At 39.3% G+C, this 144,179-nt stretch overlaps 1 long non-coding RNA gene across 1 annotated transcript; it reads left to right on the forward strand.

The window, feature by feature from the left end:
* The first annotated feature begins 75,218 nt into the window (after positions 1 to 75,218).
* LOC108178841 (uncharacterized) lies at positions 75,219 to 78,333 on the forward strand. The gene is made up of 2 exons (XR_001795579.3): positions 75,219 to 75,805; positions 77,999 to 78,333. It is a non-coding gene; the product is annotated as an uncharacterized lncRNA (long non-coding RNA).
* The last annotated feature ends 65,846 nt before the right edge of the window (positions 78,334 to 144,179 follow it).

Here is a 144,179-nt window from a genome sequence, read left to right on the forward strand (position 1 = left end):
CAGTGTTTGCTCCAGAGTACAGTAGTAATGAGTGGGGTGGGGGGAGGAGACCACTTACTGGTGTGTCACTGGGGGATCTTCTCCTGGTCTCAAGGTCTTCCTCTTCATGAGTGTGACCTCCCAGGTAGACTTAGATGGGAATTAGACATATTAATAGAATATTCCTGACATTTAATAGGAATTTATAAAATATAAGCTCTCTCCTCTTTTGCCAGTCATTATACTTCCAGATAGTCTCTGCAAACCTAAATTATTTCATTACTGTTTCAGAAACTTATCAGAGAATTCAGCACTTATATATATTAATGTAACACACACAAATATTAAGAAATATCATGTAGGGACTAGTGTTGTGGCACAGCAGTTTTAAGCCACCACCGGCAATGCTGGCATCCCATATCAGAGCACCCCTTCAAGTCCTCCCTGTTCTTCTTCTAACCCATCTCCTTGCTAATGTACCTGGAAAAGCAGCAGAGGAGGGCCAAAGACTTGGATCCAAGCCACCCTGTTTGGAGACCTAGATGGCGTTCTGGATTCCCAGCTTTGGCATAACCCTGCTGCAGCCACTGCAGTTATCTCGGAGTGAACCAGCAAATGGAAGATTGGAAGATGTCTCTCCCTCTGTGTGTGTGTGTGTGTGTGTGTGTGAGAGAGAGAGAGAGAGAGAGAGAAAGAGAGAGAATGTATGTGTCTCCCCCTCCCCCTCTCCTTGTCTCTGTCAAATAAATAAATAGCTTTCTCAAAAAAATGCTTTACTTAAAATCAGTTCTTCTCTTAAGAGGTATTACAATTTTCTCACAATTCTATTTTTACATATAGCAAAAGTTAGTAAAAATTTTAATAAATATATTTCAACAGTGTCGCATATTGTACTTCTGTTGCTTCATAAGATCATTTTAAAATACTTGTAAATTCTTTCTTAAATCCGGGATAATTTCCTATAGAGCATAACACTAACTTCAACAAGCTTAAATAATTATCTATGACTTTGCATTCAAAAAATAGATTTTATTTTTTAAGCTAAGTATTTTGAAATCTCTGTAATGCAGCTAGGTATATTTCCAGTTTTGTATTTGAGGCTTAATGAATATATGTCTGTAATATAGATATAGATGAAAACTTTTTCTTAAAATATTTAAGTTATTTATTTGAAAGTCAGAGTCAGAGAAAAAGAGAAAGACAGAGGGAGATCTTTCATTGTTGGTACACTTGAGAGATAATCACAATGTCCAGGGCTAGGCCAGGCCAAAACCAGCAGCCAGGACTTTCATCCAGGTCTCCGGCATGGGTGGCAGGGACCCAAGCACTTAGGCCATCTTCCGCAGGTTTTCCCAAGTATTAGCAAGGGGCTGAATCAAAAGTGGAGCAGCTGGGACTCAAACCAAGGCTTATATGGGATGCCGGCCCTGCAGGCTGCAGTTTGACCTCCTACCTGACAACACTGACCCCAGAGAAATAATCCTAGAATTTATTATTCAACCTCTCCTTAATCTGCGTCATATTTCTAGAGGTCACTTGTTGCAGGACGTGTGAATACACTGAGAATCACGTTTTCCAAGCCATTTTTTTTTTTATTTGACAGACAGAGTTAGACAGTGAGAGAAAGAGACAGAGAGAAAGGTCTTCCTTCCGTTGGTTCACTCCCCAAATGGCCGCTACAGCCAGTGCGCTGCGCTGATCCAAAGCCAGGAGCCAGGTGCTTCCTCCTGGTCTCCCATGCGGGTGCAGGGCCCAAGCACTTGGGCCATCCTCCACTGCACTCCTGGCCACAGCAGAGAGCTGGCCTGGAAGAGGGGCAACCGGGACTAGAACCTGGTGCCCATATGGAATGCCGGTGCCACAGGCGGAGGACCAACCAAGTGCGCGACAGTGCCGCCCCCCCCCCCCCCCAAGCCCTTTTTAACAAGTCGGCAGCAGATGTTGAGTTTCACCTGTTTCATTGTCAATTTGGAATGAGTTAAGTGCTGAGAGTCCATCTAACCTCCCTCTATTATGACTGTTATCTGTCACGGTTTATAATGATCCAGACGCTTTCTTTAAAGCATTGATACTATGAAACTTTCAATAATCTACCAATCACTTTAAGAGTTTGGATAAATCACAGAGTCACCTTTCTTTCCCTAAAGAAGGCAATTTTTACACTTGTTACTTTTATATAGGCTTTTTGAAACAGAAAGTCGTTATCAAAATAAAGACATTGTGTTTTTAGAAAGTTGTTTTAAACAACATAATTCACTTGAAGATGGACACAATTCCTAATTTGTTAGTCCTGCTGTTTATTTGTATAACCATGTCTCCACTGGTTAAAATTCTCCTTGGAATTATTGCTAGCATCTCGTCAGATGATTCAGAAGGAAGAGTTAAATGTGCTCTGTTTATCATTATCATTATTCAGAGTGTTTTTGTGTCTGATTAATGATGGTGCCTGATAGTATTTTGACGTGACATGCTGTCAGGAAAGGGAAAAACAGATGCTCTGGAGTTGTGTTTCAGGTCGGCAGAGGCAATTTGGAAGAATAAGGACTGTCAAAAGCAATCAAACCAGCACCTCAGTCTCTATTAAGTGTGAGTGAAGACATTTCGGCAGATTGGAAGTAGAAAGTCCTGGTGACACTGCTCTTGCAGGTGACAATAGTGGGAATGCAGCTGTCGCAAACACTAACCGTCTTGGTTATAAAATGGATTGGAAGATTCTCTCCAAACAGAAAACATTTGCGATTTACATTGCAATGAAATGGCATGGATTCTTGCAAAGTGCACAGCCTCCTCGTGGGCTAAACACTTTTTAAGGGAATTGGAAGTTCTCAGAAAATAGAAGGCTGAAAAGACCATTCTAAGCTGCGACTGACTTTACACATTTCTGTAGATGAAATTTTCCCCTAGACACACTTTTTCTTTCTCTGGGTAGAACATTTCCTCATGTCAAACGACTGTTACGTGACCACAGTTTGAACATAGCACTCTCGGACTGATGTAACACCATCATGAAGGTTAAAAGGGCGACTGTCTGAAAAACAACCCTGCGTTTAAGAACAGACAGTACCAGGCCCTGGGTTGTAAACTGGTCCACTGCACTCGAATGCTAGGAATGTGGCAGCAATGACATGCATTTGTTTGGATCAAGAGAAAAGAATTTGTTGGGTTCTCTGAAAGAGTCCCTGCCCTGCTTGTGCCCTAACCTTTGCACTTAACTCCCCTAATTCACAGAGCCTCATAAGCTGGGAAGAGACCATATGCTCATGACTTCATGGGTAAACAAAACTGGGTTTCTAACATGATATTAAGTTTAGGCAGCCATAGCACTGCAGTAGGAAAAATAGTTGCATCACTTTGAAGAGAATGAAAACAACTTTAAAAAAAAAAGAAAAGAAAGCTTCAGAGGTGGGCATTTAATCTAGCAGTTAAGACACTACCACCGTTGGTTTGCGTACCTGGATTGGGTTCAGGACTTGAGCTCTTGATTCCAGCTTCCTGCTAGTTCACATCTGGCATGGTGTGGTGATGGATGAAGTAACTGGGTTCCTACCACCCACACTAGAGACCTGGGTTGAGTTTCCAGCTCCCGCTTTCTGTCCTACCCAGTCTCAACTACTGTGGACATGTGGGGAGTAATCCAGAAGATGAGAGCTCTCTCTCACTCTCTCGCTCTCTCAAATAAATAAGTAAATTGTAAAAAACAGTCCTTCAAGATAGAATGCATTTCATGCTTGCTAATATAATTCTAACACATAATGATTTGCTTCATTGTGGATATACACTATAATTTTCTATTTGTAACAATCTAAATATTATTTATGTTTTATGGTAGACAAGGCTCTTTAAGTAAAATGTAAATGCTTCCTTTTTAGATAAGAAAAATAAACTGTTTATTGAGATTTAGGATTTACCCTCTCATTCAAAACTGTTATCTTTTTCTTGTGGGCCGATGCTTCACATAGGGATAGAAGATTTAGTCAACACTGATAATCCAGAAAATTGATTAAAAACATATTTGGAAGGGCACAAGCAGATCTATTTTCTGACCCAAGAGAACTCTATACAGACAACAGAGCACACTCATTTCTCTTTACTTTAGGGCCATGAGCAAGGTTATTGTCTGCTGTTGCTCCTAACAATAACTTACCTAGAGCAGTAGCATTTTGAGTGTCCAGTATCTCATACTTGCAACTTCAGGGCACCCTACAAACATGGATTATCTCATAAAGGCATGGATTATCCAGCAACTCCTCTACCCACTCCGAAGAATCCTTTGTCATAACTGGACAGAGGCCCCGAGGTCCAGCCAGTGCAATATAAGCAGAACTGCCTCACACACCCATGGCAAGTGGAATACCTAACCAAATGGGAGGGAACTTCCTTCGCATGATAGAGCCAAGCCAAGCTAAGTCTACTCTGTGGAAAAGTCAAAGTCCACAATATTAAAAAGGTTTTTGTTTCATGTTGAAATGCATATACTAGAAAAAGTAAAGAAAGAAAAGAAAGACAACGCTAACATTCCTCTTATGTGTTTTATTTAGGTAAGCAAAAAGAGAAATGACAAACTTGAAATGCAATTTCTCTCTATTTCTATCTAGGTCTCATAATAAAAATAATGCTGCAAAGTAACAGAATTTTTTGTAAAAAATATTTTAGACCTAAATTTCAATGTTTATCCTAAAAAAAAAATGCTAACAGCTCCTTGCTTCCTGAACTTCAATTTTTTCTTTAGATCTCAGTGTAAATGAAATAAAAATGAAGGCACTCACTATTTAAAATAATATCACAGTTTTCATTTAAAGATATTTATTGTGACCAGTATTGTTGTGCAGTGGGTTAAGCCTCTACCTTCAATGCCTGCATCCCATATGAACACTGGTTTGAATATGAGTTGCTCCACTTCCAATCCAGCTCCCTCCTAATGAGCCTGAGAAAACAGTGGCTGATACCCCAAGTGCTCGGGACCTAGTAACCCAGGTATAAGACCCAGATGGAGTTTCAGGCTCCTGACTTTGGGCTGGCCCAGCCTTGGCTGTTGTAGCCATTTGGGGAGTGCACCTGCAAATGGAAGATCACTCTTTTGTCTTTCTGTCTCTCCCTATCTCTGTAACCCTGTCCTTAAAATAAGTAAAAATAAATTTTAAAATAAATAATAAGTAATAAATATTGGTAAGAATAATGCTATCATTAGCAAAATTTTATTTATTTTGAATACTTGATAATCAAAGAATTACATCTACTGTGTATATCTTTAGCACTTTTCAAAGTGGATTCAATTGAAAACCCTAGTTGTAGATCATATTCATAGGAAAAAGATAGAATAATTGGGTCATAGGAATAAAGAGTCGAAGCTTTCTTATAAAAGAAGGAGAAAGTCCCACATACAGCCTTTTGTATAATAAGTCAACATTATAATCTGAAAGGCAATTATTTCTCACTGGGCATATTCTATAGAACCATTTATAATGTAATAACTTCTGGCAAGGAAAAGTGTTTTCATAGTACACATGCAATTAAAAGCTAAACTCATCTGTAGTAGAAGGAACTTTTCAATTAAAAATATGGACATGAGGTCTGCTTATAAAACTGGAGGATATCATTATACTTCAAAGAGAATCCTTTTAGGGTACCATTACATGGAGTGGTGCTCAGATGCAACAAGACAGAAGCTAATTGTATACTTAGTCTTTGTTCAACATCTGTGACATAATAGGATTTAGAAATAATATGAAACTACGGAGCTACAGGTTTGTCATAGTAAGTTGATGAGAAAAATTACTGTTTAGTGAGAACTTATGACATTAATAAATGCATCTAGTCTGTAAAGGATATTTTAAAAAACCTGTCTGAACTCGATAATAAATCTTCAGTGAGTTTTAAATCACTCTTGCCTCCAGGACATAGAAACACAAACTACTGGATTGTAGTCATGTCAGATCTGCAGCTACAAGGCATAAAAATAAAATAGCAAGATAAAAGGCAGTGCTTAATGAAATGTGTCTACAGATAAATTCCAGGTTAGGTTAACTTTAATTGTGTCTGTGTAATGCATGTGAACCTGTAGACAAGTCAAAATGGCTTTGGCTCAAACTCAAAGCATAGAGAAGGCCTGTATATGCCTGCAAATATTGTAATACAAGAATAAATACATCTAGCATTATTTAATACCTTAGTAGACTTGATGTTTTTTCCAGATGAATGTGCTAACCTGGGTGATTTATGATTCAGATTAGAAACTTTTTTACATGTGCTTTGTGGATCCTTCTGATACCAATCCTGGAAAGTGAATTTAGTAGACACTACCTGGTGTCCAGTGTTCCAAATTGTTAATAATGCTTCACAGAAACATGTGCTGAAATCTGTAGCAATTAATTTCCTTAGATGACGTCATGGATGTAGTCAATACTTCTTGGATCACAAGTTTGAACCTAGACAGAAAACTAACTGTAACTCAGAATGAACCAGCCTGGTCTATACAGTTTCCCATAGTCTCTAAGCAACCAGCTTCAGGGGATGGCTCTGTGGCATGGTAGGCTAAACCTCCACCTGTGGCACTGGCATTCCATTCGGGCACCAGCTCACATCCTGGCTGCTCCTGTTCCAATCCAGTTCCATGCTGATGGCCTGGGAAAGCAGCGGAATGTGGCCCACATGCTTGGGCCCCTGTACCCATGTAGAAGACCTGGAAGAAACTCCTGGCTCCTGGCTTCACATCAACCCAGCTCTGACCATTTGCAGCCATTTAGGGAGTGAACCAGCAGATGGAAGACCTCTCTCTCTGTCTATCCTTCTTTTTGTTTGTAACTTTACCTCTCAAATAAATAAATAAAATCTTTAAATAAAAAGAAAAAGAAATAAACCAGCTTCATTGGACAGTAACTAATTTGAGTAACCCTAAGGTTATAGATGAGAACTTCAGCAAATCATTCAAAGACAAAAGAGGTAATTTAGTACATATTTGGGAGGAAATCTGCTGTTTTCTCAACTTTTTTTCCCTAAGGGTAATGTTAGACAGAAGTGTGATTGGCAAACATGTAGAAGAGAGAAGTTGATAGCTGCTTGAAATTATATTTTACAACTTCTACTGATCCCTATGCATCGATTGTTGGAAAACAATGTCCCTTTACCTTTCATATTTGTTCTGGTTATTGTGTTAGAATGGATATTTTAGGGAAATAATATTAATTTCATAAATATTATTGTTGAGAAACTGTGACTGTGATATAAATCTTGTTTCCTTCAGAGAGAAAGCCTTGGCTTTCTGGGTGGAAGTTATGTTTGCAGCTCCAGTAGGTGAGAGCGACACTCAATGGAATTCAAGCCAGGATAAATACTCAGCTGTTGGTCTTTAACTAAAAAAAATCCTTCTTGGAAGTTTCATGAAATGAAGCTCAAAGACATAACTGGAAGTTCAAATTTTCTTTCATGTGGATTCATTAAAAATACCAGTGGGTCCCATTCATTCATTTATTCATTCAGCCATTCATTAAATCGCTCTAAGGTTGCACTATTTAGAACAAGCTTTCCAGTGCTTCCTTGAAAACGTCTAACAGATCTGAGGGGTTCCTATACAAGCACATTTTCTTTGACAAGGTGAGAAGGGTTTTGAATCTTCTATTTTCATTGTAACTAATATTTTATATAAGAAATTTCAAAACTTGGGGCTTCAAAATAACTTCTAAATCAGTTTTCCATGAATTTTTCCAAGCCCCTTCCTATAAAGGCATTGAATATAGGGGGCAAGGGCACTTACTTAACTTCAACTTTCATTTTTGCTTAGAAACACCTCATATTTTTGCAACCTCAAATGCAGGTTTTAAGTACAATAATATAAAACTGTCAGAAGCTAAAGTGTATGTTTTTAAATATATAAAATGATTAGCATAAAATATTTTATGCTAAGTGTTATCTTTTTTAAACATTTATTTATTTATTTTGAAAGAGTTATATATAGAGAGGAAGAGACAGAGGGAGAGAGAGATCTTCCATCCACTGGTTCACTCCCCAAATGCTCTCAACAGCCAGCACTGAGCCAGGCCAAAACCTGGAGCCAGAAGCTTCATCCAGCTCTCCCACATTGGGGGAAGGGGTCCAAGCACTTGAACCATTGTCTTTTGTTTCTCTCAGCCCATTAGCAGGGACCTATATGGGAAATGGAGCAGCCAAGATATGAACCAGAGCCCATATAGGATGCTAGCATCACACACAGCTGTGGCTTTACTCTATGCTACAACACTGGCCCCCACTTGCTGTTACTTTATTTCTCTTACAGACCTATTGTACTTTACGTTGCCAAATCTAATCATATCTATCCTACTTAGATTTTAATTAATTATATAATAGTCAAAATTGAAGCAATTAAAATGACTTAAAGCCATTCAAAGTTTTATTTTAAAAAACTGCTGCTTTTCTCCGGGAAATAGCAGGGGAAAGAATTTACGGAACTGAATACACTAGCATAGAGTTGGATAGTATTTGAAAACAAGAGGGAAGAATTAGTTTATGTTCTCAAAACAATTCAACTGCAAAAAAAAAAAAAGTCTAGCACTAATCAGTTTCATTCTGCGTAGAAGTACCTATTGCTTTGGATCAATAAATATTTTAAATGTTATCCATCATGTCAACATGAACTGCTTACTCAACTTAACTCTGCTTTCTTTCATCCATTCCATATTACACACCAACTGAGTAAATTTGGAATATCATCAAGGTTCCACAGCCAAGAGTAAGGAAAAGCAGAAAATTATCTGTAAGTGCTAGGAACCAATAAAAATCAAATTATACTTTTTACAGTTCAATCCATTCTATACAAACATATTATTTAAGAGCTTTAATGACTTATATCAACGTTCTTAAGTAAGAAATCTATGTATTTTACTAACACTTCCTGCTGTTTATGTAACTTTGCTACTTCCTTTCTCTTATGATGAGTTATGAGAGCAAATGAAGTTATGGGATAATGGCTCCTGTATTATTACCAGAATGCTCTATAGTTTAGTTGTAAAAAGCATGCCTGGGGAAAGATAGTGAGGGACTCACATGTATAATCAAGTTTAGATTTCTTGGCATTGAGAAGACAATCAGAAAACACTGCTCATATTTTCTGCAACCAAAGCAAACAAATATTTATTTGTTTACTGCCTATTTTTCCTCGTTAGAATATAAAGTCAAAGATAGCTAGGGACATTGTTGCTGCATTCCATAACACAGAACAGTACCTGGCACATAGCAGTAACTCAATAAATATTTTTAGAATAAACCAGTGGATGAAGTGTGGCACGCATGGACTTACGAAAAGATGATAGGAGGGAGAGACAGATGAATTTAAAGGTAGATGGGGGTCCAGTGCTGTGGCATAGTGAGGTAAGCCTACACTTGCAGTGCTGGCATCCCATGTGGGCACCAGTTCCAGTCCCCACTGCTTTCTTCTGAGCCAGCTCTCAGCTATGACCTGGGAAAGCAGTAGATGAATGGCCAAGTGCTTGCACCACTAGACCCATGCAGGAGACACGAAAGATGCTCCTGACTCCTGGCTTTGCATCAGCCCAGCTCCAGCTGTTGCAACCATTTGGGGAGTAAACCAGCAGATGGACTCCATTGCTCTCTCCCTCTATCTGTCTGTAACTACCTCTCGAATAAAAAATAAATAAATAAATCTTTAAAAAGAAAAGAGAATGGTGGATGGATGCACAATGAGTAGATGAGGATGGATAAGGAACAGACTTATGGGTAAATGGGTGGAAAGATGTGAAAGTGGAAAGTTGAATGAATGGATGGGTAGACAGAAAGGTCGGTGCATAAATGGCACATTTTACATGACTGTACTTCAGTTTGATGGATCCAAGTAGGGAACTTTGCAAAGTCTTAATTTTGAAACAAGATCCATTTAGTAGGTAAAAATCGATGTAATTCTTCAAAAACCGAATTCGATTTGATTTAGGAAGAATGATACATCTATATGTTGATTTCTAAAATAATCTTATTTTTCAATGAAACAGATTTCTTTTTAATTTTGATGTAATAAAAATAATTCTAAAATATATAACAGCACTCATAGGCTTTTGATCTAAAGTTGCTCAATGTAATTGTCATTAATTTTTCAGATAATTTAAAATTAATATCCAGACTAAATATCTATCATACAGGCCTCAAAGCTGTGCTTTTAATGTCCTAATGATTTTACTTTGCAAACATCTTCCTGGAAGTCGTCCTAATTCAGTAGAGCTCTTTATACACTTGCTTGAAAATCACTGTCTAATCAAGTTAGTGCTTGCCTCCACTCTGTAACATAATTACAAATACTCTTATGGGATGCCTTTGGACAACTGGACTCTGAAAATAACCTGCGTCCAGAGCCACTGCAAAAGGTCCTGACTTTTGCATTTGGATTGAGATGGAAGATGTTTTCACATTATGGTAAAGGATGATTTATTACTCTGGAATAAAGTAACATGGGGAAATCAGTAAGAGAAAAAATTAAACAGAGTAAAAAAACAAACAAGTCTTGATGCTAAACTCCAATTGAATCTATGTATTTTATTAAAATCCCAGGGGGTTTACTAAGGATTTTCTGAGAATTGTGTATTAAAGTCGTGTTATATGTAATTATTGTTCCATTGATGTGTTGCTATGATCTTATCATTTCTTCGTGATACATGTAATTATATGGATAACCTTTCAGGAGTTATTAATCTCCCCAGTGAATTGTGCCTTTTATGAATGGAATATGTTACTTTTTATAAACCTAATATTTTCTTTTGCCATAGCAGTTACTTTCACTGATAGAGTGATATCTTACTTTATTGATTAGTATTTTCCATATAAATATTTACGGAAGGCCATATTCACAAACCACAAATGATTGCCAGATTTATGAAAACGCTGGTAAAATTAGACTGATTCCATTATTCAGTATTTATTTATAAGATACATTTGCATACTTGGAAGTTTGAGTAAAACCAGCTCATCTAATTGTTCTTATTAGTCTTTGGTATATTTTATGGTAAATTGTATCAGTGATGTCAAGATTTTTGTGTTGTTCAAAGCCAAATGGGGACACTAATACATTTAAAATCTTAGATCATAATTGATGCATGATTTTCTATAAAAAGAAATAAAACCTATAATTTTAGACATTATTGGAATAAATCATCAAGAGTTGTGAATTTAAATGTGGTTAAAAATATGAGGAAAATCAGAATATTTTAAGCCAGCTTCTGTTCCAAGCAATCTTTGCTTTCCTTACCATGTGGCTCCAATACATATGTGTCCTTCTTACTATAATCTCAATAATAGTAAGTATTATTTTCATAATATTAAGAACAGACTCTGATGGTTCAAGGCTTACCTGTAATTACATGGTGCCTATCAGATATCATGTGTGTCTTTCAACCCTATTTGAGCTTCTGTATATGGCCAGACCCCATAACATTTACAGTAATAATCTCATTTACTGAAAATCTCTCTAAGAGAAAACACAACTTGATAATGACAAAAAGCACTTTGTTGAAAGGGTGTATCTAGTGCGTCAGGCTTGTAATTTGGGGAGTAATGTGTTTACCTCAATTTTATTTTCTGTATCTTACTCAATTTTTTAAATGATTAAGAAAAAGTTTTGGCCCCGCCATGGCAAATATTGAAAAAGATGTAAACGCAGAAACTTAACAATGAGTAGATCATGATAATATTTGTTCATTCATATATGAGTGTGCATAAATTTCAAAGGGTTTTATGCACCAAAATGTTCTCATCTTTTTTTAAAAGCTTTATGTTTTTATTTGAAAGAGAGAAAGAGAGAGAGAGAGAGAGAGGTGCTGGTTCAATGGCCAACACTGAACTGATCTAAAGCCAGGAACTTCCTCTGGATATCCCACATGGGTTCAGGGACCCAAATACTTGGGCCATCTTCCACTGCTTTTCCATTTGCATTAACAGGGAGCTGGATTGGAAGTGGAACAGCAGGGACTTGAAGCAGTACCCGTACAAGATGCTGGCACCCTGCAAACACTGACTTCATCTGCTATGCCACAGTGCAAGTGCCACGAAAATAATCTTATCTTTTAATTGATGTGTGCTTGTTTTCTTTCAAAAGTGTATCCTGGACACCAGATATATACTTGAAACTGCTCTAGGCACTGAGAATAGGTGGGTCAACATATTGAATAAACTTATTCTCTCAGGAAATTTTAGTTTTTCTTTTATAATCATCTATTCTACCATGACTATATACATTTGAACAAGTAGTTACCATGTGAGTTTTTCTAAGTTCCCTATATTTAACAAGAAAAAAATTCATCAAAGAAAATCAAGTAGAATGAAGTAAATATTTTTATTTATCTCAGGCACAAATTACATATATATATTTTTCAGACATACATTTGATCAATTAACATTTGATCCATATATGAATGTATAAAATGTTAATGCTCTCTTGTATCTAAATAAAACAAAAATATAAGTACATTAAAAAGGAATACAGTCTCAATATGTTAGAATAAATGCATAATAACAGCTCTACAAAAGTTCCTTTGTAGAAACAATGAAATTATTATTTTCTAGGACAAAGAAATACTTCTAAGAGAATAGATGATAAAATTTAATTTCTTTGGAGCTTTACAACCTTGTTCAATCCCTTTTGAAGTATATTTTAAACTTACAATTAGATTTTTCAGTTTTACAGATAAGTAATACTTAGCAAATATTTTTGCATCATTGCACTTTCTTTTGCTAACTTTGACACAAAATCTCTGTTTAAACTAGATAAAAAGTAGCTTCCCATTAGTTTAGCTTTTAAAAATGATATTTTTCAGATGTGGAGCTGTGGACCCACACCATCACCAGGGTTTGAATTTTGATGTATTTATTACTATCCCTCCTCATCATCCCACAATCTGCTGTCTGCAAGATAGATGCTGAGGAAAGAAAGCCAGGGACATAATTCTATGTAGTCCAAGGACAGGAGATGACCAATGCCATAGCTCAAGCAGTAAGACAGCTGAAAAAAATTTTTAAAAAGTAGTGAACTCTTCTTTCTTTCCCCCTTTGTTCTGTTGAGAATGACTCCTACGCATTGCACAGGGTGATCTGTGGAATTCTCCTACACACACGCTAACCTCATCCAGAGTCACCTTAACAGACACACCTAGAAATAATGTTTAATCTGGGCACCCATAATCCAGTCAAGTTGACACACAGAATTAGTCATCACATCTGCCATGGTCTCAGTATAAACTACATTATTTTAACTAAGTTGCTTGCTTTGTATATCCCTTCTAATGACCAGGATGTGAATTCCTTAATTTCAGAGATTCATTTTTCTATTTTTTAAGGACCTAACACAGTGAAAGATATAAAAGAAGCACTCAGTAAAATTATTTGTAGAATGAATTACGAAGGAATAGAAGAATAAAAAAGCATGCAATTACTCAACTGTTTTAAGTCCTTCCTTTTTAATATTTCAAAATTTTATTTCCTGCTCTTCCTCACCCCTACCTCTCTAAAACAAGTTCTGTTTGATTTGAATAATTACAAATAGTTGTGTATCTTCTTCCTGCCAAACTCAACTCTTTGAAGTTCCTTGTGAAAACTGCCTTTTGTGTTTTATAACCAGTGATCTCTGTTACTGTCTAGAGACCTCAGAGTAATAGACACTCAAAAACTTTCGTTAACTGAAAGCTAAGCTTGAAACAAGCATAAGTTCATTGGTACTACAGTTTAATTAACACATATAACAGAGACAAAAGAAAGAGACTGGAACCAGACTCAGTCATTAAGAAAGTGTTTATTCAGTCCATTTAATTTTCAAGTTATCTCAGGAAAGCTCAGAGCTTGCTCCAGCTTTTTCTTTCTTTAAGAAGCCTAAAAAGTTGTCCTCTTGAAAAGAGAGAAATACAGTCCATTTTAATACTTCCAACAAGCTAGTATGCAAGATTATGACTTCCATTGGGATTACTAGAAACATATGGGAGCTAAGAATCCAGATTGATGAAACTCTAGTAAACACCTGTAAACTATAAATTGAAAGCATATTAAAGATAATCATACATAACAACAGAGGCATATTTAGCACTTAATTCATGTAACTTCAAAGATTTTTACAAATATCAACTGAATGAAATGATTTTATATTATTGGCCTTAAGATTAAATATCAATTATCTCTGTATTTCGAGATAGAATGGATGAATATAATAATGTATTCGATCACAGAGAGGGTGAAACTAATTTTTTTGAGCAATTTAAAATGGAAAATCTAAGTAAAAGTGGATTTGAAGATATAAAGATATTAACTCATTGCAGCAAGCATTTTGGGGATTACCAAGACAGAAACCAACAGTACTTGTTTCTTCACATCTGGCAAAATTCAGCTTCAATATGCAAAGCAATAAAGTTCTTTTCAGAAGCAAACGAATAGGCAATGCCTCCCTGCCCATTGCCATCCGGTAGATGAGGTTTCTCACTTAGAATTCTTAATTTGCCCCATGAATCTGGGTAAGGACATTTCAACAAGCCAACCACTCTGCCTGTGGATCCTGGCAAGCATGAAGTATACAAAATGTTCACATCTCAAAATGTATGCTGTAGGAAGAAATGAAAAAGGAAAAGCCACATGCCGAAAGCCATTCTTCATCGACTTAAGTATGATACCCAGCACTGATGGCTGTGTAGGCACTGGGAAAGGTGTCTCTGCCTTCCTGGAATGCCACAGCTGCAGCCATCTAAACAAAGTGTGGATTCTCCACCACTAAAAACCGTCACACACTACAGTTATGTGCTTCTAAGCTTGGGAGGCTTGGATATCGACCCTCGGTTCCATGGCAGGCATGAGAACAGAGCCAGCTCCAGGTCCTGCAGTCTCATCGGCTGAGCCAGACTATCAGACTGCTAGATCTGGGCCTCTGATTCACTGAGAGAGGAGAAGCCCAGAGCTTCAACTGCACAAACAAAAACATCAGACAAAGCAGTCTTCAAAATCCAAAGGTTAACAAGAAAGCAATCGTTTCTCTCTTAACCCAGAGGACAATGTAAATACATCATTTGATACTGGTAACGAAGTTCATATCAATCAAAATCACACAGAGTCACAGGTCAAGGATCAGAAAGTAATGACATAGAAAGCAACGATGTAGTGCAGTCAACGGGGACCCGTCTCCGCTGACCAAGGTGCTTCAAAGTCAATGAGATGTATTTGACCTACATAAAGCTAATGGCTCAGAGGATGTCAGACTGGCAGCATCTCAAAAAAGTTTTTAATTGCGTGCAAGATAAAGCCTAGGTTTGTGCAGGAAAATAATTTATGATAATGTGATATTGTGTAATTATGGAAAAATATGGTATGCTGTTTATCAGAAACTCTTGCATTTAGGTATTCATTTCTCTTGAAGACATGGTTCAAAAATGAGTTAACAAAGATTCACTCATGGATTTACAGTTTCCTACAGAATATTGGCCAACTGTCTGCCTTTGAAAATCTCCACAAATTTAACACACACACTCACACACACATATACACAAAACCGCTGCTGAGTTCAGTTATTTGCACACTTAAAACAGAAGGAATGAACTTCCTTCTCTTTCAACTTATTTTTGTTTGAGATAACATGATTTTAAACTTATATTATTCAAAACATAATGGCTCTACTAAAAAGAAATTCAACAAATAAGATGATGCCATAGCAGCAAAATGTGGGCAAATGCTATAAACAGTAATCTAACGAAAAGATGTCTAAATGTTTTTTAAAATTTTCTTAAAATACAGTATACATTCCAAGAAATGTACATAAGTGTATAGATAAATGAGCTTTTTATCCTCTAATCATATTCATAACTAACTCTCAAAGTAAGAGAAAAATATTACTATTATCCCAAGAGTCATTATTATTCTACCCCATTCGTTTCAATTTTTTAATGTGGGATATTATCATTTAAGTAGATTCATTGTAGCAATATTTTTTACTATATAACAAATGATAGGAAATCCACACAATGTTTTTGCTCTGTCTATATATTAACTATCACAAACAAGAGACAGCATGTAATATTTGTTATTTTCAATCTGCCATATTTCACTTAGCATGATGATCATCAATTTCATCCATTTTGTTGCAAATGTTAGGATTTCATTCTTTTTTATGTCTGAGTAACATTTCAACATTTTCTTCATACAAACAACTGTTGATGGACATCTAGGTTGGTTCCATTTCTTAGCTATTATGAATTAAGTTGCTATAAACATGGGAGTACAAGTAACTTTTTCATATGCTGGTTTCATTTAGTAAACTTTAAAATAGTCACAACATTATTAAAACTGCTATAGTATACAATTCCTATCAATTTGTTTGACTTTGACAAAGATTTAAAACAAAGTCGGTCAAAACACTGTATTTTCTTTTTTTTTAACTTTTATTTAAATAAATATAAATTTCCAAAGTACAGCTATTGAATTACAGTGGCTTCCCCCCCCCATAACTTCCCTCCCACCCACACCCTCCCATCTCCCACTCCCTCTCCCATTCCATTCACATCAAGATTCATTTTCAATTATCTTTATATACAGAAGATCAATTTAGTATATATTAAGTAAAAATTTCAACAGTTTGCACCCACACAGAACATAAAGTGTAAAATACTGTTTCAGTACTAGTTTTACTGTTAATTTGCATGTATAACACATTAAGGACAGAGATCCTACATGGGGAGTAAGTGCACAGTGACTCCTGTTGTTGACCTAACAAATTGACACTCTTGTTTATGGCATCAGTAATCACCCTAGGCTCTTGTCATGGGTTGCCAAGGCTGTGGAAGCTTTTTGAGTTTGCCAATTCTGATCATTTTTAGACAAGGTCGTAGTCAAAGTGGAAGTTCTCTCCTCCCTTCAGAGAAAGGTACCTCCTTTTTTGATGACCTGTTCTTTCCACTGGGTTCTCACTCGTGGAGATCTTTCATTTAGGTGTTTTTTTTTTTTTTTTTTTTTTTTTGCCAGAGTGTCTTGGCTTTCCACGCCTAAAATACTCTCATGAGCTCTTCAGCCAGATCCAAATGCCTTAAGGGCTGATTCTGAGGCCGGAGAAAACACTGTATTTTCAGTAACACGGATACACACAGGCATTTCTCTTTAAATTTTAGTTCCGACATATAAGCAACAAACCAAGGTATTTGTCTTTCTGTGTCTGGCTAATTTCGCTCCACATGATGTCTTCTAGTTACAACCATTTTGTTTCAAATGATAGGATTTTACTATTTTTATGGCTGAGTAATATTCCATCGCACATATGTACATTTTCTTTATCCATTCACCTAATGATGGACACCTGCCTTGATTGGATGTTTTGGCTCTTGTGAACAGTGCATGCAATAAACGTGGTGGAGCAGGTATCTCTGTTACAGTGAGTTCCTGTCTTTGGGGTACATATCCAGTGAGGTGTTGCTGGATCATCTGGCAAATCTATTTCTAGTTTCTAATAAGAAATCTCCATACTATTGTCCACAGGGGCCAGGTTCATTTACATTCTCTCCACCAAGGTATAAAATTTTGTCTTTTTTCTTATCCTTACCAGCATTTGTTGTTCAGAACAGAGAGTCCAGATGTTATTCCAAGTACCTCAATTTTTGACAAAAATGCCCAATACATTGGAGAAAAGATAGCCAAATGCTGATGAAAAAACTGGACATATGTATATGCAAAAGAATGAAGTTAGATAGCTATTCTTACCACATACAAGATCAACAGAAGATGGATCAAAGGCCTACATTTAAGACCTGAGACTCTGATATTGCTGGGAGAAAATGATGTAGGAGGAACACTTCAAGATACTAGAGGATTATGACTTCTTGGTTAAGATTCCCAAAGCACAGGCACCAAAAGCAAAACTAGGCACATGAGATTATGTCAAACTAAGAGGCTTCCGCACAAGAGTGAAGAGACATCTGACACATGAGGGAACATAACTACAAGCTATTTCTTCTTATTATTTTAGAGACAGAGAAACAGATACTGAGAAGTCCTATTCACTGGTTCACTTCCCAAGTTCCTGAAACGATTAAGACTGTGCCAGGGCTGAATCCAGGGCCCAGGAATTCAATTCAGATCTCCTATGCAGATAGCATGAACTGAGCGAAGTCAGACACTGCGTTTTTTCTCACCTTGAGTTCCATCCACGTTTGAAAGGTGAGTATTTTGAGTGTAGGAAGTGTGAAATGAGAGGCTGCTGTAGCTCAGCAGATCCAGTGCCCCGCCCCTGCCCCGCCCACTGGTTGGAGTCCCAGTTGCTCCAGGGTGGCTGCAGCTTCCTGCTAATATTCTCGGGAAAGCAGTAGAAGATGCCCCAAGTGTCTGAGCCTCGGCCACCCACATAGGAGACCTGGATGGATTTTGGGTCTGACTTCAGCCTGGTTCAACCTGACCATTTTAACTATCTGGGGAGTGAACCAGTAGGTGGTAGATCTCTCTCTTCCTCTCTCACTGTTACTCCTCTCTCTCTAATTCTGCCTTTCAAATAAATAAATAAATTTAAAAATAGCAACAACAAAAAAAAAAAAAGGAAACTCTGAAATGCCCTGTAACACAGAAGGAAAGCTTGTTTGCCTATTTTGATCTCCTTTTTTGTTGTTGTTTTGAATCAAATCCAAACTCACAGAAAGACTCATTTAGGAAGAAACATGTATGATGATTCCTTTTTTTTATTTGTTGCACACATTATCAAAATGTATCTTTAAATATCAGGTGAACTGATGAAATTAATTAAAGGCATTTCGAGCTTTTTTCTCTGTCCTCCCTTCTGCTCATTCTGCCTTGATCCACCATCCAGGAAGGAGGTGTTGAGTGTGGGAAGGGACCTCAACCCCATGCCAGCCAGTGTAGAATACACAGCCTTGGAGGACAGGCTCTCTGCCCTTTCACTCTGCCCCAATTAGACTGAAGAATGTGTGAGTACTAAAGTGTTTCTTTAAGTTCTGAGTGTAATGTTCATTAATTATAGAGGACTTTCATGATGTTTTCTAATGGAATGGCTCATTAATGTTCTTGGCTATGAAGATGGGGGTTCCTGACTCTGTCATGGAGCAAGTCAGCTACCTGATATATTTGCATATCTAAAATGGGATTCATTAAAAATTTTATGTTAATGAATAATATCATTAGCACTCAATTTTACATTCTAATCGTTGCTATTCAGGGCCTATCAGTAGGCAAAAAGGACAGACACTGTTTATATCGTATTTGAGAGCAAAGAACATTAGATTAGTAACATTCAATCATGTTCATCTGTCTACAATTTCAGGGGGGTAGTATTAGAATAACCATTTTAATGAGATCATTACTTAAGGATATGCAATTAGATTTATTTTGTATGCAGTGGGACAATATTAGATATTTTAACATTTTTATTACTAAATACACTATTATGATAATACCTTAAAATGATACCAATTCATAGATATACGAAGTTCCCAATTTGGTGAGTCACTGCAATTAGTTCAGTAATTGGAATAAGATGGTTGCTGTCATTGGAAAGAGACTGTACATTAGAATAAATCAGTTTCCGCTTATATGCTTGTAAGACGTGCACAGCTGACTTTGCTCCCTGAGCTGGACTTTGAACAAGCAGTGAAGACATTTATGAACATGGTGAATTCTGTTGAGTAATTGGATTATTGGATTATATGTAATCAGATAAGAAATGATTCAGAAAAAATAGCAATGAAAATGGGGAAATAAGTGGGGTGAATATATGATTTGAATGCATGGGGGCAGGGAGGATAAGAGGCTAAATTGTAGCCAAATGAAGGCCGGTGGTGAGCTGGTCTCCCTTTCTATCCCACAGTCACTTACATGAAATGTGTAAGAGACTCTCAAAGGGAAAGAGGCTCCCAGTCCTGACAGTGGGTTGACTTGCGTCCAACCGGTCCTACATCTGAGTCTGGACTTGGGAATTACAAATGAGAGAAACAGTCTAAGGTGGAAAGATTCCATTTCCGCTGATAGGATGGAAACATGAAGATGCTTTAACCTGTGCAGCAAATGTTCATGTGGAGATTTAAAACTGCAAGCTTTGCTTCATGCATGGTGCTCCAACTTACTCTTGTGGTGACCTCTGGGACTGCTTGCATCCCTCCAAGCAACTGTCATTTGTCTTTGAGAGCTAATAGAGACTGAGTGGACAGCTCTCAAGACACAGTGTAAAAACAGAACCCTCCATTTCAGGGAGAATAGAAATTTATACATGAGAGAGGTGTATCCTGGTTTATCTGCCAAACAAAGCTTGCTTGCTAATTCTGACAAAGCTTTCCATCTTTCCAGAATCGTTCAGACTGAGTAATACATGTTGAAAATGCAATAATAGATACGGAAGCCGCACACAAAAAAAGAGGAAAAATGGGAGTCACACCCAGAACTGGCAGCAGGTCAGTATCACATTTGACCCTGTGTCTCAACAGTGAATTACTGAATGCTACTTAGAACAATGGCCAGATCAGGAAGAAAGACGGTGAGTTTTGTTCTCCCTGGGTGTCATGGACATCGCAGGAGAATGTTGCGTATTCCTGACATGAATTGTTTGGAAGGTGCTGAGCCGAAGCTTCTCACGCACTACTGCCTTACAAAAAATTCCTGAGGAGTTCTTGTTGCATTTACTTGTCTGTGTTTACTCCACGTTGGCATACACGAATTAGTAAAAATCATTTGCCAATTTGTGCATCTGTTCATTATATCTGAGTGCCAGTGTTTCAATACATGAAGTTAGCCACACCTTTGCCTTTGAAGATAGCTTAGAAAAACAAACCAAAGGGAGAGACAAGATGAGGGAGGAAGAATGGGAAGAAGCAAGAGAGACCCGGAGGAGGGCTTGAGGAAGGCCAAACCATTATTATTCAGACAATACTCAATTATTCAAGAAATCCCAAATTCTCCACAAAGCCATTGGGACCTAGATTCAAAAGTAACCCTTTTTAAAGCAGTTACTACCAAATGCAGTGTGAGAACCTAAAAGTTCTTTCAAATAAGACCAATGTTGAAGCTCAAAAGTCTTCAAACAGCCCCAGCGTATGTTTTTTAGTTTTGATCTCAAAAAGTCATCAAGGTAGCCAGGATAAGCCTTCCTGCTCTTGGCCGTTTCCAATGTCGCCAAGGAGGACTCAGGAGAGAGCGGTATGAAGTGCGTACTTATATCCCCACTGACCTTGGATCCTTCAGTATCTGTGTAAACTTGAGAAACTTGCATTTCTTCTCTGCACCTTTATTTCCTCATCCGTAACCTGAGGGTGGCCTTCGAGCTTACATCACGAGCTTTGTTATGAGCTGAACTCTGTCTCTCCCATTCAGTTCATGTGTTGAAGTTCTCAGAATACGACTGTGTCTGGAGACAAGGTCTTTACAGAGGTAATCAAGTTAATTTGAGGTTATTAGTCTAACATGAGTAATGTACTTATAAAAAGAAGAAATTTGAATGCACACAGAAAGAAGTGCCATTTTGTGAAGATGAAGACAGATATTGGAGTGATGCTTCTACAAATCTACCATGACTGTTTACAAATCACCAGAAACATGGTGAGAAATCAGAAACAGAGATCTCCTCGCCCTCCGCAGAGATCAGTCCTGCTGACTCCCTGATTCTGACATCCAGCCTTCGGAACTATGAGAATACATTCCTGTTTTTCAAGTCATCCACTTTTTGGCACTTCATTACCACAACCCTAGTAAACTTACCAAGGTTATTTTGAAGTTCATGGGCTGACAACTGTAAAAAACTTAGAAGCATGCCAAAAGTAAAATGAAAGCTCAATAAAAGTAAGCTAGCATGATTGTTTTCATTAGTACTATGCCTCTAGTTGTTTAAATTTAATGAGATATCTTTTGTGTCAGACTCCTCAAAATAACTTAGGCATGTTGGGTCAGTTGACTTCTCAGGGAGTAACTTACAATGCATTTGTTTGACAGTTTGACAAAACTCACCTGTGGAATCACTGGGAAAAATAGCAGTCATGTGGGGAGACATGATCCTACTTGGCCTGAACCCATGTTCACTGAAGACACATGTTTTCAGGCTTCCCTTGATTACATGTTTCATAGGAAGGTACCACAGAGACAGTTCACTTCCATCCAAATGTACACACTGGCACACAGCACAGACACAGCCCTGGGTGAAGCTGATACACTCTTCTCCCTTTGGGAAAAAATAAGATCAACGGGGGAATTAAAATAGAACAGAGAAAAGTAATTTCACTACCTTCTCTACAAAAGGCCTATCCAATTCCCACTTGAAACAGATGATCTGGCCTAAGATTTTTCACTACCAACTACGCAGCACAAATGTTGAAGCTTACTTCTAAACTTGCCCAAAAATAGAAAGTTCCTCAGAAAGGCTGTTCCCTGCATCAGAGTCCCAGTGGCACATCCTCACTCAGCGGGTGGAGTCGTTGAATATTCTATGCTTCCTGCCTCCATTAACAATTTGGGGCTTCATTAATGGGTATAGGCCATTATCTCCAAGTCACTTCCTAATGCTCAGCTGTGCATATCTTACATGCCAAATACTTGTCTCAAAATCTTAGGCCTTATTATTTTGTCTTTGGGATTTTCTCTCTTAACCTCTCCCAAATTTTAACTAGCACATGAACTCTGTACTGCCTGCAGCTGACTATGACAAATGTCTTCCTGATGAGTGAGTGGAAGTTAAATGTTAGCTTGACCAAGGAAGAATTTTGCACAGCAAGTCTTGCTATTTCCCCCGCCCTTCCAGTTCCCCACCCAAACAAATATAAGAATGACATTCCTGAAGAAGGTTGGGACTGTGACTTGGTGCACAGCCAGTCTTTCTGAAGGATTATCTATGGTGCTTGGGCAAAGTGTCAAGCCAAATTCTTGAACCCTCATTAAAAAGTTTCCAAAGCAACTTTCTTTTTTTTTTTTAAAGAAAAAAAATCATTATTTTATTTGACAAAAAGTTGTGTGTGTGTGTGTGTGTGTGTGTGTCTGTGAGAGAGAGAGAGATCCCATCCGTTGGTTCATTTCCCAAGTGCTCACAACAGCTGAAACTGGACTGGGGCCCAAGCCAAGAGCCAGGAATGCAGTCTCATCTCCCATGCGGGTGGAAGGAACCCAATTACTTGAGCCATCTCTGCTGCCTTCCCGAGTCTCCAGGAGTCAGGAATTCACCACAGGTACTTTGCTGTGGGATACTGCCAAACTGTTAAGTTAAATGCCCAATCCCTAAACAGCTTTCTTTTATAAATCTATTTTTTTTATATTTTTATTTTTTACTTTCAAAAGGCAGAGTTCTCCCTCCAAGATCCCAGCAGAAAGCACGGGCCATCAAAGATGGAGGTATCTTTCTCTGAAGGGAGGAAGAACTTCCACTTTGACTATGGCCTTGTCTAAATAAGGTCGGAGTTGGTGAACTCAAGAGGCTTCAATAGCCTTGGCAGCTCATGATAAGAGCCTCGGGTGATTACTGACATCATAAATAAGAGTGTCAATTGTTAAATCAACAACGGGAGTCACTGTGCACTTACTCCCCATGTAAGATCTCTGTCCTTAATGTGTTGTACTATGCAAACTAATAGTAAAACTAGCACTTAAACAGTACTTTATACTTTATATGTCTGTGTGGGTGAAAACTGATGAAATTTTTACTTAGTATATACTAAGTTGATCTTCTGTACATAAAGATAATTGAAAATGACTCTATGAAGAATGGGATGGGAGAGGGAGTGGGAGATGGGATGGTTGAGGGTGGGAGGGAGGTTATGGTGGGGGGGAGTCACTATAATCCAAAAGTTGTACTTTTGAAATTTATATTTATTAAATAAAATTTTAAAAAAGCAGAGTTATAGAAAAAGAAGGACAGAGAGAGAGAGAGAGAGAGAGAGAAAGAGAGGAGGAGGAGAGAGACAGATCTTCCATATGCTGATTCATTCATCAGACAGCTTCAACAACCAGAGCTGGGCCATGCTAATGAAGCCAGGAGCCAGGAGTTTCTTCTAGGTTTCCCATATGAGTACAGGGCTCCAAGCACTTGGGCTGTCCTCCACTGCTTTCCCAGGTACATTAGCAGGGAACTGGATAAGAAGTGGAGTGGCCGGGTCTTAAACTAGCACTCATATGGGATGCCAGTATTGTAGATGGTGGCTTTACCCAGCATGCCACAATGCTGGCTCCATTTTTATGTCTTTGGAGACAGTGAAGCCCAACAATTTCTTAGGTGGGTTAATTTATATATCAAAATAATATGATGGTTTCCACGGAATTTCAAGTTGAAGACATCAACAGTGTTTGAGGGAGTTTATTTTTGTTAATAGAAAGTTGAAAAATGCAGTTATTAAAACAATCATGTAGAATTCACTTAAATACACCTATGCTATTGAAATATGGCTAGAAAATCTCATAATGGAAGACTTAAATATTTATGTTTAGGAAAGTCATCATTTAATTTTTTTAATATCGATGTCAGTTTTGAATAAATGCTATGATATTGGTATATATCACATCTATATCTGTATCTATCTACACTTTAAGACAGTATACTCATAAATAGTACTTTAAAACAAGTGGAAAATTGCCAGTTTTATTAAAAAAGGAGAGCATTTCAATGATAGCTAGATGATAATCACTTTGAAGAGGTTAAGGTGAGTTCTTCAAAGTTTGACTATCTACATCAAATATATATTGAGAACCCATTATATGCCAAGTTTGTTGAAGTTTAAAAAAATGAATAAGCTTTGTTGTTTTGGAGATTAGAAAATATAGGTAATAGAGCATTGTTGTCTCAGGTCACCAGATGAATACTAGACAAAGGGAATTTGAGATTCTTCAAGAGAATTTGGGTTTAGCCTGCAAAGGAAGTTGTGGGTGGTACCCTGGGAAACAGGTGAGTACAAATTCCTCCACAGTTTCATGAATTTTAGCATATTTAAATAGTTAATTTTATGCTTTCTTCAGTAGGTCTCCTAAAGATACTAAATTTAATCTATAATTCTAAATGAATACTATATGATAATTAATATACTCAACATATTTGCAAAATATTAAGAAAGCAGAAAAAAAAGTTTTGCTTGCAATTCATGACAAAAACTTTTCAGAGAAAGTAGCCTTTTTTGAGTTATGTCTTGAAGACCAGAAGGCTGTACCATGGAAAAGTACAGGAGATTTGTGGAAGGACATATTTTAGAAAGGGAGGGGGAGCATTCAGGAAGAACATTGTTAATAGGTGTGACTTGATCCAGCAAAGATTATTATGTTAGAATGAGACTAAATTGGTTAACCACAGTGTTTTGCATGGAAGAACAAAACTGTTTTTGACATTTGATAAGAGACTTGGAGACCATTTCAGTAGCTGGTTGGACACTGTCACACCTACCTTATTCTTCATCTCAAGTCCAATCACAGAGCCACACCCCGACCTTCTAGGGTCCTGGCTAGTTTGAGCTGATGATGAGAAATCAGACTTTACGGGGACAGGTGTTTGGCCTACAGTCAGGATTCTGCATCACACGTTGGAGTGCCTGGTTTCAAATCCCAGCTAAGGCTCTGGATTCCAGCTTCCTGCTGATGTAAATCCTGGGAAGCAAAGTAGTGATAGCTCAAGTAACTGGGTGCCTGCAAACCACATGGGAGACTGGGATTGCATTCCCAGCTCTTGGCTTCAGCCGCCCATCATTGTGGGCACTTAGGGAGTAAACCAATGAATGGTAGTGCTCTCTCGCTCTCTCTCTCTCTCTCTCTCTCTCTCCCACTGCATCTCAAAGATTTTTAATGGAGCTCTATAAAACCTCCATGAGTTTCTAGCAGATGATCACACACTTCTTGCTGTCTGCAGAAGCTGGAGTCTTGATTCCTACCCTAGATATTTATATTTCTGTCTGATAATTTTTGTTTTTGTTTATGTTGTCAGTTTTCTCTATGAGTACCATTTTTTGATTCTGTGATAATATTTTTATTGAAGAATGGGCATTTTGTACCAAGCCCCCCCCCACCCCAAAAATCAGAAGCTCTGGGAAAGTCTTCTTTCAAAGAGAATTAGTAAGGTTGAATATCTAAATCCAATGATTTCCCAGGCTGGAGGCTGGCTTCAGTTTTCATCTGTTCTTGGATAGGATCCCATGGGTCTGTTGAAGGACCGAGTGTGGTCACTGCCAGTCTGCCTTAACGGGACTTCCCCTCTACGTTTGTGCCCTGAGCACCATGAGAAAGTAAAAAAAGGCTCAATTTTACAGTTGCTTTCTGTATAGTCTCTTACTCTACCCTGTGGAAAAATGGGAAATACCTAGAGAAAAACACTGGCATAGGAGTGTGGTCCTTCAAATCTGAGACGCTTACCAAGCCCAATCTCTGGTTTTATTTTTGTTTTCTACCAAGTCCTGTGTGACATCCAAAATTTCTGCTTTTTATTTTTTTCTTTGATATTGCTTGGTTTCTCGGCTTCTGGGTTTGAGCTACTTAAGTGTTAGCAAAAGCCACTAGATAAATAGAATTATGAAGAAATATAAGTTGTATAATTTATCAGAACCAGGGAAAACCACTTACTAGTGCCTGCAGGTAAAAGAATGAAATATAGATGTACTTCTCTTTCTTCCAAATCCTTTCTGGACTTTTTCTTGGTTTATGACTCCAGAAAGCCTCTCAAAACTTGTATAATTTTTAAGGACCTGATTCACCAGTGATGGCATAGCTATGTCAGAATATTAGATATGAAGGAAATACTTGAAAACCTTCACAAAGATCGATAATTTCTGGTTCAGCTCAGTTCCTTCAATATTCAAGTCCCCCAGTACGACAACTTTGTTTCTGTGCAGTTAGATTATGCTCCAAGTGTTTCAAGCAGCTGATGCTTCCATACTGCTTTTTTTGTAAGATTTATTTATCTATTTGAAAGGCAGAGCTACACACAAAGAGAGGGAGAGACGAGAGAGAGAGAGAGATCTTCCATCTGCTGGTTCACTCCCCAAATATCCAGACAACTGGGACTGAAGCCAAGACCCAGGAGTTTCTACCAGGTCTCCCACATGAGTGTAGGAGCCTAAGGGCTTGGGCGATCCTCCACTGCCTTCCAAGGCACAATAGCAGGGAACTTGATCAGAAGTGGAGCACCTAGGACTCGAACTGGTGCCTGTATGAGATGCTGGCACTGCAGATCCTGGCTTTATCCTGTTGTGCCACAGCACCAGACTCATCTTTTTATATATATATATATATATATATAAGTTTTGCTCAAGGGAAGACTGTGGCCAAATTAATTTTTAAAAAACTGAATTGAGAACAGAGATGTGATTATATCCTTTTGAGCTGTAATATATCAAATAAAGATGGGTTGGTAACCAAACATGACAAAAATGTGTGTGTGGGGGGGTGATAGAGTAGGCATTTTGGTGCAGTAGGTTAGGCCACTGTGTGGGATATCCAAATCCTATACTGGAGTAGCAGTTCAAGTCCAGCTTCCTACTAATGCATCCTGGGAGGCAACTAATGATGGGCCAAGTACTCATGCCCTTACAACCCATGTGGGAGACCTGGATGGAATTCCAGGCTCTTGCTTCAACCTGGCCCAGTTTTGTCTGACACAAGCACTTAGAAAGAAAAGCAGAGGATACAAGGTCTCTGTCTATCTCTGTCTCTGTTTTTCTCTTTCTCTGTCACTCTGCTTTTCAAATAGAAAAAATAAATAAATAGCTATTTTTTAAAAGGTGAATTGCAAACTTTAATTTCTGATGCATTTATGTGTATGTATGTTTGGTTTGTATTGATATAATTTTAAATGGTAATGTAACCCCAAGTGATGTGATGTCAGATGAGTAGAGAGGTGGACACAGATGTTCTCATCAAAATCATTTATGTTGAGGCACAAGCTGCCTTTAACATATGTCTTTTTCTATGTTGGTAGAGTTTATTAATATTTACTTTATATACACCACTTTGTGTCTCTGTCAAGTGGCGCCACCATTAGTATCTCTTTACTGTGCTGCTGTGGGCCATCCAAGGTCGTAGATAAAAGATCATTCCCTTCTATTTTTCAAAAATGTCCAATCTCTCCTTCATTTTAGGATAGCTAATCCTGTTTAGTCCTGTAAGGAAGACACAGTCATTCTTTTGTGACAAGAGAGACATTATTAAACACTGCAATTTTTTAATGTATTAAAGACAATGGCAGCACAGTTTATAAAATGCACCCATGCACTGAGGAGTGATCTATAATCTCAGATGATGTGAGCAAGATGCAATTGATTGCATGCTTTCCTATGGGCACGACTTCAGCATATTTATTCACTGAGGGCAAAGCAGTACAATTGCATTTCAGTCATGCACTTCCAGAGGATTTCCACAATTTTCTTCCAATTTATATCTTTTTTACAAATAAAATTTACTTTTACTTTCAAAAGTAATAAAACTAGCTTTAACATTTTAAATATATGGGGTCTTTACTCCTCTTTTGCTTATTTATGATAGATTTTACAGTGTTTTTGATGCAAAATTGTCTTACAGGATGCATGGGTTAATAATCATTTTGAATCATTTACTACTCTATAACCAGCCTTGTAGTATGGTAGTGTATTCTGATAGTACCTTGGTTTAATAATGAATGAACTTTGTTAATCTAATCCTGGGTAATTCAGGAAACAGAATGTCTTCCTCTTAATGTCTTTTTCTGATAATGATGGAGATTTATACTGATGAAATTGCTTCCATGGAAGATGAAGTACTTCTGATGGCTGCTTTCAATCATTGGAGAGACTACAGAAGCACAAGGCTCCTCCTGGAGAATGAAGCAGGCATACTGCTGTCAAGGGCAAAGGATCAGGCTGTGTTCACACGGCAGCTTCTCATGGGGAGAACCCAAGGTAACCGATGCAGGATCTGGAGAGCTAGTATACAGGAAACTGGGCTGAGTTTGGATTTGTTTGGCTGTTTCAGTCAACAAGGCAGTTGGTAGTCACTGGATGCCTATCATACATTACATACTTTCCTGGGTAGTGAGGATAAATCAGTGCAAGGCACCCAGAAATCTTTGCCATGCTAGAGTTTATATTGTGGTGGGTAAAGTTAGAAAATGTAAATAACTAAAATGGATAGTATGTTAGATACGAGGTAATAAAGCAGAAATAAAGAATAAAGCAGAAAGCAGAGGGAAGCGCTGTGGGACAGAGGGGGTGATTTTAAACAAGGGGGTGGAGGCAAAGCCCTCAAAAAGGAATGACATTTGGACAATGTCTTCACCGGAGTGAATACATGGAGAAAGCACTCGAGAAAGACAAGGGATAGAGGAAGTAGAAAAGGCCAGAGTGAAGGAGGACATAGGTGGCTTTGCAGTCTCAGAAGAGGCAGGTGTCCTGTGCTGTGTCATTGTACACTCTGAGAGGAGTGTATGCAGAGAGGAAGAATACCCTCAAGTATACTGCTTAGACTGTGGCATTGATTGCTTACCTAGAGACCAGGTGGAAGACTACTGTGATAATCTTGGCAAGAAATAATGGTGGGTGAGTGTAGATATGTCACAGTGGAAGTGGTCTAAAGGGATCAGATTGTGGAAATATTTTGAAGGTTAAATGGGATTTGCTTATGGATTAGATGTGAGGCGGTGTAGACAGAGGTCAAGAATAGTTCCAACATGAGCTCTCTGAGAAACCTAAGGGCTGGAGCAGGAACTAAGTACCCAGTGAAGGACAGGTTGGAGAGGAGACGAAAGGCCCCTGTGAGCAGGTGCTTACAGTGGAGCACAGTGCCCCCAGCATTATGTGCTTTGGTGCCATGGAGGACACCTCTTTCAACTTGAGATGATGCAAAATCAAGGGAACAAGCTGATCTAGGTTGAAAGCCAAACCTTGCTTTGGGGTAGAGTTTGGGGAAAGAGTTCAACCCTGACTGCTTCAGTCTGAAGCCTGTGCAGAAATGTGCCCTTCCCTGCTACTGCTAGGAATAGTGAGTCGTTATGACCTGATATCCAAGGAAATTTAAATGGTGGTGGGGCAAATGTTGTTAACGCCGATGTTAGGATACAGCTCTTTTCCTAGAAAAGTTTTCTGCCTAGAAAAGTTGCACATGCAAACAATATTTTGGCATTGATTGCCAACAACAAAGCAGAACTGCAAATGTATTTAGACTGGGAAGTGTACACAGTTCTTCAGCAGCTAGCAGCACAAATGTACTCCGTAGATTCCTCTCATGAGTGGGCCAAGAGAAATCATCTTTAGTCTTACAAATGGACAAGGGGTTATCTGTGACAGTGGACTTACATTGGAGGAGGCCCTGTGGAAGCCAGCTTGTCACCCAGATTTCCTTTTCCTCTTTCCTCATTAGTAGTCTCAGTAAGTGAAATTCTAGCATTATAGTTATATTACTTTGTGGATCTGAAAGGATTTACAGTTTATGGAAATTTCCTATGAGTATGAAAATTACTTTGGGGAAGAGTAATTCATTAACCAATTTTCAACTAGCCCATCTGTAGGGATTGTCTTACAACATAAGTTTGAGATCTATTAGAACTGGGCACAGACTATGCACCTGCTTTGGGTAGAGCTACAAGGAACTGAGAAAATGGGGGGCTGATGGGGCAGGCAATTGGTCCCTGCGGACTTGATGAATCACTTTATTTTGGCAATACTTCCTGTTCTCATTGGAAAGTGGGAAAAGGTCCCGGCTTGCTTGGATTTCCAGCTCTGCCTTGTTTACCTGTCTCAAAGAATTGACCCAAAGCAACATCTTAAAAATGGAATCTATTCCCTCTTAGACTTCAGATTACACCAACAGGAATAAGAGTGTTTTATAACACAAAAATCTGGAAGAAAAGATGTTAGAAAAAGCAAAGGAAACTTCAGACATTACAAATCTGCAGCTGCACATACAGCAGCTCAGTACTTAAAAAAATATTTCTATTATGGAACATGGAGCTCTCTTTCTCTGTGTGTCATAATATGCCCCTGACTACCTATTAAAATCTGGGGCCCATTAAAGCTGTTAATTTTCTTCTAAAATAATACACGAAATATAGTCTCTGGTTATCTTGGAGTTTAGCTCTCTCTAGCTCCTCTCTGCAATTCCTTGCCTTTTTTAAAAGATTTATTTATTTATTTGAAAGGTAGAATTACAGAGAGGCAGAGGCAGAGAGAGAGAGAGAGACAGATCTTCCATCCACTGGTTCCTCTCCAAATGACCGCGACGGCCAGAACTGGGCCAATCTGGAGCCAGGAGCCTGGAGCTTCTTCCGGGTATTCCATGTGGGTGTAGAGGCCCAAGGACTTGGGCCATCTTCTACTGCTTTCCCAGGCCATAACAGACAGCTGGATCAGAAGTGGAGCAACTGGAGCTCGAACTGGAGCCCATATGGGATGCCGGCACTGCAGGCGGCAGCTTTACCCACTATGCCACAGCGCCAGCCCCCAATTCCTTGCTTTTTTATTGAAATCCTTTTACATTGCATTTTGCCCCAATTTTTTATTGATGAACTTTAGATTTTATTCTCACCTGACAGCTCCTGTAACCTGGTAAGCATTAATATGAAGAACTTCTTAGAGCATCAGGTCTACCAGTTCCCTGCTCTATATGCTATACTGGTAACTTTCAGTTATGTGCTTGTTTTTGATGTCTTGAAGGGACAGTGGTTGCAATCAGGTGTTTTACTATTAGGTAATTGCGTAGCACATTAGGCTTATTTATTTTAGTTGTGGCTCAGAGAAGCTTAGAATTAACTGATGGAAACTAAACTAGTTCATACACACACACATGTGCACACACACACGACTTAGCATCGTAGCAAGGTACAAGAGCATTGGACTGAAAAGAAATCTCACTTCACGGCTGTTTGGCTGTGTGATCTGAAATGATGAAAGCATTCTTTCTGAACTTCAGTTTCCCATCTAGAAGGTGTCGGTTTGGTAAAAAGCCAGTAGCTTTCACGTGATTTGTTCTGCCGACTCTTCTACAATTCACGTATGGAAACCTCTGTATCACTCTATGGGGCACAGTTTCAACATGGAAGAATTGCATGGTTTCTTAGATGTTTCCTTTTTTCCAATCCCAGTTTACAGGATGCTTTGGTAAATCATTGTCTCCCAATGACAAAGAGATGCAAGTTTTGGCAGCTGCCCTTGGAACACTCCGTCTTCTCTGGAGAATGGATCCCCTCTCACTTGCTGGGTGGCCATGAACACACTGATCACATTTCAGAACCCCTGTTTTGTAAATCAGGAACATTACAGAATAGCTGGGAGAATTCAGTGGAGTGTTGGGTGTAAAATAATCAGCACATGTTCTTGGAGTAGCCCAAAATGAGTAAGGAGTTCACTTATGTTTTTAAACAGATTTGTCAAGGGACATTATATTGCATAAGATTTACTCTAAAAGATCCTTTCAATTTTCTTTGGTTGCCAATAGGTTTAAAGAAGAGGAACTTTTTTCTCCTCCTGTGTCTTTCTGCAACAAATGTGAGTAAAAAATGTATTATTTTTGAATATAATTATTTGGAAAATTTCTCACATGGCAGCAATTTTCAAAAATAAATTAAAGGAGTAAAACAACAAAAGAAGAACAATAATTCCACAGTAAGCATATATTGCATATGCTTTCTAGAAACAGTATTTTAAGGAGACAGAGGACTCCAAGTTAAGGGAAGAATTTGTGTTTTCCCCATTCATTCAGCAGCTGTCTGTGCAAGACGAGAGGGTTGAATTGTGTCCAAATCAAGCTCAAGATTTCCAGAGAAAGCATACCAGAAATTATAAAGTGTGCAGGAAACAGGAGAAAGGGCTGTTTAAAGGTTATAGCCTTCTAAAACTGACAAGAGCTTTGGGTCTGATAACAGACTCTGGAGCTGGCGGTTTTAATTTAGGCATGAAGGCACACAGAAAAGGTTTGATCTCTGCAAGAGGTGTATGAGCTTGTTTGGAGTATTTGAAATCCAGTTCAGGTAAAGAAATCAGAGGGAAAAAAAAAAAAAACATCATAGCAGTTAGGGCTTTGTAGGATGATTCCTGAGCGGTGCCTGCCTTGACCCAGTGTGTTAACGTGAAGTCAGATTCTGAGTACTGTTCAGTTTTTCCACCCCAGAAGGGCAGCCTGCGATCTCAGGCTCTTCCTAATCTGAAGCTCCCATCCCACACTCGAGTATGGCAAAGACTGCATCCAGCACCAAACTGCCATTTGAGCCCTTTCCCAGGTTAGGGACTTGAACGGACCAATCCTTACTAGTCCTACAGAACTCAATATTATCAAGAACCTCATGGAGTTGTTAAAAAGAACACTCTCTCTTTCAATATCTGATTCCCCTACCCTCATGCCCCACGTCTAGTACCTGTTTACCTTGGCCTGACCTCTGCAACATTTTGCTGTCATAGTTGTGGTTTGGTTTCATTGTGAAATGGCAGGTTCTAGAATTTATGATTAGACTATGAAATTTCTTCTACAACCTGTGTTTCAGATACTCTCATCAGAAACTGTGGGCTTAGGGTGGGTGTTCAGCCTAATGGTTAAGAGACTGATTAATATATCCACAACCCGTATCAGAACGCCTACATTCAGTTCCTGCTTTGATCTCCTGATTCCAGCTTCCCTGGGAGACAATAGTGATGGTTCAAGCAATTGGGTTCCAATCATCCACATGGGAGACCTGGATTGCGTTCCTGGTTCCTGTCTGCTTCAGCACAGCTCACTTCTGGCTGTTGCAGGCAATTTGAGAGTGAATCAGTGGTTGAGAGCTTACTCTCTGTCTCTCAAATAAAAAAAAAAAAAAAAAAAGCAAAACAAAACAAAAGGAAGTAACTATGAACTCATCTAACTTTAAAGTATACAGACATCTGTGGCTTTTAAGAGTCACTTTTTTTTTTTTTTTTTTGACAGGCAGAGTGGACAGGAAGAGACAGAGAGAAAGGTCTTCCTTTGCCGTTGGTTCACCCTCCAATGGCCGCCGCGGCCAGTGCGTTGCAGCTGGCGCACCGCGCTGATCCAATAGCAGGAGCCGGGTACTTATCCTGGTCTCCCATGGGGAGCAGGGCCCAAGTACTTGGGCCATCCTCCACTGCACTCCCTGGCCACAGCAAAGAGCTGGCCTGGAAGAGGGGCAACCGGGACAGAATCCGGCGCCCCAACCGGGACTAGAACCCGGTGTGCCGGCACTGCAAGGCGGAGGATTAGCCTAGTAAGCTGCGGCGCCAGCCGAAGAGTCACTTTTACATCTTATCTTCCCCCCCAAAAAAAGTTACTTTCGGGAGCACTCTTAAGACTTTCTCTTTAACTAGCATGACCATTCATCATTTAATCAGTATCCTTCTGCCAACTCGAGGCACATGTATTTCATGTCTTTTAGATCTATTAAGCTGTAATTTATGAAAGCAAAGTTTTATTCAATTGGATCACCACGTAATCTTTTTAGGTTTGTATCACTGCTTTGTAAACATCTTCAGCCATCCACATGATCTCTTCAGGAGCAGCTATGTTGTCTTTGGGAGTTGCACCACCTCATCCCTGGCCAAGTTTCCTTGACTACCTACTTTCATCAGACAGTATTTGGGGCAGCTATTAATAACAACTGCCATCTGAAACTCTTGCCACATCTTATGATGCTTTAACTCAGGAGGTAACGGCTTAGAATACCATTCCAGAGAAATGCTAATCTTCACAGTTTAAGAAATGGAAGCACAATTCACAATAGCTAGGATATGGAATCAGCCCAGATGCTCATCAACAGATGACTGGATAAAGAAAACATGGTGTATGTACAAGATAGAATATTGTGCAGTCATAAAAATTTCTTAAAAAAATGAAATCCTGTCATAAACAAAATGGATGCAACTGGAGACTATTATGCTTGATGAAAGAAGCCAAATACAAAAAGACAAATATTATATGTTTGCTCTGATTTGTGGTAGTCAATATACAGAGTCAAAAAATGTAATCTCAAGATGTGAAACTGACATCTTGAAATTTGATTATTGTTTTTAACTCTTGTCTATACCCCCTGTCTATACAGTGGTCTTTATACTTATTACTTTTTGAGTTCTTTATTTACTAGAGGAATAAGCCTGTGACTATGACATAAATTGAAAGTACATTATTCCAAAAATTTAAAGAAAGGAAGATAAGGTGGAGGGAGGTGAGGATGATAGGAAGTGTCATTAAGTTCTTAATATTATATATATAAAATATATGCAATCTGTTCTCTTTAAATAAATAAATATTTTTTTAAAAAAAAGAAACGGTAGCCAGTTAGTATAATCAGACTCATCTGAAAAAAGTCTCAGGGATAGATGAGAAAATGGAGCAGGCTTAAATTTCTCCAAAAGATAAAACAAAATCCAAGTTACAGAACACGAAGTATTAAAATATCAACTCTAAGCACACTCCAAGGTGAATTAAACTCCATCAAATGGGAGGACTTGAGTGATGAGATCTGGATCTCTGTTTGGTTGCTTCGTCTTGCCATGCTGGAAGGAATATGGAGGAAAGAAGGAACTAGGATTCGATGATGACATATACATTCCAGTATTTAACTTACGATACCAATACAATCATGATATTCTCTCTGTTGTTAAAAAAAATGGGTTAACAGAAGTTAAACAATTTGCCAAAGATTACACTTACATAGGAAAGCCAGATAATTCAGCTGTCTCATGACTGGGGCTTGGATATTACATTTAATTTCTTTGTCCTTAAATTAATGAACTTGAAACAAGCCATCTCTACAGATTCCTTGAGCTCAAAATGTCTATGATTATATGAACCATTAGCTTTTTTATGTTTTAAAGATTTATTTATTTGAAATTCAGAATTACACAGAGAGAAAGAAAGACAGAGAGAGGTGGTGGGTGATGGGGGATGGGGGGGGGGGTCTTCCATCAATTGGCCACACGGGCTGGAGCTGCACTGATCTGAAGCCAGGAGCCAGGACCTTTATTTGTGTCTCCCATGTGGGTGCAGGGGCCCAAAGCCTTGGACCATCCATCTTCTACTGCTTCCCCAGGCCATAGCAGAGAGCTAGATCGGAAGTGGAGCAGCCGGGTCTTAAACCAGTGCCCATATGAGATGCCAGCACTGTAGGTGATGGCTTTACCCACTATACCACAGCGCTGCTCCTGAACCATGATCTTAATTTTAATGGCAATGCTTACCAAAACATGTATATTCCAGAGATGTTAATACAATTTAAAAATAGAATTGCTTGGTCAAATAACTTTGAGGAACAACAAATAATTTTGTTCCCTTGAAAAGAATCATGATTAATATGTTTTAGTCTTTTTATTATTTTAATCTTTTATGGTTCAATTAATATTTGAAGAACTTTGAGGAAATTTTAAGAAAAGTTCTGTAAGGCATGGAAAGCCAAGACACTCTGGAAAAAAAAAAAAAAAACTAAATGAAAGATCTCTGCGAGTGAGATCCCAGTGGAAAGAATGGGTCATCAAAGAAGGAGATACCCTTCTCTGAAGGGAGGAAAGAACTTCCACTTTGACCATGGCCTTGTCTAAAAATGATCAGAGTCGGTGAACTCAGGGGGCTTCCATAGCCTTGGCAGCTCATGACAAGAGCCTAGGGTGATTACTGATGCCATAAACAAGAGTGTCAATTTGTTAAGTCAACAACAGGAGTCACTGTGCACTTACTCCTCATGTAGGATCTTTGTCCTTAATGTGCTGTACATTGAGATTTAATGCTATAACTAGTACTCAAACAGTATTTTTCACTTTATGTTTCTGTGTGGGAGCAAACTGTTGAAATCTTTACTTAATGTATGCTAAACTGATCTTCTGTATATAAAGAGAAATGAAAATGAATCTTGATGTGAATGGAAGGGGAGAGGGAGTGGGAAAGGGGAGGGTTGCGGGTGGGAGGGACGTTATGGGGGGGAAGCCATTGTAATCCATAAGCTGTACTTTGGAAATTTATATTCATTAAATATAAGTTTAAAAAAAAAAGTTCTGTAAGAAAGTTTGATAAAATTCTGTAAGAAAACTGGTTGTCCAGCAATTCCTAAGCAATTAATCACAGAATTGTAGAATCAGTATTTATTAATTCTTGTGAATGAATGTGGTATATAACATATTTTCTGAAACTGGGATCAAACTCTCATTTTGCTTCATAACATGAAGCACTTAATTTTGATACATAAGGTGAAAAGCTTCAAACTAAATGTATTTGATCAGTCATATTTCTTTACTTGATCATAGGAATCTATTTCCATCAGGAAATGACTTTGAGTCTTAGTGGTCTAGGCTGAGGCATTTTTGTTTCTTTATTTTTTTGGGGGGAGATGAGAGTTAGTGGGAACAGATATGTAACTAGTGACAATCATGGAGGCAGCCAAAAGAAATGTCATAATGATTACTTTACCACGTAATCATTCACTGTGCCAAGTCTAATGTCCTGTTTCTGAACTCTCTCAAACTTGGCCAGCATCTGATGATAGCATTCCCACTCTTCAACAATTTCAACATTGTCTTTATTTTTTTAACAAAGGTATTGATTTATTTATTTGAACATCACAGTTACAGAGAGAGATGGAGAGATAGAGATGTAGAGACAGAAAGAAAGAGAGATCTTCCATCTGCTGGTTCCTTCCCAGATGGCTGCAGCAACCAGGGTTGGACCAGGCCAAAGCCAGGAGCCAGAGCTTCCTTCCAGTCTCCCACATGGGTGGCAGGAGTCTTAAGCACTTTAGCCATCTTCTGCTGCTTTCCCAGGTGCATTAGCAAGGATCTGGATCTGATGTGGAATAACTAGGACTCAAACTGGTGCAGCTGGCAGCAGCTTTTCTCACCACAGCACAATGCCAGCCCTGCACCATTGTCTTTGATACCTGCTGTGTGTTGTTTGGCTGTTAACCTGGGACTCCCTGTGTCTTCCCATGACTCTCTAGTTATTCCTGCAATGTTTACTTGTGGATTGTCTCAATGAAAGTAATACAAACCACTGAGTAAGTAGATATCATACATGTATTTAAATGGTACAGAAGAAACACACAAGTAACCCTTTCTCAGCGACTTGAATACCTGGTGACATAGTCTTCCCTAGAAAATGCCTCAAAGGAGCGTAGGCAGATTCCTCTCTTCACAATCCTCACTGTAAAAAGGTGAGGGAAATGGATTCAAATTGGTCAGGTAACCAGCATATGAAATAGAATTCCAATAGCATCTATGTCATCCCCTCTCTTCTTAGGATAATCTCCATTTTACAATGACTAGGGGAACCAGCGCAATGATCTAAATCTGGAACACTAAAGCATCATACACTATGATTTGCTGGCTATTGAAAATAAATTTTAGGATGAGAATACATACTTATGTGTGTGCAAGATAGACTCGGAGGAAGTCTAAAGCACACTCTGAGACATTTATCATTTTCTCTTTTTTTCATTTTGAATTAGCACCTTAACTTTTTATTTTGTGCTCCTCAAGATTACAATGTCTTTGTCAATATAGGTATGGATGCCAGTGTATTTTAAGGTGTGAAATAGTAACGAAAAAATAAGTACACAACATGTATCAAACACATAGAAATCTATCTCCATCCATCCATCCATTCACCTACCCATCATATATCAAATCCATTTCGTCTGTCATCTATCTGTCTATCTCTGTACTCTGTACATACTCATCGTTTTACCCACATTTGTCTGTCTTTGCAAGTGTAAGACAAGGCTACTAGAAGTAGATCACCAACATTAAACCATGATCTCTGCATGCATAGACCATCAGAGGAAGAACTCAGATCTCTAACACTTTGTGTTCAATGATAGTGTAAGGTATGGGGTATGATGTTGATGAAGAAAGAAAACAAAGTATTCTTCTCCCCAAAAGTATGATCTTTTTTGTATGCTTGACTATAAATCATTGTCAACTACAGTTTATAAGGAGAGAGGAAATAAAAAGGTAATGTCCCTCAGAGATTCAGGGTGGTGTTATTGGAATGCTGTAAAACCTTTAGGAGACAGGCTTAGTGGGAGGTCTTCACACCTCTGAGAGAATGCCTTCAGAATGCAGTTCTTATGGAACTCCTTGGCAGTTCTGAAAGGCTTATTACAAAAGGCTGGTGGGCTGAGTTTTCTTTTGTTTTCTTTCCCCTCCCCTCCCCTCTCCTCCACTGGCTCGCCTCCCTTCCCCTTCCCTCCCCTCCCCTCCTCTCGCCTCCCCTTCTTTCCTCCCCTCACTCCACTTTCTCTCTCACTCCATCTCCTTTCTGGCTTGCCATGTGACCCTTCTATAGGCACCCTACCATTCACTATCCATTATGGGTTCCTCACTGTACCATTCCATTGGGACTCCAAAATGGTGAACTAAGTATACTTTTCTTCATTTCAGATCTAGTTTGTTTCAGGTATTTTGTTGTAGTGACACAATGCTGACAAAGATGGAGGAGCCCAAGAGGGTGGAAAGAGTGACTGAACCCAGAAAGATAAAGTAGTGTGGTACGTACTTTCACCCTTTCTCACCACCACAATCTCCTATCAATGCTGGCTTTGATATTTATCCTTTTTGTTTTTGTGTTTTTCTGTTTAACCACAGTGACAACCCACCGTACTGCTCATTCGATGAGATATGATTGGTCCAAGGCAGTGAATACTAGGGCTCAACCTCTCACCTTCCCTTTCAAGAGGAGGAACCAGGTCTCTTCAGAACAAGTGATGTCTCTTTGGAAGCTACGCAAAGAAAATTCCAGCTTCACTTGTGTCAAATTTGATATTTTTGTTTTTCCGCCTGATGGGGCTTTAAACTTTCTTTAAATATAGTAAGTAAATAGTATCTTTAAAAAATTTTAAAAAAACAGGCTACATTTTCCATGAGCACATTTTCAAATGTTTTTATTTATCTTTTTCTTGGAATTTGGGAGAATGACATATAGTGGAGGTGAGATGGCCACAATGAAATAGTCATATGGCTAGGTCTGATTAATTTTTTCCATTCTAATTAAACTCAAGTATTTAAACAGCTAAAGAAAAAAATGAGTTCAGAATTATTTCAATGCAAGTTCAGCGGTAAGATGATCCTACACAATGATTATCATGTGTTTTATTTATCATTGAATAAATTACATATATTTATTTTATTACTTTATATTTAACAATACATCATCATAGCTAAGACATTAAAATAGGTTAATATTAATAATATAAATACAAGAAAAAATTTACTTTATATTGTTATTTTTTAAGATTTATTTATTTATTTGAAAGTCAGAGTTACACAGAGAGAGGAGAGGCACAGAGAGAGAGGTCTTCCATCCGTTGGTTCACTCCCCAATTGGCCGCAACGGTGGAGCTGCGTCAATCCAAAGCCAGGAGCCAAGAGCTTTCTCTGGATCTCCCACGCAGTTGCAGGGGCCCAAGGACTTGGGCCATCTTCTACTGCTTTCCCAAGCCATAACAGAGAGCTGGATTGGAAGTAGTGCTGCCAGGTCTCGAACAGGCACCCATATAGGATGCCGGCACTTCAGGCCAGGGTGTTAACCTGCTGCGCCATAGTGCCGGCCCCAATGATATTGTTATTTATTATGTTTATTTATATCACTGATACTTTATTTTAAATTCAACTAACTACCTTATTTCATAAAACATTTAATAAAGACACGCACATTATACAAGGATTTTTTTAAGTGAATAGTTATATTTAGGCAATGTAAGGCTTTGATGGTACTGAAGGAAATACATAGAATGCATGCCATAATTTCCCCAACTTTGATATTAGAAAGTCACATATTTGACTCAAAAATAAAGGTGAATAACACACACGACTAGCTAAGTGATTTGGACATTCTGTGAGGGAAAAAGAACACTACTCCCTTGGGAGAGACACATCTATTTCCAGTTCATTAGAACATTTCCTCTGTGGTATCCCTGAAGTGGATACCGTGCGACACATAAATGTTATTCTGAAGAGCACTCCCCTCAGTAACACAGCACTTACTTTCACTGTGCCTCTCAAGGCTAGGGAACAGCGTGATGCCCAAGTGCTGTTTCACAGAAAAAGTGCTTCGATGGGGCAGCCTGGGACGGCTGGCGAGTTGCTGGCAAGGTGGAGTGTGGTGCAGAAACGCAATACTCTCGCAGTGTGAGACTCCTGTAGCTGAGGATGCATGGTGCACACATCCGTCCACTTTCTGTTTCTTTCTGCAAATTCTTCTTATAACAAACCTTTTAAGCAGAAATGATCGTGAGTTAGTTGCAAGCTAGACTCCCAGAAAGGATCTGGAACGCAGCTATTCTGTGCCCTGGGCTAGATGCACAAGTGTGTGCTTTAAGCGGATTTACAACTTGTGAAAGTTCAGGAGCCTGACGGGAATATATAGCTGTGTTCAGAGCTGAATGTTTAGCTCACATAGAGAGGATGAAGGGAGAGAGCCTCCATCTCTTGAGGAAGTAACTTGAGAACTTTTCCTACAGATTAATGAACCTGCAGGGATACAAAGTTCTATTCGGTAGTTGCAGGTCGGATAGCAGTGTTAATTTTTTAGTAGGAATGATCAAGAATCATCCACAGTTTTATAAAACAAGCAAAAAAGCAACAAAGACAAAAGGAATCAACCACAAACACTTCATTGTAAGAGCTCATACCTTCCAGGTTCAGTTTGTTGCCAAAAAAAAAAAAAAAAAAAAAAAAAAAAAAAACCAGTAGAAATAACTGCGCGTTATTTCTGAGCTGCCTTCCTGTGCTCATGAATGTGATCCTGTGCCAAAATGAACTGATCCTTTAATTCCATCTTCCAATAAACCTTCTAAAGTGCCTGCATATAATCTGCTAACTCAACTCAGTTAAATATGGGGAGTGCAGGCCAAACTTGATAAATATAGAATAATGAATCTATTACCTTTCCCTGTGATAATAATTAAGATTTCAGAGCCAATAATCCATTAATCCCCCTCCTAGTCCATGTCAGTACAACCATCTGGCCTGCATACATGAATACCTTAAACTCTTTCTGATAGATTCAAGGGGGAGATCAAGGGAAAAGATGCCTCCATCCCAAAATAGTATCAGTCCACCTGGACACACTTTAATAGTAACAAACATTAAGAGAAAGGGAGGGGCACCAGGTTTTTGTCTTTTAATATTCAGAAATTGTTATCCAATTTACTAATGACCATTTCATGCACTTCAATTACTAATCACCGTGATGTTAAACAGCAGATCCTTAAAGACATAAATGACTGCAGACTCTCACTAGGTTAATATCTATAATGTTGCTGCCTAAATTCTTACACTTTTAATGACCTGTGACTATTTTAAAATTTATATGAGTGAAATTGACATTTTTTCAGTTGCTTATGTCCTGTAGCTCTTGCTTGTATTCCTGTTGAACTATGGTATTTTTACTTTGTATTTGTTGAACTCTTTAATTGGTGGTACATTAAGTCTTTAACTATAATGTCAATTAACAATAATCTCAAAATTATAAAAATTAAACTATGGTCTTGTGGCTACTTTTATTTATCTGCAGCTTCATGACCAAATTCTTTTAAATGTTGTATTTAATAACTCCAAATGACGTTTAGTTCCCAAAAATCAACATGTGTTTTATGCATGCGTGCCTTTGCATGAGCCTTCTTTCTTGTCCAGAATGTACTCCCTGTCCCTTCACCTGACACTCTACCATCCTGCTGCAGGTCACTTTCCAACATCTCCTGTTCCTAAAATATGCTACTCATCTTTCCTCAACTTTTAAAGAAGGATTAAATCTGAGTTCTAAGCAAAAAAAAAATAAATAAATAAATAAATAAAATAAAATAAAATAAAATAAAAGTCTTTCTTAATATTACTAAAAACAAAATTAATAGATTCCTGCGGCCGGTGCTGTGGTGTAGAGGATAAAGTTGTATTCTGCAGTGTAGGCATCCCATATGGGTGGCTGGTTTGAGTCCCAGAAGCTCCACTTCCGATCCAGTTCTCTGCTATGGCCTGGGAAAGCAGTAGAGGATGATCCAGGTCTCTGAGCCGCTGCACCTGTGTGGGAGACCCGGAAGAAGCTCCTGGCTCGTGGCTTGGATTGGCACAGCTCTGGCTGTTGTGGCCATTTTGGAGAGTAAACCATCAGATGGAAGATCTCTCTCCCTCCCTCTGCCTCTGCCTCTGCCTCTGCCCCTTTGTAACTCTACCTTTCAAATAAATCAATCTTAAAAAAAGAAAAGAAAATAGATTTCTGCCAGCAAGAAGCTCTCTTATTCAGTGTGAGAGCCTCTCTGACTATAATTGCCCCAGTCTATATTGGTTCACTAAAGCCCAAATATTCATCAAATCATATTTTCTCAAGGTAATGTAAACCAATCTTTTTAGAAAGCTTTTATTTAATAAATATAAATTTCATAGGTACAGATTTGAAATACAGCGGTTCTTCCCCCTATACCAGCCCTCCCACCCCAACTCCCATCCCACCTCTTTTTTTTTTAACTTTTATTTAATGAATATAAATTTCCAAAGTACGACTTATGGATTACAATGGCTTCCCCCCCATACCGTCCCTCCCACCCACAACCCTCCCCTTTCCCACTCCCTCTCCCCTTCCATTCACATCAAGATTCATTTTCGATTATCTTAATATACAGAAGATCAGCTTAGTATACATTAAGTAAGGATTTCAACAGTTTGCTCCCACACAGAAACATAAAGTGAAAAATAATAGATGATTTTTTTAAATGATGATGAAATCAGATCAGACCTATTGTCATGTTTAATCCCAGTGAGAGTCAAGTTGGGAATTGATAATTTCTTTTTTTTTTTTTTTACAGAAGATCAGTTTAGTATGCATTAAGTAAAGATTTCAACAGTTTGCACCCCCATAGAAACACAAAGTGAAATATATTGTTTGAGTACTCGTTATAGCATTAAATCTCAATGCACAGCACACTAAGGACAGAGATCCTACATGAGGAGTAAGTGCACAGTGACTCCTGTTGTTGACTTTACCAATTGACACTCCTGTCTATGGCATCAGTAATCTCCCTACGCTCCAGTCATGAGTTTCCAAGGCTATGGAAGCCCTCTGAGTTCTCCGACTCTTATCCTGTTTAGACAAGGTCATAGTCAAAGTGGAGGTTCTCTCCTCCCTTCAGAGAAAGGTACCTCCTTCTTTGATGACCTGTTCTTTCCACTGGGATCTCACTCACAGAGATCTTTTGCCAGAGTGTCTTGGCTTTCCATGCCTGAAATACTCTCATGGGCTTTTCAGCCAGATCCGAATGCCTTTAGGGCTGATTCTGAGGCCAGAGTGCTATTTAGGACATCTGCCATTCTATGAGTCTGCTGAGTATCTCACTTCCCATGTTGGATCACTCTCCCCTTTATTTATTCTATTGGTTAGTGTTAGCAGGTACTAGACTTGTTTATGTGCTCCCTTTGACTCTTAGTCCTTTCATTATGATCAATTGTGAACTGAAATTGATCACTTGGAATAGTGAGATGGCATTGGTACATGCCACCTTGATGGGATTGAATTGGAATCCCCTGGTATGTTTCTAACTCCCACCTCTTATTACTTCTCTCATCCCATTCTTCATTAAGATCCATTTTTGGCTGGCGCTGCGGCTCACTAGGCTAATCCTCCGCCTGTGGTGCCAGTACTCCAGGTTCTAGTCCTGGTTGGGGTGCTGAATTCTGTCCCGGTTGCTCCTCTTCCAGTCCAGCTCTCTGCTGTGGCCCAGGAAGGCAGTGGAGGATGGCCCAAGTCCTTGGGCCCTGCACCCATATGGGAGACCAGGAGAAGCACCTGGCTCCTGGCTTCGGATTGGCACAGCACGCTGGCCTTAGCGGCCATTTTGGGGGTGAACCAATGGAAGGAAGACCTTTCTTTCTGTCTTTCTCTCACACTGTCTAACTCTGCCTGTCAAAAAATAAAATAAAAAAGGTCCATTTTTAATTATCTTTATACACAGAAGATCAACTCTATACTAAGTAAAGATTTCAACAGTTTGCACCCACGCAGACACACAAAGTATAAAGTGCTGTTTGAAGACAAGTTTTACTGTTAATTCTCATAGTACAACTCATTAAGGACAGAGGTCCTACCCATATTTAAATTAGGACCAATGCCTCATCACTTTATAGCAGGATAATGTAAAGTTCTTAAGGTCTTAATGTGGGCACTTTAAATATAAGCAACAATGTGAATCCAGAAACAGAATGCTTAGCTTCTCTATAGGTAATCTGCTCTACTTCTTTGTGCCTGGTAATATTCAATAATTTATAGTATAATTCTGTCTCTTCATGTTTCAATTGCATTCATCCTAAAGGCTCATTTCCTTGAGAGTCCTCTAGCTGGAATTTAGAATTTTAAATGAAAGTTTGGTGAGTAAACTCAAGATGTACTGAAAACATAAGTCAATTTTTTTTATTGAAGGAAAATTGCTTGGCAAATTAATGAAATGCAACACCATGGTTATTAGTTGTTAATAATGGTGTGGCACTTAGTCTATTGTATGTCATCTATCATCCATTAGATGTGATTGATGGGATACATAGTGCCTAATATGATGTGTACAGCAAAATTTCCTTAAAAAAATAAAATACTGACACCTTGTGAATAAGAATTAGTTTTCTATTTCAGCAACTATGTTTCCACTGTGATTCATTATATAATAATAAAACATAATTTTCATAACATTAAAATCAAAAGTATATACCTTTCCATACTCAATATTTTGTCACATTGACTGCCTTCCCAGTACTTCTTGTGTAAGCATATCCTGTAATTTTGTTAAACAATTGTTTGAATCCAGATATACTCAGTGGCAATTATTTTGAAAACATGCCTATTCATTTCTTCACAGTAGAAATGATTCTACCAATAGTGATATTTCCTTTGGAAATGGCAGCAAATTGACCTGTGTATCCTGAGAAAAAGAGAGACGTGGAAAAATATGTCATGGTCAGTATGCACTGAGTTCAACAAAAAGTTAATAGGCTGAAAACACAAAACAGGTCCTCTTAGGCTTAAGTAAATTCTGGGATGACAGGTTTATTACAACAATAGAGCTTAACAAACAATTCTAATATTATATATCTAATAGGTGGGAGGCATCCTCAGAAACACAGGCAATGATTTCATTTTTTTGTTTACCCTTTTTAAATTCCTAGACCAGGACTGCATTAATTTTCTGATTCCTTTGACTTAAGGTGAATGAAAAAGACACTGGGAATGCATAAGAGAACTATGAACATGATTAAAGTTAGACAATAGTAATAAAATGCTAGGTATACAGATAGACTTAAATGCTATAAAATTTGAAAGCTGTAAGTCAAATTAAAAATAATTTTTGCCACTTGCTCCGGCCCCACTTTACAGTTGGAGGAGTTATAGCCAGAAAAGTCAAGTTGCTTATCGCATGCCACACAGTTAGCTAAAATCAGAAATACAACAATGATGTAGACTTTCTTGCAACTCACACAGTATTTTCTATATAGCAGCAAGGGTCCGTTTGAAAATATTAATACATGTGGAAGTAATCAGACAGGAGGGATAGAAACAGCCAAACAACACCTACTCACCAAATACCTTTTAAGTGCAAGGAATTTAATAATGAGTTCAAAGGAAAAGTCAATCATTCTGACTAATATAAATCATTATGCACAGCTGCTTTGACAAATTTCCAGAGGGAAAAATTTTTCAGGAAGCCACCATCTGGCTCTGCTTTGTCCTCACTCCATGCACATTGAATGAATTTGTTCTGTGTAAAAACATGAAGGATATTGAGTTGATGTTGAGATGTCCCCAATATGATGGAGTATAAGAACTACTTTCAATTTGGTATAAATTGAAGCCACACCTCAAAGACTACACAACCGACCCTCAGCACACAGGCAAATTAAAATACATCCAAGAAATCCACAGAGTGCATTCTGTTTCTGTCTACACTGTTGAGCTGCTGTGATTGAGGTAGGCAAAGCCCTAATGAAGTAACTGCACCATCAGCAGCTTCGTAAGTGACTAAGGATGACATAAAGACAGAACCCATAAAAATCATCAGTTTCCAACCTGGACACGTAAACTCTGATCAAACATGAGTGTCCAGGCTACTCTGGCATCATGGTGTTTGGAGGCACGCAGCACATCTGTGCACACTGCTCCCAGTGATGCTCCAGCAATGCTAGCGTGGAAGCCAGGCTCAGGGCCATTGATACTAGGATGCATTTATGAGTAACTAAGAATATCCTGTAGAATTTCATTTATTTTGTCATAACAGTGCCCACTGGGGACAGTTGTACTATTGGTCACACCATTACCCTATGTTTTGTAGCTTGGCTCTAGACTCAGCACAGTAGTGCTGACCACATGGTGGAGATGCCGTTTTCTCTTCCATTCATCCAGCATGAAATATATGCTCAGTAACAGTACTTGCCCATAAAAAGTTCTGTGCACAAGTGGACCATATCTGTGGTCAGCCAACTCATGCCATTTGAAGGGTTCTCATTCCCGTGGTTGATCAAGTGCACCCAATACCATTGCATTTTTATTCCTGCTGTGAGATAACTAGCATAGGAAATCTAACAGGGATTAGCAAGTTAGTTGGCTGTCACAATGGAATACATAATTCTGTTCTTTGGGGACTGGGAGCAGATGGAACTGGTAAATAAGAACCAGTTATGGGATGGAGATGTTGCTATTGCAGGGACTCTCAGCAAAGGGCCAGTGTGCTGGGAGCCAGAGAATTGGAAGCATAGATGATGATGGGGCAATTTTCAGCTCACTCACCACATCTGTCTCTTTTTGGCAACGTATGACTTCATGTTCCCTGTGATCTCTCAGCCTTTGAATCCAGTGTCTTTCAAATGTGTTTGGCATTTACAAACTTTGCTCCTCATAAAGATAGTTAAAGACATCTTTCCTGAAGAAACATTCTTAAGTAAATCCTGAGTAATAAGGAAAAAGCCAGACCACTTGAAAGCGACGGGAAATATCAGCCAATTCCAAGAAAAACAAGCAAACAGAAAACAAAAAATTTCTAAAGCCCAGAAGTGGCAGTGAACTTGATACCCTTTCAAAATGTTAAGAAGTGAATAAATGAAAGGGTAAGCCACTGCTCGGGATGCCCACATCTCATATCTGAGTGCTAGTTCAAGTCCCAACTATTCTGCTTCCAATTCAGCTTTCTGTTTATGTACCCTGAGAGTAACAGATGATGGCTTATGTTCTTGTGTCACTGCCACCCAATAGGGGAGACTCATATGGAATTCTGAGCTCCTGACTTCCGCTTGCCCCAGCCCTGGTGGATGCAGACATTTGGGGGAGTGGGCCAGAAAGTGGAAGACTGGAAGATTCTCTCTATCTATCTCCCTTCCCACCCCTCTCTGTCACTTTGCCATTCAAATAGATGAAATAAATAAACATTTAAAAAATAAAATCACATCAGAATAGAATAATATGAGTCACGTTTTCAAAAGCACTGTGTATCTACTGTGCTGGGAAGTGAATGGAGGGAAGCAGTGAGGCCAAGCAAGAGGCAACTGCTGAAGACCTGGCAAGAGACTGGAGGTGCAGAGTGCAATGATAAGTGGTGATGTTTGGTGAGCAGGAGGCCAGCAAGATGGCTGAGTCTGCAATGAGGATGTAGGGAGTACAAGAGACGCATTGTAGTGGGCCCCAAGGTTTGAGGCTGAGCAAGTGGATGGATTTAATTTTTAATTATGTGGAGAAGATGGAGAGTGGGGGAGGAGAACACCTGTGAAGCACAGAATAGAAAGTTCTGTTAGGATCTTTTGATATCCAAAAGGGCTATTAAAACAACCAAGGGAGGATCTGAGTTGGCAAAAATAAGCGGCCATGTTTATTTGGAAAAGGTTGGCTCCAATGCAGTAGATACTGTAGGGAATAACTTGAGCATAAGAGGAATTCTCAAATTTCATGGCTGCTTATGCATGGCTTTGTCCATGAAGATCTCCAGGTGAATGTGGAAAACATAACCCAGCTGAAACAGACCATGTAGAAACACATGAATGCACCCATACACTGAGCTCAGACATCATTTCTGGTGGCAAGAGTTCACACCCCACACTCTGTTGGGACATTGCATCCCCTATCAGGTAATGTCCCTGCCACCACTTCCCAATAACTCCTAAGCTGCAACCTTCAGGACACCCACTTCCAAAGAGTAGGTCTTTTTCAAAGTGTCAGACTCCTTGCAAAGTTAAACATTTTCAATCACATGGCCTGCGCAAAACTGTGCTGACATCTTCATTAGCTCTCTAACTCATTCATCTATCCCTGATGAGTTTTTGAGCACTGGGCCTAACCTCATTTCCTCTATAAACCCTGTGGTTTTGACTGCCTGATTTTACACACTGAAGTGATTTTTGGCACATATGTGTTGGGTTATAGTAGAACTGACTAAAACTGTCTGGAGATCAAGGAAATTGGTATGGCTTAGGGGTGGAAATCTGGGAGTCTTCAATGTAGTATTACAGAAAATGACCTGACTGTCACGAATACTCTGTGTCTCTGAGATATAGCACTTTTTCAAGATTTATTTATTTAAAAGTCATAGTTACAGAGAGAGAGAGAGAGAAAGAGAGAGAGAGACAGAGATTCTTCCATCCACTGACTCACTTCCCAGATGGCCACAATGGCCAGGGCTGAGTCAGGCCAAAGCCAGGAGCCAGGAACTTCATCCGAATCTCCCACATGGGTATTATGGTTCATACACTTGAGGCTTTTACCAGCCCATTAGCAGGAAGCTGATCAGAAGTGGAGAAATGGGGCCAGCGTTGTGGTGCACTGGGTTGAGCTGCCACCTGCAGAGCCAGCATCCCATGTGAGTGCCGGTTGAGACCCAGCTGTTCCATTTCCAGTATACCTGGGAAAGCAGCAGAGAATGGCCCAAGTTCTTGGGTCCCTCCACCCATATGGGAGACCAGGCTAGCACTCCTGTTTCCTGGCTTTGTTCTGGCCCAGCACTGACTCTCTTTCTGTGTGTGTATGTGTGTGTGCGTGTGTGTGTGTGTGCTATCTCCCTCTCTGTGCAGCTCTGCCTTTCAAATGAATAAATAAGTCTTTAAATAAAAGAAGAAAAAGAAGTGGAGCAGCCAGGACATGATCTGGGGCTACAACACTGGCCTCTGTGGGTTATTTCTCACGTGCTCAATTCCTCCACTGAGTTTCTCTAAGACATGGTCATCCTCTCCATAGCTCATCATCTGCACATTGTCTGTCTTTCAAGAGTTGCTTGACGGCTTTCTAACCTAGCTCTTCCCCGATCATTACGTACCATTCTTCCAAACTTTAATGATTATGTCTAAAACGGTGGTTTGTTTCAAATTTGACCCTCAACTCAGTTATAAGTAGGAAAGTAAGCAACTTTTGTTCCTTTTTTAAAATTTATTTGAAAGAGGAGTGATAGAAAGAGGGACATACACACACACACACACACAGAAATCTTCCATCTGCTCTTTCACTCCCCACGTGGCCCCAATAGTTGGGGTGGGGCCAGGATGAAGCCAGGAGCCTGGAACTCCATCCGGGTCTTATATGTTGGTGGTAGGGGTCCTTGAACTTGGGCCATCTTCTGTTGCCTTCCCAGATTCATTAGCAGGGAGCCAAATCAGAACCAATGCACCTGACACTTGAACTTGAATACCAGTAATAACCTACTATGCCATAAAACTGACCCAAGCTTCTTATATTCTAAAAACTGATATGTGGATATTGGTTCAATTTTTTGTTTTTAATATGCATTTTTAAAAATTTCATTTCTGAAGTTTTAATTTCATTTTAGTCTGCCACTTGATCCAGGATGGACAGCTCAATCCACGGCCCCTTTGGGGCCACATGATGACCACATCTGAACTACTACCATGGCATCTTGGGCCCGCAGGAGAGCACATATTCTTCTTATTTGAGCAATCAGAATCTGGCCCCCTGGGGACCTGTGCTCTTGTTGTCCCCAAGTCCCAGCAACGACAAGACTCTACGGTAGATATGAGGTTCAGTCAATTCAGTGGGAAAGCTTAAGCAGGGAAAACCAGGCAGTGAGGCACAACAGATCCTGACTGCTTCAAAATCATGTCCTCCCTCCTTTACCTTCTAATCACTCTCTCTTAGAGAGAGAGAGACATAGTGGGGGATTCACTCAGTTGGCTTTGTTAGAATTACCTCTTTCAGATGCATGCGATAAAAGAGCTGACACATGATTGAGAAATTTTCAATCTGCCATGCACAGACAGGCTGGAAATATATTCTACAAAGGGTTCGTTTTAAGAAATGCTGAGTGAGTGATATGTGCAGTGAGTCATTTTCAAGACAAGCTTTAAAACTTTCCTTTTGTTTAGGCTGTGAACCACAACAAATACCTTGTACCTCATCTCACCAGCTGGGAAGCGAGTGGAGAATTGGGAGAGGGATATGGATAGGGCCTTTCCAAATAATCCTTAAAGGTTTCCTGCTGATAAGGTGCCTTGTTCCATGCATGTTCTATTCTTTGTGCTTTCACAAAGCATGCCACTCTGATTGATGAAACTGCAAAGGCCAATAAATAAATGCCACCTTTCCCTGCCTCGTAATCCACTTAAGACTGTTCAACATTGCTACCTCCACTACCCAGAACCGACCTGGCCCGGTCAGTGTTTTATGAATTACTGTCAAGCGTGCACACCTGTGCCTAACATCCTTAGCAAATGGGCCTAGCTGGCTGCCTTCCTGCTTTGGTACGTAAATTTCAATGTGTATAAATAATCACACTCCCATCCATTCACTTGAAGAAGGTTATTGTATTTCACATGCCGTTAAAAACCCTGAGTGTCAAAGTCATGCTTTATAGCATCACCTCGGGCAAATATATCATTGCCAGAAGTCCTGCTCCAATAAAACCTCTTTATGGGTGATAGATTTTATTTGTGAGTTTATGACAAATATCTGAAACATCAGGTATTCATGTTGTAATCACCTTTTATGGGCTCGAGTTTTCTAGTATGCTCAGAGAGAGCAAGCAGACCTATGCCTGGGATTTAGAGCAGCTGAGGCTTGGATAATATTTCCCCTGGCAGCCTGGGGCATGTTACTAAATTTCTCTGCATTGCATCTTTAAAAACCCACCTTGCACGGATGTGATGATAATTAATTGGGCATTAATTCTAATGTTCTTTGAAGATTTTGAAAGTGCTCTGTGTGGCCATTTCAGCAACTTTATGAGTTTAGGTTCTTTTATTGGTCTTTACTGATTTCCTTCTGCTTATTAATATATTAAAATTATGTGTAAATGAGAGTGGTTCTAGTTTTGAAGAACAACGTTCAGTTTGGCAGTAGAAACCAATGTTTATATATGCCAGCACATGCATTAGAGGGTTTTGCCATATTTCTTTGTTTTCTGATAGTAGAGAGTGAGAAATCTGCCATGCACAGACAGGATGGAAATATAAACTACAAAGAGTTACTGTAAAGAAATGGTGGGTTAGTGAATGGTATGTGTGGTAGGCTATCAGGACAAGCCAGCACAATGCGATCTGCAGAAGAACAAGTTCATTCCCACTGGAATGCAATGCCGACGTGGCTGCTAAGTGATGGTGGAGTCTCAGAGGAGGCAGACAGCTCTGCTTATCAACTGCCTTTGTGCTGGGAGGAGACCAAGCATCACACAGTAAAGAATTCAAGAGAGAACCATGGCCCTTCCTCTAATTTCCTTTTGGAAATGTAGGTCAGTGGATAGCCCACCACGCACAGAGGTAAATGCCATTGGATTTCTGAAAAGGCGGGGGCAGGTTGTTCCCTTTGTACACTGAGCTTTGGGATGAACCAGGTCTGCATGCAAGGCAGAGAGGTTTCTAGAAAACGTCGAGGGGCTGGCGCTGTGGCATAGCGGATAAAGCCACTGCCTGCCATGCTGGCATCCCATAAGGGTGCTGGTTCAAGTCCAGGCTGTTCCACTACCAATCCAGCTCTCTGTTATGGCCCGGGAAGGCAGTAGAAGATGGCCCAAGTGCTTGGGTCCCTGCACTCACATGAGAGACCCAGAGGAAGCTCTTGGCTCCTGGCTTCGGATCAGCACAGCTTGGTGTTATAGCCAACTGGGGAGTGAACCAACCGATGCAAGACCTCTCTCTCTCGCTGCCTCTCCTCTCTCTGTATAACTCTGACTTTCATATAAATAAATCATTAAAAAAAAAGAAGAAGAAATGTCAAAAGGGTTCTGGAATCTACTTCTACCTGTATACCTGCTATATAACCTATTCAGTTTAGGAGTTGTTTCAACACTTGTAGGCTCACCAGTTCCAGACAGAAAATCCTATCTTTTCTGACTTTGAAATGGGAATGGAATACTCTTAAATTTCAGATCATGTATTATTAAGTAGAGGTAGGTAGAAAGTTAATTTTTAAAAATGGAATCATCTAACATGAAAATAGGTGTTAGGTGTGATTGAAATATGATATATTGGGAAAATAACTAGACACTTTTCTTCAATATAGTGACTTATTTACTTGACACCTTAATGTCATCAGCTAGTAAGATTTCTGACTTCGTTCCAGGAAAAGTTTCCATCCACCTAGCCCTGTGTGTTCTCCATTCAGAATGAATCATTTATGAATTGGATTTTTAAGTGATTTATTTGATATTTAAGTGATTTATTTGAAAGAGAGTTTCACAGAGAAGGAGATGCAGAGAGAGAGAGGTCTTCCATCTGATGGTTCACTCCCCAGTTGGCTGCAATGGTCAGAGCTGCACCGATCCGAAGCCAGGAGCCAGGAGCTTCTTCCGGGTCTCCCACACAGGTGCAGGGGCCCAAGGACTTGAGCCATCTTCTACTGCTTTCCCAGGCCATAGCAGAGAGCTGGATTGGAACTGGAGCAGCTGGGATGCAAACCGGCGCCCATACGGGATTGCCAGTGCTTCAGGCCAGGGAGTTAACCCACTGTGCCACAGGGGGCCCCAATATTTAAATATGTTTTAAATATTCCTAATAGAACAACCAAGGAAAGAAATTGTGACAAATAATTGCTCTCATCATCTATACATGTTTGAAAGGAAATTTTTATTGTTGTTGTTCAACTCACTCGGATAGTAAACCTCAAATAAATTTTCCATGTTTCTTCCAGACATTGTACAGTCTTTATAGAAACTGTCAACATTCCTAAAGTTAAAAGTGCTACATATTTAGATGTGAGGTGATAAAGTTAGCTGATGGTGAGCGCTGGGTAGCTATACAGTGGCTGAAAGCATGAAAACTCACTGTAGTTTTTGACTGTCATCACCTTTAGATCATGTATTTGGAATTGAACAAGATGTAAGGTCCTACAATCTGTGCATCATATTTTTTCTTCTACTTTTGTTCAGACTGATATTGCAATAATAAGGCTATATTATCTATTTTTCCATGGTTTTATTTTGTGGATTTTACTAAGTGGAATGTTTATGAAGACACTATCCACTAATCACTTTATTACAAACTTATTATCCGGTTTCAATATATGAAGTAAAGAGATGTAAAAATTGTTTCTGCTCACTTGGTTAATCCTCTGCCTGCGGCACCGGCATCCCATATGGGCACCTGGTTCTAGTCCCTGTTGCTCCTCTTCCAGTCCAGCTCTCTGCTGTGGCCCAGGGAGCGCAGTGGAGGATGGCCCAAGTGCTTGGGCCCTGCACCCACATGGGAGACCAGGAGGAAGCACCTGGCTCCTGGCTTCAGATTGGCGCAGTGCCAGCCATAGCAGCCATTTAGGGAGTGAACCAGCAGAAGGAAGACCTTTCTCTTTGTCTCTCTTTCTCTCATTGTCTAACTCAAATAAAAAAAATTGTTTGTTTCTCACAAGGAGCTTACAGATATTTAGGAAAATTAGCATATGACTAATAAATGGTAAGCAATGTATGAAATGGCAATCCAGGCATATATTCAAAATAGCATATTAATTTTACTGTTTAGACCACTTCAAAATATGTAAATTCCAAATATGATGAGTTCATGATGAAATGAGCTAGAAAATGACTGATGATGTCAAACATGACCTGTTTTTTTTTTTTATTTTTATTTTTTGACAGGCAGAGTGGACCGTGAGAGAGAGAGACAGAGAGAAAAGTCTTCCTTTGCCGTTGGTTCACCCTCCAATGGCCCTCACGGCTGGCGCACCCCGCTGATCTGATGGCAGGAGCCAGGTGCTTCTCCTGGTCTCCCATGGGGTGCAGGGCCCAAGTACTTGGGCCATCCTCCATTGCACTCCCTGGCCACAGCAGAGAGCTGGCCTGGAAGAGGGGCAACCGGGACAGAATCTGGCGCCCCGACTGGGACTAGAACCCAGTGTGCCGGCGCCGCTAGGCGGAGGATTAGCCTAGTGAGCCGCGGTGCCGGCCCCAAACTTGACCTGTTAAGAGAGACATGTGAGGCCAAGAAAAGGAGGCAGAGAGCTGACACCGAGTTTGTGCTCTGAACTCCATGAAGCAAAATGTCATAAGTGCCATCAACTCTTCACTCTGCACCACGTTCCCTTCTGCAGTGGCTGACACACAAGCAACAGGACAAAACACACATGGACTGTTCTGAATACAACTTGAGCTAGGTTTCTACATGCTTGTTATATAAAACACCCCCTTTGCTCAAGCCGAATGGGAAAAAGAGGGAGAGAGAGAGAAAGAAAGTGAGAGAGAGAGAATAAATCCATAAGGAGGGAGGTAATCCTGCTAAAGTGACAGAATTAAAGAAAACATACTCAGGGTCTGCGTTGTGGGATAATGGGCAAAGCCACCGTCTATGATGCCAGGAACCCATAAGGGAGCTAGATCAAATCCTGGCTGATCTGGCTCCCTGCTAGTATCCTGGGAAAGCAGTGGAAGATGGGCCAAATGCTTGGGCCCCTGAAATCACTTGGGAGACCAGGAAAAATTTCCTGGCTCCTTGCTTCAATCTGACTGTTGCGGCCATTTAGGGAGTGAACTTCCAGATGGAAGATCTTTCTGTGTCTCTCCTCTGTCAGTGTAACTCTGCCTTTCAAGTAAATAAAATAAATCTTTTTTAAAAAATGAAAGAAAATGTACTGTCTCTTGGAGCACCACTTTGAAGTTCATAGAATGTGTCAGGACTCAATAGTGCTACTGATCCCAGACTTAGAAACTTATTCTAGGGACTCTATTGTGAATCTGCTCATGTCTCCTAATTGATGTAACAGTTCTCACCTTCTCAATGCCTACGCCCGTGTTCTAGAGCCTTATTCCTCAAAATGTGGTTCAGCAGCATGAGTATCCCCCGGCAGAGTGTGAGACAAGCAGTTTGGCCAAACCCTGGCTACAGTGTTTTGTATATATGTATTCTTCAAAGGATTTTCCAGATTGACTGAATGTCTTGGAAATGGACTAAGCTATGGTAAGACCTTGAGACTTAGGTAATGTCAGAGACATTTCCACATGATTTTAGAAAGGAAAAAATTGGCTTCATATGAGCAAAATAGATAAAGACTTGAAAAATCATCACAAAATACATGTACTTAGCAATACTCTCATATTAAAACTCCAATATAAATATATTCTGTGCTGAACCAGTATCTCTTTCTCTCTATCCCCCCTTTTTTATTCTTTCTCCTCCTTCCATGCATTTTCCTCATTGATTTCATCCAAATACCCATGGAAGGTTTTCCTTTAACTAATGAATACTGAATTTAGAGATGGTTCTTCTTCCAGCCTAAGGAATTCAGTGTCTCTTTGTTCTCAATGCTTGAACAATTCAAAGAATTAGAAGCAAAGTTCGTTTGATCAGGTAATTTACTATGATGGAGAAGGGATACAATATAAATATCCTTGTAGAACACAAGATAATCAATCAAGAAGATCCAGTCTCTTAGTGGAGGGCAGTGTTTGCATACTCATGGTGTATTGATGAGTGCTCAGTTTCAGAAGCAAAATAAAGCCAAGAAAGTAAAAGATCCTGGTTAAAAAGTCCTCTGGAGAGTCAGGATAGATCAAATAAAGAAATAAGGAAGCCTACATTGCCGAGCTGCATCTGGATTAAAACAGTATTTCCTAAAAGGTCATTCTTTGCTTAACCAAAATAATAAAGAGGATGTGGTCAGGAATTGAGGAATATAATTGATTAAAAACAATCCTCTCTTTTGCATCTTGGAAGTTTTAGATGTGCAAAATCAATTATAATCTAATCTTAAACTGGAAATTGGAAGAATGGTTTCCTTAAACAAATTCGTATCTCTTTGGTGATATTTGAAATAGCTAATGTTGAAGATCCATGAGCTCAAAAGTCCCTTAGCTTTGCTTCTGAAATCCAAGAGACTATCTCACAAACTACCCTGTTTTGATCTTTTATTTGGTTCTTTCACTATCATAGTAGCTCTTGAGGGCATGGACAGATCACATCTGCTAATGGGTGTTTGGTTAAATGGAATCATAATCCTCCAAAAAGCAAACACTGAAAACATGCCTTTGTAACCAGACCTTTTCAGCTCCCTCCTATTTAGCAGAGCTGAGTTTTCATCTCTTGTCACAAGCTGTGTCTATAAAACTAAAAGATACACATGGAGCCAGCCGGAGGGCCAGGGAGGGGATGGTGGAGACAGGAACGGCATGTGGCCCCCACAGAAGCAGCCCCCACAGAAACATCTTCAAAGTGTGTTTTTGCAGCTTTCCAGAGTTAGAGAGTGCTGTGGTATCACTATGAAAAAGGAAGTGCTATTCTCTCCATTGAAATAATAAAAAGTCTCTGAAAGAACTAAAAGGCAAGATCTATTTTAAAAGAAAAATACTGAGAGCAGGCAGGTCAGCACTGGGATGCACTGGAATTGGAAAAGATCACAGGGAAAATCTGTAAAGAGAGATGTCTCCTTGGTGACATATTCAAATGCTAAACTAGTCTCATACTTTTTTCTTTCCTCAAAATTCTGTCATAAATAAGCAAGAAACACTAGTAAGACATTCAATCCTGTTTTTCTCAAGAATCATTGCATTTTATCATTTTGGGCATAAAGTTACAATTTTCCTTGGTTTGTCTCCTGAAATCAGTCTTTAATGGGACAGAGGTGTGCATGCTTACATATATTTTTGACCAAATAAGCAGTAGTAGAGGGGCCACCTTTCATCACTAGGAATAAGAGAGCTTGTGAAGTAAAAGATTGGTAGTGGTGAAGAGGGTAGAATTATGACCACTTCTCAGCAGTATTGGTATGAAAAATAAATAATAGGCAAGATAAACAAAAGTCTTATTAGGGCTTACTCTATGTTGTCTTTGGCTTCACCAACATATAGCCTCTTTCTAAGCAGCACGAATGTGCTATAAATTTTTGCAAGAGGATGTAGACCAAATATAATAAAACACACCTTTCTTTTGTTGAGGCTGGAGCCAAACACATTACTTCATTTTCACCCCAAAATGTCAGTATAAAAATCATCCATTGATTGTGGTTTAAAGTATGTTCATGAAACAATTACACTGCAATACAACACAAAGCAAAATTTCTATTTCTGTGTCCCTATATTACAAGAAAATCATCCTGCAATGGTTTGTTGCCCATAGTTTTATCTTCTGGAAGCTTGGTTCCCAGTGTAATAAAACTGAGGTGATAGAACCTCCAAGAGGTGGCATTTAATTAAGTCATATGGGCACATTCCCCATGACTGGATTGATACAATCTTGAAGAATTTAAGTAAAATATGCTGGGCCTGCATTTGTTCCTACAAGATGATGAGTGAGATGATGTTCTAATGTGAGTTTGTCTAACCGGGCTTTTTTTTTTTTGCACATTGCTACTTCCATTTTTGCTTCTCTAAGATGTTGTGACGCAGTCAGGATATGAGTGACATATTATTTGAACCTTCTGTACATGGGAATCATAAGGCAAACTAACCTTCTTATTTTATATATTACCCAATCTTAGATATTTTGTTATAATATCAAAAACAATGGACTAAGAAGACATCGAATGAAGTTATTCCTGGGTTTGATTTGGAACATGGGTGTTTGCAAAAAGATTCAATGTTTTTCCCTTCGGAGGCCATGTGTATCATGAAAGAATATGGGATTCAGAGTTGTTTCAGGGTCACTTGACATTGACAGAAGAGAAATAAATCAGAATCAGCGTTAATGGGAATTGTTCACTGGAAGCCTTGTTATTCATGTGTAGTATGAGGGTATTTAAAATAGTTCATAGAAAAATCAAATTGTAAGGCAATGACATTTTCCACAAACTTCTAGAAGTTTGTATAATTATGACATCTTTATCCAAGAAACATATCATATCTCTTCTTAAAGGCCAGTTTCTTATAAAATAAGAAAAGACTTTCTAGGCTGAGGAACAGTGATAGATAACTTCAATCAATAAATATTTAAAAAAGACAGGCTACCATATAGTAAGAGGGAAATGGTCTTATTTACAAAGCTCCAAGTTCTGTGTCCAGATTCAGCTCTATGGCCACAATTAATATAGTCACAAGTTTTCAGAGGAATTTAACTTGGAGATTCTTACGGCATAATCAATTGCCATCTTGCAATTCCCTATCCATGTGAGGAGAAACCAGTAGCAGCTATTTTTTTTTTTTTTGACAGACAGAGTGGATAGTGAGAGAGAGAGAGACAGAGAGAAAGGTCTTCCTTCGCCGTTGGTTCACCCTCCAATGGCCGCCACGGCTGGTGCACTGCGGCCAGCACACTGCGCTGATCCGATGGCAGGAGCCAGGTGCTTCTCCTGGTCTCCCATGGGGTGCAGGGCCCAAGCACTTGGGCCATCCTCCACTGCCTTCCCGGGCCACAGCAGAGAGCTGGCCTGGAAGAGGAGCAACCGGGACAGAATCCGGCGCCCTGACCGGGACTAGAACCCGGTGTGCTGGTGCCGCTAGGTGGAGGATTAGCCTATTGAGCCGCGGTGCCGGCCAGCAGCTATCTTACATGTTCTACCATTTCTCTGTAAGCTTCCAGTTAACTGAGTAGCAGAGTATTGTCTTCCTGTACATTTGGGCATTGAGAGGTGTCACATCACAATTCATTTACTCAGTAACAGAAAAATTATACAAAAAAGAGGGCCAACAAATGTATTGTTTATACTTAGATAAAAATAAATCTATATATGCATATGAATGAAGATTTATTGTAACAATCTCAAAACTATATGTTGCCTTTCATGAAAAATATATGGAATGGGATCAGAATGTTACACGTGAATGATTAACTACAAGTCCAGGAGTAAAATACAAACGATTCAAATTTTAAGATTCTCCAAGTGAGATTATTATAGAAATGTACATGGTGATTCAGCGAATTTTCCTAAAACAGTACTTTGCAAAAGCTTTTTGACTACTTAAAATCTCTTGCATACAATCAACTAAAGAAATGATTCATTCACATGTCCAGAAGGTAAGAATGTCGATTTTAAAAAGTCAGGCAAATTCAAAGTGTAGTTTGAAAGAAAGAAAAAGTGGAAGCAAGATGATATCTTTATGTAGTGTTACTTAAAACAAAATTAATTACGAGTTATTTAATGAAGATTTATTTTGTGGTTAATAACGTCTTTGTACAACATTAGAATTAGATGATTTGATCCCAGTTGAACACTGAAACAGTCTCTTAGGCACTCCCATGACCAGAACTTGTTTTCAGAATAACAGGAAAAGGGAGGAAAGTTGAGCTGAAAAACCCATCTGCTTTTAATTCAACATTCCCAATAAACTCTTGTGCATCAACTCCAAAAAAAAAAAAAAAAAAAAAAAAAAAGGAGCCAAATGAAAATGCTACTAATTTCAGGGAACAAATAAAGGTGAAATCTCCTCTCTTTTAGAACACCCCATTCTTATTCTTGCAGATATATCATCAAGTATCCGGTTAATGGGGCAATCTGAGAATTGGAGACTTTTTTTAATCACATGTTTTGGTGCTCTTTCTACAAATACTTTTTTTCATTATCTTTTTAAATTTTATTTGTTTAAAACATTTATTTATTTATTTGAAAGGCAGATTTGCAGAAAGGCAGAGGCAGAGAGAAAGAGAAAGGTCTTCCATCCGCTGGTCCATTCCCCAAATGGCAGCAGTGGCCAGAGCTGTGCCAATCCAAAGCCAGGAGCCAAGAGCCAGGAGCTTCACCCAGGTCTCCCATGCAGGTGCAGAGGCCCAAGGACTCAGCCCATCTTCTACTGCTTTCCCAGGCAATAGGAGAGAACTGGATCAGAAGTGGAGCAGCCAGGACTCAAACCAGTGTCTATATGGGATGCTGGCACTACAAGGGCAGCCTTACCCACTACACCACTGAGTCAGCCCTTTATTTTTCTTTAACTGACACATAATTGCACATGTTTAGGGGAAACGGTATGATAATTTGATACATATATATATATATGTAATGTGTAACAATCAGATTGATGTAATTAGCATTTCCATATCCTTATACATCTGTCATTCTTTGTGTTTAGCACCATTGAACTCCTCTGTTCAGGTCATTCACACAATATATAATAGCTTATTGTAAACTACAGCCATCCTACTGTTCTATAGAACACTGGGACTTATTCCACCTCTCTACCTGTAATTTGGTGCCTGTTAAATAACCTTCCACTATTCCTTCTCCCCCTTGTCCTTCCTGTGTGTAGTAATCACTATCCTATACTCTCTTTGTTAAGGTCAATTTTTAAATTTGAAGTATGATGGCATGTTCAATATTTGTCTTTCTGTGCCTGTTTTTTTTTTCCACCTAACAAAATGCTTTTCATTTCTACCTATTTTGCTAGAGATGACAGAATTTTTTTTATCATTTTTATATATTATCAATAATATTCCGTTGTGTATATAAACTACATTTTCTTTATCCAGCCATCCTCCATCAATAGACTCCTTGGTTGATCCCATATCATTTTGAATAGTGTTGCAGGAAACATGTAAGTGCAAGTATTTCTTTGATAAGCTGATTTCGCTTCCTTTGGAAATATATCCAGAAGTGGGAAGTTATATCAGATGGTAGTTGCATTTTCAGTTTTCTGTGGAATTACTGTACTGTTCTCCAGAATACCTATACTAATTGGCACCCCAACCAAAGTGTATCAAGAGTCTCTTTACTCCACATCTTTGACAGTATTTGTTAATTTTTTCTTTTTAATTTTTTTTTTCATTTTATTTAAAAGGCAGACACATAGAAAGAAAAGAGAGACAGCACAGACTCTCAGCTCACGTCTCCCATGTGGGTGGCAGTGACCCAACTACTTGAGACATGCCTTCTGTTTTCCAGGGTATGAATTAGCAGAAAACTGTAATTGGAAACAGAGCCAGAACTTGAACCCAGGCACTCCAATATGTAATGCAGCAGAACTTTGGTTATTGTTTTTAAAATATATTACTGATTTTTGTATATTGATTTTGTGTCTTGCAACTTTACTCAGCATGTTTATCATTTCTTTGGGTGGTGTCTTTAAGTTTTTCTCTACATATTTAAATACTTGCACACAGGGATGATTTGACATTCTCTTTTCCTATTTGTATGACGTTTATTTCTTTTTCTGGCCTAATTGCTCTGGCTAAGACTTCCAGAATTATTTTGAATATGAGTGATGAATGCAAATATTCTCTTGCTTAAGATGTTAGAGGAATTCAACTTTTACTCTCATTTAGTATTATGCTGGCTATTACTTCGTCAAATATAGCCTTTTTTTTATTATTTGACAAGTAGAGATATAGACAGTGAGAAAGACAGAAAGAAAGGTCTTCCTTCCGCTGGTTCACTCTCCCAAATGGCCGCCACGGCCAGCGCTGTGCCGATCCGAAGCCAGGAGCCAGGAGCCAGGTGCCTCTTCCTGATCTCCCATGCGGATGCTGGGTCCAAGCACTTGGGCCATCCTCCACTGCCCTCCTGGGCCACAGCAGAGAGCTGGACTGGAAGAGGAGCAACTGGAACTAGAACCCGGTGCCCACATGGGATGCTGGCACCGCAGGCAGAGGATCAACCAAGTGAGCCACGACATCAGCCCATATATAGCCTTTATTATGTTCAGTTGTATTCCTTTTTTTTTTTTTTTTTGACAGGCAGAGTGGACAGTGAGAGAGAGAAAGACAGAGAGAAAGGTCTTCCTTTTTCTGTTGGTTCATCCCCCAATGGCCACCACGGCCTGCACAATGCAGCCGGTGCACCGCACTGATCTGAAACCAGGAGCCAGGTGCTTCTCCTGGTCTCCCATACGGGTACAGGGCCCAAGACTTGGGCCATCCTCCACTGCACTCCCTGGCCACAGCAGAGAGCTGGACTGGAAGAGGAGCAACCGGGACAGAATCCAGCGCCCCGACTGGGACTAGAATCCCGTGTGCCGGTGCCGCAGGCGGAGGATTAGCCTATCGAGCTGTGGCGCAGGCAAAAATTCACAATTCTTAATATCTTGTTAAAATTATATCTAACTCAGAATACAGTGTCTTTATTATGCATAGTAAATTTACAACTTTTGTTAAAATTATATCTAACCTGGAATAAAGTGTCTTTTTATTAAACATGGTGAATTTACAAATTTTAAACATCACTAAATGTTGTAAGTAGCTATTGCTTCTTTCGTTTAAGTAACCCATTGCCTCTTCGTGGGAACCACCCACTGGGTGCTCTGTTTGTGAATCTGCCCTCTCCATGGCCATGGCTCTTCGTTCCAGGCAAAAGCACTAAAGATCTGAATTTATGCTCAGATTTTGGATGGCCTTTGGACACAAGCTGTCTCCTCATTTTGCTGTGGGATGTGCAGAAACATGGTCACCTCAGAAAGGTGACAAATAACTGAAATTTTAATTGTCAGTGCTTTGATGTTAAACTCCTGTACATTTGGTTTTATGGACCACTGTATTCTTCCCAGAGTGAAGAAAAAAATTTATTTCTTCAATATAGCTTGTAACATTTTCAGATATGTTGGATTTTGGAATACCTGTGTATTAGCCTAGAGAAGAAAGTACCAACGTGACATTTTACTTAGAAGATCTATTGTCTTATCTATCTATCTATCTCCAAAATACACACATTGTGTAACACTAAGTTATTTGTCTAAAATAGATAAAATATTCAAAATTTAAGAATGCAGGCAATGAGAAATAACATTAAAAGCAACAAAAAACAAAGAATCTAAGTTTCACTAGCACAACGATATTAAATGTCTTTATATTCTAGTATCTAAGTTAGCACAGTAAACAGATTTGAGTAGTATATTGGACTTTGAATTCTTCAATGAAATAAAGTATAAATTGCATTTTAAATTATAATTTAAGATTCATATGTAAATATTTATTTTCACTTTATTTGAAAGGCAGAGAGATGGAAGGGGGAAGGAGGGAGAGAGGGAGACAGACAGACAGAGAGAGAGACAGAGAGAGAGAGAGATCTCATCCACTGAATCTCTTCTCAAAAACCCACAATAGCCAAGCTTGGGTCAGGCTGAAAGTAGAAAACCAGTGTTCACTCTGGATCTTCAATGTGGGTGACAGGGATCCAAATACTTGGGACACCACCTACTGCCTCCTAAGGCAGGTAATAGTGGAAACAGGATGAGAAGTAAGGCGGCATTCAAACCTACCCACTCAGTTGTAAGATATAGACATCCTGGTCTATGTCGTAATCCCTGTGCCAGACACATACCTTGCTAATACAGTTTAAGACTATCCTCAAAGAGCATAAATGCATATATGAAAGTGTTGAAGGGCTGATGCTGTGGTGTGGTGGGTAAAGCCGCTGCCTGCAGTGCCAGCATCCCATATGGGTGCTGGTTCTGGTCCTTGCTGCTCCACTTCTGATCCAGCTCTCTACCATGGCCTGGGAAAGCAGCTGAGGATGGTCCAAGTCCTTGGGCCCCTGAACCCATGTGGGAGACCTGGAAGAAGTTCCTGGCTCCTGGCTTCGAATCTGTGCAGTTTTGGCCAAGGCAGCCAACTGGGGAATAAACCAGCAGTTGGAAGACCTCTCTCTCTCTCTCTCTCTGCCTCTCCTTCTCTCTCTGTGTAACTCTTTCAAATAAATTTAAAAAATATTAAAAAAAAAAGAGAACGTGTTGAGTCAGCTATGAATAAAACAGCACATACTGACTCTTAAGGGGAGAGTCTTAAGTCCACTTGACATCATTCCACACACAATGGTGTTGAGAATATTCTAACTCACTTCTCACGTGGACAATGATTGAATAAAGTTCCAAACGCCACTGTTCAGGTCACAGTGTCCAAAACGACTCTCCATCAAGACTTCTACAGAGTCGAACAAGATTGAAACCAAAGCTGATTGGATTTCCCCCATACTAGCATGTTCAGTTTTTCTATGATTTAAAATAATATTCTAATATTTTCTGATTACAAAATAGTAGGCTCATTGAAGGAAAATAAAATAGTGCAATGATGAAAATAACTCCAACATGATTTTTATTGTGAGATAAATACTGCTAGCATTTAAACATAATTTTTGCAATTTTACATATAGTTCAAAATGCATATGGATATATATTTGAATATATTTTCAAGAAATTTCTAGCTATATTGTATCACAGTTTCATTTATGCTTTTTGCTGTTTTTCAATTTTTTATTTTACAGTATGTCATCACCAAGTTTCCATTTTTTTCCAGAGAAAATATAGGTATATAAAATACTATTTTTAAATTCCTTAATAAATACACTATTTCTGAAATGTCAATTCTTCTTTTTGCCATATGAATTTTACTACACTAAATAACTTTTTGTATACATGGATATTTATAGGGATGGATCTAGGAATAACTGCGGTTAATGCCCTAAAAAATGTTAGTAGAAATGAGGGAGGAGGGAAAGTATTGCAGATACAATATGATTTTAATGAAATACCTCTAGTTGGTGATGGCATGATTATCAATGATGGATAATGTAAGAAAAATATATAAAATAATTTGAGAATAAAAAAATAAAAAATATTTCATAGTTTGATTTTCCTCTCACCATGATTTCCTGTTATGTAAGTGTCACTTGTACCCCAGGTGGGCAGAGTTAGCATATTATGGATTATTTGTGATGACAACACGAAATATCAGTCATTATGTTTTAGAAATTAACCTATGGATTAGAAGTCAGTGATATATGCATTTAAAATCAGCAAACAGTGCATAATTTCAATGCAATGTTTTATTTTTTTGCACTTAAATTATATCAAACAATGACGTTCTTGAATTCATACAATACAGTTTAAATATATTCCAAATCCTTTCAAGAAATAGTTCAGATAGAGCAGGCATTGTTGCAAGCAGGTTAGAGGACTGCTCATTATGCCCACATCCTATCTTGGAATACTGATTTAAATCCCAGCTGCTTTATATCCAATTCAGCTTCCTGCTAATGCACCTGGAAAGGCAGGATAAAAGGTCAAAGTTATTCAGTTCCTGCCACCCATGTGGGAAACCAGAATAGAGTTCCTGGCTCTTGGATTACATCTGATTTTGCAGCATTTGGGGAGTGAAACAATGGATGGAGGCTCTCTCTCTCTCTCTCTCTCCCTCTCTCTCATTCTTTCTCTCCATCCCTCTCTTTTTCACTTGCCCATTACTTTGCTTTCAAATGAATCAATCAATCTTTAAAACAACAAATAAATAGTCAGAAATTTCTTCCTAGGTTTCTTCCTAGGCAAACCCCTCATTTTTGTTTTCAAATGATAGTATCATTTTTGGTTGTACCATTTAATTTGGAATGAAATTATTTTTTTCCTTTTTCTTATAAACTATGTTTAAATTTATACAAAACATTGAATGTTTCTGAATAAAGACTAGATCCATGTCTCCCACCTCAATTTTATAATATTGACCACATTGTGCACATTCAAAATAGTGCATGAGCAAATTATAGAGTTTTATCTTCTGTATAACACAAAATACTTTTATAACACAAGTAATGTCATCTCAAGAAGCATTTTTACCATTGGAATGCTAAAACTGCCAGTGTATTTTAAAGATTTCTGACATTTATATTATTGCACAATAATGCTAAATACCATATTTCATTCTTTTCTTCTTAAACTTAAATTACAAATAATCCTGTTTCACAAAACACTACATAGTCTTTTCACCAGGAAAGAAGCACTCCTTTCCTAAGGAGTCCAAATTTAAGAATTAATCATCAAAGCCCGGCACTGCGGCTCACTTGGCTAATCCTCTGCCTGCGGTGCCAGCACCCTGGGGTTCTAGACCTGGTTGGGGCACCCGATTCTGTCCCAATTGCTCCTCTTCCAGTCCAGCTCTCTGCTGTGGCCCGGGAAGGCAGTGGAAGATGGCCCAAGTGTTTGGGCCCTGCACCCCATGGGAGACCAGGAGGAAGCACCTGGCTCCTGGCTTCGGATCAGCGCAGTGCGCTAGCCCTAGCAGCCATTAGGGGAGTGAACCAGTGGAAGGAAGACCTTTCTCTCTGTCTCTCTCTCTCACTCTGCCTGTCAAAAAAAAAAAAAAAAAAAAAAGAATTAATCATCAAATAATTATTATTTTAATGTAAGTTTTAAAACCTAAGAAAATCATGCCTTTATTTCAATATTGGCAGTGCATAGATATTTTCAATTTTCCCCCCTTTTCTAAACCACTTACATAGCTGAGAGCAATTCATCAACCCCAAGTGGTTTTTTGGAAAGTGCTTTTATGATTATGTAAGAAAATGTTCTCTATGTCAGTAATAAATGGCAGTCCTGGAATTTTGGCAGCAAATAGTTGAGCTGTTCACATGAAATGGATGAGTCTTTCCCTCCTTAGTTTAGTTCATGCTAGACTATGTTACTGGAGAGAATGATCATAGAATTCCTCTTGTGGACTTGCCATATATAAAATATCATATCTATTCTACCACATTAAATGGATGAGTGAGCTCAGACAGCATGAGAAAACTGTGGCTTTAGAGACTGTGTCTTCAAAGGAAAATGTAGTGGTCACTGGGAAGCTTTACAAGCAAATCCCTTTATTGAAAGCCCAGTTCTACATCACTTCCCAGGACAGCTGTTTTCACAGTAGAATTGGAGATGGCTGGTTTCAAATTTCAAAATACTGAATAATTTGCCATAGATCCAGAGCAAATTCTTCTCCAAAAGAAAAATAACACACATACAGAGACAGACATAACCATACAGTTAATATGCAGTAACTCTGAAGTTTAACATTAAAAGGAATTTAATTGGCCAATACTTCTGAAACTTGCCTCTCACAATTTGACACTGGGCTTGCTGTCCCTCCAACCTGGTTCAGGAGCACAATAGGTCTGTTCTGCCATACCTCAGGCCACATCCAATGACTATGAACACTGGCTCCTGACTGCAGGGCGATGATATCCACAGAATACACAACCGTTTCCAATGACATTAAAGTAATGCACACACAGATACACACACATTCACACATAGAAGCACACAGTACATATATGCAAGTATGCCTGTGCACACACATACACATATGCAATGTGGACACATGCAATTAAACATGTGCCGGTAAACATGTGCACACATATGTGTAATGCAAGCAAGTGCACAATACATGCATGAACACAATGCAGACATGTATGTAAGCACACATGTGTCCACATGCTCATTTATATGCACATAGACACATGCACACAATCAAAGGCACACAGCCTATTTCTTCTACTTCTTTCTAGAAGGCAGCTATTTCTCCAACCAGTTTGGCATCTTCATCAAAACACTTTAACAGAAAATCTATGATGCAATTTTTTTGAAGTTCTTTTTTTTTTTTATTTCAGTTGCCCATTCACTTTAATCTGGCAAATCAGTCATATTGCATTTCCTCTCTTGCCAGTTGTTCTTGGAATCTTTGATCAGTACACTAAAGAATAATGTTCCCTTTCCTTTGGGGGTAAGAATTCTTTGGTCTCTTCAGCCTTCATGTGGTCCTATAGTTTTTACAAATGAGTGGGAAGGGAAACAGTGAAGATGTACATGACACTGCCGTTCAGTAAATGTTCCTTGAACTTAAACAACTATAGTGTCCCTGTTGGCTGCACACTGGTTCAGTTTTCCTTCTCCTTTTAGAATTTTGCTTCTGAATCGCAAAAACAACAACCAGGACTTTGTGTTCTGAGACTTTGCAGCATCCTGCTGCCCTATGCTGATTTTCATTCTCTTTTTCCATACCTCTGGGTCTCCCTCACTCTAGTCTGGAATTCCCATTTTACTGGATGCTTATTTCTGGTATTTAATACTCATTTAGAGCAACACAGGAAGCTGAGCTGGAGCCGGCTGCAGCTGCCATTTCTCATACTTCTCAAGGACGAAAAGCCCCTCATCTCCCGATTTTCCTCCATTGAGTAGCAATATGCAACTCATGAGTACAGGGATGTGTGGAACATTTACAGTCATCCTCTTAAACTGACTCAGTGTTCAGATGGCCCAAGCAGCTACTGGCTAATGGTTCTCAAATTTGGCAGGGCAAACTAATCAATATCCAAGGCCATGCTCAAGACAAGGGCATAAGAATTGTGTCCATATCTTTCCCTCGGCATCTAACATGTACCAGCCATAGAGATGTGTTTTTCAATTCTTGTTCTGCTACTGCTGGGCAAAAAGTGAGTTTTGTCATGATGCAATTATCCTCTGTGACAATGGTTCTTCTACCTTAAAAATGGGAGTAAAAAACTGATGAGATTATAAACAAGAAGCTTTAAAGAAAATCCAAGATGAGACAAAATCCAAAATGAGAAAAATCCAAAACAAAATGAGGGGGAACGAATGGGAAGATATATTTGTAAAAACCAGCATATGTAAAAAAAAAGTTACTGCTAACTTTAACTATGGCTACATTTAATGATGGAATAGACTTGTAAGAATATTATGTGAAAAACCCAAGTGCAGATTACTTGAGGTCAGTCATAAAGATAAAAAAATGAATTTTAAATTTCATTTCCATGGGGTTTGGGGCAAAATCACTTTGAGCTATGTGTGAAGGTGACATGACAGATAGAAAGCAAAATTGCTCATTTTCTCTGCTTTTTAATCTTCTGCAGCAAAGAGAATAATCTTCCCATTGGAAGAAATGAAGTTAATCTGTTCCCGTGGGCTGGAATCAGGGTGTGAATTTTTATGTATGAATAAGCACAAAGCCCTAATGACCTGTGCTTTGCAATATAGCCTGTGCTATGTGAAAAACCTCCAGGTGTGGCACAAAACCACCAGAACTTGTTGTGAATGGAAGATGTGCCACCAGCTGGCTGTTTAACCTCATCTTTAAGGAGAAATTCTGAGGTTGATTCTGAACCAAATTCTACAGCAGTTTATAGGATACACATAACAGTTTATTGGGGTTGGTAAAGAAAAACAGGTTTTGTTAAAAGCACATGTCAAGCCTTCATTTCTTTCAGATAGCAATGCTAGAAATAAATACACGAGCAATCTCAGCATTTTGTTGTTAGATTCCACTGCGTTTAGCTCAGATCCAGTGAGTGCACAGTTGGGCCTTCTGGTGCTCCTCTACTGGAAGGGACCAGTGAAAAAAAAGGGAAGAAATTCTCTTACACGGGCATGAACCCGTGTGGTCTGGGGATGGCCCCTCTGTGGAATGCTGCTTTCGTCAATGTGGGAGCAGTGTCTCAGACAGCTATGCTCAGGTCATCATAGCAAGGCAATCTTGAGACAAATGTTTCCAGTAGGAGGGCATGGCCACTCTAGAAAACTGGCAAAACAAAGTGTGCCTCAGATGAGGCCGTCTGGAAATGACTGGTACATTGGATGAAAGTCGTTCCAGGGTAGCAGAGATGAGAGGTGCCTTTGATATGGGACAGGAGAGGGGCAGGCTTTCAGGTGATAATGGCAGAATGAATACAGACTCCTACTTTTCCCATTTGGAGCAAAATAAACAATACTCAAATGATTTTGTTGAAGAGAGAAACCCAAAATGACCAGCTAAAAACCTCGACATGCTTTTATTTTTTTAAAGATTTTTATTTATTTATTTATTTGAGAGGGAGAGACAGAGAGAGAGGTCTTCCATCTACTGGTTCACTCTCCAAATGGCTTCTACGGCAAGAGCTGGGCCGATCCAAAGCCAGGAGCCAGGAGCCAGGAGCTACTTCCAGGTCTCCAAGTAGGTGCAGGGACCCAAGCACTTGAGTCGTCTTCCACTGCTTTCCCAGGTACTAGCAGAGATCTGGAGTGGAAGAGGAGCAGCCAGAACTAGAACCTGTGTCCATATGGGATGCTGGTGCTGCAGGCAGAGGTTTAACCTGCTACACCACAGCACTGGACCCAGACACACTTTTAAGAGCTATAGAGTAAATATATGAGAAACCCAGAAACATAGCCAGAATCTGATGGTGGCGATGAAGTTGAGCCATTTATTTAATTATGATCAGAAAAAAAGAATTCACAAAATAGTCAGGGAAAGCCTCTAACATGAACATAATTGAGACGCCTACAAAAAAAATGCACAAAACAAATAAAAGCCAAAACCACCTGAAAGCGAGATACTACAGTTTACAGAAATTTCTCAGCATATCAATAAATAAACATATGAATATCTTCAGAGAGATGAAGGAAAATATGGCAGTGTGAAACATGAACATATAGATCCATAGATAGATAGAAAGATAGATAGATAGATAAAGAGAGAGAGAGAGAGGGAGGGAGGGAGAGAAACTGAAAAAAATGCACTTAAACGTGGTATAAAACAGATAGGTTAGAGAATATTTCAGTCATATTTAGGAAATCCAACAAGAGCTAAACAGAAGAGAAAAACAAATGGGTAAAAAAAAAAGAAAAAAAATAGCTTAAGAAGCAGTCTAGAAGATCCAACCTCTAGTTATTAAGAATGCCAGACCAAAGTGGGAAAAAAAAGTGAGAGAGAAAAATTGCAGGACAAACTAATATCAAAGGAATACTTCAGTAACATTTCCTAGAATGGAAAGATTGCTAGGCTAAAACAGATTCAGTGAGAGCCCACAGCAAGAGATGAAAATAGATCCACACCAGAGAATTCTCTTGTGAAGTTTCTGCACAGTGTATGCAAAGCAGTGATTCATCAAGTTTCAAGAAAGAAAAGGTAAACCTAGATCACCTATAGAAGATCAAAGAGCAGAACAGCTTTTGACTTTGTTAACAGCAACTCTGAAAAACAGAGAACAAAGAGACATTCCTTTATAACCCTAAAATAACGAAGATAAATCATGTAGTCCACTGTGTATGGTGAATCCTAAAATGTCTCAGAAAATGCGTGTTTCAGGCATTGGTTTTGATAAGCCAAGACGAAGGCGCTCACCCACTCAGGTGATGCTACAGGGAGCTCTTGGGATGATGGTTCTGAGGAAAGTGTAGAGGTAGAACACAGAATGAAAAAAGCCAGCAGAGGTTTTCCCGAGAGGGGGAAGATATATCCAAGTTTACTGAGAGGGAAAGTAGAACCTTGGCAAAGGCTTTGGAATGAATTAAACGTTTGGAAACCAAACTTAGAAAATTAAACCCAAACTGGATTTAAAAAAAATCATGAGCAATCATTAGCTACACAGGGAAAACAAAGTGGAGTGAAGAAACTGGGGAGAACGGCACAGAGGCAACATCAGGGACTGTTTCTGAGACGGGGAGAGAAGAGAACTGGATTGGAGATGAAGGCTCAAGGGAGATTTGGGATTTGTTGGTTTTCTTTTGTTGTGTTTCTGAAGACTACCGAGTTGTGGCTTCTGTGTAAGGAAGGGATCCACTGAGGATGCAGGTGTGCATTTCAAGAGAGACGAGCCACTGGAGAAGTGATCCTCTGGGAAGGGGTACCGAGGATGAGACCTGGGGTGGAGGCACCACCCTTGCTGCGGGGAGCAGCTCTCACTTCTGTTCAATAGTAGAAAAGCAGGCAGACACAGACACAAACCCATGTGGAGACTTCCTGGAGGGAAGATGGAGATGAACTGCTTATTCTTTGCTGAGCAATGAGAGGGCACCACGAGTTCTTTTCTTGTTATGCTATTTAAATTTTGTAATTATCCAGGAGATGAGACTATCTGTCCTGTTTCAAAAAAAAAAAAAAAAAAAAAAAGGAAATGAGGCTCACAGAACCCGTATAAGTTGCTGAGGTTGGAGAACTAGTAAGAAGAAGAGCAGGAAATGGAAATCATGGCTGGTCTTATTCTAATGCCCTTGCTGTGAAATACTCTACGATTCTCACAAGCCCCTGTCACACTGGAATGACCATGGGATATGGATGCTACACAGTGGGTACCACAAACGCCGCATACATCACATGTACAAGAGCAGTTTCTCCTGTTGTTCTCTCTGCTTTCCAAGCCAGGAAGGGCATACAAGGAAACCAGAAATTCTATTTTTAGGAGGGTGAGATTTCAAACCCATGTTCAGCTTGTTGAGATCCCTTGAAAATGCTGTTTTCTGTCTGCACAATTCACTCTGTCAGAGCTGCCATCAATTTCATTCTTGTTCTCTGGTCAGCAAATAGCAATACTGTAATGACGAAGTGCAGAACAGACATTACAACATACTTGACATTCTGCACAACAATTACCTTGCTGGAAATAATGGCATGAATATTAAGATGTTTAACTCCTCTTACTGATGAGGCATCTGGGAAAAAATGTCAATGGTTTAACTTCTGGATAAACCTTTGCAATGGTAGAGTTATCTTAAGGAAAGATAGCACAGATTCAGAAGGCCTGAAACATTCCTAAATGAGGAATACCCAAAATGGATTTTCTACAGAAATGTGGCTGATAGAACTGATTTTAGGAAGGACATTGGGTTCAAATCATTACCGTAAGAAGAGGACAGAATATATTTCTAAAAATTAATTTGATTTCCTGTACAAAGTTGAAAGGAGAAGCATATTCTATCATTCAGCAAAAATAATAATAAAGTGAAAATTTACAAAAAGCCCCTTGTAATCATCTAGAAATAGATAAAATATGATAGGTTTCAGGACAGTGTCAAGTCCAAATAATTGAATTCTAGGTCTGCACACAGCAAAAGAAAGTGAAAGAATAGCTTCATTAATGGTTGGGTTTTGCCTCAATTTCTCTGCTAGCAACTCAGTGATTTAAATAATTTTCATCACTGTTTTCAGTGACATCATTGCTTTAAATTGTTTTCTAAGCATAAACTTCTTCCTAGTAAGGGCCTTAGCATCTATCTCACTATCTCACTACCTGTTGAACATACACTTTTTTCTTTTTCTTTTTGACTTGTGCGTATGTGTGGAGTGCCATGTAACATCTTTTATTTTTAGTTTTAAATAAGTTTATTTTTAAAAGTACACATCAGAATCTAGCAAGAACCATCTCAGTAGTTGTAGATATTGCACAATGTTCAAGGTAAACACAGCTCTCTCCTAACACATTTCATGGTGTCTTTGGACTTCGACTTTGACTTTGAGACTCGCCCATGTAAGCCAGTGACTAGCTGAGTCAATATCCTTATCTCACTCTTTTAGTTTCAGGAGAAAGCGAAACGTTTCATTGAACAACTCAAGTCTATTTGAATGACAAGTCCAGCCACTCTGGTCTTGCAATTGAGCAAACCTCACCCATAAAACACTAAGAACTGGTTTTACAGCCAGGTCTGAGCCTTTCCTTGCCAAGGACCTTTGGCTTATCTGTCCTCCTAGGACATCTGTCACTTTGCTGAGTTCTTGCTTCCCTGTAGGCAAATTCTTGCCATTTTTTCTCAGCACACCCATAAAACTTGAAATTGCTTTCTGAGCATAGCCAGAAATGACATGCATTTAGAGGCAGGCAAAGCAAGCTGGACCTGCTGGCTCCATAACCTCGCCCTTATTAAGGGACAAGCAGGTGGTTTAGATCAAGCTGTGAAGGAAAAATCATAAAGAAAATCCCTTTGTTATTAACTAATTCTGTTTTTGCTGCCTAAAGAAAGGATGACATTTTCTTTAGGCAAAACTCTGTTGGTGCCTGTAATGAATAACCAAGTAGATGAATAAACTATCCTTTGCTTTCGCTGGGGTTTATAGAACTCAGGGGCATACCTACCTGCAGACACATAAAAAGTTCTACGACCATATCTTGAGTTAAAATTAGCACCACTTTGAGAACTTGTCCATCAAGGACTATCCCTGTGAAATGTGTTACAGGGCTCAGATCAGACTCCAGGTCTCAGACTTTGCAGCAGGGTTCATAGTTGCCTGTTTCAAATGTGCCATCATCTATCTGCTTTGTAATCATCAAATCATCATAGTTGAATCTGCTGAACACTTCACCTTTGTGCTACCTGTGCACTTTCAATTAATCTGTACATCATGACGACCCAGTTGTTTTCATCCTATCTATGTACAGGTGAGGATCCTGAAGGTTAGACCATTCCCATAGGCCCTCCCAGGTCAAAGATACATGGAAGACTGAAAGAAACCCAGCTCTCCCGGACCCCAGAGCCCTGGTGACTAACACATTTCGCAGAACAGCCCTCTCCTTCCTTTTGTGTTTACTCTGTGCTTAAGGACAACAGGAAGAGTGGAAATCAGAGAATTCCAAGTGAGCAGGGTTAGAACAGAGCTACGGAGCATGCTGATGACACTTCACAATTTGATTCTTTATAAAACACTGTCCCTGTCTCAGTTTCACAGATTCCAAGAGTTAAGAGTTAAGAGAGAGTAAGTTTGTTTCTTGGTGGGAGAGATATTGGCTTCAGTCCACAAGAAACACATGCTATTTCTTTCTTTTTTTTTTTTTTTACTTAATTGTAAGATATACTTACTTTATTTGCAAGGTGGAGTGACAGGGAGAGGAGAAAGGGAGAGAGAGATGCCATCCAATGGTTCACTCTTCAAATGCTTACAAACAGCCTGGGGTAGCCCAGGTGAAAGCCATGGATCCAGGGAACTCCATCCGGGTCTCCAACATGGGAGGCAGGGACCCAAGTACTTCGATCCTCATCTACCACCTCTGTACATTAGCAGAAAGCTGAATTGGATGCACAGAGGAGCCAGGACTCAAATCAGGCACACCCACACCGGGATGGAATGTGGGATCTCAACAACAGTTTAACTGCTGTGCCACAACACCCACCCCACACAACCGCCACTGGCACCTAAAGGTAAGAGAACCGGCGAGTGTAGCGAGGCACAGGGGTATTCTGCAAGTGGTAAATCTACTGCATTTATTTTCTTATTCTGAGCCAGGCATTCTGCGACCTTTCAAATACTTCTTTTATTTCTTATTGAATCTTTGATGCATATATGCCAAAGAGATGGAATTTCTTTCACATGATGTGAACAAAGAAAGTTATACAAAAACAAGGTCAATCTGAAGGAATGAAAAGCCTAAATTAGAGAAACATATGAGACATGAAAAAAAAAAAAACTGCTCTTGTGTTGCCACAGGCATCTGCCAAGGACATTGAGTTTTTGTTTGTAACTCTCCTATCACTTGTACATGAATGAATGCTTCCAGGAAATGCAATTGAGCTACTTGTCTGTTTGCTTTCTGCACCCCTACTTGCATGCATGGCTGATAGAGCAGTGACGAACTCTGTGCACCACTTCCTCATTACCATGGATTCTAATTTAGGAGAAAAATAGTGATAAGCCTTGACTGCACACCAGCGTTTCACTGTTAGTTTTGTCCCATTCTAATATATCCTAAAAGCTATTATAATATTACACGGAGTTTAGTCATAGTGCTTCACTGTTTTATTAATTAGGAGACTTCGCCACAGGTAACCGAAAAAAAAAAATTCAGCTTAAAGTAGGAGTTTGGAAAAAAAAATATAAGTTGTTTCATTAATGAGTATGAATGCAGATAAGCGCCAGGAAAATTGGAATGAAAATCTTTGTCTTTTAGTCATGCTTTTCTGTGCACAATTACTTCCCTCTCTTGCCTAGTCTCTCTTCTCTCTGTGATTTCTGTTTTTCTATCATCTCTCTATCCACCCATCCATATATCTGCTATTCTCGTGCCCTATCTTGCTACTCCATGTAACAGAATCTGGTTGCCTCATAGCACCCACCTTGTTTGCCTGTTATAATTCTAAACACTCAGTCGGTTGGACTGAATCCTCCTGCATTTGGTTCCAAATTTCAAAGAATAAGAGTGTGACTCCCCAATTTGGAGTATTATGTCTGACATAATCAGCCATGGCCAAGCCTGGGTGAATATAGATACAGAACAGGACACCAGAAGCCTGTCCCTCAGATAGGAAAGGAGTCACTCCCTGATCAAGTGAACTTGAGTGAGGCAAACGTCCCTCCAGATGTTTGCTTATTATGGTTACAAAACCCACAAATGTTGTGGGAGGAGCACAGCAAGTGGAATATCTATAGTTGTCACATGGAAATCAGCTGTCTAAATCGACACACTTAAATAGTTGTTTCCTGTACTTCTCTGAATATTTTATACAGAATCTCAAATGAGGTAGTTCAAAAAAAGTGACCTGCAGAATCACCCAAACATATTAAGTGACTGATTTTCATTTTGTGAATATTTAGATAGCCATGAGTTTAGGGAACACTATCAAAACTCTGGCTTAGATGATGATAAAACCCAGCTATTGGGGCCGGCGCTGTGGCGCAGTGGGTTAAAGCCCTGGCCTGAAGGGCCAGCATCCCGTGTGGGCACCAGTTCTAGTCCCTGCTGCTCCTCTTCTGATCCAGCTCTCTGCTATGGTCTGGGAAAGCAGTAGAAGATGGCCCAAGTCCATGGGCCCCTGCACCTGCATGGGAGACCAGGAGAAGCTCCTGGCTCCTGGCTTTGGATCAGCACAGCTCTGGCCATTGCGGCCATCTGGGGAGTGAAGCAGCGGATGGAAAACCTCTCTGTCTCTACCTCTCTCTGTAACTCTGTCTTTCAAATACATAAAATAAATCTTAAAAAAAAGCAGCTATTACCACAAATCTCCTGCCTCTGGAATACCAGTGCTTCTCATCACTCTTACAATGTTAGTCTTCCAGGCTTAAGTGATGGGCTGCTTCCTCCATGAGAAAGGTCCCTCTAACTTTCCCTCTCTCTTCTTCCCTCACTGATCCCAGCACACCCATATACATGCTCATCAGAAACATAGGAAATGACATTCATACAGTGGAACTGAAACATTCAGACTGAGTTAACAATCAGATGCTACTTCTTCCCTTTTTAAATCATTGCTGTGGATTTCAGAGTCTTAGACGTGTGACTGTGACATCTCATAGTAAATCATTGTCTGATTTTAGGAAAGCCTGTAAATACACTCGTGTCTGAGAGCCTCATCTGTGAATCACTGAAAACCTCTCTCTGTCTCTGTCTCTCTCTCCAGGTGAACATTAAATGAATCATCATCTGCAAGAACTCAACATGGTGCCTGTGCGTGCTAGGAATTCCCAGGTGTTACATCACCTACCTGGTTGCCTTCTCCCCCCTTCTCTTCTTCCCTCTTCCTGTTCTTCTATTTGCTAGTCATTGTCAAGGTAGAGTCATGTCAGTGGCTCAGGCTCCCTTGAATTGCTTCCAAATGGCAGACTGAAAACAGACAACACAACTACAGCCACTGGAAAAAGGAGCAACATCAGCAACCACCAGGAACAAGAGAATATTCGATTCTTTATCTTTAAAATGTAATTATATCAATAAAAAGAGCAACAATTTTTTCTTTGTTCCCTGTTTTCCTTTGTTGTTTTTTGTTTTGTTTCCTCTTTTTTTGTTTTCTTTGTCTTTTTTCCCCTAATAACTAATTTTTTTTCTAATAACTAAATTATGCCAGAAATGGGTATTACCCTCAGAGCAATTTCCCCACCTCAAACAAACAAAGCATGTTCTGGCAACAATGTCACATTCATTTTCTAAGCAGACCTCTGGCTCCCTGCCACCAGGGACATCCTTTTACTAAGTTTCCATTTCTGCTGGGACCCAAGTTTGTATGTAGCAGTGGCTTCCCACTCAACGCTCGACTTGCTGTGATGCTGTACTTTGTCCAGCACTTGGAGATCCACATTGCTTCCTTTAAACACTAACAGCTGTGCAAGAAGTGAGGACCCCTAAGCCTTTTGCTCTCCGAGTCCTAGGGAACTCAGTAGCCCTGTAGCCTTGCCACCCTTGTCTGCTCCTTCTGGGAATGTTCTTTGAAAACTCCCTACCCCACCATATGACCTAAGCTTCACATGCAATTTGTCTTCCAATAATTTGTGGAATGGCTTGGGCTCCATCTTCTAGTAGAAATGGGAACACAGTGGAGGACCACCTCACTCTCTGCTCCACAGTAGATACTTGACCCAATCTCACAGTGAGGGAAGGAGTTCATCTTTGCCATTAGGGAACAAGTGCCTCCACCAGCAGCTCTAAGCTTCCTCTGCTTTTGCATATAGACTCAACATATGTTTTAATGCAACGTTTCAGCCTGGATTTCCTTACTTCTCAAAGCTGCTCCTTTTCTCTTCTTTTTTTTATTAGCAAAAATTCTTTTGAAAATAAAATGTTAAAAATCACAACATGGGAATAGCCTTCACAATGAATTTCAATGTATTATCTCAACAAGCTTTCATTAAGCACCTCACAGTTCAGTGAGGGCCCTTAAATGCTGGTATACTCAAGAATTCTTACAGAGAATTTTTAGATGCAGTGATTTCAAATTCCTGAAAATGAAAAAGGGCTCTGTGAGAGAACTCAGTATTAGGGTACCGTCAGGGTTAAATCGAAGGGAATCAATGCAAGAAAAACCACTTGGTGGTTTTGCTATCTATCAGTGGAGAGGTTGTTGGAGGTGAGGAAGTACCTGGGGGAAAACAAATCCATTGATGGCTCTTTTGGGAGCTTCCCAAGTATAATAATGAGAGAGAAGTCAAGCAGCTTCTCTTAGTGTTGCCTAACAGAGCCTGTTGAGTTGATAGGATTCTAGACTCTCAGCCCAGGTTCTTGAATGAGAGCTCACTTTCATTTAAGATTGATTAATGTTTCAAAATGCATCCTTTCGCATGTAGGCACTCATTTGCATTCCTTTCTCCCTACACTATTCATTCTTCACTGATGCAGATTAGAGGGTTCATAAAAATGCATCATGGACCTATTTAAGCTATATGATTAACTGCTAATATGTGATATTAACTTGTAGGATTTTATGGAGATTAGCATGTATATAATTATATTTGATGGTATATGATAATTACCAGTTTGGTTGCATTTTAAAGTATGACTTGGGAACATTCATCAATCCATATATGGTTGAATGTCTGATGTAAAATTACAACTCATTTTAATTGTTTTTTAAGCAATCAAACCGACATCTCCCATAATGTAAAACTCAAAGGAGAGTGACTAATTTTATGGAGATGATGTTAATAATTCAGTGATTGGAGTACTAATTGCTAAATACTTTTTAGAAAAATAAGAAGTTCTGATCAATATTTTCCAAATGGGTTAATTAAATGTGAATGGCATGTTTCTACTCTTCTGATAAAACATAAAAAATTTCAGCTTCAATTTTGGTTTCATTAGAAAGCTAAGTACAGACCCTTCCATGGGAAAGGACTTGAAGTTCAATGGATAAATGTTTTCCACAAGCAGCTCAGTAGAAATATCTTCTCAACTTTCTTTACACTATTCCTCCATATGTGTAGATCTTTTTTTCTGTATTCTTTTTAGCATTTTAGACACTAGTTCTGCTTCAACCCTTCTGGGTGATTGTTCCAATCAATAACACAAGATGCTTGATGCCATCTGACAATAGCTCTCTTTTTTCCATTCTATCCATGGATAATGTTGTTGACATATTGAATCTTTTTTTTTTTTTTTGCATTCCTTGCTCCTGTGCTTTGGCTACCTCCCCCCAGTGACTCCTTTTATAATGAATCCTAAATAATAACACATAGGTGACCTACAGCTTGATTGAGACTTCAAGCCCCGTCCTTCAGTTAAGGAGCATATATATTTAAATCTTGACTCACATTGACCCTCTACCTTGGTAACAATAAACAAGAATGCATTGTAAATAGAATTTATAATATCCAAGCATCCCAATTACCTCACCTTTGCTATTTGAAGAAAGAGAAACAAGCAAATAGATTCAAAAGATTCGCATGGCTGAAGGATTCATGGCATACACAGGGCTTCTGGGGGTGTATGGAGGTCTACATTTGGAACCCGTCTATGCTGTAACTCAGTAGAAGTGAGTGTTCAACAGCATATGTAGGGCAAATCTAACTGGAAAGACACACTTCACCTTAATTGTCGCTCTTCAATTCTGGGGGCTTTAAACATATTGGCTGATGGAAATGTCATGGAATGGTGACTCAAACAGAAAATGCTTGATTTTTCTGTAAGGTTAGCATTATTTCTTAAGTTGGTTAATTTTTTTTCTTTTTTTCTTTATTTTTTATTTAGTAAATATAAATTTTCAAAGTACAGTTAATGGATTACAATGGCTCCGCCCCCCATAATTTCCCTCCCACTCATACCCCTACCATCTCCCGCTCCCTCTCCCATTCCATTCACATCAAGATTCATTTTCAATTATCTTTACATACAGAAGATCAATTCAGTATATATTAAGTAAAGATTTCATCAGTTTGCACCCACACAGAAACACAAAGTGTGAAATTCTGTTTCAGTACTAGTTATAGCATTACTTCACATTGGACAACATGCTAATATCCCACATGAGAAGTAAGTTGGTTAATAAGACACTGATTCCATTGTTTTTATTAAATCTTTACAACCCTTTTAAACATATGTGGGGCCACAAGCATCTGGTTTGAGTTTACACATATACTGCTTTACTAAGATGAAGTGCAACGTAATGGTGAGAAGGCAACACTGCTGAAAAAATTAGTTTAGTCTTCTAGCTATCAACAAAATTAATATTGCCTACTATAGTTTGAGAACACTAATAAAATTATTAAACTGAAGACTAGCTTTAGCTGACTGAAGTGGTTATTCAGGAGAGTAGATTTGATGCATGTAGTTGAAGTTCCAAGTTGAGAACTAATTTTCTGTTAACTCTCTGGGAACTAAGTAGATATGATCTGTGAAAGTCACTGGATCAATCCATAGATATGGAATGTATGTGGCAACCCCCAAAAGAACAGTTCAACTCAAAGACAAATGGGAACCCCCACATGTTATTGGCAACCCCTAAACAGTTATATGCTATTGTCTTGAAATAAAAAAGATGTTAAATCATGCCCATTGCCAAATTAGAAATGGATCAACTGCTATTGAGTACAGCCATTGCTTACTTAACCAATAGTGTATTAGATGCTGCAGAGAACCAACAGATAGGGTAGATCGTGTTTGCTGGCTTCAGGCAGGTTACCATCTGGTGAGAAACCTGGATAAATAGTTTAATTATGTGAATCAGTGATATTATTTACTCAGTCCTCTTAAAAAGATTTCAGAGTTGTGGGTTCAGTGTGGCTCAGAGTTGGCAGAGAATACTTTGTGGAATAAGGACACCTTGATCTGGTACCCAAAGAATTAGAAAGATGATTTATACAGTTCTGAGGGATAAAGGGCCAAAGTGACTGATAGGCATACACATCGCCGAGTAGAGTGAAGTCAAAATTCGAATGCCAACACTTGGAAAGAGAAACACTGCCAGTGATCAACATAACACATTGAAGACAGGATGGCGAGATCATGTAGTTTGAGAGGATAGTTCAGGTGGAATGTGAATAAGGAGAAAGACTTCAAGTATGAGCGTGCAACCACACCATGCAGACTCCTAAAAACAATGTTTATTTTCCTATAGGTTGGTAAATTCTGCTAAGTGAAAGAAGAGTTAGTCTCTAACTAATCACGATGCTAAATGTAAGCAAGTCTGAACAATGTATTTTAAAGTATCTTTAAAATTGTTTACAAATAGCAAGTTAGGAACATACAATCTGAGATCAAATAGTTAAGTGTGAGAAGGATTTCAGGAAGAGGAGCAAACCACATACTTGGCAGGACCATAAGGCCAGGCTGATTGCAGTGATTCCAAGCTCTGGTTTCCACTGGGCTACCAATAATATCTATTTCCCAACCCAGGAGGAAAAGCCTAAAAAGAAAGCTTTTTCATTACAATTAGGATGCTCAGAACAAAACACATTGTTGATGATTTTGCCCCAGATTTAGGAAGTCCCAAGAGCCTTGATTCTGTATGAGGGAAGAAAATCAGTCTCTCCAAAGAAAGTCCAATCACAAGATGATCCTTATAGAAACTCGCCTTCTGAGTTTGTGCTGTTTATGATCCCCCACTCCCGAAAAAAAGACAGGTCGGTTGGTGAAAATCAATAGAGGTGGAAAGTTGGCAGAAATGTTAACTCCGTCATGTGATTGATGCGAGTAGCAAAAGATGTCTAGAAGTAAAATTACAAAGGTCTCTTTTCACACAAGAGAAACAAGTTCTAGAAACACAAACAGGTATAGGCAAGAAATAAAGAAAAAAAGACCACAGAAACTTCTCAGCAAAGATTTTTTTTAATATGGAAGTATTAGATATAGAATAAAACTCAATATGCTTACTATGTTCAATTAAATAAGAATACATGATAAATGACTTAAAATTATGAAGTAGGTTTTTTAAAAGTTGAATTGAAGTTCTAGATATAAATCTGTGCTAATGGAAAATTAAAACAGAGCATACAGATTTATTGTATTAAAAAAATTTTCAGTGATGATAGAGAACCAGAATACAAGTCTGAAGAAATTACCCAGAATATCATGAAGAAAAAAAATAGATGAAATGTAGTAAATATCATAGGACTTAGGGTAAGAAAAATTAAAAAAAAATAAAAGCAAACAAGATAGCAAGATAACATGAAAAGACAATTATGTTTCATCAAATGAAGATCACTATGAAGAAATATAGTAGGTGCCAAAATGAGAGAGCATATTTTTATTGACCAGAGAAATAAAATATCTAGATTATAATATTTGGTAGGGATTTCTGTAAAAGAACAAGCAAAAGATAGCAACCTCTAACTGGAAATGCATAAATATTTTACACATAAATGCAAATGAGTGAACATTGTTATAGAAACAGAAAATAAAGACAATGGAGAAATGTTCAAAAGCTTTAGTAAACAGAGGCATTGAATTAAAATAATATGATGCCATATCATGCCTATGGACTAGTAAACTTGAAAACTAAGCAATGCCGGTCATCAAGGATGTTGGAATGGTAGAAGGTCTCATTCAGTGTTGGTGGTTTTGACTGGGACAGACTATGTGCAAACTCTACCTATGGATATGCAATTCCTCTTCTGGGTATTCATTCTACAGAACTTCTTTCTCCAAACAAAAAGGCTTATATTTTTTATTTGAAAGGCAGAGTGACAGAGAGAGAGGGACAAAAAGAGATCATCCATCCTCTTGTTCACTCCCCAAATGGTTATCATGGTCAGGCTCATCTAGGCTGAAGCCAGGATGCAGGAACTCCTTCTGAGTCTCCCATGTGTATGGCAGGGGGCCAAGGTCTTGGGTCATCTTCCACTGCTTTCTAGGCTGGGAGCAGGAACTGAAGTGGAATAGTTGAGTCTCGAACCTGTGCTCTGATATGAGATGCCAGATTTGCAGGCTGCAGTTTAACCCACTGTGCCACAGCACCAGGCCTCTTCACGAGATTTCTGTTGCAGGTCCATAAGGAAACATGCACATGGGTTATTCATTCCAGCAATATTTGGTCTTCAGGCGTCAGGAGTGCCTACCTATTCCTTTTCAAAGAGAGAAGAGAGATAAAATATGGGGTCAATGCGCTACAGAGTATTAGTGTTATACACTAAATCATCGCTACACAACGCTTTATGGATGATGCTTAGGAATATGGTGTTTGGGGAGCAAGTTCAGCCTAACAGTTAAGATGCCCTATTCCAGGTCTAGTGTTGTGGCACAGCAGGTAAAGCTTCCATCTGCAATGCCAGCATCCTATATGGGCTCCGGTTCAAGTCTCAGCTCCCCACTTCCCATCCAGCTCCCCACTAGTGCACCTGAGAAAGCAGCAGAGAATGGGCCAAATCCTTGGGTCCAAGTGGCTATGTAGGAGGCACAGAAGAAGCTCCTGGCTCCGGGCTTCAGATTGGTCCTGCTCTGGCTATTGTGGTCATTTGGGAGGCCATTTATAAATTTATAAATTGATCCAGCAGATGGAAGACCTTTCTCTATCTCTCCGTCTCTTTGTAACTTTGCCTTTCAAATAAATAAAATAAATCTTAAAAAAGTGATTCCCCCATTCCACATCAGAGTACTGAGGTTCAGTTGCTGACTCTGGCTTCTCTGCTAATGCAAACCCTGAGAGTCAGCCAATGAGAACTCAACCAATTGGGTTTCTGCCATCCACCTGGGAGATCTGTGTTGAGTTCCTGACTCCAGGCTGCATCCAGACACGGGCCTTGGCCACCACGGGCAATTGGATAGTTTAGCAGCAAACTAGAGCTCTCTGTCTCTCTCTCTGTTCCTCAGAAAAATAAATAAAAGAATACAGTTCTTATGAAGAAAAAGTGTAAGAGACAGAATAAGGTATGAAATAAGACACTAGGGCTGGCACTGTGGCATACTGGGTAAAGCCTCTGCCTGCAGTGCCGGAATACCATATGGGTGCCAGTTTGGGTCCCAGCTGCTCCACTTTTGATCCAGCTCTCTGCTATGGCTTGGAAAGCAGTAGAGGATGGCCCAAGTCCTTGGGCCCCTGCACCCACATAGGAGATCCAGAAAAAACTCTAGGCTCCTGGTTTCGGTCAGCCCAGCTCTGGCCATTGTGGCCATTTGGGGAACGAACAAGTGGATGAAAGACCTCTCGACCTCTCTCTCTCTCTTCCTCTCCCCCTCTTCCTCTCCCTCTCTCTGCCTCTCTGTAACAATTATTTCTTTCAAATAAATAAATAAATCTTAAAAAAAAGATAGAAGCCATCATTCACTTACATGAAAATGCATTTATGTAAAGATACACATTATGCAAAAGGATATATTAATAGCATATTAATCATTAACTACTCAAGAATATCTTCCAGTGGGTGGAATAGAATGGCAGTGGTAAAGGTGTTAAAAAAGGAATCTAGGGGCCTGCGTTGTGGCTCAGGGGTAAGGACATCACCTGTAGTGCCAGCATCTCATATGTGCACCGGTTCAAGTCCCAGCTCCTCCTCTTCGGATCCAGCTCTCTGCTATGACATGGGAAAGCAGTAGAGGATATTCCAGGTCCTTGGGCCCCTGCACTCACATGGGAGACCCAGAAGAAACTACTGGCTCCTAGCTTTGGATCAGCTCAGCTCTGGCTGTTGTGGCCATTTGAGGAATGAACCAGTGGATGAAAACCCTCTCTATCCCTCTTCTCTCTGCCTCTGCCTCTTCGTTACCCTGCCTTTCAAATAAATAAATAAAAATCTTAAAAATAAGGAAGCTAAAATTTAAAAGGAAGAGGACAGACAAAGGTAGGAAGGAAGATGGCACTGTATATACACAGAGGAATAACTAAATTTATACTTGAGCACCAGAGTTGTGAAATGTGTATACTGACATATAGTGTAAAAATATAGGTCTGAGAAAAATTACATATATTTATATATATGTGTGTATGTGAAATTACAATAGGCTCACTTTATAGACTAGTAAGAAAGAGATAGGATTTTTGATAAATGAAAGTGGATTACTACATCACACCCCTGAAGACAAATGTTCAAGATAGAAATTTCGGAAAATATATAAAAATAGCTTCAAACTCACAGACTAGGAAACACTTTCTTTAATAGCACATAAAAAAATACAATGCATAAAGAAGATAAATTAAACTAAAATCTGTTATTCTACAGCAATCTAGGTTGCTAGACATTTTAAAATTAGGTTGATCAAAATACCATAAAGACAGTGAAAAGATAAGCATATAGCAAGAGATGATTACTTTCAATACATTGACAAAAGCTCGTATATATTACTGATAGAGTATCTACAAATGAACAAGCAAAACCCAAGTAACCAAATAGGAAATTGGGTGAAATACATAAAGCAGAATTTCACAGAAGAGGAAATTCTGGTAACAAATAAATATAAGGAAAAAAATTCACCATCAGTAGTAAACAGTGAAGACAAAGTAAAACAGAGATTAAGTTCTAATCTAATGGATTGGCAGACATTAAAATGAGTCTGAAAATAACTAGTACTAGTGAGGAAATGGAGTGAATGGAAACTTTTGCAAACTTATAAGAATGTATATTTTGACATTACAAAACAGGGTTGAAAAATCAGGCAATCCCCACCATCTACCCTTTACATTTCAGGAATACGCCACCATCCACCTCATCTACCAGGATATATCTCTATATAGATATCCATGTGTATATGAATATATATAGCAATATTCATAATAATACTAAGGATCTATGAAAATCTCATGCAAAATGTGGAACATAAAAAAGTGCCCAAGGGGACCGGCACTGTGGCATAGCAGGTAAAGTCGCCGCCTGCTGTGTCAACATCCCATATGGGTGCCGGTTCGAGTCCTGTCTGTTCCGCTTCCAATACAGCTCTCTGCTATGGCCTGGGGAAGCAGTAGAATATGGAACAAGTCCTTGGGTCCCTGCACACACATGGGAGACCTGGAAGAAGCTCCTGGCTCCTGGCTTCGGATTGGCACAGCTCCAGCAGTTGCGGCCAACTGGGGAGTGAACAAGTGGATGGAAGACCTCTCTCTCTCTCTCTCTCTCTCTCTCTTCATCTCCTTCTGTCTCTGTGTAACTCTGACTTTGAATTAAATAAATAAATCTTTAAAAAAAAAAAAAGTGTGGGGTCGGCGCTGTGGCTCACTTGGTTAATCCTCCGCCTGCGGCACTGGTATCCCATATGGTCACTGGTTCTAGTCCCGGCTGCTCCTCTTCCTATCCAGCTCTCTGCTGTAGCCCGGGAGGGCAGTGGAGGATGACCCAAGTGCTTGGGCCCCTGTACCCGCATGGGAGACTGGGAAGAAGCGCCTGGCTCCTGGCTTCTGATTGGTGTAATTCCGGCTGTAGCGGCCATTTGGGGGGGGGGGGGCAGTGAACCAACAGAGGGAAGACCTTTCTCTCTGTCTCTCTCTCTCACTGTCTAACCCTGTCAAATAAATTTTTAAAAAAGTGCCCAAGAGTTTCAATTTATTTTGCACTAAACCAGACATCTTTAATTGCATTTTCCATGAAATTTTGAAGTGTCCTCATGCAGTTAGAAGTAAATCGAATGCCCATCACCAAAAGTGTATGACCTTTTTATACAATCATTTCATGGTATGTTTGTTATTGATAAAGCCAATTGTATGGGTCAGCATTATGGCATAGCAGGTAAAACCACTGCCTGTGATGCTGGCATCCCATATGGGCACCAGTTCAAGTCCCAGCTGCTCCACTTTCCATTCAGCTCTCCACTAATGGCCTGAAAAAGCAATGGAAAATGGTACTTGGGCTCGTGCCACCCATATGTGAGACTCAGGTGAAGCTCTTGGCTTCTGGCTTCAGTCTGGCCCAGCCCTTGCTATTACAGTCATCTGGGGAGTGAACCAGCAGATAGAAGACCTCACCCTCTGTCTCTCCCCCTCTGTCTGTATCCCTGCCTTTCAAATAAATAAATCAATATTAAAAAACAAAAAAGATTTTAGAGAGTCTCAACCATGTGGATAATAAGTCTCAGCCAAAATGTTGTCATTTATGTAAGTTCCATGATATGCATAACTAAATAAGATACACAAAACATGAATATATGTACTGAAACCTGAAGAAAATAAGCATTCAAGAGAAAGGTCACAAGTGTGAGGGGAGACAGGCTAGAGAAGGTGGTTACAGAGACAACAATGGTGATGCATGGATGTGCGCATGAGTACACCCCACCATGTTCTTAGACTTATGCACACAAATATCTCTTGAACTATTATTATTACTGCTTAACAGAAATTTTTTTTTTTATTTTTTTGACAGGCAGAGTGGACAGTGAGAGAGAGAGACAGAGAGAAAGGTCTTCCTTTGCTGTTGGTTCACCCTCCAATGGCCGCCGCGGTTGGCGCGCTGCGGCCGGCGCACCACGCTGATCCGATGGCAGGAGCCAGGTGCTTCTCCTGGTCTCCCATGGGGTGCAGGGCCCAAGGACTTGGGCCATCCTCCACTGCACTCCCTGGCCACAGCAGAGAGCTGGCCTGGAAGAGGGGCAACCGGGACAGACTCCAGTGCCCCGACCGGGACTAGAACCCGGTGTTCCGGCGCCGCAGGCTGAGGATTAGCCTAGTGAGCAGCCGCGGCGGCCTGCTTAACAGAAATTTAACTCATATGTTTACAAAGTTACTCATTTTTTTTTTTTTTTTGACAGGCAGAGTGGACAGTGAGAGAGAGAGACAGAGAGAAAGGTCTTCCATTGCCGTTGGTTCACCCTCCAATGGCCGCCGCGGCCGCCGTGGCCGCCGCTCTGCGGCCAGCGCACCGCGCTGATCCGATGGCAGGAGCCAGGTACTTCTCCTGGTCTCCCATGGGGTGCAGGGCCCAAGGACTTGGGCCATCCTCCACTGCACTCCCTGGCCACAGCAGAGAGCTGGCCTGGAAGAGGGGCAACCGTGACAGAATCCGGCACCCCGACCAGGACTAGAACCCGGTGTGCCAGAGCCACAGGCAGAGGATTAGCCCAGAGAGCCATGGCACCGACATAATTATTTTTAAATGACTATTTTAGAATGTGGGTCAGCAAGGAGTTGCTAGAAAGAACATAGGAAATTTAAGAATCGTCAGAAAAGAATCAGCTGAATGGTAAGGTCAACTACTATATATTTTATTTTTTTAGTGTTTTTTAATTTGTTTTATTTATTTGAAAGATAGCGTTACAGAGAGAGGAAGAGACAGAGAGAGAGGTCTTCTATCTGCTGCTTCACTCCCCAGATGGCCACAACGGCCGGAGCTGCACCAATCCGAAGCCAGGAGCCAGGAACTTCTTCCGGGTCTCCCATGTGGGTGCAGAGGCTCAAGGACTTGGGCCATCTTCTACTGCTTTCCCAGGCCACAGCAGAGAGCTGGATCGAAAGAGGAGCAGCTGGGACTAGAACCAGCGCCCATAGGGATGCAGGCGCTTCACCCCAGGGCATTAACCCACTGTGCCACAGTGCTGGCCACACTATATGTTTTCTTTTCTTTTTTCTTTTCTTTTCTTTTTTTTGACAGGCAGAGTGGACAGTGAGAGAGAGAGAGACAGAGAGAAAAGTCTTCCTTTTGCCGTTGGTTCACCCTCCAATGGCCTCCGTGGCCAGCGCGCTGCAGCCAACGCATCGTGCTGATCCAAAGCCAGGAGCCATGTGCTTCTCCTGGTCTCCCATGAGGTGCAGGGCCCAAGGTCTTGGGCCATCCTCCACTGCCCTCCCAGGCCATAGCAGAAAGCTGGCCTGGAAGAGGGGCAACCGGGACAGAATCCAGCACCCCGACTGGAACTAGAACCCGGTGTGCCAGCACCGCAGGTGGAGGATTAGCCTATTGAGCCGCAGCACCAGCCTATGTTTTCAATTACATAAAATATCTAGGAGAAATAAGTCCATACAGACAGAAAGCAAGTTGATGATTGCAATGAACTTAGGAAAGACAGGAATAATGAGTGACCTTTTTAGTGGAAATGGGTTCCTTTTGGAGTGAGGAAAATGTGGAACTTGATAGAAAGACGTGGTTGTACAACATTGAATTATCTAGAAACTCTGAATTATATATTTTAAAAACAGCCAAGATCTTTATTCCAACTTCATTTCCTATTAGCTTATCCACTTGTTCCTAAGTTTCTGTTACTTAACAAACAAAAATACCTGCTGAAATTTAGGAATAACATCATGCGTGTCTTAACTTTAAGTATGGTAAAGATCTAACAAATGAAAGCTGTTTTTATTCCATTGTTAATATGGAGAATTACGTCTGTAGGTTGCTTGTAATTTGGAAAAATCAAGTTCTTAAATCTTTGACCCATATATATACAATCTTTCTTACACTTCCCCAAATAAGAGCAGCAATTGCAAGCAAAAAGTTTGACTGTTAATGGCAAGTAATCTTTCACAAAGATGAGTATCATCAAAAAGAATCACCTGGACCATATAATGCATATATATCAACCATTTTCTCAATGTAGGAAGAAAATACTCCAAAAAAAGAAAAACTGAGAATACAATATACACAATTTCTATAGAGTTTGGACTTAAAATTCTAGATTGTGCAAATCAAGGACAGAGCTCTGTATATTTTTGATCCTTACTATGTAGGAGCCAAATAGGTAATGAGTGATGCCATAATAAAGAATTCAGTTATGTTTTCATTATTCATAAGCTAAAGTTTCTGCAGTTCATAAAACCCGTGAAGTAACCAGGCAAGATAAAAAAACTTTTCAGAAACTTTAAAAGAAGAACATTACTCTTGAGACAGCTTGGAAAAAAGGCAGAAGTTAGAGGTTGTACTTAATGAGCTTTTGGTTTTATTTTGGTCTTTTATCCTACATAATGTCCTTCAGCATTCACTTGCATGGGCTGCAATCTGAAATATCTTGCTTATAGTGTTTTATTGCAGACAATTTTAGCCTAAAACAGAATTAAAAGGCTGTTACTACACTGAATATTAACTTTTATGTGTTTTATACTTGCATATCTTAAGCATTTCCAAATTTTTTATTCAAAAAATAATATGAATGGTTTCTGATCTGACATGGAAAGCTTGAGGAAGCCATCACTTGCATTCTGAGAGCAAGAGAGAGTTTAAAAAATTGAAGATCAAGAACTCCTCTTAGATTCTTCAGATTTCAGGTCATAGAACATATCCTGGAGAGAGTGGGAAATACTCTGGATCATGGCTTGCGGGGACGCAAGCTCACTGGTGACCGCACTGCTATTATCTGTGGTTTGGTATCAGTTACCAATTTTGGCAAATTATCAGTTATTCTTATTTCAATTGAACAAGCGATATTTACCTCAGTTATGCAAGTCTGATTCAAAAATCAAAAGATGTTGAATGCAATCCACTCATTAGCAGGCTAAAGAAGAAAATTATGTAATCACATTCAGAAAAATTTTTTATAACATCAAATACTGAACTTTAAAAATGTCTCAGGGTCGGCACTGCGGCTCACTAGGCTAATCGTCCACCTGCAGAGCCAGCACCCTGGATGCTAGTCCTGGTCGGGGTGCTGGAATCTGTCCCGGTTGCTCCTCTTCCAGTCCAGCTCTCAGCTGTGGCCTTGGAAAGCAGTGGAGGATGGCCCAAGTGTTTGGTCCCTGCACCCGCATGGGAGACCAGGAGGAAGCACCTGGCTCCTGGCTTCGGATTGGTGCAGCATGCTGGCCTTAGCAGCCATTTGGGGAGTGAACCAATGGAAGGAAGACCTTTCTCTCTGCCTCTCTCTCTCACTAACTCTGCCTGTCAAATAAAAAAAAAATCTCAGAAAACTAGGAATAAAGGGAAACTTTCTCAGTCTGATATAGAATACCTATAGCTATCATTATAAGTAATAAAGAGAAACTGGATGGTTTTACACAATGGTTAAAAACAAGATAAGAATATCTGCTTTGATCCTTCCCATTAAGCATCCAACTAGAAGTCCTATCCAATAAAGCAAACAAACAAACAAACGAAGAATTGAAAAATGGTTTGAAAAAGAAGAAATAAAACTACCTTTGCTCACATGACATGATCGTATCTGTAAAACTCCAAGGAGGGGTCAATGTTGTTGTGTAGCAGGTTAAGCCATGACCAGTGATGCCAGCATCCCATGTGGTTACCAGTTAGAGTTGTGATACAACTCCCTGCTAATGTGCCTGGATAATTAATGGAGGAAGGCCCAAATGTTTGGGCTCCTGCATCTATGTGGGATACCTGGAACAAGCTCCTTGCTCCTGGCTTCACCCAGCCCAGCCATGGCATTTGGGAAGTGAACTGGAAGACGCAAGATCTCTCTTTCTGTGTCTCTCTGTATGTGTCTGTGGGTTTCCTCTGTCTCTCTAATTCTGCCTTTCAATCTTTAAAATAATTCCAATGAATCAGTGAAAGAACTTCTGAAACTTATGAATGATTATACCAAGTTTGTAGGATTCAAAGGAAATATAGAAAATATAATTATATGTTATGTATTAGTAATGAACATGAGAATACCATTTATTTATACTCATATTAACACCAATAAAGCTAGTAACAAATTATAAATCCTTAAAAATACGTGCAAGTGATATATATATATATATATGTATATGTATATATATTTCTATGTATAAAACTCAGATGAAAGATATCAAAGAACCATAAAATGGAAAGACAGTCACCTTCATGAATAGGAAGACAATACTATTAAAATATTAGTTCTTCTCAACTTGATCTATTGAATCCAATCTCAATCAAACTTCCAGCAAATTATTTTATAAATATCAACAAACTAATTCTGATGTTCACAGGAGAGAAGCAAATGACCCAAAATAGCCCACATATTATTGAAGTAGAAAAAATTCAGAGCACTTATCATCTTGTTCAATTTCAAAACTTACTATAAAATATTAATAATCAAGACAATGTGGCATTCACCAATAGTAGAAACATAGATCAATAGAACAGAATAATGAGTCCAGAAATATAGCCATAAAAATCAATGTTTGACAAAATAGTAAAGGCAATTCAATAGAAAAATATGAGACTTTACAACAAATAGTGTTGGAATAACAGGAACTTCACATACAAAACAAACAAAGGAATGTATTTTAAGGCTGGATGAGTGGTGACAAATTCTTTCAACTTCTGTTTGTTATGGAAGGTCTTTATTTCAGCTTCATTCATAAATGAGAGATTTTCAGGGTACAGTATTCTGATTGACAATTTTTTTCTCTGAAGACTTGGAATATATCTCGCCATTCTCTCCTAGCGTGTAGGGTTTCTGATGAGAAGTCTATGAGTCTAATTGAAGATCCTCTGAAAGTAATCTGGTATTTCTCTCATGCACATCACAGTTTTTTATTTATGTTTTACTGTAGAGAGTTTGACTACAATGTGTTGTGATGAAGATCTTTGCTGGTCATCTCTATAAGGAGTTCTGCGTTCTTCCTATGCTTGGACATCCCTTTCTTTCTCCAAATTGGGGAAGTTTTCTGCAATTATTTCACTAAAAAGGCCTTCTAATCCATTTTCTGTTTTCATACCTTCAAGAACTCCTAAGATTTATATGCTGGGTCATTTGATAGTATCCCATAGATCTCCAACATTGTTTTTTAGTTTTCTTCTTTTTTTTTCTTTTGTTATTTTTTTTTTTTTTTGACAGGCAGAGTGGACAGTGAGAGAGAAGAGACAGAGAGAAAGGTCTTCCTTTTGCCATTGGTTCACCCTCCAATGGCCGCCGCGGCCGGTGCGCTGCGGCCGGCGCACCACGCTGATCCGATGGCAGGAGCCAGGAGCCAGGTGCTTTTCCTGGTCTCCCATGGGGTGCAGGGCCCAAGCACCTGGGCCATCCTCCACTGCACTCCCTGGCCACAGCAGAGAGCTGGCCTGGAAGAGGGGCAACCGGGACAGAATCCGGCGCCCTGACCGGGAGTAGAACCCGGTGTGCCGGCGCCGCTAGGCGGAGGATTAGCCTAGTGAGCCGCGGCGCCGGCCCTGTTTTTTAGTTTTCTAATATTTTCTTCTTCTCCTTCTTCTCCTTCTCCTCCTCCTTCTTCTTTTCAGTCTGACTGTAAAATTTGCAGATTTGTCTTTTAACTCAGATATTTTTCTTCTGATTCACCGAGTCTGCTGTTAAGGCTTTCCTCCACATTTTTATTTGATCTATTACATTCTTCATTTCCAACATTTCATTTTGATTTCTCTTTAAAATTTCACTTTCATAGGAAAGTGTTCCATTCATGTTATGTATGGATTTCTTTAATTCATGGATTTGCTTCTGATTATTTCTGAGTAATCCTACAATCAATTTTTTTTGAATTCCATTTTCTTCAATCTCTTCATCTTCACATTCTAGCATTGAAGTGTTGTTGTGTTCCTTCAGGGGAATCCTATTGTCTTCCTTATTCATGTTTATTGAATTACTGTATTTATTTTTAGGCTGTTTGGTTCCTTTTTTCCCCTGTGATGGCTTTTATCTTTGGACTATTCCTCTGTGGCTTAGTGGGGTGTCTGCTCTTTCAGTGAATATCCAGAGGCATGTGCTGAGTGGGGACAGGGATATCTGTTCAGTGCTCCAGGGTCAGTGGAGTATCCAAGGTAACACCCAAGTTGGGTGTGGTAAATCTTTTTTTTTATTAGAGGAGAAGTTTGATAAGCTCTGTTGATGTAGTCTGATGCTCACTTCCCCTCCTTCAAGGAGAACAATACTTGGGTGCTAGCCCCAGTGGGCACAATATTTATTCAACTGCCACAAGAACCACCCAAAGTCCTCAGCCCACATAGTCCTCAGTATGAACATAGATCCTTCAGCAAGGACCATCACCAGGGAATCAGGGAGCCCAGAGCATGTGGAGCTGCCAATAGACATCACAGAACTAAATTTAAAACACAACTATAAACAATATCCAGAATACTGGAGAAAACCAAGGTGACTTGGGATTGGTGAAAATGTTATATACAACAGCAAAAGGACAATCCAGGAACACCAAAAAAAGGGGGGTGGGTGGGAAGTAGTGCTTTTTTAAAATTAAAATTTTATCATCTGTGAAAGTATCTGTTAACAGAATGAAAAAATAAGCAACAGATTGAGGGAATATATTTCCAAAGCCTATATATGAAAAAAGATTTTATCCAAAATATACAAAGAACACTAAAAACTCAACAGGAAGAAAACATACACTTCCATTTAGAAGTGGGAATAAATCTAAGCAAATAACTCATCAAAGAAGATATACAGAAAGAAAAGAAGTCTATAAAAGCATTTTCATATCATATGTCCTCAGAGAATTGCAAATGAAAACAACAATAAAAGAACAATATATACCTATTAAATTGTAAACTTCAAACACATGGATAATAGTACATTCTGGTGGTGAACAAAGGGCATTCTGATTTATTACTTGTTGGAATGCAGCATGGTGGTGATACTTTGGAATACAGCTTGGTAACTGCTTACAAAACTAAACATATTCTTGTCATATGACCTAGTAATTGTTTTCCTAGTTATTTACCCAAGTCAGTTGAAAATTAGTTTTGACACAAAAGGCTGCACATGGATGTTTAGAACAATTTTATTAATAGTTGTCAATACTTAGAGACAATCAAATTTCTTCAATAGATGAGAGAATAAACAAACTCTGGTACATCCACAAAATGGAATAATATTCAGTAATCAAAATAAGACATCAAGAGTTGAAAAGACATGAGGGAAACTTAGAAACCTATCATGAAGCGAAGGAGGCATGGTAAAAGGGCTATATTGTAATGTTTCAACTACATCATACTCTGGAAAAGGCAAAATACTGAATACACTAAAAATATTAATTGTCAGATGTTCAGGACAGGAGACAGAGATGAATAGGCTGGAAGTGTTAGGACAATGAAACTAATTTGGCCAATACTGTAATGGAGGATGCATGATACAACATATCTGTTAAAACTTTAAAACTGTACAACACGAACAGTGAGCACTAATGCATGCCAACCATACATTTAATTAGTAATATATCAATATTGGCCAATTCATTTCAACAAATGTACCACAAAATACAGCATGTTATTGTAAGGGAAAACCATGTGCTTGGTTGGGAGTGTAGAAGAGGTTTCATATTGAAATGCTATGTACTTTCTGTGCAATTTTTCTGTAAACCTAAAAATTCTGTTTAAAATAAAGCTATGAAACAACAGCCTGTGCTACCACTTGAGAGACCAGCATCCCAAATTGAGGTGGTCAATCCTACCTCTGCTAATGTGGCTAGGAAGCAGCAGATGATGGCCCAAGTACATAGGTTCCTGCTACCCATGTGGGAGACTCCAAAGAAGTTCCTGACTTCTAAATTTGGCCTGGCCAAGCCCCACTGTTGCGGGCATTCAAGGAGTGAACCAGCAGATTGAAGATTCTCTGTCTGTATCTACCTGTAGCTATACTCTGCCTTTCAAATAAATAAATAAAGCTTTGAAAAGTAAGGAGTATATTAAAGTAAATAATATCATTTGCTTATCAACAAATAATACATTTAATCATATTTTTATGATTTGTCATGAATTAATATTTTACTTATGTATCAACTGAATCGTATTTCCACAGTATACCAATAACTATTGTTTATTATAGACTCTAAATAATCTAAACATTTGGCACAATTTAAGTAAAATTGAAAGCTCAATCAATGTCAAGAGATAAATGGAATCACTTCATTTTTCCTTATCTCACCGTAGGCATGCCATCTTCTCTGTTCTTAAGGTCATCAAACGTTGATTCTCAGTGGCATGCTCACTACTCTAGAAATATTTTAAAAGGTTGAGAAGTATAGATGGCAGCCCTTTTTCTAGTGGGGTGATCAAATGTATGGAAGTGATACACCATGCAGACAAAAAAGATTCAATAATAAAAAAGTAGTAAGCCACAATGCAGTGCAGTATCAAGCACAAATGGAGTGCTGTGTATACACAACCAAAGGAGCTCAGAATGGTCCAATGTTGTTCTTTGGTGAGAAGCACCATGTCCCTCACCACCTTCCCCAGGAAATGCCGTTGCTTGTTCTTCAACATACACAGTAGCTGTCTTAGCCACACATCATCAAATATTACCCATGACGATGTGAAAGCGATGAAAACAAGGTGCTACGAGAACATCATGCTGAAAAAATAAATGCCAAAATGATGACGGTTGCATTCATTTTTACATGCTCAGAAAATTAAAATGATTGACTAAGGAAAGACTGACTGAGTCTCTTTAAAAAATAAAACAAAAACAAATAATATCTCCCACTTTGGTTTTCTGCATAATCATGATATAGCAGAAGTTTGTGCCCTGCAAAGAACATGGCCTTTATCATGTGTTGGGTGAGATTGCATTGTTTGCTCACCCTGTACTTCGTTTTCAAATGTGTATAATAGGTGAATTAGTTCTACCTCAGAGGATTCTTGTAAAGGGTGATATGAGATGAGAAGGAACCTTACTTTCTTCTTTTTTTAAGATTTATTTACTTATTTGAAAAGCAGAGTAGCAGAGAGGCAGAGGGAGGGAGGGAGGGAGGGAAGGAGAAAGTCTTCCAGTTTGTTGGTTCACTCCCCAAGTGGCCACAGTGGCCAGAGGGGGCCAATCTGAAGCCAGCAGTCAGGAGCTTCTCCTGGGCCTTCCACAGGGGTGCAGGTGGCCAAGGAGTTAGGGCATCTGCCGCTTTTCCAGGCCACAGCAGAGAGTTGGATTGGAAATTGAGCAGGCGGGACTCACACCAGAGCCCATATGGAATGTCTGCACTGCAGGCAGCAGATTTTTCTGCTATGCCATGGCACTGGCCCCTCAAATACCCTTTCTTACTTATTAAATAATACATCTCATAGCTGAGAGGAAGAAAGACAACCTGAGATAATAAGTCCAGTTTCAACCAGGGTCAAGTCACTTAAAATTTTACAATACTGCTTTGATTATTCATCTTTTCTACACCTTGGTTTTCTCATTTAAAAAAACCACATAAGTGCATATTATAGGGTTTCATGTGAATTAAAGGTGGTAATTTATATACAGGCTTTAGTTCAGTACCAGGTAGAAAATAAGACTTCAAAAATGATAAAGAGGGTGGACATTTAGCTTAGCAGTTAGGATGTCAGTTAAGACTTCCACACTCCACACTGGAGTGCCTGGATTAGATTCCCAGCTCTGGCTCTGGACTCAAACTTGTCCTCTAATGCAGACATTGGAAATCAAAATGGCTCAAGTGATTAGGTTCCTTCCACCCACACTGGAGAATCAAACTGTGCTGCCTGTTCCCTGCTCTGACCTGACCCACTTCTAGACTTTGCAGACTTCTGGGGAATAAACCAACAGATAGAAAGCTCCTTCTCCGCTTTCTCTGCTTCTCTTTCTCTCTCTATCTCTCTCCATCTCTGGCTCTCAAATTCAAAAAAAAAAAAAAAGAAAGAAAAAAAAGGGACATTTTTAAAAAAGTAAAATAGTTGGCAGATGGGCTTGTTATGAATTGAGTCTCTCCCAGATTCACATAGTAAAGCCCTGGTCTCCAATATGAACATATTAGATACAAAGACAGAAAAGTATAAGAGATACCTTTAAAGAGATCATTGAATTAAGGTTAAATGAGGTCGTAAGTTGGATTCCTAATCCACTATAACTGGTATCCTTATAAAAGGAAATTTGGACGCATATCAAGCACAATGTGAGAGACACAGAGAGCAGATGGCCATCTGCCAGCCCATAGAGGGGTCTCAGCAGAAGCCAACCTTGTTTTCAGTTTAACATTGGACTTCCAGCTTCAGGAATCAAGAGAAAGAACCCTCTGCTGTTTAAGCAATATGGTATGTGGCAAACTAACACAATACCAGTGCTTACTACAGGGTCTCTTGGCTCTTACCTTTTCATTAGTGTTGAAATATTTCCATGAGCTCCTTCTATATAACAGCACCCAAGGAGAAACCTGACTCCACAGTTTAAAGGGAGTGATGGGTCCACAACTTAATCCAGAGCCTTTTGGCTTGGGTCAGTATTGATTCTGCATAGAAAAATAGCCCAGATATTTATATGAAACCATCACAAATGAAGAACACAATGTGCACTATTTAAAAGTGTAATATAAAAGTTATTCTTCACTGATTTGCTCTGTTTTCTGAATGTACTTAATGATAGAAAGTTGTTTCATAAAATGTACTTAAAATCGTCCTGGTAGACATGTTTCAGTGGTGGATTGGAGGCAGATTCTTTTCTCCCCCTTTGAATTCTATTTATGTGTTAGTATTGCTATATGTCTGTCATCTGCAATTAAATACTAGGTTTAAAAATGTTTACATCAACATAAAATGGAGTCACATCGATGTTGTATAAGAGTGTCACATGCAAAGTAGACAGGATCCGAGTGCTTAGAAGACCGTGTTTGCATCTGAGTGCTGAGCAAGCAAATGTCGGCCATCCCCAGCCTTGCTGGTTCCTTCTTTCATCCTCTGACCTGTTGTTATTACTGTAGCTTCTCATCCTCAGGACACGATCTAATTCCTGCCAAGGATGAACTCACATAAGTTTTATCTCCACTATTTCATTCAGTTCCACCCACATCAAAATATGGGTGTGATCTATATGAGGACTTTAAAAATGAATCATTCCTTTATCCTCAATCATCCTGGCTCCTCGTAAGTGCTTGGTCTTCCCAGAAGGAAATTGTAAACCATATTTCAGAATTTTTCCATAGGACTTGTCTACTGCTATATTTCATGAAAAAGATGGATGTCTGTGGTGAGTGTTTAGCCTAGCAATTCAGACACTGCTTAGGGTGCTCATGTTCCGTATCGGAGTACCTGGGTTTAATATGTGGCTCCAGCTCTTCACTCCCTGTCAGTGCAGAACCTAGAAGACAACAAGTAATGCCTCAAGCAATTGGGTCCCTGCCACTCATCTGGGAAACCTGGATTGAGTTCTTGGCTTCTGGTTCTGCGGGCATTTGAGGAGTCAACGGATAGATGGGAACTCTCTCTCTCTCTGTCTGCTTCATCCCCTTTCTCTATCTGTCTCTCAAATATATAAAGTAAAAAGATAATTGTTTTTCTTGGATATTAACCATATCCTACACCTCTCTTGTTTATCTCTTACTTGGGTAAAGTGTTAGCACTGGTGAGTCAGACCTAAGAAGCCCTAAAATCAGAACTGTTCTGTTAATCCACCCTTCTGGCTGCTGTCAGAATCATGGAACTGCAAATAACTTGCAAGCAAGTAAAGTCTGAACTGACTAGTGTATTCAGAAAACACTCTTCTGCCATTAAGTGAAATTTCCAGAAAATAAAGAAGATTCTGATAACAAAATCCAAATATGGAAAATAAGTTCTTAGAAACTCCTTGTTTGAGGGGCCAGCACCGTGGCACAGTAGGTTAATCCTCCACCTGCGGTGCCAGCATCCCATGTGGGCACTGGTTCTAGTCCCAGCTGCTCCTTTTTCAATCCAGCTCTCTGCTGTGGCCTGGGAAAGTAGTGGAAGATGGCCCAAGTGCTTTGGGGGTCCTTTGGGGGTCAAGAAATATCAGAAAGAAGCTCCTGGCTCCTGGCTTCGGATTGGCGCCAGGAGGTGCAGTGCAGCTCTGGCCATTGTGGCCATTTGGGAAGTGAACCAACGGAAGGAAGACCTTTCTCTTGTCTCTGCTTCTCACTCTGTAACTCTACCTATTAAATAAATAAACATTAAAAAAAAACCTCTTGATTGCAACTGAGAGATTTTCTTATAATATTCTTGTTCCACTCTCTGCCAGAGGGAAAACCTTTCTCACAAGGTCGACGATCAGCCCTGGAGGTTTTCTCTAAAACAGCTATGTTTGACAGGCACATCCAGGACCAGTAAGGAGACGTTTGTTCCTATTGTAAGAATTCTAAAAGAAGCAGGGCCGACTGTGGAGAGCGATTTTGCAGGAGGAAGTGCCTGGCAGCCATGGAATTCTCTCCAGATGGAGATGCACCAGCAGATGTGTCTCCAGTCAGGTGGCAGGAGCCCACAACACATCACCCTCCTCCAAGATGCAATTGGAATGAGCTCAGCATGAGCTCCACTTGCACTTGACCCCCAAAGGACAGCAAACGCGTCACTCTCTGTGAGTTTTCTACCTGTAATTTATTTAGTTCTTTGAGCCCTCATTCAACAGTTTGGTAACCATAATTCCCCACCACAAGACTAGTTCACACTCAGAAATAGGGAAAGCACTCTGCTCTGTCCACATCCATACAACATGAAATTTTTCCCCTACTATCCCAGGGATGATAATCTAGCCAGCAAGAAGCAGCAAAATAAATAAATAAGTAAATAAATAAATAAAAACTTGTATGAACTTATAACAACTGTAGCACTTAGTAGATACTTCTTAAATTTAGTCCTTTAAAAGGGAATGTCTCCATATACTATTTGGCTATTTTGTTTCATTATATCTTAAGACTAGGAAGGATGGTATAGTTTTAGGGGAAGATAAAGGAAAGGGAAAAGGCAGCAAAATGAAGCAAAGGAAGGTAGAAGAAAGCATTAGTTTTCCTAGTTTTGTTAGCTTGCCCCCTTTAGTGAGCCCCATTAATTATCTGGTTCCTAGTTTGTTAATCAGTTACATGGAGATCTAAGCAAGCAGTATGGAATATTGAAATATTACATTCAAAGACCTGTTTTGAAGATCTTTGTTGTCACTTCTTTGCTTTCACTGATAAAACTGAAAAAAATATATAGGTGAAGTCAAATCAACAAATACCTTATATACCAGTGTCTCCATGTAGAATGGTGGTACACATGCTGCTTCTATCAGGATATGGAAAAGTCTGCTGCATTTACAAGAGTAAGCAACACACCTCTAACCCTGTAATCCCAAAATACAAACTTTTAAATTAAAAAAATACCCAAATGGAGACATAATATTCATAGAAAAATGAAAAGCTAACACAAGCAAAACCATGCACAGTGTAGTATGCTTGAGAAGTATTTGAATCAGATATTGAAAATGTTTTATCCTAAAATTGGTAGACTGATTTTCTTCTTGCATTCATCTTTTCAATAATGAGCAAAAGAATTTCATTGAAAACAGCCTGGCTGACAGAAAGAGTACAAAAGACAACAACTTGAAGCATTTGAACAACTTAGAAGTATTTGAAACCTATGAAAAATTGCTTGCACTGAGGAGAAGAATGAGTAATTTAAATAGAACCATTTGTGGGAGATAGCCAGGGGAGATAAGAGAGGAGCAGTCTGGGACAGTGCTGCCTAAACAGGACTACCCTCCTAGCCACTGCCAGACTTAGTTGCAACAACAATCCCCTTACTTGAAGTTTGTAGATGGCAGCCCAAGGCATCCAAAATGAAGTTCTCAAGAGCTGTGGTTCATGTGGTAGAAAATAAATTTCTTGTTTGGAATACAGAACTCAAAAACTAAAGTGTAAGTTAGGGGTGAATCATCAGACCTCTGCATTCCCAATATAAATGACATTAACTGGTTCTGATCAAATACCCAGCATTTGCCCTTCACAGCCCCCTACCTACTACTTAACATCTGATAGTTCTCAGGGTACTTCTTTTTTATTAGTGTATTTATTTTGAAAGTCAGAATTATGGAGAGGGAGAGAGAGACACATATGCATACACACACACAAACACACAAGGAGAAAGAGGGAGAGAGAAAGACAGACAGAGAGAGAGAGATCATCCATCCACAACAATCAGGACTGAGCCAGGCTGAAGCCAGGAGCTTCATCCAGATCTCCCACACGGGCAGCAAGGGCCTAAGTACTTGAGCTTTCTTTTGCTACTTTTGCAGGTGCATTAGCAGGGAGCTGGATTGGAATTGAATCAGCCATGACTTAAACTGGTACCCATATGGGATGCTAGCCTCACAGGCAGTGGCTTAACCCTCTGCACTGCAATGCCAGTCCCTTGAAGGTACTTTTACCTCAGGTAAGCTCCATGCCTTAGGACCATAATGAAACAATCTTTAAAAGATAATGAATATTCTGTCAAAACTTCTTTTATAAACCTGTTTATCAGAAATTACCATTTGGGTTACAGAAATTATGTAAATTATTTGTATTGATCTGTATATCAACAAGGGCATCTTAATATAATAAATGTCAAAAATCCCAGGCAGAATAATAATTATACCAGATTAAAAATTTGTTCAGAGGAGGAATTTAATCTAGTACGTGGTTTTTGATTTGCTTTGTTTTACATAAATTTCTCCATCAATTGAGAGTTCTGTGGAGAATGAGGAGAATTGAGGATATTATTATGTACTAAGAAGTTTGAGGATTGATTTAAATCATTTTAACATATTAGAAGTATTTGAAAACTGTGAAAAATTGCTTGTGCTGAGGAGAAGAATGAGTAATTTAAATAGCACCAGTAAGGCATTTGTGGGAGACAGCCAGGGGAGATAAGAGGGGAGCAATCTGGGACAGTGCTGCCTAAACATGACTACCCCCCTAGCCACTGCCAGACTAGTTTTCTCAAGCTCCTCTCCTGTGTCACATGGCAACAGTAGCCTGAGGTTTTCTGAGACCTTAGTTCTGTGGAAAGACTAGCAGGGAAATTGGCATGGGCTCCCTTCCACACAGACTGAACCATAATCTAGATGTCATCAATGCCAGTGACCACAGTCACTGAGAACATAGACTAGGGGAACTTGTAAAGTGTAAACATCTATGACTTCAGAGATGTGAGGTCAGCATTGGCTTTCCATAAACATGCATGTGAAAAGACAGTGAGATGGAAGCAGAGTCCTATCTGTTCCTGAACATGGGAGACATGAAGACTAGCAAGTAGAAAGAAGGATTCTTCCTGGAGTCCCAGGTGGTGGCTTAGCAACTGCCTACTTCCACACTGGTGGTCCAGACAATTAGTCACACTGCATTTCTGTTTTTAGTACTACCCATGTCCTAACAACCAAAGCCGAACTGTAGTTGGCAAATAAAACAAGCACATATCTAAGAGGGTCCAACAACCTGAGAGAGGAAGAACAGTCACACCTTCAGAATGAAATAGAACCATCAATGATAACTTCAATTGGAAAGATTTAAGTGCAGCACGCACACACATACACATACACGCAAGCAATTCATAATTTCATGATTAAACTATTTCATATATGGGTTTAAAATGACAGTTATCATTTAATAATAAATTAAAAACTTGGAAATTCAATTCTAATAAATATCTCAAAGCATACACAAAAAATTCAAAACTGGAAGTAAGTGCAAGAATTGAATATAAGAATAATGGATTTCTGAAAAAATTCCCACATAGTCCTCAAAGGAAGAATAAATCTATACATTTTGAGAAGTAAAGAAGTAAATTGAGAAAGAATATAGTCTATAGAATGAAGCAATGCCTTCAGGAAATAGAGGAAATAATATTTCAGGAAATAATATTATCTCAAGATAATATTAAAAGAAAATGTTATGAATATGCAGGTATTTGGAAACTATATCAGCCTCATGCCCTACCTGAAAGCATTCTTGGAAAAGTCCTTGGAAAGCAAATAGCAATTACATCTTAGCTGGGAACCCAGAGTGGGCAATAAGTAAATATTCTACAAATGTAAAGAAAAAAGAAAGCTAGAATGGCAACTTGATACAATGTTTTCTTTAATTGTAAAAACACAACATGATGAGGAAGAACAAACTGTTAGTATTATAAATTTAGTGATGTGCTTTAATGTCTCTTTGAGTAAAATCAATCAATCAGTCAATTAAATGAGGGCAGGCATTTGGCCTAAAGGTTAAGATATCAGTTGGGTAGCTTGCATCCCATATTGAAGTGCCTGTGCTTAATCCTTGACTCGGGCTGCTGACTCCAGCTTCCTGCTAATACACGCTCTGGAGGCAGCAGTGATGGCTCAAGTATTTGGGTTCCTGCTACTCAAGTAGGAGACCAGAATTGATTTCTCAACTCCCAGGTTCAATCTCCAAGACACTGAGGACATCTGAGGAGTAAACTTACAGATGGGAGCTGTCCCCAAAATAAAGAAACACAAAAAAGAAATCTAAACTGGATATAACTGATATACATTTACTGAACAGAAAATTTAGAAGCTTTTACATTGACTTTTATGACAGGCAAAGATGGAGATAGCGAGAGAAAGGGAGATAGAGAGAAATTAAGAGAGACTAAATGAGAGAGAGAGAGAGAGAGAGAGAAAGATTTCTCTTACCTAGCAATCCCTAAAAAGAGGGAAACACTTAGCATTGACTTACCATCGTAATTTACAAAACACCAAAGAAACAAAGATTATTTGTGTTCATTTTAAGAATAGAGAAAAGAATTGTAAAAAAAAAATCAAATTCAGACCTTTTATAAGTAGAATATACAGTATTTGTATGGGTTTATTTCACTGAGATAATGGCCCCAAGGTTCATACATGCTATAGAATATACCAGAATACCTTGCTTTTTTCATGCTAAATAATATTTCATTGTATGCATATATCACATTTTGTTTAATAATTCAATGGTTGATGAACATTTGTGTTGATTCCACATTTTCAGTAGTATAATTAATGCTGCTTTAAACGTGGATGTACAAATATTTCTTCAATACCCTACTTTCAGTTATTTTGGATATTTACCATGCAGTAAAATTGCAGGAGAGCATGGTAACCCCATTTTTCATTTTTTGAGGAACCTCCATACTGTTTTCCACAACTGTACCCTTTGACCTCTTCACTAATGGTGCACCAGAGTTCCAGTTTCTATACATTCTTATAGTTACTATTTTCTGTTTTGTATAACATTAATTTTAATGGAAGTTAACTATACCAATGCCAAATGAGTTGAATTAATGGAAAAAAAGAGAAGGAAATGTATACCAAATCAGGAGAGGGAAACAAGCAATAACCATAAATATATGAATGATTAAAGCAGTCATAAAAATATATATAAAACTTTCTGAGAAGACATTTGAAAGTTGAGAGGAAATGGATGATTTCCCAGCAAAACACATATTGCCAAAATTCACCCAAGAAGAAAGGGGAAACTTAAATACATCAGTTACCAAAAGAGAGTTTAGAAAAAGACACTTAAAGATATACCATTGAAAAAGGCACCAAGAACAGATGGATTCCCAGCTGAGGTTTATGTAACATGAATTTTATATAACCTTTAAGAAAGAGAGCTTTTCAAAGTTAAATTATTTCAGGACTTGGGGAAAAAAGATGAAAGACCTCCCCAATTCATTTTACAAAGGAAATACAACTCTTTTAAAAATCTGATAAAGATAGAACAATGGAAGAAGAGTGTAGATAGAACTAGTTGATAGATACAGGCTAAAAGCTTATTAAAATGTGAAGAATTATGTTATCTATTGAGTACCTAACATGTTCCATACACTTCACTGTCAGAAATAGAGGCACGGAGTGAAAAACAAATCTGTAGCACATCCTCACGGAGCTTTTCACCTAGTATGAAGAGCAAGATACAAAGCACAATAAAAAGTTCATATATTCCTAATGTGTTAGGTAATGGTAGGTGATGGGGGAGAAATTAACCAGAGAATGTAGACAGAATTGGTGGTGAGGAGGGAAGGAGCTGAGCGTTGGAATGATTGATTTAGGCTTGTCAGCAAGAGATCAGAGAGGATCAGTTGCGTGTGACTGGGGACACTGTGGGGAAATCATTTAGGGCATAGAGAAAAAACAGTGAGAAATCCCGAGGAGAAGCACAGAAGACAGTGCACCTGGACAAAACAAACATAAAAAAGTTCAAAAGATGTAATCACAGAGGTAACAAGGCACACATCACAAGTAATAAGGAGTCTGTCTTTTAAGGAGATACTGGAAGGCTTTCAATGAAGAGCTGGCATTGTACGGCTTCTCTTTAAACTCTTTTGGTTTGGTAGCTATATTAGGATTGAACTGAATGGGAACAAATTAGGAAGTTTTTGCAATAATCCGGGCAGCAATTCACAGTGCCTGAGATTAGCGTGGTGACATTGAAGATGATGAGAAATGGTGTGAATCTGAATATACGCATATATAAAAAATTGCATTCCTGCAGTATTTTCCTTTAGTAATTAAAATATTTTTCTTGAGTACCTAACCACGTTCCATATACTCTTCACTGTGTTAGAAATACAGAAGTTGACCAAAAAAATATTTCTATTGCATCTTCATGGGGGTTTCACTGAAAATACATGCATATGCTTTTTTCCCATACAAAATCAAGAGAATAACTTGATGAATTGACTTTTTGATATGAAGCAAAGGAAAGAAATGATCAGGATTATTCCAAGGACTGGATCTGGAGAAGCCACAGTGAGACTGAAAGACAGAGAGATGAAGAAATGTGGTTGAGAAGGAACAGAGATCACAAGGTGAATTTTAAATATTGTTAAGTCTAAGATTCCCATTAGATATCCACATGGTATTAAACTGTGGGGTGGATTTAGGAGATCTGATTTATGATAGGCTGAGTTTTTATCTGGAAATAAAAGCATGCAGGGAATAAGTGCATAGTTGTTACCTGGAGCTGTGAAATTCAGGTTGCAAAGAGAGTTTAAGCAGAAAAGGAATATTTCCAAGGAGTAATTTTCAAATGAAGATTGTTTCAATGGAGTGCAAAACCTAATTGGAAGGGAGTGCCTTAAAGAGGAGATATGAAATGGAGAAAATACATGCAGACAACTTGGAGGAGTTTTACCATAACACAGGGATAAATGCAGCAATAATAGATTAGGAAAAAATTAAATTTTAATGATTGGAAGATTGACAGCATGTTTGTATATTGATAAGGAAGACTAACTCATCAAAAGAAAGGGGAGAGTATTTCTGGAGCAATGTCCTAAGCAAGCCGGAAGAGAGAGGCATAATATAAAGTTAGAGGGAAGATCTTTTCTTTTCTTTTTAAAGCTGTATTTATTTATTTGAAAGGCAGAGCTACAGAGAGAGAGAGAGAAAGAGAGAGATCTTTCATCTGCTGGTTCACTCCTCAAATGGCCACAATGGCCAGGAGCCTGAAAGTCCATCCAGGTCTCCCACAAGGGTGGCAGGGTCCTGAGCGCTTGGGCCATCCTCTGCTGCTTTCCCAGGCTCATTAGCACGAAGCTGGATTGGAAGTGGAGTGGCTGAGGCTCCAACTGGCGCCTGTTATGGGGATTCTGATGTTGCAGGCAATGGCTAAGGCCACAATGCAGGACATCTAAAGGAGGCTTTTCCTAAAAGCAGCAGGAGACACTGAACATGAGCACTGGTGATCAGCGTGGGAGGGAGCCTGAGAATTTACTTCAGATTTATTCCCATTCCCACCAAAGGTAAGAACGTAGGGGAAAGTGTAGCAAGTTTGTGGAAAGCAGAATGAAGGATGAAAGGACTATGGAAATATGATTGGTAGATAGCTTTCAGAAGTTGATTAAAGATTTTTAGTTTATTCCATCCACACTCATCCAGGAGAGTGTGGAATGTGGGCATGGAGCAGGCAAATTGCTAATTATTACTTGGTCACGTAAAATCTATTATACAAATATAAGCACAAAAAGAGAAAATAAGCAAAGTGTTCTTTAAATTTCTTCTTAGCCATTCCAGTTTAAAATTTCATGTTAAAGAAGAATAAATTTGTGATGCTTGGGTGAAACAGAAATATGATTATTTCTACAAAACAAATGGAACTATTTTAAGTGACAAAATGTGAACTTTTAAAATTAAAATCAGAAATTAGATACATACCGCTTCTATTACCCTTATCATTTAGTATGGCCTTTAAGGGTCTAGTCTTTGTAATTAGATAGAATTTAATGATTAGGTCAAAGTTTAGAAAAGATAAAATTATCTCCTTTTATTGCATAATTTTCTAACTAGAAAATCCAAAAGCGTCTTAAGCAAATGAAATTAACAGATATGAATTATTGCAGTTCAATAAAGTGTGTGAATATAAAATAAGCATGTGGAAACATTACATTTTTTCAATCTTATTAATGAGAACTGAGATGAAAATGAGAAAAATATCTGACATTAATGATAAAAGCATGAGATATCTATGGATAAAATTCACAAAAAGAAAACAATCTATATTAAATATAATATCCCACTGTGGAAATAAAATTTGGACAAATGAAAACATATGCAATGTTCTGAATGAGAAGTCTTTGATACATAAAATGTTAATTTTAAAAAATGTAATATATAATGGTAATTATTAGATCAAATTCTATTTGAATTATATGACCAAGATATTTATGTGAGAAAATAAATGTCAAAGAATAGCCAATAGAATGTTAAATATGAAAAGTAGGAAGGCAATGGTTTGGCTTACCAGATACCAGAAAAACCATAAAGCCATTAAAATAAAATTAATGTAGGATTAGCACAGAGATACCCAAATAGATGGAATGAAAGGTTAATACATAATAATGATAGCATTTCTATGTAGTGAAAAAAAGACTTTAATAAATGCGACATTTAGAGAAAATACAACTTAAGCACTATTTTGCTTCATATAAAAATAAATTCTAAGTGATTAAACAAAATATTTTAAAATAATAGAATAACATGGCTTTGAAAGAATACCTAAGTGAGCAGAGACAAATCCAGATGGCCCTGGAAATTCACTTCCCCACTTCTGGCAGGAAGTATTTTAATAGAACTGAATGAGAGCTCCCCTTTCTTCTGTCACCACATGTGTTTGCTGCACCCAGCCCCTATACTGTTCTAAAATAATAAAGGAGTCCATATGTACTCAACACACCAACCTCTGCAGAATGGCAAGAAGTTGAGTGCCACCCACTATATCAGTGAGCTACTCTGACTGTTTACGAGTATACTTTGTATCATTACAGCTGTTTGTGTCTTTGTGCACTTTACACAAATGTGGTGGCTACAGATATAATTTAAGGATTGGATCTAATATGAATATGCATATTATCTGTATTTTATGTTACATATAAATATAATCAAAGGACTTAACGGATATTTAAATCCTAAAAGCTACAAATTTACATCTTCTAGCTTATAGTAGTAAAGTATTTGTATGATAAAATATATCACAAATAGAGAAACAATTATTTCGTGTGAATTTACCAATATATAACCACCCAAAGATGTCAGAAATCCAGCTAAGGAGGACAAGCAATCCAATATAAAATGAGCAAACAGTGCAAAGAGGCAGTTTATAGAAGTGCAAAGCTAAATGGCCAGAAAACTTATGACAATAAGTTCACATTTACAATAGAGATATGTAGATTACAGTTAACAATGAACTATAATTTTAACTGTTGTTACTAACAGAGACATAGAAAGTAGATACTCTCATACATTGATATTAAAATGTAAATTATTAGATCTTTTTGAAAATATCACTGTATAATGGGATTACAGTAATAGAAATATGTAAAACTGTGTGTATGTATGTGGAGAGAATTTTTGAAACAAAGAAAATGAAGTTTATAGTTTGATGAGTAATTAGGTGTTCGGGATCACACTAACATAAGATTCTAGACCCAGGTTAAAGGCTAGTTTTAAAGTACATGTTATTGGTAAACTGGAACTACTTCTCACAGAGCCATGTTAACTTAGCATACTTCTAGAAGCTAGGCAGAGATGTGAGAAAATGGCAGACCTTTTTGAGTGAGAACCCCCAAGTTCAAACACTGCTTTGCATTCATCTCACTTCAGCTTAGTATATAGAAAAGTAAAAAAAAAAAAAAGTTCCAACCCAACAATAACAAAAAATAGCAATATATAAAATCACAATGTTTCTGAACTCATCTGAAAGTAGAGATTGCAGTACAACCAAGGAATCTTAAACCTAGTGAGAGGTGGATCAAGGAGTAAAGGGATTTAGAAAGAGGGTGAGCATCTGAGATAGGGAGGCCAAGCAGCATACAAGGAGGTAAGAACTCAGTTCAATTCTTCCATACATGATTAAAGTTTGCACCTATACCAACTGCAGAGCATAGAACTCAACATGGAGGCAGAAGAGAAATTCACTCCTATGTGTAGGTGTTTCTCAATGACCCTCCACTTGGTGCTTGTGAGAAAGATTATGGAAGGGCAGAAGACTCCTCAGTGGAGAGTGTGAAAGCTTCCAGAGAAGCAGTAGCAAGCAAGCCCTATCACTGATGGTCATAGGTGCAGATGCACTACAGATGGAGAAAGAAATAAGAAACTATTCCCAAAGACCCTTTACCGATACATCCAATTTCTCCTACTACTACCGTAGGATCATAGAAAAGTCATCAAATATACAAGACAGCACTTCTCTGCCATGACTGCAGGCAGATTCACTGAGAAATTCCCACCTCTAAGATCCAGGCATAGGTCGTAACCAGACCCTGCCTAAGACTGAGGCTGGACCAGGACCACGGAGAGCTCCCCTCCCTGCCTTCCTGCACTGTGTGTCCGGGAACACAAGCAGGGCAGCCTACCGCTAGAGGAGGGTCAGAGCATGAAGACGGGCTCTCACCTGTAGCTCAGACACACAAAGAAGGCTGAAGCTGAACATACAGCAGCAGAGCAGTGAAAAATGTCCCTTCAGCGCAACCTCATCCTAAACCCAGAGGAAACTAAAGCTAATGATAGGTGAAAGGTAATCATACACATAACAAAGCCCAAACAACTCGGCTCCTAACTAGATTGGCCCAATCTCCCACACTAACAGCCTGACTGAAGAGCATGCCAATGAGTGAATCTGAAATATGTCACCAAAAAAATGCCTTTTTGATATAGAAATTATTTTTGAGTAAAGAAGCAACAAAAAAAAGGAAAACCTTTCTATATACATTATTTATCTCCCTAAAAAACAGGGTATAAATTAGCTCCTACTGGAGACAACTCTTATCAACTCAGAGACGGCACCAGAGGAATCTACAGACCCCACTCCATTTGTTTCTTTCCACGAATTTTCTGCCACATGGTTTCCTGCCCTTGGAGATCTAAAGCTACTGTTCTACCATTTTCTGTATAAATTTATTTTTTAAAGATTGATTTATTTATTTGAAAGGTGTATTGACAAAACAAAGAGAGAAAGAGAGAGAGAAGAGATCTTCTATCTGCTGATTCACTCCCCAAATGGCCACAATGGCAGGAGCTAGGCTAAAATGTAGCCAAGAGCCTGGAATTCCATCAAAGTCTTATGGCCCATGCACTTGAGCCATCTTCCACTGCTTTTCCAATTTAGGAAAAGCAGTAGCCAGCACTCAAAGCAGCACTCTGATATGAGATGTTGATATTACAAGCAAGGGTTAAATTTGCTGTGCCATGACACCACTCTTATGATTTTTTTAAGATACTCTGTACACTAAAATTCTAAGCCTTTGCCTTAACTGATCTTTCATTTCTCCTGTGGTATGCTGCATGCATTAACAAGCTTCTTTGTTTTTCTCTTGCTAATCTGTCTGTTTCAGGAGTCTTTTCTAACTCCAAACTTATGTGAGTATTAAAGAGGAAATTTATTTCCTCTGACCATGCTTGTCCAGACATGAGTAATGTTGATCTGCATCTTACTCTTTTACACATAATATCTGACACCACTTTAAGAGCAGTAAGTACAAATCAAGGAGGACAAAAAAGCATTTTGAATAAGAAAAAAAAAAGAGGATCAAGAGAACCAGATTAGAGATAGTTCAAATGTTATATCTGTGAGAGAATTTTTAAATAATAATGTTAAGCATGTTAAATGCTGTAGTAAAAGATGAACAACGTACCTGAAGTGATGGGGCAGATTTAGAAGCAAGAGGAAAATTATAAGGAAAAGTGAGATTGAATGCTAAACAAATAAAAATACCATGATAACTTAGAAGAAGACTCACCAGTAGACTCAACATAACAAGAAAGAACCAGTAACAGATTCTTCTGTTGAAGCAACAGGTCAATAGAAATTAACCAAATTGAAACTCAAATAGAATAAAGAATAAAAGACAATTTATATCATCTATTGATTTCTCACCCACTCAGCTATTTGCTTTTGTGGGCCTTAGTTCTCACAAATGTCTCACTAAATATTTCATTCCATACCCTTTCACTTTCCATTCATATCCAAGTATTTCTGCAGGAAACAGATGCTGGGAAACATGTCAGCAACCAGTTAGGACATCAACTTTAACCAGAGTGGATGGAAGACATGTAACACATATCCTGGCCATTCAGGACTAAGCAGTCAGTTATATAATAATTGTCTGGCACCCCCCACACACAAAAAAAGTGAAGGCACATTTACATGAATATAGAGTCATGAGTGGCTTAATGACAGAGATGCATTCTGAGAAATGAGTCAAGAAGTTTCATTGAGAGTGAACATCAGAGAGAATATTGACACAAGGTTAGGACACCTGTAACATCACTAGACCATATAATTTTATGCAATCACCATGATATATGCAGTCTATCATTGACTTAAATGTTTATAGACAATGTATAACTGTATAATAAATATCTCAGTAGAATAATATATGTAAAGAAGCTAAAACAATGCCATGAACCAAATAAGCAGTCTAATAAATGGATTTCCTATTACTTTTATTATTATTAAAGTTGTTTTTATTATACAGTAATGTGCTCAAACAATGAAAAGTAGCTAAATGTCATAAATTGCATACAAATTGGGCAGGCATGGTAGTACAGCAGGTTAAGCTGTTGTTTGGACACACATGTTTCACATACAAAGTGCCTGCGTTGAAGTCCCAGATCTGCTTCCAGTCCTTCTTACTAAAGCATTTCCTGGGAGGCAGGAGATGATGACCGAAGTATTTGAGGCCCTGGCATCCATTTGGGAGATTCAGATGGAGGTCCCAGACCCTGGCTACAGCCTGGCATAGCGCCATCTGCAGTGGGCAAGTGGAGAGTTTGCCAGAAGACGGAAGATCTCGCTCTCTCTCCCTCTTGGGAATAAATAGGAATAAATACACGAACTAAGAAAAATACAAGTTGTATACGAGAAATAAAATCTCTTCTGCCTCTGGGGAGCAAGATAATTATGAAGGACCTTCAAAGCATTCGTGGAGATGCATGGATTTGAAAAAAACTTGTACAAAAATAGTCTTTTAATTCCATTTTCCATGAACTTTTGAAGTAACTTCATACTTATCTGTTTGGAGTGGTTCAAGTGACCTCTCCCAGCTGGAGGACAAAATGATCAACTCTAGGGTGGTTCCCAGTCCTTCTGGACTTTCCTCCTATGGTTATGTGACCCTAAAAGCTTTCAGTCTATTCACTCATTCTTTGTGTTCATCAGAGAGGCTGGAAACATTCAAGTATATTGCTTACTAGAAAATCATGTTGATATTTACAACTAAAATTTGAGACTCATAACATTTAAGACTTCTTTATTCAGTCTACTTCCTTCATAAGAATCAAACTATCCTGTTAAGCATCTGTGAAGATAAAAAAAATATTTTAATATCCTCCATCATTTAAAAATTATCAGCTAAATGTGAACTTAAAAAGTTATCATTAAAGTTCTTATCTGGGCCGGCGCCGCGGCTCACTAGGCTAATCCTCCGCCTAGTGGCACCAGTACACCGGATTCTAGTTCTGGTCAGAGCACCGGATTCTGTCCCAGTTGCGCCTCTTCCAGGCAAGTTCTCTGCTGTGGCCCGGGAGTGCAGTGGAGGATGGCCCAAGTGCTTGGGCCCTGCACCCACATAGGAGACCAGGAGAAGCACCTGGCTCCTGCCATCGGATCAGCGCAGTGTGCCGGCCACGGCAGCCATTGGAAGGTGAACCAATGGCAAGGGAAGACCTTGCTCTCTGTCTCTCTCTCTCACTGTCCACTCTGCCTGTCAAAAAATAAATAAATAAATAAATAAAATAAAGTTCTTATCTGATTTTCTCTTACTCTTTGTACTTGCTGTACATAAAATATATGATTGATTTTAAAAAAATAATGTTTTGTAAATGCGGTGTGTTAATGATTGGATGTATTTTGAGCCAGTCATGTAAATATGAGTGTAATAATTAATTTTAACTGCCGAATGGCAGATTAATCACTTGTGCAATTTAAATTTGCACATAATTTATCAATGTTTATGTCATGCGAGCTCTAGAGTAGTCTTAATCCACACACCTGCATTAAAATTATTTAATGATATTTCACATCATATTAATCAAATATGATTAATAGAAAAGAAAATAGAATTTTGGCTTATATAGTACTTTTGATATTTGAGATTGCTCATAGTATTTAGCAAATTAATGACTTAAGGGTGCAGTGACTGGCAAATACCATAAGGTCATGGCCCCATTATAGCTCACAGTCAGCCTTCAATATTAGAGCTCATTTTAACATTGCAATAAGGTCTTTTGATGTCAATATTTATAATGGGCACGATAAAAATTCCTGAAATAGCTCATTAGTAAATGGAGTTATGACAAGGACAAAAATATTCAGACTGACAAATCTAATCAGCATGGCCAACTGTATATTACTCTATAGAACTAGAAAACATCTGGAAGGAACTCGATTTTTCAGGTATGGTGCTTCACCACTTTCTTTACTTGTTCATTATAGCATCCAAATCAATTGGTTACTCATAGCATTGCCCTTTTTGTTTAGAAAACAGCTCTAAAATTTAATTACCATTGAACATAAACAATTCTATTAAATTTTACTGAAGTATAGCTTACATACTGAATAGTACACCAATCATAGGAATGAGTGCACCTGAAATGCACAGATAGGAACATCTTCACAAAGCAACCCCCTCTGACAAACACCTCTGCATTACCACTGGGAGTTCAGGAAGTGAAATATTACTAAGCCATCCAATGCCCCCAAGCCCTAAGCTCTCCCAAAGGACCCATTCTGCTTTTAACACATAATATTTGTTGTGTCACATCTTAAATTTGTTGTGAATCTTCCCTGCTCTGCAGTGTTTGTTCTGCTCTCTGTAGGCAAAGGTTGCTTCACCATTGATACTGTTGTGGATAGAATCATTATAAATATTTTTGTGCACACCTTGTGGTGAGCATTTGTTCTCATCTCGCTTAGGTAAATTCTTAGGAGTAGAATGCTGGGTGATAACTCATGTGTATCTTCTGTGTTAAAAATACTGCTCCTTAGAGTCAGTGCATATGCTGATGGTTCCACCAGCAGTGGCTGAGAGTTAAAGTCGCTTCTCAGGTTTTGTCCTGCGTGCCATTGTATCCTATTGACAATTTAGCATTCTGGTTGATGAGTAGTGAATCCTATTTGATGATAAATTGCATTTCCTTATGACTAATGAGATGAGTTTTTTTTTTCCTTATGTTTATCGGCTATTTGTATAACCTCTTTTATCAAGTGCCTGTTCAGTTCTGTAGGCTATATTTGTAACAAGTTTTTCTGTTATTCTTAATGATATGTAGAATTTCTTTGAATATTCAAAACATAGGTCCTCAGCGCTGGTGCCATATGAACTGCAAATACCTTTTCCTGCTCTGTGGCTTGCTGTTTCACTCCATCAATGGTATATTTGGATGAAAGTTATTAATTCCAATAAAATCCAATTTGTGAATTATTCTTTTATAGTTAATACTTTCAGAATACTTTTAAAGAATTTTTTTACTCACCCAAAAACATGAAGATATCTTCCTGTTTTATTGGCATGTTTTATTATTTCCCTTTTGCGTTTAGATCTGTAACACATCTGGAAGTAATTTTCATGAATATTATAAGGTAGGGTCAAATAGTTTCATACTTGTGGAACAATAATCAATACACCCCAGCACCTGTCTTCAAAATCTTGCTTTCTAATGAGAATCAGACAATTGAACAATAAATTACAATATAGCTGATAGTTTTAAGTGACACTAAAATAAGAAAAGGAAATAGTCATTTTAAAAATGGCTCCTGAAATTTGCACTACTAGGTCTAAGGAAAACGTCTTCCTTGGTTGGTCTGGTAATTAATGGCAAGGCTTCCTGGTCTAGATGATTTAGACTTCTTCAGAGACAGGAGATGAGTGTAGCTCTGAATAATAATTAACAAGGTTTCGGTATTTCCCTGAGAGGACTGTGGAAATCCAGGCACACAGTGGTTTGAAATGTAGAACGAGGTGTTTCGGCAAAGTCTGTTCCAGAGCAACATGACAGGAGGAGGAGGATGGCCAGGGAGAAACTGCCTTCAGCAAGAAAGGCTTAGAGCCAGCGCCGTGGCTCAATGGGCTAATCCTCCACCTAGCGGCGCCGGCACACCGGGTTCTAGTCCCGGTCGGGGCGCCGGATTCTGTCCCGGTTGCCCCTCTTCCAGGCCAGCTCTCTGCTGTGGCCCAGGAAGGCAGTGGAGGATGGCCCAGGTGCTTGGGCCTTGCACCCACATGGGAGACCAGGAGAAGCACCTGGCTCCTGCCTTCAGATCAGCGCACCAGCCGTGGCAGCCATTGGAGGGTGAACCAACGGCAAAGGAAGACCTTTCTCTCTGTCTCTCTCTCACACTATCCACTCTGCCTGTCAAAAAAAAAAAAAAAAAAAAATGGCTTAGGAGAGCCCAGGGTCGTGGAGCAGCGCTGCTCTCAATGTCAGCATCCTATACTAGAGTGCTGGTTGGGGTCCTGGCTGCTCCACTTTCAATCTAGCGTCCTGCTAATGCACCTAGAAAGGCAGCTCATGAGGGGCCAAGCACTTGGGTCCTGGATATTCAAATGGAGTTTCTGGCTCTTGGCTTCATCGTGGTCCACCTCTAGTTGTTGTAGCAATTTAAGGAGTGAACCCCCAAACGGAACATTCTCTCTGTCTCTCTCTTTCCCCTCCTCCACCATCCTTCTCTGTTGCTCTGCTTTTCAAACAAAGAAATGAATAAGTCTTTTTTATTCAGGATGGCATAGGAGAAGAATACAATTAGCCTAGCAGATAAGATGTTTACATCCCATGGTGAAATAACTGCATTCTTCTACTACCTCCAGCTCCCAACTCAAACTATCTGCTAACACAGACCCTGTATACGTTGGTGATGGCTCAAGTAATCGGATTCTTGCCACCCATGTGGAAGACCATTATTGAGTTTCCAGCTCCCAGCTTTGGCCTTGGCCAGCTCTGGCCATTGCTTCATTCAAGAGAATAATCAGCACCTGAGTGCTCTCCTTCTCTTTATCCTGTTTCTCATTCATTCATTCATTCATTATCATTATCTCTCTCTCTCTCTCTCTGTGTGTGTGTGTGTGCGTGTGTGTGTGTGTGCATCTCTGCCTCTCAGATAAATGTTTAAAAACTATAAAAGGAAACAATGGGTTGGCAGGTGCAGTGGCTTGCTAGGCTATTCCTCTGCCTGCAGTGCTGGCACCCTGGGTTCTAGTCCCGGTCGGGGCCCCGGATTCTGTCCTGGGTGCCCCTCTTCCAGTCCAGCTCTCTGCTGTGGCCTGGAAGTGCAGTGCAGGATGGCCCAAGTGCTTGGGCCCTGCACCTGCATGGAAGACCAGGAGAAGCACCTGGCGCCTGGCTTCGGATCAGCGTTGTGCCCTGTGCACACCAGCCGCAGCGGCCATTGTGGGGGGTGAACCACTGGAAAAGGAAGACCTTCCTCTCTCTCTCTCTCTATCACTGTCTAACTCTGCCTGTCAAAGAGAAAAAAAAAGAAATAATGGCTTTAGAAATTCAGAGCAGGGCTGGCATCTTGGCTCAATAGGCTAATCCTCGCCTGAGGTACTGGCAACCTGGGTTCTAGTCCCAGTTGGGGCACCGGATTCTGTCCTAGTTGCTCCTCTTCCAGTCCAGCTCTCTGCTGTGGCCCAGTAGGGCAGTGGAGGATGGCTCAAGTGCATGGGCCCTGTACCCGCATGGAAGACCAGGAGAAGCACCTGGCTCCTGGCTTTGGATCAGCGCGATGCGCCAGCCGCAGTGCACCAGCCCCAGGGGCCATTGGGGGGTGAACCAACGGAAAAAGCAAGACCTTTCTCTCTGTCTCTCTCTCTCTCTCACTCTTCACTCTTCCTGTCAAAAAAGAAAAAATAGAAATTCAGAGCAGTAATGTTTAGTATTCTATTTTTGAATTTTTCTTTGATGGACTGTGATGTAACCTCAGAGCCATGGTTATGGTACACAGTAGGTGCTTTTAGATTCCACAGTCTAGAAGAAGGTTGATGTGTTTGCTTAAGTTTTCTTTTATCTCCATGATCTATTCCTCTATTATGGTTTTATTTTTAAAAAAATTTATTCACTTATTTAAAACAGAGCAAAAATGAGGGAGATTTTTCATCATCTGGTTAACTTCCTACACATACAAAACAACTGGGACTGCACCAGGCCAAAGCCAAGAATCAGAAACACTATCTGGGTCTCCCACAAGAAGCCTATATTCTTGAGTCATCCCCTGCTGCCTTCCCAGGGTGTGCAATAACAGGAAACTGGACTGGAAGCAGAGACAGGGCTTGATCCCTGACACTTCAATATGGAATGCTAGCACCCCAAGCATTACTTAGCCCACTATACCACAATGACCACTCCTATAGTGCTTTTGTCTGTTTCTTTTAACTACCACCTTTCTTATTAAAGAGATTTACACAGTATCCAGTGGTTTCTGGGTATCTAAACCTCTCTTCCTCACTCCTCACATGCTTGAGACGCTCACCTGGCAAAGCCACACACCCTTGATAAAGAACAATTCTAGCTGTGCCTTTGGTGCGAGGGGAAAATCCAGAACCATGCTGAGTGGTGCCATTTTACATTGACAGTCACAAACACAACAGCATCCTGGTAGATGCCTACTAATCATCATGATGGTACTAATAACTATGCTCCATTTTGTATTTTTTTCCGCTTACTCAAATCTTCAGTTTCTCTACTGCCCCAATCCTCACCCTCAGTTGATTGTTGTACCTTCCTCTTCTGTACTGTCATAACTATCCACTCAGCACTGCCTCTAGCCATATTTTGAGTTTCCACCTATTCATGGATGAGTTCTCTGTACTCCTATGTTACATCAATCAGTTCACTTGTTCATAGATCTCCTCTCAACTTGCTATTCAAAGACACAGCTCCTGAAATGCTCTATTTTATCTCCCACTCAATAGATTTTCTCTCTCTCTCCACAATCATTTTCACAACTATACAAGACATGCTATTTGTACCATTTTGGGAAACGTAAGTCCTCTGACCCACTTTTCCTGTCAACTATCATCTTATGAGCATTTTCTCTTTTGCAGAATTCCTTAAAAGAATTGCCTTTGCATGCAGCAGCCGTTAAAGTTGCCACTTGGGATGCCCACATTTCATATGGGAATACTTGGCTTGAGTCACAACTGCTTTGCTTCTGATCCAGCTTCCTGTTAATACACACCTGGGGAGGCAGAAGGCGATGGCCCAATTGTTTGGGTTCTTGCTACCCAAGTTAGAGACCTAGATTGAATTTTGGGCTCCTAGCTTTAGTCTTTCCCAGTCCTGGTTTTTGGATAGTGAATTAGCAATAGAAGATGTGTGTGTGTGTGTGTGTGTGTGTGTGTGCCTTTCAACTGAAATAAAATTAAAAATTTAAATAGTAATTTCTCATACATTTTGTGCCCAAATCCTCTCACTCCATTCTCTGATGAGCCTTCTCCTGCCACATGTTCACTTCACACTCCCCTCATCCCCACCAAACCTCTTGTCCAACACCCCAAGTTCTCATTACTTTGGACTATAAAGGCTAATTGATAGTCCTCATCTAAAAGAGTTTCTTATCCTTTCATGGCTGAAGCAGTTCTCTCACCTAGCTTCCAGAATATGCCTCACTTCTGGCTCTTATCCACTGAGCTCCTTGATCTTGTCACCTCTGGTTTATTTGTGTCTGCTTTGTTTCCAGTCTCTGATATGCTGGTGACTCAAGGCATGACATTTCCCTCTGCCCTTTTCCATCTTCACTCTTTCCCCTCAAGATCTCACTTAGTCTCATGCTTTAAAGGACATACACCAATGACACTCAAATTTTAACTTCCATTCCGATCTCTTTCCTGGAGGCTAGATTTGAGATCCAACTCTCTAGTTGTCTTTATCTGGACTTCCAACCGGCACCCAACTTAACATACCTAAAACTCAAGTGTTGATCCATGTCTACCTGCTCCAACTTAATTACCACATACTCTTAATCATTCAAAACTCATTTCTATTCATTCTGTAACAGGTTGCAAACCCGGTGTCACACTACCTTCTCTTTCCAAACTATTGGAAAAAATCTGTTGTCTGTACCTTCAAAATGTAATCAGAATCAGATAATTTTTCATGAGCTGAACATCTTTGCTATTATCCAAGACACCATCATCTCTTCTGTGGATTGTGTTACCTAGCTGAAACTTCGCCATCTCGTTCTATCTCAACACCATAACCTTCTTTTTTGTCTTTTTAAAAAATTACTCATTTCCACCTTTTGAAAGACAAAGAGAGAAGAAATATTGGAATATTCCACCTACTACTTCACTCCTCAAATCATCAAAACAACCCAGGTTGGGCTACACCAAGGTCAAGAGCCCCAAACCCAATTTGGGTTTCCACATAGGTAGCAAATACTTTAGCCATTACTGGGCTGCTTCCCAGGAAACTGGATGAGAAGTGGAGCTAGGACTTGAACCAAGGCTTTCCAATATAGGACACAGGTATTACAAGTAGTAACCTAACTACTGTGCCAGACGTTAACCCCCAACACAGCAACTTGCTAAAATGAAGTCTGACTACACAATTGCCACCCCCCAGCCTTCCTTCCAGTGTCTCACATTTGCATGGTAACTAAAACCCCATCTCTTATTGTGGTTTCTTTGTACTTCTCCAGCTTCATCACACTTCTCCCTCCTTCTTTTTTGGTCCTCTCATCATCACACATTGTTTCCAGGAAGACACCTGTAGGCTTACTCCTTTATCTCTCTTAAAACATTACCAAAAATTATCTATGGAAAATACTCTGAGCTGTTTATTCAAAATTGTAACCCAGCAGCAGCATTTGGTGCAGCCATTAAGTCCCACTTGGGACACCCACACCCCATATCAGAGTGCCTAGCTTAGTGTCCCAGTTCTACTTGCAGCGTCCTGCTAATCCAAACCCTTGGAGGCAGCAGGTGATGATTCAAGTAAGCGTGGTCCCTGCTGGGGAGACCTGGGTTGATTTCTTGGCTCCTGGTGTCAGCCTGGCCCAGTGCCAGCTGTTATGGACATTTAAGGAGTGAATCAAATGTGAAAGATCTCTCTCAAATCCAACAATTCAGATATCCTTTCCTACTTGTTTATTTGTACTTACCATCTTCTAAAATAGTATAAATTTTACTTATTTATTATATATATGTTTATGTAATAAACTATTCTCCTTGTTGGCAGGGATTTTTTTTCTTTGTAGCACAGCTTTTGGAATGAAATCAGACTAACAGGTGCTTACCATTATTTGTTGAATGAATTCATGTTCCAGGGTGGATGGTATGGACACCCAGAAGAAGATTCACACTGAACCAAAACTGAGGCTACACTGCTTTCCAAATGATTTAAGAAATATTAGCAGTTTCATTGAAGACAAAAAGGTAATGTCAAAATCCAATATATATTTTAACATAGTAACTTATATGTGTCTGCACACACAAACACAGACAACTCATGGATAATTTTTTTAATTCTTTTTAAAATTTTTATTTACAATAATTGAACATATTTATGTATTGTAGCATAACATTTCAATACATGTATACAGTGCGTACTGATCAGGGTGAATAACCAACATTTCTCCTTCTTTGGTTGGAGTCTTGGAGCTTCTTCTATTTGATCATATAACATCTACTAGGTTACTATGAACTGTAGTCTCCCCACTGTGCTGTGTGACACTAGAAGTTTATTCCTTCAAGCTAACTCTGAGTCGGTACCCATTAACCCAACTCCCTCTGTCTCCTGCTATCCCTTCCAGCCACCAGTAATCACCAGTCTGTGTTCAGATAGAGGTTCTTCTTAGCTTCCACATGTTGGGGAAAAACTATGGTGATTTCTTCTTTGTTTCTGGCAAATTTGGATGGTTTTAATTCAACCTTAAAAACACTCAAGTTTAGAATTATCTCTAAGAATTAGATAAAGAAATAAGTAACCCCGGTTGATCCTATGTGATGGTTTAAAAGATTATCACTTTCATATTACTCTTAGAGAATTCTGTTTCAATTGGGGTCTGTTCCATATTGGATAGCACTGTGAGAAAACTCTGCAGTCATTTGTTTAGTTCCTGATTTCTTCAGCAATGGGTTCTTTTTCCTGAACTCCTGATACTTTAGTCCTTGTTACTCAGTTGACATTCATTTCATGATGTTTTCACTATGCAGATATTTAAAACAATTATGTGTATTTTCTATTCAATTCATTACTAAACTCCTTGGAAGTGGAATATAAATCAGTCCTCTTTGTGTTGTTCCATTCCTGGAGCTTATGATAAGTTCCCAATGAACAAAGGTGTCTTCATTAATCAATTTAAAATATTTAACTCACTTCTGTCCACCTGGCCTCCAATGATAGCAAGCACATCACTGTAAGTGATATTTAGCAAAGGCCGGTCCACAGACTAAACTGTGATCAGCAAGGCATTTCATTTTGTTAACATGCAAATAGTTCTGCTTCACTTTTCCTTCCATGGAATCTGCAAATGTTAACTGAGATCTAATTTTGTTACAGAAAGTGAAACCGTTCTGACTAATATCTGATGCTTGTTGTTAGCTATTCTCATTCTTGGAATTATTTAAAATTCCACTGAAAAGACTAATTAAACTGAGTTTTTTTTTGTTTGTTTTTTTTTTTTTTTTTTTTTTTTTTTTTTTTGTAACTCAACAGGCAGAATTGAGATCTGAAATCTGCTGGTTGGTACAGATTATATGCTAAAATAGGAAGTTAAGGTTTTGGTTGCTTTAATGGAGGGGAAATGACATATCAAAGCTTGTATGCAATAGAGCTCCTAAATTTAACTTTTCTTTTAGTATAAAATCTAACGCTGATATAGTAATGTGAAGCTTTAATTATACTAAACTGAAATGTTCTTGGTGCCATTTTTCATCAATCAATTATCACCAACTTTCATCAAGTCCATGTTAAGATGTATTTTGTACATAAAGTAGCCATGTAAACACTGAGTTGACATCACAGAATGTTCTGACTTAAGATATATTGTGCAATTAACTAAGCAAAAACAAAAAATCTCATGTCTATTTGGAACTGAAGACAAAACACAAAGGACTTCAGGCTAATATGGGAATTAAATATACTTTTTGACATTTATGGAAAATGGATATATACATATTTATAAAATGAAAAAGGTGTTTCAGAAATAGAATTACTATTATAATCTCCATCTATTATTATTTGTTAGGAAATCACAAGGAACACTAAAAGTGCATAAAAATAAATGTCAGTATAAAATGAGAAGTAAGTACTAGAAACTGAGGAAAGAAAAAAGATTCCATGTATGTACGCAATTGTAATATGAGCACTTAAAATCCTTTATTGGAGTGGGTGCTGTGGCACAGTGGGTTAAGCTGCCTCCTGAGACACATCCATATCAGTGTGCTGGTGTACAAGTCTTGCCTCTGCTCTGATCCAGATTCCTGCTAATGCAAACCCTGGGAAACAGCAGGTGAGAGTCCATGTGCTTGAGTCCCTGCTACACACATGGGAGACTAGATCAAGGCTCTGACTCCTTGCTTCAACACAGCCAGCTCCAACTGTTATGGAAATTTGAGGACTGAACCAACAGATGGAAGATCAAACTCTGTCTCTCTCTTTCTCTAATAAATATATGTCTCCTGACTTTATTCTGAGGTCTGCAATGAACCTGAAAAAGAGAAATTTAAAGAAATAATATATCATTTTAAAAGATTTATTTATTTATTTGATGTCAGAGTTACACAGAGAGAGGAGAGGCAGAGAGAGAGAGAGAGAGAAGTGTTCCATCTCCTGGTTCACTCCCTACTTGGCTACAACGGCCAGAGCTGTGCCGATCCAAAGCCAGAAGCCAGAAGCTTCTTCCAGGTCTCCCACATTGATGCAGGGGCCCAAGGACTTGGGCCATCTTCTACTGATTTTCCAGTCCGTAGCGAAGAACTGGATCAGAAACGGAGCAGCCAGGACTCAGACCGGCACCCTTATGGGATGCTGGTACTGCAGGCGGCGTCTTTAACTGCTATGCTATAGCGCCGGCCCCGGAAATAATAGATCATTTTTGTGTCAGTTTTATTACTAAGTGAGTTACTTTAGCGAACCCAATGAAAGCCACAGGAATGCATATCAGGAACTAGGTGAAATGATATGGGACATGCAAATTGGGATGTTTGGGTTTTAGGCAGCCTTATGATACCAGTTGCTTTGTAAAATATAGCCACCTAGAAGGCTGGCATTGTGGAGTAGTGGGTTATCACTGACAGCAATGCTGTCAACCTATAGGGCACTGGTTCATGTCCCAGCTGCCTTGCTTCTGATCCAACTACCTGAAAATGGCCTGGGAAAGCAGTAGAGGATGGCTCAAGTGCATCCAAGTGAGAGACCTGGAAGAAGCTCCTGGCTCCCAGCTTCAGCCCTGCCCAGCCCCTGCAGTTGAGACCATTTGGGGAGCAAACCAGAAGATGGAAGATTCCTCTCCCAACCCCACAACTCACCACCCCACTCTGTAACTTTCAATTAAATAATTAAAAATATTTTTTAAAAAATACAAACACTTAAAATTTCTACCTGAGAGAAAAATAATTTAAATGTAGTTTTAAAAAAGCAAAAAATCGCTTGCAAAACTGTCAATAAGCAGTACTAATTTGTGCTTTGCAGAAACCGTAACTGGTTTGTGGAAGAGTCATTTGGTATTCTTTTGGAAAGCCTGTAGTTAATTGACTGAACCTTCAAAGCAGTGAACAGATCACCAATTTGTGATGCTCCCAGGGGTTGTAGGGCATTTCTCCTTTTACAGCTGCAGAAACTGAGACCTTGAACACCCGACTTATCCAAATACATTGAGGCAAATGAGCAAAAGAACTCGGATTGGAATTCAGATCATCCGTGTCTCAGGACAATTCTTTTCATTATTGAAATTGCTTCTCACATCAACTTGAAAAAATATTAAGCAAGGGAAGCAGATGGTAAAATAATGAGATTTTCAAAGTTCCATGGTACATAAAGGTATCTCACAGTGACAGTGGCATCATGGTTGCTATTCTCTGTTGGTTCGAGGGGAACAGGCACTTCACAGTATATTTCTCACTGTTCAGAGAGCACTGCTTACTTAAATCACAGTAGTCTTGCACCCAGCATTCAGGTCTACATCATGTAGTGCTGTAATCAACATGCCTAAACAACTGCTGCAAGAGGTCCATCCAAATTCCACGATATTTATTTTCTGACTCCTAATCCAATTCTTTCCTTCTTGGGTCATCATTATCTCATTGTAATTAACAAAGTTTGTCAGTGTTCCCACTCACACCTTTCTCCTTTGTGAAGAAAACTGTTCCATCAATAGCAATAGCAAGGTGATGGCAGCACAGAGGAATTCCCAGTTCCACATCCTGCTTCTTGCACGTGGACACTTCTACTTTTACTTCTACGGTAAATGCCTTCACAGACTTCTCAGTGGAAATGAATTTGCCTTTGCAGACAGTTGTTCCCGTGACATAGAACTATTAGATTCACCTTCTGAGCCGAACTTTATAATCCAAACTTGGGTTTCTCAAGGTACAGAGGGAGAGTCATTGAGTGAGAGTGGCTCGATATATTTGGTGGGAAAATTGTCAAAATCAAGGTATGTTATAAAATGCTGAGTTTGAAAGGAATGAACTGGATTTCTTTCTGCCAGGGCTTCTCAAAAGCTTCAACTGGTTGATGTGCTTTTACAAAATCTTCAAAAGAAGTGAGTGCTGCCTTCCACAAAGATGACCAAGACAATCATGATGACACACATGGTAACACAGGGATAATATAATGGAGGGTCTTCTGCACAGCACTAATTTTAGAGAATCAAGGAGGCTTCTGGAAAATCCCTCAAAGCTAATCAGTAAACATTCTACCCCAAAGTCTGACACATCATTGATGCAGGTTATGAATGCACTTTACTAAAAAAATTCTAAATTGGAGAGAGATAGTAAATATTAACTGGACATCCAGGTCTGGTGTTACTGAATGAGCAACTTGGCAAGGCTGGAGTTCATAGTGGCCCATGTTAATTAAATGGACTACGACATTGGCAACTGCTCCCTTTTTATTGAATCTGAACCAGGGAAATTTTCAAGTAGTTCTTTCTTCAAAACTGAATGTGCCTTCTTTAATACATAATGGCCTCCTTTTGATGATGTGGCAGAGGCAGTTAATTATGCTAGATTTCATCCAATATGAGAGTGCATCTGTTGGACTAAAAATTCTAGTAAGAATCATGGATTTTCCCTTTGACATCCTTTGCTAATGATGATGGATCTCTGAAATCCAGTGTATGGGGTGTTTATGTGTGTAGATTTTAGAAGACAAAACATTACAATATGTCGTGACATACAACTTCTGAGACATTTACTTCCTGGAGGAAATTCTTTCTGAGGGAATAGAATCACTATTCCCAAAGAAGCATACCCAGTACCTCCTATCCTAAGTGCTCTTTTTTAAATTACATTTTATTTATTAAGACATAGAGAACAGAGTTCATGAATTTCATGGATACGATTTGAAGAATCCAATAACACCTGCCTCTTGCTTCCTTTGTTTTGTTTGTGATGACATGTCTCCAATTTACTTTACAATTATAGGCTCAATGTGTTTTCCACAAGTAAAAGGTAGAAACGCCACTGTTTTGCAGGAATATAGACAAGGGTTATAACCACAAGATGTTATATTCACTCATAGATATTAAGGTGGTTTTTTGTGTGTGTGTACTCTATATATTAGCTACCACAAATAAAAAAAATAGCACATTGTCTTTTTGGGTCTGGCTTATTTCAATAAGTGACTTTGACACTTCTCTCATTGAGAGATGGGGCCGATTTGTCTGCCCTGGAATCCAGATGTTTCTTGGTGACTAAGTACTTCAGTCGCATCTAAGGTAGAAACGACCATCCTACTTCTGTCTGGCTTTCTTTGGAGCACTGAGCCGTCATGGGAGTTATCTGATTATACTGAGGCCGCCATGATGTGAGGAAGCACAGAGCTTATGTAGAAAGACCGCATAGAGAGGCCCTGAGGCTGCATGAGAGAGAGTTGTTCAGCCAGGGCCCAGGTCCTCTAGCCCTCTGCAAGTGCAGCACCAGCCACTCTGACTGCAAATCTGTGAGTATGTTTTTGCACATATATATGCATACATATGGTCTACTTGGCCTAGGCTGTTGTAGTCCCCAAATTTGGGGTGAATTTGTCAACCAAGAAAAGCTAACTATAACATTCCTCTGGTCAGAACTGGTAAGTTGATTTCTCTGAGAGTAATATAAGAAACAAGTATGTCTAGACTAAGCAATTTCAAAACAAAATACAGAATGCATTTCCTATTTTTAGCCAGCACAGTATTTTATAGCAGTCATACACAGTCTGAGAATGTGAAGGTGGTGTACAAATTGTAAAATTTCTTTAAATAGGTAAAAATAATTTAGCTTTCATTTTCACATTTACATTTAACAGTATCAACTCAGTTAATATGAGGTGAGAAGATTATTGCCCCCATGTTATGTAATGTGTTGAGGAATGTTCCTTCCATACTCAGTTTGCTTGAAGTTTACATCATTAAAGAATGTTGTATTTTATCAAATGCTCTCTCTGCATCTATTGAGATAATCTTCTGATTTTATTCTCCAATTTATTAATTAATGCATCATATTTATTGATTTGCATATGTTGAATCATCCCTGCATGCCAGGGATAAATCCCACTTGGTCTGGGTGAATGATCTTTCTGAAGTGTTGTTGGGTTTTGTTGAGGACTTTTGTATCTATGTTCATCAGTGATATTGGTCTATAATTCTCTTTCTTTGTTGCATCTTTTTCTGGTTTTGTAAGTTAGGTGATACTGGCCTCATAGAAGGAGTTTGAGAGGATTCCCTCCAATTCAATTGTTTTGAATTGCTTGAGAAGAACTGGAATTTGCCCATCCTTAAAAATCTGAGGGGTCTGAGATTCCAGTTTTAGACAGCAATAATAGAGGGTGTCTCCCACACAAAGAATAGGTTTGCATCTAAAATGAGTTATCAAAAATATTGAAGATATGATTCTTAAAGTCTATGTTTAATGATATTTGAAGTGGCAAAAACACAAGACATATGTAATTTCTTTAAGATGCTGTATGCACTCACTGATAGGTTCTAAACATAGAACCACTTTGACAAGAGTCCTCTCTGTCAGCAAATGGGGAACTTTCTGGATTTTGCATAAATTTCCTTTGCAAAGTTTCCATATCCATACTGTTTCAAATGCTTAATTCTTTTTTGATGCACAGCCATTAAGGTTAGAAGAATCAAGTGCAACACATGCATTAAATACAAAGGAAAAAGAGACAGAAGATCAAACAACTTTTTTTGTTTGTAAGATCAAACAACTAAGTTTAACTCTATATTTGGTTTTTGTTGGGTGATTAATTAAACCATCCAATTTACTACTATATATTTATATATGTGTGTATAAATATTTCAAATTATTGTTAAAATTTTGATGACAAAGAGTAAGTCTTTGCTTCTGAATGAAACAAAAACTGACACTGTTTCAATCCAATTATTTAGTGGTCGTGGCTCCTCATTAATACACCAGCCAGAGCCTTTCAAGCTACTTTCTGAAACATGAAGAGTTAGAATGATCAGCTCAATTTCTTGGATATCAAATCCAACACTTTCCTTTGGTAGAAAAAGAGACAGGCAAGGTAGGACAAGGAATGGGTACATAGATTTATTTTTCAATCTGTTACCTGTGATGAATACCCAAGTATTTATTATATATTATTAATGTATGTAATATTAAGATGATAATTTTAATCATGGTAATAATAATTTCATGTAACTATAATTTTTCAGTTAAGAACATTAGGTATGTGTCATCTCATGTGTAAGCTAAGGTTATTTGGATTTTAAACTTTTTACTAATACAAAGGAAAGATTTCATGTATTTCACAGGTGTAATTCTAAGCAGATAATCATACTTCCCTCCTTCCCAATGTCCCTCCCTCAATCCCCCTCATTCCTTTCTCTTTTTGAATTTTTGCAAAAACATAAATTCAGTCCACTTTATAGTCACAGGCTTAATGCACCACTAACCATAATATGCTAACAAGGAAAACATATAAAGATCATGGTCCCACGGGAGTATAATCAAGAGCTAACTTTTGTTTACTTGGTTCACACAATATTTTCACCAAACCTGAAATGATCCATCTCATGATTGAACATAAGCAAGAAAGTGCTGAACTCTCACTGTGACACTGCGGGCAGGACAGTGAGGCAAACCTTGTCCTATCTGCCTCCCCTCCCAGTGGCTTAAGCAGCAGCATTAGGAGATGATGGAATGGGGTGGGGACAAGAGGTGGCACCTCTGTGAAGTCAGCCACCTATCCCTGACAATGTGAAGGAGATGGGCTGCGAGTTCTCCAGTTTGGGGAAACACGTCCTGCCCCAGATCTTGGTCTGGCTCCGGGGCTTGCAGCACTTCACGATGGAAAGGCTCCAGAGAATGCTGCCCAAACCCTCACCTCTTCCTGAAGGAGAAACTGCTTGGGGCTGGGGCTTTGCCATAGCAGTAACCTGCGGCAGCAGCATCCCATAAATCAATAAAAATACATCTTTAGAAAAAAAGATGTATTTTTGGCCGGCACCGCGGCTCACTAGGCTAATCCTCCGCCTGCGGCACCGGCACACCAGGTTCTAGTCCCGGTTGGGGCGCCGGATTCTGTCCCGGTTGCCCCTCTTCCAGGCCAGCTCTCTGCTGTGGCCTGGGAGTGCAGTGCAAGTCCTTGGGCCCTGCACCCGCATGGGAGACCAGGAGAAGCACCTGGCTCCTGGCTTCGGATCAGCGCAGTGCACCGGCCGCAGCGGCCATTGTGGGGTGAACCAATGGAAAAGGAAAACCTTTCTCTCTGTCTCTCTCTCACTGTCCACTCTGCCTGTCAAGAAAAAAAAAAGAGAGAAAAGAAAAAAATTTTTAAAAGATGTATTTTTATTTATTTGTAAGTCAGAGTTATAAAAGGGAGTGAGAGACAGAAAGATATCTCCTATCTGCTAGTTTATTCCCCAAATGGTCACAATGACCAGACAGAAGTCAGGCCAGGCTTAAGCCAGGCTAAAGCCAGAGCCAGGAAATTTTTCCAAGTCTCCCATTTGGGTGCAGGGGCTCAAACACTTGGGCCATCTTCTACTGCTTTCCCAGGCCGTAGCAAAGAGCTGGATCAGGACAGCAGCAGACCGTACTGGAACTGTTGCCTATATAGGATGCTGGCGCTGCAAGCAATGGCTTAACTCACTGTGCTCAGTGCTGGCCCCTAAATTGTAGATTGTTGATGCAAGCTGGACTTGGTGCATTGTGTGAAAGCAACTAAACTAAAAAGACATTTAGCATGAGATTTTTGTTTTTCTGTCTAGGAGTTAGTCTGTGTTAACTGTTTGCTGTAACTCCATCAAAGAATAAAATTTGCTCTAGTGTTCTTGTTTTTGTCTTCCTGTTGCTTTTGAGTTTCTGTAGAGACTTCTTAAATAGTGTGTGAAACTCACAATTCTTTTAGTTCTGCCCTCTGTTGCATGTAAGAGCCTTACTTATGTGACGGTGATGGGGCCAGGGAGGGAAAGTGAGTGTTCTGTAGACCTATGATAAAGTCTCAGACTTTTATTTAAGATTTATTTATTTATTTGAAAGTCAGAGTTACATAAAGAGGAGAGGCAGAGAGAGAGAGGTCTTCCATCCCATGGTTCACTCCCCAGATGCCTGCAACGGCCAGAGCTGTGCTGATCTGAAGCCAGGAGCCAGGAGCTTCTTTCCAGGTCTCCCACACCGATGCAGCGGCCCAAGGATTTGGGCCATCTTCTACTGCTTTCCCAGGCCATAGCAGAGAGCTGGATTGGAAGAGGAATTGCTGGGACTAGAACCGGTGCCCATATGGGATGCCGACGCTTCAGGCCAGGGCGTTAACCCACTAAGCCACAGCACTGGCCCCAAACCTGAGACTTTTAGTAGGCTTCCCTCCTCAACTGTGACCTTCAAGTGCCCTTCTTGTCACCCCACCCCTGCAGCTAGACAGGAAGATTAGCATGGGCTGGAATTCGGTCTTTTCCCTCCCTCAGGTAGGTTGGGTTCTGATCAGCTGTCAGCAGATGAGGCTCCAGTAAAAGGGCAGCATTGTTGTACTGAACAGCATGCGCTGGCACATTCCAAAGTGGCTGCTTCCCCCTCCCCTTCTGATACTAATGGGGGTGTTTGCAAGTCTTCACTATAGGAACTGGAAGATTTTCTGGACGTGAACCTCATGAAAGTGTGGGGGGTCTCAAGGAGACTGGATGTCTGGAAATTTTATCTTACAGATGTGTCAACATGCAGCACCAGGATTCTTCCATTACAGTTCAGGTTTCCCTGCCCTGGTACGCGATTCTTCAGAGGCTTGTGGTCATGAGGTTCGGCCCCGTGAAGTTATGATTATCCATATCCACCTGTCTGCTTCTTCACTTTTCATCTGCAGTCTGCCCCCTGAACTCAATCCTGGGGCAAACATGCCGATTTTTGATTTGTTCAGCTTTCTTATTACTGTGTGATGAAAGAAACAACTTCTCCACTCCTTACATACTATTCCGGAAACAGTTTCTGTTCAGAATTTAAAAGACTGCATTTCAGAAGGAGAAAACTTAAGAATCTATGGAAAGGATTGGAGAAATAGTCAAAGAAATCTGATTTTGGACAAAATTATAAAGAAACAGGAAATATGTGAGAACACAATAGACCAATAAATGAATCAATAAAATTCTAATTAAAAAAAAAAAAAGGAGAGAACCCAGAAAATGGAGGAAGAGCTAACAAAAGTGTCAAACTTTCTAGAACTAAGAAAGGGCATGCGTTTTTATATTGTGCTAAAATAACAATGAAGAAGAAACACAACATCCAGCTTCCGATTTCTCTTCACGAAGAGTAGAGGAGTACTAGAAACTAACAGAACTTTAATTATAATTCTGAGGGTAAATCATTGAACCTGTGGTTTTGGTGATCCCAGCGTGAATCAGTTGCGAGAACAAGGAGCTTTTATTGAGAATAAGGAGTACTTCACTGGGATTATACATGGACTTACCTACAGCAATATTAAAGATGAATGAATTGGTAGCACAGGGAGAAAATTGGAAACATATAGAATATCTCAAGGAAAAAAATGAAATCCAAATCAAACCAATCAGATTTGTCTGTGGACCATCAGGAGGTAAACTCCTATTTACACCACCTTTAAACTAACCCTGAAAGATCTATGGCAAAACAAAACAACCAAAAGTTCTGAAAATGAGGAGTAAATGGCATTTGTGAAGTCATACCTCTAATCTGAGAAAGAAAAGGGAAAAATCTTAGAATGCAATAGTATATCAGGCTTAGAAAATGATTATTATTCCATCTTAGAGGAGGAAATAAAAAGAAACTCCTAGGAAATATACTGAAATAAAACCTCTGAAATAAGTAGTAGAAACTTACTGATGAAATGAAGAAATATATTGCTTTTGTTAAAGAAGAAACAGAAGGACGAGAGAGAGAGAAAGAGAAAAAGAGAGAGAGAATGAGAATGAGATCTGGTATAAGAAATGCAAAGCATCAAAGAATCTATACAAGAAAGTCAGAATCTAACAGTAAGCCAAGTAAAACACAAAATGATTTTTGAGTAATTATGAAGCCAGAACACTCTCTGATCTTGGTGCTTTAAATATTCTCTTTAAAGGTGCACAGAGTTGGCAGTTAATACAAATGGCATAAACCCTAAATACCTAATGTGTGTGTGAGAGTGGATGCATTTGTACTTGATGGTCTGTTTATGTGTGTGTTTGAGGGAGATGGGTGGGCCGGGATTTGGTAAAAGAAATCAGATTTATATCTGGGTTGACATAGGATATGTTAGGGGTATTACACACTGAGGCAGCCTCTGGATATGAAAAAGTTCATGAAGACACTGGGACTCTGTCTTCACAACTGGCAGTACTAAGAAAGGATACCAAGGGTTTGCCCCCAATCCCACCACTGATATCTGCATTATACCAATTAATACGCTTTCATGTTATACCAAATAAATGCAGGTAGCATTTTTGCAGACAAAGTGATTTTCTTTGAAAGGATAGTGGATTATGAGGTTTTTCCTTGTTTTCCTTTCTTCCTACTCTGTGATTGCATAATTTCACAATAAAAATAACTTTATAATTGAAAGCAGAACAGATTCTTGTAGACTTTAAAATAACTGACTAAAGTTAATTATCATGTTTGCAACAGCACACCTGTTGTTTACTGTGGCTGCCAAGAAGCATCTAAGAAATATGAAAATGTATTTGTGGGGTCAGCACTGTGGTGTAACAGGTAAAGCTGCTGCCTGCAGGGCTGGCATCCCATATGGACGCCAGTTCGAGACCGGGTTGCTCCACTTCCGATTCAGCCCTCTGCTGTGGCCTGGGAAAGCAGTAGAAGATGGCCCAAGTCCTTGGGCCCCTGCACCCACATGAGAGACCTGGAAGAAGTTCCTGGCTTCTGGCTTTAGATAGGTGCAACTACAGCTATTGTGGCCAATTGGGGAGTAAACCAGCAGAAGGATGTCCTCTCTCTCTCTCTCTCTCTCTTCTCTCTCCTCTCTCTCTCTCTTTCTCTCTATCTCTCTGCCTCTCCTTCTCTCTGTGTAACTCCAATAAATACATCTTAAAAAAAATAGAAAATGCATTTGCTACCATTATCCAATAGAAGCTCCTCTGAAAGTCTACAACATAATGACCACAGTCAGGTTTATGTTCTCCATGAAGAGAGACAGGGTTTGGCTAAGGTGAGCCAATACCCCAGAGAATCTTTAATGTTGATGTATTAATTAAACACTTCCTTCTTCTCTTGTCATCAAAAGAACTATCATGTTTATAGTTGGGGAAATCAAACAATCCTTTTTTTAATTTTGGCACTGAAAAATGCATTATTATTAAAAGATTATATATGTATATATACTTGAAATATGCACACAAGTATTACTTTTAAAGATTTACTTATTTTTTTTTGAAAGCAGAATGACAGAGAAAAAGAGAGAGAAAGAGAGAGAGAGAGAGTTTTCCATCCATTGGGTCACTCCCAAAATGGCCACAACAGCCAGGGTTGGGTTAGGCTGAAGCCAGAAACCAAGAATTCCTGCAGAGTCTCCCACATGATAGACAAGGCCCCCAAGTACTTGGGCCATCAGTCACTGCCTTCCTAGGCATACCAGCTGCGTCAGAAGCAGAGCAGGTGGCACGGACTCGAATGGACACTGTGATATGGTTATGGCATGTGGTGACTTTGGTGACTTAACCCTCTATGCCACACATCAGCCCAAGGATACGGATTCAAAGTGTCTTGATATAAGCAAGATAAAGAAACCTAAGTAAAGAAATCTAATCTATATCTTTCTCTAGGGCTTTTGTAAGATTTGAAGGGGAACTATTATTTATGTGTACTTCAAAAAGTTTGTGGAAGGGCCGGCGGTGTGGCACAGCTGGTTAACACCCTGGCCTGAAGTGCCAGCATCCCATATGGGCACTGGTTTGAGACCCAGCTGCTCCCCACTTCCGATCTAGCTCTCTGCTATGGCCTGGGAAAGCAGTAGAAGATGGCCCAAGTCCTTGGGCCCCTGCACCCGCATGGGAGACCCAGAAGAAGCTCCTGGCTCCTGGCTTCAGATCGGCACAGCTCCGGCCATTGCAGCTAATTGGGGAGTGAACCATCGGATGGAAGACCTCTCTCTCTCTCTGCCTCTCCTCTCTCTGTGTAACTCTAACTTTCAAATACATAAGCAAATCTTTAAAAAGAAAGCTTATGGGAAAATAGAATTAAAAGATGTTTATTTTTGTGCCAAAATATCTATTCAGATTTTTTCATAATCTGCATTTCCTCAAACTCAAAGATAAGCAAATATCTTTTATTTACATTTGCCCACAAACTCTTTCAAGTACCCTCGTATATGACTCAATAAATATTATTTGCCAGGTGAAAAGGTATTTTGAGACTTGCAATCTAAATCTGGCAATTTTACTAATAATCTGTGCAAAATTGACTTAAGCAGTTTCTTCTTTTTTAAAAAAAAAGATTATTTATTTATTTGAAAGGCAGAGTTACAGAGAGAGAGAGAGAAAGAGAGAGAGAGAGAGATATCTTCCATCTGTTTGTTCACTCCCCGAATGGCCACAATGACCAGAGCTGAGCGGATCTGAAGCCAGGAGCCAGAAGCTTCTTCTGGGTTTCTATGAGATGCCAGCACTACAGGCAGGGACTTTAACCTGCGGCACCACAGCACCAGTCCATAAAATTCATTTTTAAAATAATTTATAGGAGCTGCTGCTGTGGTGTAGCAGGTAAACCTACACCTGCAGTATCGGCACCCCATATGGGCGCTGGTTCAAGTTTTTGCTGCTCCTCTTCCAATCCAGCTCTCTGCTATGGCCTGGAAAGCAGTAGATGGCCTAAGTGCTTGGACCCCTGCACCTGCATGGGAGATCCAGAAGAAGCTCCTGGCTCCTGGCTTCCTATCTGCTCAGCTCCAGCCATTGTAGCCAACTGGGGAGTGAACAAGTGGATGGAAGACCTCTCTCTCTTTCTATCTGCCTCTGTAACTCTGTAACTCTGCCTTTCAAATAAATGAATAAATCTTTTTAAAAAATGCATAAGTCAAAGACAAAGAAAATACATTTTAAAGAAACAAAGCAAGCATCAGAATCTGACTCAGATGAGACAGAGCTGTTGAAGTTATCAGACAACAAATTTAGCAACGATAATTAACATACTAAGGGAATTTAAATGAACCAATGGGCAAATGCACAGCAGGTGGATAATGTAAGCAGAAAGATGAACACTCTAAGAAAGATATTTTAAAGATGCTAAACATAAAAAATATTATAACAAAAATGAACAATGTCTTTGATAGGATTACCAACAAATATGAAACAGTTGAGGAAAGAATCAGTGAGCTTGAAGTAATGTCAGTCAAAACGTCCAAAATGAAAACAGTAAAAATAAAATAAAAAGGCATCAGGGAATAATCAAGAACTGTGTGACAGTTATGAAAATCTGTACCATGCTTACATGCATGTGACTTACAAAAGCAGGAGACAGAGAAAGATAGAGAAGAAATATTTGAATCGATAATGACTGAGAGTTTCCTAACATGCGTGATAAACACCAAACCACAGATTCAGGGAGCTCAGAGGTTATCTTTGGCCTAAATGCCAAGAAATCTACATTGAGCACATCATAGTCATACTCCAGAGACCTTGAAAAAGCCAGGGGACACAAACACCAGAGTACTTCAAACTTTCACTCAGTATCTACGTAAACTGAACATAAATTCTTCTGGAACTACTTTTTAAGTCTATTAATTACAACCAAAGAACACAAAAATTATTACAATGGTTAAACTTTTTTAAAAAGATGAACCATTGCTTTTAAATTTTAAAAACAATTTAAGTTTTTTTTTAAGATTTATTTATTTATTTGAAAGTCAGAGTTACACAGAGAGAGGAAAGGCAGAGAGAGAGAGGTCATCCATCCCCGGTTCACTCCCCAACTGGCCACAACGGCGGGAGCTGCGCCTATCCGAATCCAGAAGCCAGGAGCTTCTTCCAGGTCTACACATGGGTGCAGCCTTGGGTCATCTTCTACTGCTTTCCCAGGCCATAGCAGAGAGCTGCCGCAGGCAGAGGATTAACCAAGTGAGCCATGGCGCTGGCCCCATCAACTCCATCCTTGTTACAATGAAGAAGGCTTAACCCAGGGCATCAATGTAGAGAGGTGGCAATCCTATCCCTTTGTGTGTTCAGTGAGTATATATCACATTTAACCTTAAGAAGCATGCTGCGTGTCTCCTACACAGAAGGTATGCCTTTCTGTGCGTGTAATAGCTGTCACTACTCTTCTGTAGGTTTGCGGTCACTGATATCAGCCTCTGCCTCGCTTCCCACACTTGGGGTTTCCAAGGACACTTCAGAAGGGAGCGTCTTGCACCGCCTCTGATGCTGTTTCCTACGCAGATTCCAGGCAGCGGTTGACTGATTTACTTGTAAATGATTCCAAATGTCTTCCATGTTCTAAATATCAGGATTTCTGATCTGCTCTTAGCTCTCTTCCCTTCTAAGACCTTGCACGAAGATACTTCTTGCCATTACTTTAGCAAGGTTTTAGGAAAGGAAAGGAACTAATCGTATATCCTCAGGCTGCTATCTTGAACTTGAGGGAACACACAATTTTCCCATAAGCATTCTGTATTATATATATCCCATTACTTTTAATGAGAGCATAATATTCTATTTCATATTTGTTTCATCATTTATTTATTTATTTCCTGAATGTGCATATTTATTAGCTTCTCGGGTTTTATTACTCATTAAAAACATGATACAATGAATATTTTTGTTCATGGAGTTTTGCCTTCATTTAAATTATTTGCTTTGGACTGGTTCCCAGAAATAGGATTACTGAGTCACAGAAGATATTTATTTTTATGGCTCAAATGGTTTTCCAAAGGACTTGTGCCAATTATGAATGACACGAACAATAAACGAGAATAATAGTTTCAGTGAACTTTTTTCACCTGGCATCACTAAAATAATTTTAAATATTTGCCTTCTTGTGACTTTTAAACATTTTCTTTCTTAATTTTAAAAGTCTCTAATTATTACTTTTGCAATGACTAATTAATAAAACCAATGGTTTAAACAAGGTAATTCTTTTGATTTATTTGTTCCAAATAAAGTACAGACTTTGTTCAGGTTCTTTTGATTCTAATGGGCTAACTTGTAGCTAATGAATTAAGTGAAATTAAGTCCCACATTTTAATCAATAATTTCACATTTCTCTACTTCTCAACTAAGTCCAGTGCTCCATTAACAGTATAAATCAATTACTTTTTGAGTAACATTTTCTTCTTGCATTATAATTACAGCAGACACAAAAGAAGAATAAACCAGCTGACTTTAAAAGGTAAAAATAAATCCTCTTTACAAAGTCACAGATTTTACAGTACTTCCCACAATTGCTGGAGACCAACAAATAATTGAACAAAAGAGCTTCCCTGGCTTTATGTGTAAATGCAGCTAATCCCTCACTACCCATAAGAAATTTGTGCTGGCACCAGGAGGATCTATGAATGCTCATCTCTTGTATGAAATGGTGCAGTGTTTGTATATAACCTATACAAACCCTCCTATACTTTATTTTTTAAAATTTTTTTCAAGTTTAGCAAGTTTTTAGGCTAAAAAGGCAAAATACAGAAATGCAACAGAGGAATCCTTCATGACACAAAAGCATAAAACAAGTCAACTGCCATTTCAATAAAAAAAAATGTTAAAAACCAAAAGATTAGAGCCGGCGCCGTGGCTCAATAGGCTAATCCTCCACCTTGCGGCGCCGGCACACCGGGTTCTAGTCCCGGTTGGGGCACCGGATTCTGTCCCGGTTGCCCCTCTTCCAGGCCAGCTCTCTGCTATGGCCAGGGAGTGCAGTGGAGGATGGCCCAGGTGCTTGGGCCCTGCACCCCATGGGAGACCAGGAAAAGCACCTGGATCCTGGCTCCTGCCATCGGATCAGCGCGGTGCGCCGGCTGCAGCGGCGGCCATTGGAGGGTGATCCAACGGCAAAAGGAAGACCTTTCTCTCTGTCTCTCTCTCTCACTGTCCACTCTGCCTGTCAAAAAAAAAAAAAAAAAAAAAAAAAAAAACCAAAAGATTTGTAAAATTTTAAATTGTAAATGAAAACAAAATTCAAATGGATAATTTTTGAAACTATTTTAACCACATGAATATTACATTGTATTTTTTTAGAAATCTTTTATTTAATGAGTATAAATTTCATGAGACAGCTTTAGGAATACAGTGATTCTTCCCATCATACCTACCCTCCCACCCCCACTTCCTCCCCACTACCTCCTTGCTCTCCCATTCCCAGTCCCATTCTCCATTGAAATTCATTTTCAATTAACTTTATACATAGAAGACCAACTCTATACTAAGCAAAAATTTCAACTATTTGCACTCACACACACACATACTGAAAATACAAAAAACTATTTGAGAACAAGTTTTACAGTTAAATCTCATAGTTCAATTCATTGAGGACGGAGGTCCTGCATGGGGAGTAAGTACACAGTGACTCCTGTTGTTAATTTAACAATTAACACTCTTATATATGATCAGTGATCTCCGGAGGCTCTTGACATGAGCTGCCTAGGCTGTGGAAGCCTTTTGAGTCCACAGTCTCCTTCAGTATTTTAGGAAAGGCCAGAAGCAAAGTAGAACTTCTCTCCTCCCTTTAGGGAAAAGCACATCCTTCTTTGATGGCCCCTTCTTTCCACTGGGGTCTCATTTACAGAGATCTTACATGTAGGACATTTTTTTCCTCACAGTATCTTGGCTTTCCAAGCCTGAAATGCTCACATGGGCTTTTCAGCCAAACCAGATTGCCTTATAGGGCTGATTCTGAGGTCAGAGTTCTATTTAAAACATTCTTTTATCTGAGTGCATTAACTGACTGTCTCCTATGTATGTGACACAGGTTTGCATGCTACAGCACAACACAAAGGGGATGATGACACATCCACAGCACTGGAGAAATCCACAATCCCATGGGAAGACAAAGCAGGTGCATGAACAATTTATGTCATTCTACGAGTCTGCTGTGTGGACTGCTTCCCATGTTGGAATATTCTCTCCTTTTTATTTCTATTATTAGTACCAGACACTTGATCTTATTTACATGATCTCTTTAAAACTTAATTCTATCTATATGATTGCCTTAACACAATATAGGCACTTTAACACTGAAGACGGCATTTTTACCAATCAGTTTAATGGGATTTGGGGTCCCATGGGAAGTTTTTAAACTGTACACTTGGAAGTAAGTCCATACCTCCTATATACTTTAAATTAGCTCCAGATTACTTCTCATACCTAATAAAATGTAAACTCTGTCAAAACAGTCATTATATTGTATTATTTAGGGAATAATGGCCAAAAAACTCTGTACATGTTCAGTACAGACAAAATGTTTTTCTGATCCACTCTGGTTGAATCCAGCAGTGTAGAATACACTGGTGTGGGAAGGCCTACCATGTTGGACATGATTTTCAAGACAACCCTGTATGGTAGATACTATTTTCTATTACCTAAATTTTTACTTGCCTGGAAATTAGAAGCAGGAAACTAGAAAAACTACTTGAGATGAGAAAGTCATGTCAAGACCCTTAGAATAAAAAGTGATGGTTTTTAGCCAATCAAAGAAGATAAATGTAAAGAAAGTAAAATCATTGTGCATACAGTAAAAGAAAATGTGTTTATAAATAATGATCAACTGAGTCATCAAAAAAGACTTAAAATCTTTTCAAGCTCTTCATTTACAGAAAATTGCTTTAACATATTTTAGAAACTTGTGTTCATTATGTTCATTGAGCCTTGAAATTATTTAACAGGAAAAATATTTATATGGAATATGCCTTCATTGAATGTATTTATATAAATGAGAAAATCTTCATTAAGAAGTAAAGTATGTTGAAATTAAAATTTTCAAATTAAAATTCTGAAATCACTGAAAATTATCCTGTTTTCCACCTGGGAAAGAAATTCAATATATCTTTCCCTGTATTTAAAATAAAACTGCAACACAAGAGAAAGTCACTTATTTACTCCGAGTGCATTAACTGACTGTCTCCTACGTATGTGACACAGAGCTGCATGCTACAGCAGAACACAAAGGGGATGAGGACACATCCACAGCACTGGAGAACTCCGCAATCCCGTGGGAAGACAAAGCAGGTGCGTGAACAGCCTATCTGTAAAGCAATGTATTGTCATGCCAAATAATGTCCCATGAAAATCAGGACCATCAGGGGCCTCCTTACTCAGGTCCCTGTCACCTTGATCATGCTCTCTTTAAGGCCGACCACACTGCCTGTGTGTGCATTTTCTTCCGCTTCACCTGTGAGGCTCTGGTGGTGAGCAAGGCTGCCTTCGGATCACTGTGATTTGCAGGATAATGGCCAAGGCCAGGGCCAATGGTGGAACTTAGGGAACTCACGTTCAGATGACAATGAAGGCTATGTCTGAAGTAATGCATTATTCTGCAAGTAAGTGGAAATAGGAAATTGAAATTATTTCATGCATTACAGGGCCAGTGCTGTGGCACAGATAGTAAGGCTGTTGCCTGCAGTGCCGGCATCCCATATGGGTGCCGATTCGAGTCCTGGCTGCTCCACTTCTGATCCAGCTCTTTGCTATGGTCTGGGAAAGCAGTGGTGGATGGTCCAAGTACTTGGGCTCCTGCACCTATGTGGAAGACCCAGAAGAAGCTCTGGCTCCTGGCTTCTGATTGGTCCAGTTCTGGCCACTGTGGCCGTTTGGGGAGTGAACCAGCATATGGAAGATCTCTCTTTCTGTCTCTCCCTCTCACTGTCTATAACTCTCTCTCTCTTAAGTAAATAAATAAAATCTTAAAAAATTTTAAAAATTAAAAAAGAAAAAAAAAGAAATGTTATGTATTAGGATCACGGAAAAGATTTGAGAGCGAAGATTGGAATGGTAATTGTTGAAGCTCTACAAGAGGTAGTCTATTCTCTGAAGAAGAGCAATGTAACTGTCTTTTCAAAGACCCAAGAAGACTTCAGGGCTTATCATAGATGAGACAAGGCAGCTCCAATCCCGGCTGCTCTCCAAGAGGGTGAAGGAAGTGGAAAAGCAACTTCTCCTAAGTATGGTTTCCAAACCAGGGTGCCTCCTCTAAAAGACGTAATCAAAGTCACAAGGTAAGGCCTGTTTCCCTGGGTGATTTGAAGCAAGTCTGGGAGGGGAATGATACTTTTGGTATTGAACCAAACAAAGGAATCTTCAAATGATTTCTGAATTTATCCTAAGCCCTCCTTTGCACTATGACCTCAGGGGCCTCCGGAGTGTACCAGACCTCCTCTTCCTCTGCTGTCCAGGAATTCCTCCAGGATGGATTTGAGAAGTGCTAACTCCAGTGATGGCTAGAAGCTCATGTACACTATCAAAATCCGGTGAAAAATGTTGACTATATTTTCAAAGAGATGTGAAATAAAGCACTCTCATGATTAACAGAAGGGTTCTTTGTTGACTGGAATTTTTTTTTAATTTTTATTTAATAAATGTGAATTTACAAAGTGCAACTTTTGCATTGTTGTGGCTCCCCCCCACAATATCCCTCCCTCCCGCAGCCCTCCCCTCTCCCACTCCCTCTCCCATCCCACCCTACATGGAGTTTCATTTTCAATTATCTTTATATAGAGAAGATCAACTTAGTATATACTAAGCAAAGATTTCAACAGATTGCACTCACACAACTGCACAAGATATGGAGTACTGTTAGACTAGTAGTGTTATCGTTAATTCTCAGTAAAACACATTAAGGACAGAGATCCTACGTGGGGAGCACGTACCCAGTGACTCCCGTTGTTGATTTAACAATTGACACTCTTGTTTATGACGTCAGTAATCACCTGAGGCTCTTGCCATGAGCTGTCCAGGCTATGGAAGCCCCTTGAGTTCACCAACTCTGAACTTGTTTAGTCAAGGCCATATCACAGTGGAGGTTTCTTCCACCCTCAGAGAAAGGCGCCTCTCTCCTTGATGGCCTGTTCCTTCCGCTGAGGTCTTGTTCACCAGGATCTTTCATTTACGTTGTTTTTGCCACTGTGTCTTGGCTTTCCATGCCTGTGAGACTCTCATGGGCCTTTTAGCCAGATCCGAATGCCCCAAGGGTTGATTCTGAGGCCGGAGTGCTATTTTGGGCGTTTGCCATTCTATGAGTTTGCTGTGTGTCCTGCTTCCCCCGCAGGATCATTCTCTCCCTTTTAATTCTATCCTTCATTATTTGCAGACACTGGTCTTATTTGTGAAATCTCTTCAACACTTACCCTATCTTTTTGATCGGCTATGTACTTATACTTAT

The sequence above is a fragment of the Oryctolagus cuniculus genome, chromosome 13 (genome assembly GCF_964237555.1).
Source record: "Oryctolagus cuniculus chromosome 13, mOryCun1.1, whole genome shotgun sequence".
Taxonomy (NCBI): Eukaryota; Metazoa; Chordata; class Mammalia; order Lagomorpha; family Leporidae; genus Oryctolagus; species Oryctolagus cuniculus.